Source organism: Bos grunniens, chromosome X (genome assembly GCF_055505025.1).
Source record: "Bos grunniens cultivar Pamir isolate PY7600 chromosome X, Bosgru_T2T1.0, whole genome shotgun sequence".
Classification (NCBI taxonomy): Eukaryota; Metazoa; Chordata; class Mammalia; order Artiodactyla; family Bovidae; genus Bos; species Bos grunniens.
Window position 1 is genome coordinate 127,389,651 of NC_141194.1, and position 144,179 is coordinate 127,533,829.

The window sequence follows — 144,179 nt, forward strand, 5'->3', positions numbered from 1 at the left end:
GCTTGGTGACCAGGCAAGGGAGAAGCTGGCCTGAGGTAGCCTTGGGGACTGCTCTGCAGAAGAGGCAGAGGCTCCCAGGTTCAGCCTGGTTCCCAGTGCTGAGGTAGAACACAGCCTCAAGATAATCAGGAGCTTTTGCCACTGTCAGCGGGGCAGTGGGGAGTGAGATTGTCTCTGAGTGCACAGGGTTGGGGGGGATACCCAGTGCCTTGATGGGGAGCTGTGGCCCACGGAGGCCTACTGTTTGTGGAGGTTGGGAAAGTCGGTCATAGGCCCCAGGAGGTGCTCTGGCCAGAGGGGAAGCCCCACCGTGCTGGCTTTCATGGGTAGGCACTGTCTGGGCATCTTCCTCCTGCCTGTTGGGTGTGGAGGGCAGCAGAAGGGCTGGAATGGGCCTCCCTGGAGGGGCTGGGCAAGTGGGTGCAGGGAGCTGAGAGCTGGACGGGGTGCAGGGTGCAGGCTCAGAAGCAGCCTCAGGCCCAGGACAATCATGGGTGCCAAGAAGGAGACCCAGAGGCAGCGAGAACACTGGACCAGAAGCCACAGGCTGTGCCTGGGCCCAGATGCTGAGTCAGCCCTTAGCTCAGGGTGGTGGAAGTGAAGGAGCAGAGCAGGAGGTGGCAGGAAAGACACAGCAGGAGAGGTCTGGCTGAGACCAGAGGCTGACGCTAAGGAGGGAGAGCAGACAATCATCTCTTGGGGGGGGCCGAGGGTGCCCAGATAAGGGCTGGGGAGGCTGTGTGCTCTTCCTCCCTGCCTGGGTAGGTGAATGCAGGTGTGGAGGTGGGGTCTGAGCTGGATCCTGGTCTAAGGGTGGGCAGAGTCAGGAGGCAGACAGGGAGGATGGGGAGCAGAGAATGAGTCCCTCCAGTGGGGTGACAGGACCCTCAGGGAATGTCAGGGCCAGGCCTTAAGATCTGCCAGTAGCTCAGAGCCTTGGTCCTGTCGTGGGACTCTGCTTAAGCACAGGTCTCAGCCACCCCACGACCTGACGTTTCTGTTTCTGTGCGCAGAAGAGGGCCCTACCTTCCTTCCTCTGAGGTGGGTGCTGTGCTTCTCTGCAGGCCTCCCTCCCACAGCCTCTGACCACCACCCCCGCTCCCTCTGCAGCAGTCTCGGAGTCCCCACCCTGGGCCCTGTGATGGGACAGCTTGAGTCTAAGGTGGAGGGAAGGGAAGCTGGTCTCTGGTCCCCAACGTTGGTCTTCTTCCAACCTGGGCACCAACCTGGCTGCCAGGGAAGCGATGGGTCCCTGCCACCTGCTGCTGCAGAGGGGCCTCCGGGTGACACAAAATGATCTGCAGATGGTCCATTTCACCTCACCTACCCCAGCCCATCCTTGGGGTTCAACTGAATTAAGTGCTTTCTAACACCAGGCTTTAAAATAAAGAAAACACTTAGCTGTCTGGTTATTCAAATAGTTTGTGAATGGGACAAACTGGGACACTCGCTACATCTTAGGCCAGGCCTGTGCTGCTGACTTCTCATCATGGGAGCAGCGCTCCAAGTCAAGTCCTGTCTCAGAGCATCTTCTGAACAGGCCACCATCCCTGCCATGACCCTACCCACTTATAGCCCTCAGGATGCTCCCCTGCCCCAGCTTCTGGCCACCAGAGTAGGGTGAGCTCACCCCCAGCCCCTCTCCTCCAAGGGGGCACCACACCAGAAACAAGAGGCCTCCAGTTTTCATTTTATTCAATTCAAAGAATATTTTTTATTAACTTAGACAGACACAAGATGTGACAACACTGGAAACAAGAACATTTCTCTGACCAGACTGCGCTGACTGGTGCAGAGTTCATCACACACAGAAAAGGAGCAGTGGTCTTATTCAAGTCAGTGATTGTGTGTAAGCTCCACTGCCTGAAAACCAGACTGCAAATAAAGTGCAAAGAGAGCAGCAGGGGCCCAGTCGGGAGATGAGGAAGAGGCGGGAGAGCAGAAGCAGCAAACGACTCAAGATCAAGACTCAAGACTCAAGATCAAAACGGTAAGAAGAGCAGTGGCAGGAGCACGTGCTGAGGACGTGTCCCCGCCCCTCCCATGGCCAACATCTTTGGGGGCGGACAGCCCCAGCCAGGGCCCCACAAGGAGCGGGGATTCTCTGCAGGTGACGAGGGGTCTCTGAGCCCGGGGCCCCTGAATCTCCAACATACTTTCTCCACTTTGGGAAGCAGCCTCCCAGGGCCCAGGCAGCTCCAACAGAGCCACGAGCCCAGGAAAGACAGGGAGCCGATCCTGCACTGCACACCAGCTAAACAGCTCTGCACCCTCTGAAGCGCATAGTCACTTGTGTGTACACAAGCAATCACACACTTGTGCACAGACATACACCCATTCACAAAAGCATGCTGACACATGTATTCACACACACACACAGTCACACCGGCACATTCACACACAAACATCTGTGCATTCATGCATCTGTGCTCATACCCACACACTCATCCACACACCCCCTCACACACTCACACACTCAAGCCCTCACGCATGTGCATACATACTCGCACATATATGCCCACACACATCCCACACTCACACATGCACTCAACATGCGCACTCACACACCCATTCACACACAGGCACGCACATATTAAATAAAGACACTCCCTAGTGCCCTCCCCAGGTCCTCTCAGGCTGGCCCAGGAAGAGGCTGCGGCTGGGCATCCAGTCACCCAGAGGGTGAGATCCAAACTTGAAAAGGGCACATTTACACATCAGCCCCAAGGAGGCCCCTGGTCCTCCGCTCCTCTCCTCCCCTGCAGCCCATGTCACAGTCTCTCAGAACTCCAGGGATGCAATCTAAAGGCTGGCAGTCTCCCGGAAGTGGTCCTGGAGGGACACAGTTGGGGTGGAGGAGGGGCCACCAGGACCAGGGGTTTCCAGGCAACTTGGCACAAGGGAGGAAGCCATCAGCGCCCTTCCATCTGTGGGAATCTGCGGGGGGCATGTGGTAGCCTGGGTGCAGCCTCAGGCCTCGGGGTGAGGCAGGCAGAGCTCTTCAGCCGGGCCCTGGGTGGCTGAGAAGGGCACATGGTGTGAGGCTCAGCCCCTCTGTCCCAGGGGCAACCAGGCTGCTGTGGTTCTTAGTCCCAGGAACTGAGGACCAGGACCGCAAGCAATCAGTGAGGGGGCAGATGTGGATGTGGGATGGGGGTGAGGGCCAGGGCCTCTCCCGGCTCCCCTCAGTGCCGCTCCTGGTGCACCAGTCAGCAGCACAGCCAGGACCGCTGCAGGCCCATCCAGAGCAGATGCTCCTGTGTGATCCTAGCAGGAGGGGCAGCCTGGAGACAGAGACATGGGGTCATGCGTGGGTCTCAGCTCCACCCCACCCACTTGTATCCCTTCCCTCCTATTACACTCAGCCCCAGGAGCCAGCCAACACCCCCACCCAAACTGAGAGGCCTGTGCCACTCAACACCAAGGAACCCCTGGTTAAGCCTTGGGTGGGGCTTGGGTTGGGGTGGGGAGGTCTGTGTGTAAGGACCTTGCTCCCCAGGGGGTTCTGGGACTCATCTCTCCTGTGACCATCTCAGCTTAGACTGTCCCCTGGTTCTTCCCAGTGACTTGCCATACACCCCACCTTCCCTGCCACCGGCCTTTCTCTCTAGGTCCCTTGGGAGCCTGTGCTCCCTTCCCCCATCCCACTGTGCCAGGTCTCCCAGAGACTGGGGGGCAGGTGGGGAATGCAGGCTGGGAGGCAGGTTCAGCTCCCCCACTTTTGATCTATGTGACAAGGGCAAATGTCTCCCTTCCCAGAGCCCAGCAGGTGGGGAGAACAGAGCTCTGCCAGAGTGTCTCTAGCTCTGTACTTCCTTCCCTATGCCAGAACCTGACCACTAGGTCACTCCCCCCACCTCAGGCTCTCTGCCTGGAAAGCCCTTCCTCTCCTGGAGGGGAGTGGTCAGGCCCTTCTCTTGGCTGCTCCCCAGGCAGCTCTAGGGTCAGGGGTGCCCCAGGCAGGGATTTGACTCTCTGGACAAGACCGCAGAAGGGGTGGTTCACCTTCTATAACACCAGTTCCTGCAAGAAAAACATGGGGACTTGAGAGTTGCCTCCTCACCCAGAGATGTCCCCGTCTCCCCGGTTGTCACCTACCCTACAAGCCTCTTCTCCAACTGCTCTCCCACCCCGGCCTGACAGCTGCCCTCCACTCAAGGAGACTCCCACTTTCCCAAATCCTTTGGGGCACAGGGGCTGCTGGAGGCTCTCCAGGACTGGAGCAGCGCATTCTGTGGCACCAGGAGGCCATGGTAGGAGGTGGAGGGAGCGTGGCTGAGATGGGGCAGGACTGGGAGGAACACGTCTTTCCCACTCTTCCCTGTCCCCTGATGCAAAGCTTTGGAGGGTGGAGAGGAGCAAGAGAGACAGCAGGAGCAGGCAGAGAGCAGGCCCAGAGACCCGCCAGGAGGAAGTCTTGTGAAGGGCTGAAAAAGAGACAGACCTGGGCTTGGGCCAAGAACACAACCATCCGTCCAGGCTGCCTCTCAAGGGGTGGAGGAAAAGGGGGCCAGCATCCGCTCTCTTCTAGGGCTTTCTCAGGGCCTCTCCAGGGCCATTTCCCTCCATTCCCCCGTGTTCAGGTGACACTACCGGGGCCGTGGGCAGAGGTGATGCCCAGGAAGCCGCCTCTCATCCCCAAGTTGGAAATATGACAAGGTTGTCCAGAGGGCCTGCGTGCACCCTGCCTTGCCTGCTCTCGGCTCGGCAGCTTTCCAGGCTGGCTTCCACGGGTCCCTTCCTCCCCCAAGCCGCCCAGGGGCTGGATATCTAGATGCCATGGCAACAGCCTCCCTCCAGCCCGCAAGTCCAATCTCTGGCCTCCTACCTTTTCGGTCAGGGTCAGTCATTCATGTTTCTAATGAAGAATTTCTTCCTTCTGCTCCCCCCTTCGGCCAAAGTGAGGCAACAGGTCGGCTGCATTCAGATAATTTTCCCGAGTTCGACGGAAAGGGCCCTTTTTGCTAGTTTTCTGTGCAGTTTGTCACCAGCCGCGACGTGGCTGGCCGGAGCCGGGGCTCGGTGGCTGCGTCTTCCGCGGAGGTCTAGGGCTTAGAGGCCTGGGCCGCCCCTTCCCCGGCACGTCCCGGCGGCCCCCGGCCCCGTGATCCTTCATGCCGATGCTCCTGCCGTCGCTCCCGGACGGAGGTGGTAGTGGGCGTTCACTCGATCCTCACTTGCAGGCGCACGTTGAGCATCACCGAGGCCACGATGTAGAAATAGGGGAAGTTCATGCGCAGACGCCAGGCCAGGTCGAAGAAGGTGATCAACGTGCGCGTGAGCCCCTTGCAGAAGGCGCCGTAGGAGCCGCGTATCGCGGCTGAGCGCGCCAGCCGCACTGCCACGCCCGACAGGGCCACTGCTGCCGCCGCCGCAGACAGAGCCCCCGACGCCGCCATGGGCCCGGGCCGGCGCTGGCCCCGCGTACCGACCGCAGCACGAGCTGGCGGGCAGGTGGACCCAATGCCTGGAGCTCCTGGCATACAGCAGTCTAGTCTCACCCCGCCCCTCCCCGCCGCGCCCTACCGTCGGTCTCCCCTCGGGGGGTGGTCTCCCACTGCCGCCTCTGCCACATCCAAGGCCAGGCCTGAGCTGTCCAGGGACAGCTCCGCCCCCTTGCCTGCACGCACATTGGCGACAGCCGGCACAGTTCCACCCCTAACATGGCCCCGCCCCTTGCCGGGTACCACAGAGCTGCTGCCAGCGACTCTGCCCCACCCCCCGGGATCCGCCCCTCCGACAAGCCCCGCCTCCTCCTGGACTCCCAAAAAGAGAGCCGGAGGGCCTGAATGGTTTGGAAGGCGCTGCCCTCCAGGGATCCTTTTGCAGAATGCGCTATTCTGCAAGCAAAGCCCACCCGGAGCGCTCTGCCCCTTTACACCGTCCCCTTCCCTGTCTCCGCAGAAAACAGGGGCAGTCAACCCACTGTGTATTTATGTGCGTGTGTGTGTTGGTCGCTCATTCATGTCCGAATCTTTGCGACCCCTTGGAGTATATAGACGGCCACGGTCCTCTGTCCAAGGAATTCTCCAGGCAAGAATACTGCAGTGGGTAGCCATTTCCTTCTCCAGGGGATCTTCCCGACCCTGGGATGGAACCCAGGTCTCCTGCTTTGCAGGTGGACTCTTTACATTCTGAGCTACCAGGGAAGCCCCAACTTTTCTTTAATTCGTAATTCCCCCCCCCCCGCCCCCCCGGTAACTCTGCACTATAGAGTTTCACCAAATCCACACACACATTTTTTTCCCTTTCTGGTATATTTGCTTGATGCTGTGTATTTCTCTATTCTTGAATTGCCCCATTGTCCTTATCTTTTACCTGTTGGGGAGCAAAGACTTTCCCTCTACTCTCTTAGCTATATACACTTCATAGGTCAATGACAAAAAACCGACAACATGCAGATTAACAGAAAATGTATATACACTTCTTAATCTTTAATATTATTTCAGCATGGGCATCATAAGAAAAAAACACCCAGAAAGACAGTGAGATTTGAGATCTTTTAATGCCACTTTGCCAGGGATAGCAGAGGGAGGATGTAGGCAGTCTAGGAGACAGTAAATGATTTATAGAAAAATGAATGACTCCTTAGAAGCATAGATGGGAGATTTGGTAGTTTGAGACAGAGTTGTCTGGGTTTGGTGTTGACTTCTAGTTCTCCTTAACTTCCCTGGTGGCTCAGACAGTAAAGGGTCTGCTTACAATGCAGGAGACCCGGGTTCAATCCCTGGGTCAGGAAGATCTCCTGGAGAAGGAAATGGCAACCCACTCCGGTATTCTTGCCTGGAGAATCCCATGGACGGAGAAGCCTGGAAGGCTACAGTCCGTGGGGTCACAAAGAGTCGGGCACGACTGAGGGACTTCTAGTTCTCCTGTGGTAAGACTCAATATTTCCTGGTTGTTGAAACTTCCAAGGAGGGGGTTTATGACAATTGAGTTCCTTTTAGAAGATCTGTCTTTAGGCAAATAAGGGGATTTAAGAAAAATTTGTTTTTTCAGATACTGCTATTGCTGCTAAGTTGCTTCAGTTGTGTCCGACTCTGTGCGACCCCATAGATGGCAGCCCACCAGGCTCCCCCGTCCCTGGGATTCTCCAGGCAAGAACACTGGAGTGGGTTGCCATTTCCCTCTCCAATGCATGAAAGTGAAAAGTGAAAGTGAAGTCACTCAGTTGTGTCTGACTCTTAGCGACCCCATGGACTGCAGCCTACCAGGCTCCTCCGTCCATGGGATTTTCCAGGCAAGAGTACTGGAGTGGGGTGCCATCACCTTCTCCTTTTTCAGATGACTTCAGCTAAAAATAATCAGTGTAACCGAAGTGGCATATTTTGAGGTGGCACATACTAAACTTCTTCATACCTCATAGTGATTTCTAAACACTTGTCTTAATCCTTTGTTTGCCCTGGATACTGCACAGAAATCACTCAGGTTTTCATTTGCCCTCATACATAGCATTTCTTACTGGTGTGTTTAAAAGCCCCTTTGTAGCTTCATTTCATCTTTATTCTAAACCAAGTCCAACCCAAACTTGACCATGTTTTCAAGACTATTTAGAGAAGCAGAAAAATCCTCACGTCTCCTTTTAGTCATAACTTTTTAAAACCTGTCTACAAGAGGTAGAGTCACCACGACTCCATCCCAGTTTCACAAGGAGGGCTGATCTGAGTATTAAGGCTTTCTCAAAATACCTGTTCAGCACACTTGAACATCTCTATGGCATCCATGTGACTTCTTAAGAAACCCAACAGATTTATATACACTTATTAGACAATTGTCCTACCTACATGGTCAAGGGAAAAAAGGCAAACTTGAAGCATCAAGGACACTAAAAGAAGTGGTATGGACCCCGATTAATCTGTGGTTCAGTTTACCACCCAGAAACGTATACCCAAATTCTATATTTGTGAATACATCCTTCAGAAGTGAAGGAGAGAGACTTCCCTGGCAATCCAGTGGTTAAGAATCTGCCTTTAAATGCAGGGAACGTAGGTTCGATCCTTGGTCAGGGAACTAAGATCCCACATGCCTCAGAACAATGAGCCCATGTGCCATAACTAGAGAGACTGTGTCCTGCAAAAAATCCCACATGATGCAACAAAGATCCTGCATGCTGCAACTAAGACCCAACACAGCCAAATAAATAAATAAAGTTAAAAGCAATGCTACTGTAAGTTTAGAGAGTTGTTTCTGTAAACATTAGTAAAATATTTACTGGCAAAAGACCTTTTGTAGCTTTAAAACATCATTTTACTACAGACTGCATTTCACTTACACTGAGGAGTTAATGTCACCAATATCACAGAAACTCCAAGTTATCGGGTGATTTCACTTGCAGGTTATTGCCATAGCCTGAGCCCTAAGGGCAGATCACAAAATCAGGATGAGGAAGGGTTAAGGACTGAACCACGTTATCTTCTGAGAAATACCCCTCTGTTTACAGCCAGCTGTATAACATTAACACTATCAGGAGTAGGGATGAATTCTGTTGAGTAAGGGACAGGTGGGAAAGTAAAATATTGTGATTTGGTCGGACTCACCTTGGTTATGAAACGTATCCTCCTTATAGGTCATCTGGAATTGCCCAGAACATTACCTTTCTTTCATTCAATTATTCTTTAATGCTAGGAATTGTTCTAGGTGCTAGGAATTGTTCTAGGTGCTAGAAACATAGCAGAGAACAATGCCAAAGGAATCCTTGCCCTCAAGAAATGGACATTCTTTTTTATGCTGGCAAGTGTAGTCATGGAGATGTTGATTTTTCTATAGCAGTTTCTCAGTGACCAACCATTAGCTTCCTGGGAGCTGAGAGAGAGGCAGGTATGGTGGTGGTGGCAAGCGACAGCTTCCAGATCCTGAGATGAAAGTTCCAATGAACAAATTCTGCGGATTCCCCTCCCCACCTTCCTGACTGGCAGAGCAGGCAGCTTCCAAGACGGGCAGGTTTGGAGATGTGACTCTGAGAGTTGCTCCTGAAGGACCAGTCAAGAGTCACATCTCCAGGCCTCCCAGCAGTTTTCCCTGGAAGCCTATGCAATCACAACAGAATACGATGTAAATATGCAGCACATAACCCAAGGATCTTCACGTGACAGCCCTGAGACTAACCCTATTTTCTGGAAGCTCCGCATTTTATGGAATCCTGAACATTAAAAAGTGTAAGAATAAAATTTAAAAAGAAGCTGATATTTGAGTTGAGGGAGACTGGCAGTACATTTGTAAATAAATCAGTAAATAAGATTTTGCAGCTAGTGACCAGGAATATCAAGAGAATAGAGCAGTATTTGAATATGTGATAGGATATTTCATGGTAGAAGGAGGAGAGAACAATTTTATAGAATCCTGTAAGGAAAAGAACTCTAAGATTACATTTGAGCTGAAATCCAAGGGATTGTGGGAAAGAAATAGCCATGGAAAAGCTAGAGGAAGAGCATTCCAGGCTGAGGAAACAGCAATTGCAAAGGCATTGAGGTTGATTCTCCCTAGGGACTGTTGATGAGGTCTTTGCTTAAGCTCTTTTTGGTGGTAACATATTTTTTTCTGCAAAGAATGATGCAAGTCAGTAAGACAGGGAGATACATATGATGAAATAGTATGCTGTAGTTGGAAGTATGGCACCCCACTCCAGTACTCTTGCCTGGAAAATCCCATGGACGGAGGAGCCTGGTAGGCTGCAGTCCATGGGGTCGCTAAGAGTCGGACACGACTGAGCGACTTCATTTTCACTTTTCACTTTCATGCATTGGAGGAGGAAATGGAAACCCACTCCAGTGTTCTTGCCTGGAGAATCCCAGGGACGGGGGAGCCTGATGGGCTGCCATCTATGGGGTCGCACAGAGTCAGACACGACTGAAGCGACTTAGCAGCAGCAGCAGCAGCAGTTGGAAGTACGAGACTAGATGTACACACAGCAACATAGGAAGATCTTGACCAGTGCAAATGAAAAAAAGTAAGAAACAGGATGAGACCTATAATAAAGCACCATTCTGGTAAAAATAAAAATACCTACACGGGATGTTGAAAGTCAGGTTCTTCACTGTCGGAAAAAGAAGTTGCAAGTAAGCAAGAAGGAAGGCAAGAATAAACCCTGAGGTCCTGGACCACACTTTGAGTAGAAGGCTAAGTAACATGCCATTTTATGAATCGTTCATAGTTTATGTATCTATGAAGCTCCTCTTCCTAGAGTTAATGGGTGCTGCTATGTGCCAGGCACTGTTTTAGGGGCTTATTGATGGACATACAGGTTATTTCTAGTGTTTGCTAGTACAAACGGTACTGATGTGAACATGCTTCTACTTGTCTGCTGATGCATATGTGAGTTTCTCTATGGTACACACTGAGAAGTGATATCCAGAGTCAAAATGTATGTGCATCTCAACACTTAACAGCTAATTCCAATTTGTTTTCCAAAGTGTCTACAGTATTGATATGCCTTTCATCAGTGGATGAGAGTTGTACTAGCACATTCTTTCCTATTCTTGATATAACCAAATTAAAATCTGTGCCAATCTGAGACATGTGAATTGGCTTGTCATTGTCAGTTTAATCTACATTTCTCTAGTTACTGATGAAGCTGAGTGTGTTGTCAACGTCTATTGGCAATTTGGTTTCCTCCTCTAACAACTGTTTCTTTCATATGTTCTATCCAGTTTTCTATTGGATTGTTTGGTAGAAATAAAATTGATTTTTACATTGACTTTACATCTAGCACCCTTGCTAAATTTTCTTATTAATTCCAGAAATTAATATCTGATTCTTTGTGCTTTCTAAGTAGAAAATGCTATCATCTGTAAAGTATATATATAAAAAAAAGAATGATTGTTTTGTATCTTCCTTTCCAACCCTAAAACTGATTTTTGTTGCATTATAAACCTTGTTAAAACCTTTAGTCTCAGGAATTTCCCTTGTGTTTATCTTGATCTTAAAGATTATGCTTTTAAAGTTTTACCCTGGATAGTTCTTACTCCAAATATCTACCTTCCTAACTCCCTAACTTCCTTCAAGCCCTTTCTCAATTATTATTTCCTAATGAAGCTTACCCTGACTACCCTATTCTAAAATACGACTCACCAATCCTCCCCAGCACTCCAGAACTTCATTGCTTGATATATTTTTTTCCATGGCACTTGTTACTTTCCAACATACCACATGTTTTACTTTTTTTTTTTTTTTTTGCTTTTATCATCTACCCTTCCCCCACCACAAGAAGGTTAGTTCTAAGGATCAAGGTTTATGTCTCTTTGTTCACTGATTTATTCTAAGTGCTCAGAAGAGTTGTCTGGCTCATAGCGTTCAACAAATATTAATTAAATGACTATATAAATGGAAAGTATTTGGCAGAGTGACTGGATGGCATAGTGATATAAGCACTTAATAAATAGCAGTAGTGATTAAGAAATAAGTCCATGATAAATTACCATTGGGGTCCATAAAGGGAGTCAGAATATAAAAGGCAGGTATCAGCCATTCCTAAAATGTTGCATGCCCATCCATAGGAACACACACACTTTACTCAAGCAAGTCATTACTTCTGGGTTTTGTTTGCATTTGGTCCCATTCTCATGCCCATAACCACTTGCAGGCAAGGTTCTAATCACAGTCTCTCTGAGAGACATTGCTGCCAGATGTGGAGGCCAGAAGAAAGGCATTCTTTCTCTAATATTGGTGGTGGCAGACTAGTTGCAGGCTTAAGGGTTGGAGGTTCCTGCAGCTTTCCTGAATTGCACCCTTACCTGTCAGTCTCCAGCACTGGGGTATCAGGAAAGCTCTATGGGTTTGGCACAGTTTCTTGCACTGTGCTAATTTCTTTGTGGTATCCACAGTCCCTGACCTTTGCTCCTCCAGACCTTAAACAGATTAGTCAACATCTAATTCCAGCATTAGGTTTTTTTTCTTCTTGAAATGCCTGTAATGTTTTCTTTTAAACTGGTCTTTTAAACTGGTCTCTACTGATTCAGGGAGCAAGGCAGACAGGGTCCTGCCTTCATTGAACTTCTAATAAGAGGGATATGGCCAAGGGAATAGGCAGTTACCACATAGCATGATGGGTCCACTGGTCAGTTTATCAGTCAGTCTGTAAAAATTGATGAGGGTTTACGCCAGAAAAATGGACAAATGTAAGCACTTAATAAATAGTAGTAGTGATTAAGAAATAAGTCCATGATAAATTACCACTGGGGTCCATAAAGGGAGTCCAATGGACAAAGAAAAATGGACAAATGATACTCAGTGTCTGGAGGAAAGGGAAACAGCAAACAAACAATGAAGAATGAATAAACAATTCAAGGCAGTGTATGTTCACAGGAGATTTTCAGAATGCTGGTGTCTCTGAGCACCTGTGGTATGTCTGGGCACTCTGACAGCTGACCCAGTGTAAGGGATCCAAGATGAAGTTGCCAAGCCAAGGGCGCAGTGGGGTGTTGGGCCTTATTGTGAGAGCAGCTAAAGAGTATTAAGTGAGAATCAATTTAGAAATTGCAGAGTAAGGACAAAGATCATATCAATAATCTAACCTTCTACCATAAGACACTAGAAAAAGAAGAGTGATCTAAACCCAAAGCAAGCAGAAGGAAAGAAATCAAAGATCAGAGCAGAAATAAATGAAGTTGACAATAGAGAAGAAAGGGAGAATATAAATGAAATCAAAAGTTTGTTCTTTGAAATGATCAGGAAATTAATATACCTTTAGTTAGACCCACCAATGAAAGAGACTCAAATTGCTAAAATCAGGAAAGAGAGGACATCCCTATATATAAAAAGGACTATAAGAGAACGATATGAACAACTGTATGCTAAAAAATTAGATGACCTAGAAAGACAAAAATGATCAAAACTAACCAAAGAAGAAATAGACATTTAATTGTATAAATAGGTCAGTACTATAGTATATGAGGGCTCCCCTTGTGGCTCAGCTGGTAAAGAATCTGCCCACAATGCAGGAGACCTGGGTTCGATCCCTGGGTTGGAAAGATCCCCTGGAGAAGGGAAAGGCTACCCACTCCAGTACTCTGGCCTGGAGAATTCCATGGACTGTGTAGTCCATGGGGGTCGCAAAGAGTTGCACACAACTGAGCGACTTTCAATGGTATGTGAATTACATCTCAATAAGGGGCTTCCCTAGTGGCTCAGACAGTAAAGAATCTGCCTGCAGTGCGGAAGACCCAGGTTCCATCCCTGGGTGGGGAAGATCCCCTGGAGAAGGGAATGGCAACCCACTCCAGTATTCGTACCTGGGAAATCCCATAGACAAAGAGCCTGGCAGGCTATGGGCCATGGGGTCACAAAGAGTCAGACACAACTGAGTGACTAACAACAACAGTATATCTCAATAATGCTGTTATAAAAATTAAGCATACCCCCCAAAACCCTTATAAGAAAGAAACAGAAAATCTGAATAAATCTATAACAAGTAAAGAGATTGAATTAGTAAGTAAAGCACTTCACACAGACACACACACACACATCCAGGTCTAGATTGATTCACTGTTGAAGTCTACCAATTATTTTATGAAGAATGAATAGCAATCCTTCTCAAATTCTTCCAAAAAAACAGAATAGGAGAGAATACTTCCAAACTCATTCTAAGTGATACAAAAACTAGATGGAAACAACACAAGAAAAAATACATAACTACAGACCAATGTCCTTTATGAATTCAAAGGCAAAAATCCTCAAATCAATCCAGTAACATATAAAAGAACTGTCTGCAATGACTATATTAGTTTTCTAGGACTGCTGTAACAAAGTATCACAGACTGGGTGGCTTGAACAAAATAAATTCATTTTCTCACAATTCTAGAGGCTGAGAAGTCCAAGAACAAGATGTCAGCAAGGTTGGTTTTTTCCTAAGGCCTCTTTCCTTGGCTTATAGATGGTTATTTTATTTCCTCGCCTTCCCTCTATCTGAATCTGTGTCAAATTTTCCTCTTATGAGGGTTGATAAGAGGAATTTGATATTGAACTGATATTGAATCAGTGTCATCCTAATGACCTCCTTTTAACCAATTACACCTTTACAAACCCTATCTCCAAATTCAGTCACATTCTGAGGTCTGAGGACTTTATTTTTTATCCCAGGATTTATCCCAGGAACACAAGGTTGGTTAAACTTGAAAATCAATGTTGTACACCATGCTAATAGGATAAAGGCCAAAATCACATGATTATCTCAATTAAAAAAGCATTTGACATAATCCCACAATCTTTCATGATAAAGTCACTTGAAAAACTGAGAATAGAGTGGAAATACCTCAACTTGATAAACGGGAAGGGAACTGCTGGAAAGCCACTAGATGCCATGGATATTAAGCTGCCCACTGTCCAGGGAAGGTTGCACATGGGGATATTGTGCACTGTTCCAGACTCTAGAGTCTGGGGCTATTTCTGAGGCTTGTCAGGTGCAGCCTGTAAGAGTTTTAAAGATATTGAGAAAAGCAACAGATTTTACAGGTTCTTGGCCTTCCCAAATCAATAGAAATTAACTAGAGGCCAGACAAGAAATTTAGGCAAGACTTTATTGGGGCCCCCTGCTGCAGTAGCGGGGAGCAAGAACAAACAACAAGTTCACTTGCTTGCTCACTCCTTGACGTGGGGCAAGCTTGTTCCTTATATAGGGTGAGGATAGAGTACTCTTGCCTGGAAAACCCCATGGACAGAGGAGCCTGGTAGGCTGCAGTTCATGGGGTCGCTAAGAGTCAGACACGACTGAGTGACTTCACTTTCACTTTTCACTTTCATGCATTGGAGGAGGAAATGGAAACCCACTCCAGTGTTCTTGCCTGGAGAATCCCAGGGACGGCAGGGCCTGGTGGGCTGCTGTCTATGGGATCGCACAGAGTCGGACACGACTGAAGCGACTTAGCAGCAGCAGCAGCAGCAGAGGTGTGTGCAGGAGTCTGGCTGGAGGGATGCCTTAGTTTTGCCCTCTCCTTGATGTTATTGTGTTCAGGGAGCATGCTCAGTACTCTGCTTTTGCTCCAGGCTCTTCAAAAGTGGCAGTTGGGTTTAGTTTTTTTTGTTTGTTTGTTTTGTTTCTTTGTATCTTCTGTTCAGAATTTGCCCTAAATGCTGCTGCTGCTGCTGTTGCTAAGTCACTTCAGTCGTGTCCGACTGTGCGACCCCATAGACGGCAGCCCACCAGGCTCCCCGTCCCTGGGATTCTCCAGGCAAGAACACCGGAGTGGGTTGCAATTTCCTTCTCCAATGCATGAAAGTGAAAAGTGAGAGTGAAGTCGCTAAGTCGTGTCTGACTCTTAGTGACCCCATGGACTGTAGCCCACCAGGCCCCTCCATCCATGGGATTTTCCAGGCAAGAGTACTGGAGTGGGGTGCCATTGCCTTCTCTGAGGTGGGCTACAAACCATAGGGTTGCAAAGAGTCAGGCACGACTGAGTGACTGAGCAACACTACACGATGTTTTACAGATTTTTTTTTTTTTTTTTTTTTTGGTGAGTGGTTTACTGCTGCTGCTGCTGCTAAGTTGCTTCAGTCGTGTCCGACTCTTCGAGACCCCATGGACTGCAGCCTACCAGGCTCCTCCGCCCATGAGATTTTCCAGGCAAGACTACTAGAGTGGATTGCCATTGCCTTCTCTGGTGGTTTACCGAAGACAACCCAAATCCTCATTTAATATTCTTAATGTGACCATGTCTGCATGGTCCTTTCCCCCCCCACCCCAACCTTTGCTCAGCCAAATACTAGTAGGGATGCAATCCAAACTCCCTGCATGGTGCTACATCATTTGATTCTCCTCACTTAGCCACCGTCATCTCCAGCTCACACTTTAAAAGTGTCTCTCAGGACCATGAGTGCTTCGCTATAAAGCAGCTGTTGGCTCCAGCTTCCAAGCAGCTTTGTAGCTTTGCTCAGTCGTGTCCGACTCTCTGAGACCCTATCAACTCTAGCCTGCCAGGCTCCTCTGTCCATGGGTTTTCCCAGGCAAAGAACACTGGAGTGGGTTGCCATGCCCTCCTCTGTGTTTTGAGGCCCAAGCTGATGCAAAAGTTTGACTTTTCCGCAATATCGATGATATTGGTTTAACGTTGAACAGAAAACTGTTGCTTAGAGTGGATGACGGAATCCTCTGTGGAGCGTGTGTAGGGGTGAGGAGGTGGTGCTGTTGGGATGTGGGTGGGTAGAGGAGTTCTAGAGGCAAAGGAAAAGAACTCAGGCCCTGAGGGATGGGGCTCCACACCTGGAAGCCCGCCTCCATCCTCAGGGCAAGTTTCGGTGCCATCTTCCAAAACAGGCACCAGGCCCTCCCTGCAGAAGCCCTTGGGCGAATTCGTCTACCCTAAGAGATGCAAAAAAGGATTAGACTGGAAGCGACTTCCGGCATGGCCTGCAGGTTTCCACCTTCATCTGTGATGGGAGGAGCCACGAAGTCCCGCCCACCAGCTCTCTACATCTCAGGGCCCTCCTCCCAGGCTACGCCCAGATTGGCTGGAGGATGGGAACTGTGAAGTTCTTGGTAGAGCAGCCTCAGCCAAGTCCTGTGTGAGGGCCTTACTAGAAGTTGGGCGGTGCAGAGAGGCAGGCGCGGCCTCTGGGCAGCTGCTGTGATCAGAGTGCGGCTTGGAGGCAGAGGATTAGACAGAAGCAAGCCTCGTGCCCAGTGTCACGCGGAGCCCAGGCCGCCCTGACTACAGGACTATGCTCCGGTTTATTTCCAGGGCTCTTGCCTTTTGGAGGAAGGTGGACTCGTCGGAAGCAGAGAGGGCGCAGCATCAGAGGCTCCTGGAAGGTACTCACCTCATCCCTTCCTTCCCCTTGAGTACTTAGCGGTGCGTCCCACTCCTAGTTCTAGGCCGCATGAGCCCAGAGGGGCTCTGTGTGTCCCAGGCAGCGCCTCCATGTGGGGAGGGGCGTCCGAGTCCCTGAACACAACCCGGAGCCCCCAGTCTATAGTTAATATGTTGATTGAGAAGCTCCCTGGGGAGCCGTGCCCCACCCTTGCATTTCCCCACATGCCTTTGGAATTTGAGCCTGTGTTATGCGAATGTGTTGCGACTGCCTTTCCATTCAGGGCATCACCCTGAATTGAGGGTGAATCTGCTATGGTTTCACAAAAGCGCGTATTTAGAGGCAAGTGGACAAATCATACATCTGTCCCCGGTCGGAGGGCAGGGGCCGCGTTTAACTTGCTCACCTTTGTGCCCTAAAAACTTGCCCCAGAGTCTGGCACTGAGGAGTGACTCGGGGAGCATTGAGAAGGCGTCATTTTGTTGGTGGGAATCCGGTAAAATGAAAAGATTTGCTGAGAGAGTGGCGGCCCTGCTCTGGTTGCATTAATTCTCTTGTGTACTGAGTGCTTGTCTGTGGCCAAGCACTGGGCTCAGGGGCTGAGGGGCATCCACGTGCTTTAATCTTCAAAAATCTCCCCGAGAGAAGTCGCAGGGTTGTCGATCCGTTGGACAGCGGGGTCAGAGAGACACAGGCAGGGAGGAGCGGACACCAGCCAGTGTCACCCAGACTTCAGGCCCTGCAAACGCTTCCCGACCTCTGCGCTCCCGCAGCAGGCGCTTCATGCCATGGGAGTGAATCCATGGCAGTTTGCCAGAGACGGCTCTTGAGCAGCATTATTCCTTCAGCAGGGCCCCGGCTTCCAGGTGCCCGAATCTCCCTGCAGCTTCTGCAGGAGTTTGAGCCCCATTGAGGTGGCTGAGTCTTAGCTAAGTTTGCGATGGGAGGCTGCTGCTTAGCTTTTAGCTGACACTGCATCATCCATTAATTCCCCTCCTTTTTACCCAAGGAACAACACAGGAGTCTTTGACAAGTTATCATGTGCCTGAGTGGAAGCTGTCTGTTGTATTCATCTTTTTTCAGTGCTATGATTTAAAATAATAAATGTGACTCCTCCCCTTTCTTTTTTCTTTTCTTTTCTTTTTTCAAATTTTCAGGATTTTCTTGGGTTGTGATTCTATAACCTATTATAATCAAAGTATTCCCTAGCCTTCCCCAGTCAGTTCACCCAAGTCTTTGGTCAAGCACCTAAGGCATTGTGGTTCATAGCATGGGTTCTGCAGGCTGACCTCTAGGTTCAGATCCCAAATTATGGCTTACTAGCTGTGTTTGTTCACAAAAATAAAATAAAATAAAATAAACCCGAGTGATTCAGATGCACATTTGGGCTAGATTTAAATCCCCAGATCTCTTTATGTGCTTTGTCTGGTGAGTTGCTCAAGAATTTCCAGATCTGCTCCTCATGCTGTTGTTGATTACAGTAAAATTATATAATAATAATTGATACATTAGACTGTCTAGATGTAGATACCACGATAGCAATTAACATATAAGCTCTAACCGGTGGGAGGCACTCACAGTTCTAAGCAGTTGATATGTATGTGTGAATTAATATTTATAACAACCTTTTCCCACCAGCTTTATTGAGATATAATTGGCATATAAAATTGTAAGTTTAAGGTGTAAAATGTGATGATTTGATGTATGTATATATTGTGAAATGTTTACACAATAAGGCTAGTTAATGCCTCTATCACCTGATAGAATTATCTCATTTTTTGTGGTGATGAGACAGGCTGAAACCTGGGACCCAAGTTGCTGCAGTGCTGCAATGTTTGCACCTGTACACACCTCTCCTTGAGCAACAAAATGCAAAGAAATTGGGACTAAAAATAACTGCATGCATGTGCTGTTGGGGCAAATTCCAGACCCAAAAGATACAAAGAGACCAATAACACCCAACTGCCATTTTTGAAGAGCCTGGAGCACAAGCAGGGGGTTGGGAGCAAAAGCAGGATACTGTGCTTGCCCTCTGCACTCATCACCAGAAGGGTGGGCAAACTACCTAAGCCACCTCTTAGGCCTGACCCCTGGACACATCCCCTGCCCTCACTCCACATAAGGAGCCTGCTTGCCACTAGGTTCTGGGAGGGAGGAAGTAAAGACGCCTGTTTGTTTCCTTAGCTACCCACCCCCCCACACCCACCTCCGCTGCATCAAGGGCCCCAATAAAGCCTTGCCTGAATTTTTTGTCTGGCGTCTAGTCAATTTCTATTGATTGGGGAGGCCAAGATCCCTGGCCAGTAAGGTGAGACCATTTAAGATTCACCTTTGTGAATTCACATTGTCATTGCCCTGGTTTTACAGATGAAAACAAATTCAGAGAGGGTAAGAAATGAACCCCAGATTACACAGATTCAGGTAAGCAGGAAGAGCTATGTGATTTGAAATCAGGTCAGGCTCCAGACTCAGCTTTCTTCACCTCAGAGCCCCACTGCCTTGAGCATGGAGCCAGCGTGCCAAACAGAAATAAATGGTGGAACCAGCATTTCAATTTAAGTAATCTGCCTCCCAAATCCTGCACACTTTACCACTATGTTCTACTCTCATTGTCATCTGTATCTTAAATCTAACCCAATTTATTTTTAGATTTAATTCATTTTCTGCTATATCTTCTTTTGGTATCATCTATGCATGCATGCTCAGTCATGTCTGACTTTTTGCAACCCCATGGACTGTAGCCTGCCAGTCTCCTCTGTCCATGGGATTTTTCAGCCTACTGGAGTAGGTTGTATTTTCCTTCTCCAGATGATCTCGACCCAGGGATTGAACAGGCACGTCCTGCGTCTCTTGCATTGGCAGGCAGTTTCTTTACTACTGAGCCACCTGGGAAGCCCATCTTCCTCTGGTAGGGCTTCATTATAATGTGTCTTTGCTTTGGAGAATAATGAAACCTTTACTCATTTCTTAGGTCACACCAAGTCAAAAACTGTACAAGGAGTCGTGACAAAGTTCTGTAGTAACTATGGCTTGATCGATGAGTTGATCTACTTCAGCGGTGATGTTGTGACTGGCAATGTGCTTCTGAAAGTTGGGCAAAAGGTTACTGCAGTTGTGGAGGAAAATAAAACATCTCATGGATTGAAAGCAATCAAAGTAAGATAAGTTTGGGAACTGTCTCTTTTCCTGGGGGGATTCCAACCTTGTTTCTATTTAGTCAACCTGTCTGAGCAGTGGTTAGGACTTGGCGCTTCCACAGCAAGGGGTCCAGTTTCAATCCCTGGTTGGGGAACTAAGATCCCAAAAGCCACTCAGTGTGGACAAATAAATAAACTCTAAAAAATAAATAAACTCTAAAAATAAATATTTATATTTTTGCTTTTAGGATAATTTAAACCATTGTCAACGTATTTATATATTTATATATAATGTGTTCCAACCAGTTTTGTCTCCTACTGTAACTGAGTCCAAGCTCATTCTACTCATCCCATGACAGGCCAGTAAGTCTAGAAAAAAGGTGTTGGGGCAAGGAAAATTGACTTTATTTGAAAGGCAAGCAAACCGAGAAGATGGCAGACTAATGCCCTAAGGAACGATTGTAATTCAGAGTAGAATTCAAGTTTCTTTCATGCTAGGGAAGAGGGGGAGCAGTGTGCCTAATCAGCTCGTGGACATCCTTCTGATTGGTTGGTGATGAGGAACTGGGTGGTATTTCAGAAGTCAACATTGTTAACCTTATGGTTCCAACTGGTCTGAGGTCTATGTGCTGGTGGTCAGCATGCAATTAACTTCTGCCGGCTGCTGGGGGTTTCAGTATCTGCTGAAAAGCTCAAAGGATATGGCTCAGAATATTATCTATAGTCCTTGTGGAGGAACTGAAGGGCCTTGTTTTATGGCTAAACAATTATTTTGTCTTACTTGACGGTTTTCCTTTCTGCGTTTTCTTACTTCTCTGATTAAATTTGCTCTTTGGAAGTTGGAGAAGGCTTAGGAAGCTAAAGCTTTTCTATAAACAAGAGGCAGGGTGCAGGGAGGGGGGTACAGAGGGTCTGTTCCCAGGAAAGGCCCACAGGGTCCCGCTTGGTTTCACTATAAAGTATGGATTTTTGTTATATAACTTGGTTGATGGAAAACATTGAAATTTCCTTTGTGCCTTTCTTTCTTAAATGGTTAAGATATATGTTGTTATTAGTAGTAGTAGTATCTCTATTATTTAGATAGCAGCTCTCAACTGAATGCTTAATATAAACTTTCTCTAAATTTGGAAAGTTTTATATACACATAAAATAATACAGAAATAATTCTAACTCTAGGATGAAAAAGCAAAAATCCCCTTTCATGCCCTCCTGGGCAAGTTTTATTCCTTAGTCATGGTGCTTTTATGAATTGTTGACATACTTGTGATTATTTGAGGGTGCATTAGTAATATATACATTATTAAATTTTCCTTCAAATGGTGCATAGATATTTATGCATAGTAAAAACATCTGGAACAGGGTGAGTACCAGAGTATAATATGGTCAATGCTCATCTTTAGAAAGGTATTGGGTTTACAGATTATGTATAATTGGTTTTTGCTTTTTTCTTTTCTCTGCCTTGTATTTTTTGTACAATGAACATGTATTATTAGTGTAATTAGCAAAGAAAAATATAAAGACCTTTTCATTTTCAATAATAAAACTTTTGAATGCGTCTCTGTTGTAGATAAATTAAGTCCTAATTTGACTTGTCTTTTAGAGCTATGCCCCCCGCCACCTTTATTTTCCCAACTTTTTGTCATGTTTTATAACCCTCTCCCACCAAGTGCCATGATCTGAAATCTTGATTTTCCTCCTTATTCACTACTTTGCCATGTGTTTTCTCTCCTCCTTTGCTATCTCCCTTGTCCTCAGCCCTGTTCTCATTTGCTAGTAAAATCTTTCTCTTCTTTCACAGCCTAGATCAAGTCCTACTTTCTCCAAGAAATTGTCCTGTATTCTCTGAATCGTAAATTCTTTCCTTACTGGGAATTCCCAAAAGCCAGTTTTTGCACATATTCTTACTATTTGTCATAACTTGCTTTGAATTCATTATTTTTGCATTTTACTCCTCTTTGGTTATGAATTCGTACAGCCAGGAATAGTATCTTTTATTTTTGCATCTAATACGGTCAGTGCATTTAATTTGTTGGTGCGCAAATAATGTTTTCAGACACATTTTTAGAGATATACGACAGTATAACAAAGTGTGAACCCTCATTTAAACTATGGACTTTAATTAAATATAACTAATATTGGTTCATCAATCGAACAAATGTACTGATTGAACAAATGCAAGATACTAGTAACAGGGGAAACTGCGAGTGCAGAAAAGGAATATATGGGAAGCTCACGACTGAGTGACTGAACTGAATTGAACTGATGCTTAATTTTCCTAAACTGCTCTAAAACATAAAAATTAAAAATATATGAAGCTCAGGCATTATTTTATCATCTCATGTCTATGATGTTTGCTACGTAAAATACATTCACCACTGTTTGTTACAGTTATTTAAACTATTTCTTAAACAACAATGATTTAAGCATATGTTTCTGATTTTTAAACTTTTGTTATGTGTGAAGTAAATGTTTCTTCTTCTCGTAGGTAGATGCTTTCTGTGATAATAGCCATGGTGATGAACTGCCAGACTCCTGTACTAGAATCTCACTTGGCTGTATGAACTCTCTGATGGAAGGTGTTGAGTTCATTCATCACACAGCTTACTTCTCTCTAGATGTTGTTTGTAAAGGTACAATTTATATATATATATATATATTTTTTTACTAGATTGCTGAAATGTTCCTTTAATAAGCAATGCAAAAGAGATTTTTGGAAATGCCAGATGTATACACAAGATACTTTTCACAAAGACATTTCAAACATTGTAAATCATCTCCTCTTAAATGCTCCAACTTTGTCTTTTTTATTAATTAAACTTTTTATTTTATATTGGGGTATAGCTGATTAACAATGTTGTGATAGTTTCAAGTGGACAGTAAAGGGGCTCAGCCAAAAAAGTTAAAAATTTAAAATTTAGGTTTTACCTATTTTTTAATTTTATAGATTGCATTTGAAGATGGTTATAGGCATCATTTCCAGGGTCAAATTTGTGACATGGTTAACACTAATTGGTAAGAGGATTTAATTACTTCTCCATTGTCCTTCACTCCAAGTGGAAGCTCTTTAATACTTGAGGTGTATTTTTGGAGTTGAAAATTATGTACAGCAAGGGACAGATGCGTTATATTTTTAAAAGTTCATCCTGTCATTTGTTGCATTCTCATTTATTAGATGTAATCACTAGTATTTGTGTAATTTTTCCATTCCTGTAGGCATTGAATTTCTAATCTAACTGAAAAATACTATTAATACAAGTATACAGGGATAATGTTTTTTTTATTCTTCAAAAGCTTTAAAATAAGGTTTGGAAGTAGCCTTGTACTTTTCTGTTGGCTCACAAACTGGCCCTGTACATGGAAAACAAGGAGAGACCTATAAAGAGGCAGGCCACTCTAGATGGGTAGGGAGCAAGTTTAATAAGCAAGGGAGTTTAATGTATGAGCCTTATTTTGAGTGCACAAGTAGATCTATACCCTCCCCTGCCAGAATGTCAACACTTTATACAGAGGGTTTGAGAGAGTTCAGTCACAAATACCACCCAAATGGTCTCAGTGATACCTTACTCTGTCAAGGCTGTGTCCTTGAAACGTGGGAACGGTAGGTGGAACGTACATTCCAAGGACCATGGAAGAGATGAGGAGCCTCCAAGTGCCCAGGTCCAGTTTGTGGGTCAACCGTGGTTATGTCTTCTCAGTAATCTCCTCCAACACATTCCAAGCGTGTGTGTATGTGTGTGTCCATTAATTATCAGGTATAACATTTTGTTATTTTATGCCTAAAGCGATTGTTGGTTTGTTGATGCTATTTCAATGTATTAATTCAGCTCAAGATAGAGTGCTAGATATTGGCAAGACCAAGATAACTAAGACTTTACTAAACCCCGCCTGCAAAGAGCTGATAGTTCAATTGGGAGAGACTGACATTAAAAGAATGTTTTTTTTTTTACAAAAAAAAAAAACCAAAAACACATTACTGCGTAGAGGAGAGAGAATGATTGACTGCTATGGAGAGAACTGGGAAAGGCTGCCCGGGTGAGGTGCTTTCCCAGCTGGTCTCTGTACCCCTGCAACCCTTGCCAGGCTGGATTTTGAAAGATGAATATAAGTAAAAATATTGCACCTAAGTCCAAAGAGAAGTCCCCAAAAATGATTGTCTGGTGGCAGGTAGGATCTTAAGAGCCATTTAGTCAGAAATACCTAATGCTAAGATAAGATGCCCCTTGGATTGCTAAGTTCCAAAGGCAATCTCTTGGTCCCTATAAACCATGTCAATAGGAAGTCACCACCAATGGTAGCCCTTACTAGGAGAATTCTTCTCAAGATGGGAAACACTTGAACATGTTGGTAATGCCAAAGGGATTAACTGAAAGTGAAGAAGAGAGCAGGAAGGACTGATAAAACACAGTCCCTGGTTGTAAAGAGAGGATGGGACTCAAAGCATAGGTGGAGGGATTTACTGCTGCAAAATAAATCGAGTGAATTGAAGTAATAGACTTCCTAGGGTGAAAGAGAGTAGATGAAAAAGAAGACTTGAGCACCTAACCAGTCCTATTTAGAAATGTCAGAATAGCTGTTTTTAATCTAATTATAAAACCCAATGAACATGGTAAAAACTTGTTACAATTTAAAACATAATAGGAATCTGCTGCTGCTGCTGCTAAGTCGCTTCAGTCGTGTCCGACTCTGTGCGACCCCATAGACGGCAGCCCACTAGGCTCCCCCGTCCCTGGGATTCTCCAGGCAAGAACACCAGAGTGGGTTGCCATTTCCTCCTCCAATGCATGAAAGTGAAAAGTGAAAATGAAGTTGCTCAGTCGTGTCTGACTCTTAGCGACCCCATGGACTGTAGCCCACCAGGCTCCTCCGTCCATGGGATTCTCTAGGCAAGAGTACTGGAGTGGGGCGCCATTGCCTTCTCCAATAGGAATCTAAAAGAAGGAAAAATTGTGTTGATTTTTTTTGTTTTGTTCCACATCATGCTGAGTCCATGTATGTTCTTTCCTTGTTTATGTTCATTCAACAGATACTTGAGTAACTCACTCTGTTCCAGGTACAGTTTTCATAATGCTTAAATTCTAATGAGGTAGAAAGAGGTAGAACTCAGACAATACGCAAGTAAACCTCCCCCAGCTCCCCCCCAAAAGAGATACAGATTGTTTTCTGCTCTCCAGGACTTGAGGAAGGCATTGTGATAGTAAAACTGGGAGTAGAGTGAGGTGAGCTTTACTATAGACAGCAGGTTACCGAAGGCCTCTCTGAGGAGGTGACACATGAGCCGAGACCTGAGGGAGACGAAGGAACCACCTGGGAAAAATATTTCACAGGGAAGAAATATGAGAAAATTCCTGACGTGGAAAAATGCTGGCATTTCCTCGGAAAAGAAGGATGGGCAGGATGGCTGGAGCATCGTGAGTAGGCATCATATCTGTGTCAGCAGCTTAAGTTCATCGTTTGTTTTTAGTTTTTTTTTCAGAGTGTCTTTGGGTTTTTACAAATCCAAGTGCTTAAACATTACCCTCATGCCTCTCCTCAGTCAACCCCCCACCCCCATCTCCAAGGCAAAATACAGTTTTGAGTTTTTTTTCCCCACCATATATTTAATTTGCCAGTCTAGAATTTTACAGATATAATGAAATCAGACATATGTACTTCTTTGTTTAATACTTTTTTACTCAGAAGGGTATTTTTATTTATTTTTTTAAGAAGGGTATTTTTAGATTCATCTATGTTGTTGGCATGTGTCTGTAGCACATTCTATATATCAGTTTCTCCATTTTCCTATTGAAGGTCATGTTGGATTCTGTCAGCTTTTGGCTATTATGAATAAAGCTGCTAAAAAACATTCTTATACAAGTCTTTTTTGTGAACCTGTGATTTTCTTTGTCAGGGCTAGATTCTTAGGACTAGGCTTGAAACTGCTGAATCATAGTTTCAGGATAATGATAAATCTAGGGAGCTATGGGTTGAAAAATTAGGGATGGTTTTACTGAAAAAGTAAAGTTTCAATAAAGACCTTAAAGAGAAGAGTAAGGAGGTAAGCTACACAGGGATTTATAGATCATGTTAAGGATTTTGCCTTTTTAGGGGGGATGAACTTTGAACAATGATGTGATATGAAGTGAGTTATGTTTTAAGGTGTTCGCTCTGGCTGTCCTGCTGAGAACAGGTTACATGGGACAGGGATGGAATTGGGAACACAAGTTACGAATCTATTGCAATAGTCCTGGTGAGAGATGATGGAAACTTGGCTAAGATTGGTAGAAAGGAAGGCTGTAAGGATTGTTTTGATTTTGGAAATACTTTGAAGTTAGAAATGAAAGTATTGGCTGATGGACTGGACATTTGGTGTGAAGGAAAGTGGAGTCAGGAGTTACTCCTAAGTGTTTTGCTGGAACAATGGTAAGGGTAGAGTTTCCATTTTTCAGATATGGAAAGACCAAGGAGCAAAACTGGGTGCATGAGAAGACTAGCAAGAGCTCAGCTTTAGACATAATAATTTGAGTAAACATTTGGATATATGAATCCGAAATTGGTTAGAGCTCCAGTTACTGGAATTATCAGCCTATGGATATTATAGAAAGCCACACAAAGGAAATGTGGAGAGAAAGAAGACAAGAGGTCCCTTGTGTGGTCTTTGGTCCTTCTAAAATTTAGCTGTGATGGAACCAAGGAGAAGAAAAGGCTATGATGGAACTAGAAAATGCTGGATCATAGGGTACAGAAATGTTTAACTTTAATAGATATTGCCAGCTTTCTGAAGTGGTTGTATCAAGTTTCACTTTCAGTAGCAGCATTCGATAATTCTATTGGCTTTAGATGCTCCATGGTACATTTGGGCACTGTGACTCACTTTTAACTTGTGTAAAATCTGTAAAGATTTGTTGACAGTTGAAAAATTTAAATTATATAGAGTTCATTGTTGGTCCAAAACACTTGAGAAAATTGTTTCTTCCTGTAGCAATATGTTCTTCTGCTATCAGTTCAGTTCAGTCACTCAGTTGTGTCTGACTCTTTGTGACCCCGTGGACTGCAGCACGCCAGGCTTCCCTGTCCATCACCAACTCACAACTTGAAGTCAGGAGAGAGAATCAATGCCTAAAAGATTATAAACGTCCTTTCTGACAGGAAGACAGGTTACCTGTTTTTAAATGTTTAAAATGGAACTTCATTGTCATAGAATCTACTTTAGGGTATTCCAGCATCAAAGTAACTTGTGAAATTTCACATGACAACATTGTGAGATAATTCCAACTTGATTTCTCTCCCTGGTGGTTTTAGATTTCGAGCCTTACCAGGGTGACCGAGTAGAAGTTGTATTTTCCATCCAGCCAGACACACAAAGCAGAAAGGCCCTCTCAGTGAAGCCTCTGAGACACAAGCACGTGCACAAGGTAATTCATCTGATGTTGCCCTTGTTTGTTTTGACTTAGCCTGTTTGTGGTGATAATTTGCTGCTTGGGATTCTATTGGTTGGCTTGGGAAACCTAAAAGAAAATACATTCTTTGCCAAAGAGTTTATTTTTTTTATTGAAAAGGTGGTGCTTCTGAAAGGAAATAATTAAAGAATAATATAGAAGACATATATAATTAAGATCTAAATTATACAGTTTATATGAGAGATATTAAAATGTTGAGAGCAACAGAACAGAAAACAAATCATGTTCAGGGAATTGCTGGGGAAGAATGAATGGCAAGGGTGAAGGGACTAGATCTTACAGTAAACACTGGGTGTGGTTTGGGTCATGGAGACTAATAGAAATTCAGTTTGCAGGGTTTCCCTGGTGGCTCAGCTGGTAAAGAATCCTCCTGCAATGCGGGAGACCTGGGTTCAATCCCTGGGTCGGGAAGATCCCCTGGAGAAGGGAAAGGCTACCCACTCCAGTACTCTGGCCTGGAGAATTCTATGGACTATATAGTCCATGGGTTTGCAAAGAGTCGAACATGACTAAGCGGCATTCACTTTCACTTTTCACAGATGAAGCTTGAAATGTGACAGAGGAAGTGGGGGAAATGATGTTCTATTTACCACCACATTCCTTTCTTCCTCAATCCTTTTCACTCTCACTGCTATAACTGTGGAGGTTAATGGACAGAGTATGTTATATTTAGAGCAGGGTTTCTAATACTAGACTTGAATCCACAGAGATTCTGACTGAATTGATGTGAGATGGGGTCTCAGCATGAGTAGTTTTACAAAGCCCTCCACTCTGGTGTCTCAAATGTGCCAGCCATGGTGGGAATCACTGATTTGGAGTGACCTACAGATTAAATCCCAGAGAAGGCAATGGCACCTCACTCCAGTACTCTTGCCTGGAAAATCCATGGATGGAGAAGCCTGGTAGGCTGCAGTCCATGGGGTCGCTAAGAGTCAGATACGACTGAGCGACTTCACTTTCACTTTTCACTTTCATGCATTGGAGAAGGAAATGGCAACCCACTCCAGTATTCTTGCCTGGAGAATCCCAGGGACAGGGGGAGCCTGGTGGGCTGCCGTCTATGGGGTCGCACAGAGTCGGACACGACTGAAGCGACTTAGCAGCAGTAGCAGCAACAGATTAAATCCAGGCTTCCCAGGTGACTCAGTGGTAAAGAATCCACCTGCCAATGTAGGAGACACTGGTTTGATCCCTGGGTCAGGAAGATTCCCCTGGAGAAGGAAATGGCAACCTACTCTAGTATTCTTGCCTGGAGAATCCTATGGACAGAGGAGCCTGGAGTGCTGCAGTCCATGGAGTTGCAGAGTCAGACAGGACTTAGCAACTAAACAACAGATTATATCCTGAGTGAGGAGGTGCAGACCTTGTGAAAGTACACGAGCCTTTTACATAAACATTTGCATTATTTGTAATTACAGGTCTGCATTACTAGCCTGCAGGGAAGAAATGGGGTGCTAGATGATACTATCTTTTTCACCCTGGAATCTCTGAAAGTTCCTGATGGCTACGAACCTCAAGTATCTGACATGGTCGATGCAGTTGTGGTGGAGAGTGTTCAGTCCTGCTATGTTTGGAGAGCAATTTCTATGACTCTAGTGAAAAAGGGGTAATAAGAAAGCAACATTTTTATTCCCTGTGCATCTTTTCTTCTCTTGGCAATATACGGCTTGGTTTAAATGTATTCTGGAAAAAAAAATAGCTTAGTAAACCTCAACAGTTAATTCAAAGACAACCTTTAAAATCCTCTGTGGTCTAGCTAAATGGAATGCATCTTCTGAAGGGTGTTTAGCATTTTTCATTATTGATTAAAGACATTTTCATCTTTATCCTTTGTAATAATTTATGTTCATGATTTCCTATTTTTAGTAGATGTGTTTATTTTTAAAAATTAATCTACATTCTGTGATTTTTTTTTTTCACCTTTCAGAGTTTCTAATCCAAGAAATGTTTCTTTAGAACTCATGTGCTTGTGTTATAGGTTCAGTGGGACTACCATCTAGTGGTTGATTCCCCACTTTATGGTTGGGTAGTTGGAGTCAATATTTTCTAGATTTTAGATAGTCACCCATTGGTCCACTTCAGCAATAGTGATTGACTCCTAGGTGCTAGGGTTATAACCTTGAACACAATGGCCAAAATTCTGTGCCCTGATGGAACTTGTGTCCTGTGAATGCCCACCTGGCTTCCTGACCTATGAAGTCTGCAGATAGAAAGGGGCCAGTGGGTGCTGCTGCGGCTCCAGGTCCCTAGGAAAGTGGTTATTCCAAAGCAGCACCATACTTTGTGGGAATTACAGAAAAGTCCACCACTGGACTTGAAAGATGCATGGGCCGTGGATTCTGCCAGCTCCCCACTGAATTCTCCTGTTTGGTTGGCATAGAAGACTGTTCTTGGAGAGTGACAGTGGATTGTTGTAAATCTGGTTGTTGGTGATTCTATCCTAGTTGCCAGTTCACAAATTTCCTCAATGGAGTGAGCGAATCGTGTCAGCACCTGGCGTGCAGTGGCGGGAGTAGGGGAGAGAGCAGAATACTTTTCCTTCATCCTTTTGGCAAACTCCAGAATCTGTCCGCTTTCACAGGGCTGGCCCAGCAGAGCTTTACTTTGGACATTTTGCTTCAGGGCTATATCAACTCTGAGGTCTTTGCCACCTCAAGGATACAGGGTCCTTGATCATCTGATCCTCGTCAGTGCAGCACCTGGTCTCCCTAACTGAACAACATCATGGTGCTGGGACTGGGGAGCAGAAAGTATGAGTCTGGCTTGTATTAGAAACGGGGTTTTAATAAGTTCCATGCAAACACAGGGACCTGTCACCACACACTTCTGGCACTCCAGTGTTGTGTGGTAGAGCTTCCCAGCCTGAAGTGCTGATATGCGGATTCCCTTCAGCTCATTCAGGGGATACACGCAACAGGAAAAAAAATAAGACAATCATCTTGAGCTGCCAACTACAGTCCTTGGGCCAAATCTGAACTGTGCCTTTTTTATTTTAATCAGTTTTATTGAGATGGAGGGCTTCCTTGGTAGCTCAGCTGGTAAAGAATCTGCCTGCAATGCAGGAGACCCCGGTTCGATTCCTGGGTCAGGAAGATGCCCTGGAGAAGGGAAAGGCCACCCATTCCAGTATTGTGGCCTGGAAAATTGCATGGACTGTATAGTTCATGGGGTCGCAAAGAGTCGGACACGACTGAGCGACTTTCACTGAGATGAAATTCACATAATATACAATTCACCCAATTCAAGTGTACAATTCAGTGGTTTGTAGTATATGTGCAGTGGTATTCAACCATTGCCACAATCTTAATTTTAGGACATTTTCACCCCCACTTAAAAACACCCCATATCAGAAATAAAAATCAGATTGTATATTTCACCTTTCTGATACAGTCATAGACACATTCACTCCATTCACTACATCTTAAAGTTAGCTCTGGACTTCCCTGGTAGTCCAGTGGTTAAGAATCCACCTGCCAATGCAGGGGACATAGGTTTGATCCCTGGTCCAGAAATATCCCATGTGCCACGAGACAACTAAGCCCATGTACCCCAACTATCGAGCCTGTGCTCTAGAACCCATGTGCCACAACTGTTGAGGCCTGCATGCCCTTGAGCCTGTGCTCCACAACAAGAGAAACCATTGCAATGAGAAGCCCATGTGCCACAACTACAGAGTAGCCCTCACTTGGCACAACCAGAGACAGCCTGCATGCAACAATGAAAACAATGAGCCCAGCACAGCCAAAAATAAGTAAATAAATAAATATTAAAAAAATAAAGGTAGCTCTTCAAGTGGTTCTGAAGCCCTATAAGCATTGAGACCCAAGTGCAAATGTTCAAGTGGTCACACTTATAGATGGTATCAGATGCCACTTAAAATCTGAATTTCAAATGTCTACTCTCACCCAGGTGTGCGGCCTACATTCCTTAAATGTGTAACCAGTCACCTGCTGCAGTCTATCTGGAGCTCAAACTCAACTGTCATAAACAACTTTTCACCTGCCATCTCTGGAGCAACACCTTGGACTCACTATATTCTATGCCTAGTGACTAGGACCAGCAAATTCTTCATTCACAGGTGACATGCATTACTCTTAAAACATGCTTCATGGTTTCCTTTTGCATTATTCTTGCTGATGCTGTTCACCCTTAGAATTTCATCTCTATAATCTTTACAATTCCTTTTTTTGCCTGTAAAAATTACATCTATTTCAGACTCAAGGGAACCATATGTGAAATAGACATGTAAACAGAATATCAGTTAGGACACTGTTCATTAGTTTCAAGTTCCACACATCATATTACTTTCTTATAGTATCTAAGAGCACTATTTCTACTACATTAACCAGACTGTATGACAAATGCTCTAAAATGGTGGCCATTTGGTATGAGAATGGGACTGGGGCTCTGCTGTCAGGGAGTGGGGTGAAGAGAGCAAAATGGTCATGAATTTTGACAGATACATCCTCACAGCATCGGGCTAGGAGCTTAAATCCACAATCTCATTTAATCCTCAAAAGCACAGTCAGAGATAGGGAGTACAGGGTCAGTAAACATAGGCACAGAAAAGTCAAGTGATTTTGAAAAGGACAGAGGCCTTTTAACAAATATATAGTACCGGGAATCAATCATGCTTGTCTGTCACCAACCTTGCAAACTCAGTACATTTGAAAAGTGGAAATTCTCCCTGCAGGGGTCTAATGGTTTTCACTTAATTCATTCAACCAGCCTTTTAAAAATAACAGGCTGGATACAATACACCCAGTGCAAAGCTGAGGGAAAAAAAGAGGTTGTGGCTTAGCCTTTTTTTGGTCAATGACACTGTTGATCTAATGTGAAAGGTAAATATGATCACTTAGGTAATCATGAAAGTAAAAATTATGATGGAGTGGGAAGGAAGAAATAGGCTGCTCTGAAAGTGATATAATAGTGGTAATGGGGACCATGTTAGGTTAGGTGTCAGGGAAGACCATATTGAGTAGAGGGGATGATATATGCAAAGATTTTGAAGCAGAAAAAAGCTTGATGCATTTAAAAAAATATTTGGCTACACCATGTCTTAGCTGTGGCACTTGGGATCTAGTTCCCTGACCAGGGATTGAACACGGGCCCCCTGCATCAGAAGCGCAGAGTTTTAGCCGCTGGACCACCAGGGAAGTCCTTTGGTGCATTTTAAAGACTTAAAAAGCCTTGGGATTGGCCAAATGACTTGATACAGTCAATGGGATGTGAAAGTATGTGATGTGAGTAAGTGCCTCTGATGTTCTGGTGATCCACCATGCAAAATGCATACCCAGTTCATCCTAGGCCCAGAATGACAGCACACAGCTGATCTGAATCCAGCCTGTAGCTGGAGCCAAACCCAGACAACTCATATCTGCAACATGGCTCCCTAGGCAAGAACTGACAAAACCTAGCTCATGAGCAATGTGCAGAATTGTAAATGTACAAATAAATGCTTATTATCATAGAGACCACTGAGTTTGGGACATTATTGTTGCAATAGCTAATACAGACTTTTAACAGAAATAAGTGACCCTCACTAATACACCCAGACACATGCACACACTATCTGCTCTGCACTGGTTCATCATCAGGCTTGACTAAAACAAGAACAGGAAAATGATGACTAGGAATCTATGCAGGGTGTAAAGCATGATTATTAACTATAACACTAGATGATGAGCAGTTGGATAGTAATTTTGTCTTTGAATTTAAACCAGGCTGCTACTATTGGCTGCACTGCTCCAGGCTTTTTAATAAAGCCATTAGACAACATATTTCAGTTATCCTGCAAAAGTATTTTACTTTTTTAAAAAGGTAGGATAAGAGCACAATACAGTAGCAAATAGAACTGCATTGACAAGCTACCGCCTTCATGATCCAATTTCTGGCTTAGAGAAACCTCAGGTCTTATCTAGAATATGTTTTTTCTTCACAGTCAATAACATAATGGCACTTAAACACATTATAGTTCCCTCTCCTATTTAGCCAGGGGATTTTTATTGCTGTAATGCTTCCCACTTCTTAAGAGCTTTTGGGAAACAAAACTTTTAAAGGTGAGATTTTACCATACAGACTTTTGGGTGACATTGATAAGCATCTACAAAAGAGAAAATTACATTGATATACCGCCATTTGTTAGTGATTGAACTGGTCTAGTATCTGCGATTTCATTAAAATGTATCTGATGGCACTTAAGCATTATTGAAAGATAAGAACATAAATGCATTCTAAATGAGTTGTTCATGAAATCTAGAGTCCTTTCCACTGTGCGGGGAGTCTTTCTTATAGGACAATTACATTTCTTGTTCTTATATGGGTTGGTAGAGGAAAAAAACTTTACTCTCTTATGTTCTGTAACTGGGATATAGAAATTAAACTGATAAAAGCAAAATTAACGGGAGAAAATGCGTGCAAACTTATTTTAATTATATGTGCACAAAGGTTTGACAGAAAGAAAGTGAAAAATCCAGGAAGCTGTTAGACTTGACAGTTTATATACCATGGAAACAAAAGGAGATAAATTATGAAGAAGTGGCTGGACAAAGGAAAGTTGGAGAGGGGTGTTGGGCTTCTAGGGGCAGTAAATTGGAGGAAGGTAAATATATGGGAAATCATATGGGTATTTCAGTAAGGAGTTCTTTTCTGTGTGTGCAGACTCATCTCAATGCCATGTTTCATGTCCAGTGATAAGGGTTGTTTTCCCCCTCCTAGTACTAGAGGAGAAGGGACACCTTCGAAAGGAAAAAGTATGTCCTGCTTTAGGCACATAGGAGAAAGGCAAAGAGCTCTTCCTGTATTTGCTTTTTCTCAATTGCCTGAAACTCAAAATAATTCTTGGGGTCCCCAAGTGGCTCAGTGGTAAAGAATCCACCTGCCAATGCAGGAGATGCAGGTTTTGGGAAGATCCCCTGGAGGAGGAAATGGCAACCCACTTCAGTATTCTTGCCTGGGAAATCCCATGGACAGAGGAGTCTGGTGGGCTGCAGTTCATGGAGTTGCAAAGAATTGGGCACACCTGAGCGCGCGCGCACACACACACACACACACAATAATTCTTATGCCAAAGTGGCATATTTGGAGTGGCATGTTCTCATCCCCTTCAGGTTTGTAGAATTTTAAACCTGGAAAAGGCTTTGTAAACTCTCTAATGTAGTATATCTTAAACTTTTGTGAATCATTAATGACTTTGAGAATGCAGTGAAACCTATAAACCACCTCCCTAGAAACAATTTCAAATAAAATTTAGTGTATAATTACATAGAGTTCAGACTCTCCTGAAACATGTCTATGGACACCTTATGAGTCTCAAAATGATTCTCAGAAAAGGAGAATCAGTTTTCCCTGTCCTTGTCTAGTTAATGCTCCAGTGTCCTATGGGCCTAGTGGCAGCCAAAAATAAAATGAGAGCCTGGGTGATTGCATGATTACTGTTTAATTCATTAACTTGCTTTCAATTAATTTTTAATTTTTCACTATAAAAATTCAAACATTCATAATTTTTAAAAGTTAAGTTTAACGAGCTTCCTGGATCTGTTCCCCAGATTGAATAATTGTCAACATTTGACCACCTTGTTTCATTTATCCCTCCCTTGATTTTTTTTTCCTTTCTTTTTTGAAAATCAATTTAAAAAATTTAATTAAATAAATATGACATGTATCATCATTCAAGTTTAAGATTATATACATTTATAACTTATAATGTATGTGACTATATTTTATCACATTATACAACTATAGTACAATATTATTGTCTGTATTCATTATACTGTGCATTAGATCTATATGGCTTATTTACTACCTATTATAAGTTTGTACACTTAAACACCATCACTCTTAATCCCCTTCCATTCCCTCATATCCACAGTTTTACTGTTTTCCACAAGTTTCACTTTTTTAGATTCTACATATAAGTGATACCATACCATAGCTGTCTTTCTCTCTCAGGCTTAATCTCACTTAGCATAACGTGCTCAAAGCCATCCATGCTGTCACAAATGGAAAGATAACTTCCTCTACCATGGTTAAATAATATTCCATTGTATATACATACCACATATTTTTTATCTATTCATCTGCTGATGAACATTTGGCTTCTTTTGACAAAGTATTTCAAAACAAATCCAGGATATTATGTTATTTTACTCATGACCACTGCATTATGCATCACTTTTTTGTAAGAATATGCCATATCCCAATCAATAGTGATTCCCTGGCCAATTAATGGAAATCACCTAATATCATTTAAGTCCCAAGTTTATATTCAAATTTCTCTTATTTGTTTTGTTCAAATGAAGATCCAAATAACACCCACATAGTTACTTTGCTTTTTGCCTCTCTTTCATGCATTCAGTCATTTGCTCCTGACACCCTTTTTTATTGATTTGGTTTTAGAATGAGTTTTTTTTTCTTCCAATTAAAAATGAATAAAAATTTTAAAAAAGGAATGAGATTTTTATTCTTAAAGAATCTCCCACATTCTGAGTTTGACCAGTTACTTCTTATAACATGCCATCATGTTATTTTTTCCTCTATTCCACGGTATCATAAAAGCTGGGAAGTAGAGATAATATATGTAAAATAGTGCAAAACATAAAAGAGGAGCAAGAGTCTGTGAGAATTCTGTTACCTCATTGAGAGTGAGAAACATATCTTCTTATCCAAAAAAAAAAAAAAGCTATGGCCAACCTAGACAGCATATTAAAAGCAGAGACATTACTTTGCTGACAAAGGTCCATCTAGTCAAAGCTGTGGTTTTTCCAGTAGTCATATATGAATGTGAGAGTTGGACCATAAAGAAAACTGAGTGCCAAAGAACTGATGCTCAAGTACTCTTGCCTGGAGAAATCCCATGGACAGAGGATCCTGGTGGGTTACAGTCTGTAGGGTTGCAAAAGAGTTGGGATATGACTGAAGGGACTGAGCATAGCACAGCACATTCTGTATTTGGGACAGAATAAGAATATCCCTTCCTATTCATTGGCACAAACAATTTCAACTCTTAGAGAATTTTGTGATTGTCTGGTACCCTAAAATTGATCATAAAAAAACCAACCAACAAATAACAAAGCTAATCAAAAGGCTGAAGGCCCAGCACACAATTTGGGAGGGTGAAGTCAATTCTTAGTTCACATATAATGCTTGTAGGAAAAGTGAATACTGTGTGTAATTATCGTAAGTTTGTAAACTTATCAAAACCTTAGTAACTATACAGTCAACCCTCTATCTGAGGAAGATTGATTCCAGGAGCCCTGTGGAGACCAAAATCCACCTTTATATAAAATGGTCTGGTGCAGTTAGCCCTCTGTAATTGTGAATGCAGAACCTACAGATACGGAGGGATACAGAGGGACTGTTACTTATTGTCCCTCTTCTTGAGTGTTACCTATTCATGTGCCCAACTTTGAGCCTCTTCTCTTCCTATTGCTCACACTCATTGATTCAGTCCACTGTTTTAATTTCCACTCTAGGGTCATACTGATGGTATTCATGTGCTTACAACTCAGAGCACTGTGCTTGGACCTTGGCAAGAGTTCAATACAGGCTTGTGGAATAAACTTCCAAATCTACTTTGTTAGCCCTGCTTCTCTCCCAAGCCCCAAATCTACATTTTAGGGAGCTGATATAGGGCAGTGGCCAATGCGGTGAGCTATAAAATAAGACTGCTGTGTGTGCTAAGTTGTTTCAGTTGTGTCCAACTCTTTGCAACCCTATAGACAGTAGCCTACCAGGCTCCTTTGTCCATGGGATTGTCCCAGCAAGAATACTGGAGTGGGTTGCCATGCCCTCTTCCAGGGGATCTTCCCAACCAAGGAATCAAACCCACATCTCTTACGTTTCCTGCATTGGCAGCCAGGTTCTTAGGATTGCTTAGGTATATATAAACTGACTCAGTACTAGCAAGTTGTGTGGCTCAGAGGAAGTTACTTAACTTTTCTAAGGCTCTTTTAAAAAAAATCTATCATAGAGCACTGTGCTTAGTCGCTCAGTCGTGTCTGAAGGAGTCGGACACCAGTAGTGTCCGACTCACAAGGAGTCGGACACGATTGTGACCCCATGGACCATAGCCCACCAGGCTCCTCTGTTCGTGGAGATTCTCTAGGCAAGAATACTGGAATAGGTTGCCATGCCCTCCTCCAGGGGATCTTCCCAACCCAGGGATCAAGCCCAGGTCTCCTGCATTGCAGGCAGATTCTTTACCGTCTGAGCCACCAGGGAAGCCAAAGAATACTTGAGTGGGTAGCCTATCCCTTCTCCAAGGGATCTTCCCGACCTCGAAATCGAGCCGGGGTTTCCTGAATTGCAGGTGGTTTCTTGACCCGCTGAACTACCAGGGAAGATGATGACAAAAGAAGCCTTGTAAAGCTATTGTAAGTTTTAAGCAATATAATGCATGTCAAGGGCTTAGCAAAGTGCCCAACACATAGTAAGCCCTCTATGAATAATACCTTTGTTTAACTGCTTGGTAGGTATTGCCTCACTCATGTCTCCCAAACACCTTAAATCTGTCCAAAGCTTACTCTATTACCTTAAACTCAAAAACTGTTTCTCCTTCTCTGTGCCCTACTTCAGCTAAATAAATACCCACCATGTCAGCCACCGAGGCTAGTAATTGATTTCCGAGTCATTTTCCACTTCTAAATCCTCAAATCTAATGAATTGCTAACCTTTGTCCAAAAAATTGTTTTCATTAAATCTTAAAACTGAACTGTGTCCTGCTTCTTTTCACATAGTCATCAACCTAGTTGGGGTTCTCATCATCCTTCACCTGGACCACACTGATAGACCTCTAACTGGGATATTGTATTTGTATTGCCTTGTAGCTTGCTGGCCCGTAATAGTTTCCCTTTACCTCTAATACATTCATCAAATTGTTGCCAATAATGTTCCTACTTAATATGAACAGTTTTAAATGACTCAGAAACTTTCAGTGGTTCCTTCCTGCCTAAAGAATCAAGTGCAGGTTTCTAAACACTCAGATTTTGACTCAACCCACACTTTCATTTTCCTCTCTCACTGGGCGGGCTTCTCAGGTACAGGCAGACAACTGATTCCCTGTACCTGGCACATTTTCTCACAGTTCCAGTCATCATCATATTCTTTAGTTCATATTCTTCTGTTTCGATTTCTGAATTTTGTACCAATTCTTCAACCTCCTTCACTTTCCTGCTTTTCTTAATAAACTTCTTTTGAATTAAGAGCTCCCTCTCCAGTGCTGTGTGTTTGTTAATATGATTTCCAACCCACTTGTTTTGATCTAAGAGAGAAGCTGTTTACATTAAGGAAGTGTGTCATCACTGATATCTGTGGTTGACTATAAGCACTGAATAGTTCAGCTTTAACACTGCTGGGCAGAGAAGGCAATGGCACCCCACTCCAGTGTTCTTGCCTGGAAAATCCCATGGACGGAGGAGCCTGGTGAGCTGCCGTCAATGGGGTCGCACAGAGTCGGACACGACTGAAGCGACTTAGCAGCAGCAGCAGCAGCAGCACTGCTGGGAGTTTATTGTTAACACGTGGAGGAGGGACTATGGCTGGGGACATTTAAACTTTAAATACCAAGGCCTTCCCTGATAGCTCAGTTGGTAAAGAACCTGCCTGCAATGCAGGAGACCCCGGTTTGATTCCTAGGTAGGAAAGTTCCCCCGGTGAAGGGATAGGCCACCCACTCGAGTATTCTTGGGCTGCCCTTGTGGCTCAGCTGGTAAAGAATCCACCTGCAATATGGGAGACCTGGATTCTGGATTTGATCCCTGGGTTGGGAAGATCCCCTGGAGAAGGGGAAAAGCTACCCACTCCAGTATTCTGGCCTGGAGAATTCCATGGACTGTATAGTCCAGGGGGCTGCAAAAGTCATTTCACTTTCACCAAGAGGTGTGAACAGTAACTTGAGGGTGTTCAGTCTGGGCAAGGCGACTCTTTGCTGATCTAAATAGTTCTCTGGAAACCTTGAGGAGATGGAGGAAGGGAAGGACTCTGCTTGGAATGGTGAAAACCCTGCAGCGACCCCCTAGAAAGAGATCAACTTGCCAGCTCCCATGGCAACTTCCCTCCCAGCTGCAGGGGCGGGGGCAGCTGAATGTCAGTCCTTGGTTGCCTTAGCTTACTTGTAGAAAATCCAACTTGTAGAAGAAAGGTGCGACTCAACTGAATTTGGACTTTATTCCTTTCATCTCCCTGGTGCCTGGAACCATAGTGTGATTAATCTAATATTGGTTAGGAGTATATAATTTCTTCACTGGCTTATTAAGAGACTTTTTTTTGGTCTATATTCTATTGGCTTGTGAAATTATTATAATCCCCACAGTGAACCTGTGTTAAATAAATTATTGGCAAAGATAATTCAGTCCCTGAGTATAATTTACACTCAAATATTCAGGTTTCTGTGATATTCTTTAAAACTAGCTTAAAACACCTATTTGTCTATGTTTAATAATTATTTATATATATGTCTGTCTCTTCTAATAGATTAATTGAAGACTTTACTTATCTTGATATCAATCATAGGGCTTAACACAGGCTGATGGGTTAAAAGATGAATAAATATATGAATGTATTCTAGTGTATAAATTAAATTATGGGTAATGGGAGTTTGAAATGCACTGTAAAATATGTGACAGAAAATACATTTTTTAAAATCATGCAAAACGAAACCCAAAAGTTGTTAGTTAGCATTGACCCATTTATAATCTAAATAAATTTATTGGGTCAAAAAATAAAGACCAGAGTTCAAATGAGCTTGAATTAAGTATGTGGGATAAAAGTGTGCTCATTTTGTGTGGGATAATTCACATATTCCTATTACAGTGGTAGGAATCATGTAAAATGTCCTACTGCCTACAAGAGAATTATTTCAAGTTTTGATATCTCTTGACTTTGAGCATTTGCTGTCTTCTGACCCCTCCTATTTCAGTCCTGTTCCATTTCTGGCAGTTTCTTCCTCTCTGTATAAGCCCCAAAGTCCACAGCTCAAGTGATGGCCCACTTGACACTTTGACTTGTTTTTTTCCTTTAGATATATCCCCTTGCCTCCACACAGTGCAGCCATAATGACAACCAAATTGTGTCCAACCCAAATTTCCAGAGACCAAACTCTCTCCATGAACTTGGTACCTTGTCTTCCTGAAGACTGATGGATTAGAAAAAGAACTAGAGCACTACAAATCATAATATTTCAGTCACCTTTTTAAAAATTGTGGTAAAAAACTCAATATAAATTTTGTCCTCTTAACCATTTTTAAATGTACAATTCACCAGTGTTAAGTATATTCACACTGCTGTGCAATATATCTCCAGAATTTTTACCTTGCAGAATTGAAACTCTATATTCATTGAACAACTCTATATTCATGCTCCATTTGTCCCTTCCCCCAGCCCACGGTAACCACCATTCTACTTTCTGTTTCTATGAATATGGCTACTTTAAATACTCCATATAAGTGGAATCGTCATACAGTATTTGCTTTTTTTCGACTGGTTTATTTCATTAGCATATTGTCCTCAAGTTTTATCCATGTTGCAGCATGCAACAGGATTTCCTTCCTTTTTAAAGGCTGAGTAATATTCCACTATGTGATACATCACATTTTGTTTTATCCATTCATCCACTGATGGACATTTGGGTGGCTTCCTCTCCTTGGCTATTGTGAATAATGCTGCTGTGAGCATGGGTGTGCAAATATCTTGTTGAGACCCTGCTTTCAGTTGTTTGGATTATACCCAGAAGTGGGATTGCTGAATCATTTGGTAGCTCTGATTTTCATTTTTTGAAGATTCAATTATGTTTTTAGAAAGATGATGCTTTTCAATAACTGAAAAACCATTTAGTTTTGCTTTCTGACTCCATTGTTACAAGAGAAAAATCAGTTCAGTTCAGTCGCTCAGTCGTGTCCAGCTCCTTGTGACGCCATGGACTACAGCATGCCAGGCTTCCCTGTCCATCACCAACTCCTGGAACCTACTCACACTCATGTCCATTGCATATAGCCTCAATTTAAAGGGAAGAGTGTACTTAAAAATGACTAGTATTTTGAAAAAATACTTTTTCCCATCTCATCTGCAGATATTCTTCTGTGCGGACTGAACAATCTTAAGAGAACAAAGGAAGAAAACTGTGTTTCTTGTCCCATAAATCAGCAATAGATCAGAATTGCTGTCATTAAAAAAAAAAGATTATCTCTTAACAATAACAATATACACACCCTGTACCCTCTACTTGCAGAAATTGATATATTTGTGAGTGTTTTTAGTTTTATTCTGGGAAGTGAGAGAGTGGATCTTGCAAAGTGCTGGAACTAGTTGACACTAGTTTTGGAGAGTGTACCACTTCACAGTGGCCAAGAACTGATTGTATATTTACTGACGTGATGTTGGTGGGTTGAAATTGACCAAAGTGAAAGTATTTATATGATGAAAATTGGCAAACATTACAAATCAGGGCCTTCATATATATATATATTGAGAGCCAGTTGGCAACTATTTACCAGCATACCAATGAGTAAGTACTAAGGAACTTTCAGTTCACTGTCTCAGAGATTAGTAAAAAGATTTTTTAAAGATTCTTATGCAAAAAAGATTTTTATGCAAAATAGATGTGAGTAAAAAAAAACCTTGATTAAAATTGCATTAAATGAAATGAATGACCTGAAAGAGAGTGAAGCTAGTTTCCTTATTATAAATAGAAGTTTCCATTTGGTTGCTTTTTTGAAACAAATAAAATAAAAAATATTTAATTTACAGTATAGAAATATATGACAAAACTTTAAAAGGCCATTTTTTTTCCATAAAACTTGATCAAATATTTGATCTGATAGTATAAACTTATAAAAATTGACTTACACATCCAAAAATCAACTACTTCAACAAAAGTAAGTTTATAGACACATTTTTAGAAGTAAGTTTATAGACACATTTTTAGGTTGCTCAGTCTTGTTAAAGTCCCCTTTGGAGCATACAGTCATTCTTCTGGTATGACTGGCTTATATTATGAAATAATTAGAACCTTATGGTTCTGTCACGCATGAGGGGCCTGTTGGGGCCGGTATCTTGGAATTTTTTAAGCTGGAATGCCGCATTTATAAAGATTACAGTTCCAGCATTTTACATTGACAAATGGAATTTGATTTTACAGAAGCCTTCCTTTTTTTTAGGGTGGGATCAATTTGGTGAGTCTTAGCAGTCATTCAGACAGTAGGCAAGTATGAATCCAGAAGGTACTGCAGACAAGATTTTGTGTTGTTTAGTAAAATAAATTGGTGTATTTAAAAATAGATTATACCTTGGCAGAGTCACACATAGACAAGATGCGTCCTATGCCTGAGATCATTGTTGAGTTTGAAAGATGTCCATAAATGTTCTGAACAGTTTTCAGCAAATTGGGGAGCATAAGAGATCTGATCTTACCTTGACTTGTCACTAAAGGAAAACCTGTGGCTAGAAATTAGACTTCATTGATCCCAGATAACCTGGCCTGAACAAGACCATCACAATAGACAGCACTGGACTATAGAATTGGACTATAGGAGGCCTTTGTGGTGTAATTTAAATTGAGAATGGGCCAAACATCGGCCAAATGCTGTGTATTGTGAATGGTCTTGTTTAGGCCATAGCATCCAGAGTCCATTCCGTGGAGATGGGCACGGGGTTCCCTCTAAGGAAAATGAATGTATTAGCTCCATCATCCAGAGGCAGAAAAGGAGTTGTTTTCAGGGGGAAAGAATTCCTTCTTTTTCTGTGGCAAAATGTTCTGGGTTCTGGGGTGTGGTGATGTGGCATGCCAGTGCTCCCCACCTCAAGGCTGAACTGGGCTGCTTGAACCAGGCTCGTGGTCAGTGAGCAGCCATGTCTGGGAGTGAATATAAGCTGTTTTCTTCATGGGGGTATTCCCTAAGCCACTATCAAGGTCTTTACAACACTCAGCTCCCTGTAATGTGTGCTGTGAGAAACTCAACAGAGCAGCGACTTGTCCCACAACTTGGAATTGGAGGATGAATGACCATGCACAGTGGAGGAATGACAGCTGTTTTCAGAAGATCAGGCACCTCTCTGCCTTATCAACAGCACCAGAGGCCTAGGGACAATAGAAGTCCAGGCAAGCCACGAAGCAGCATGTTCCAGAGCACAGGTGAGCAGGTCCCACTCTCAATGCTCAGAAGTATTTAATGGAAACACTCTTTAAAAATATACTTCTGTATTTATTTTTTATTTTGGCTGTGCTGGGTCTTCCTTGCCATGCTCTGGCTTCCCTAGCTGCCTGCAAACAGGCTTCTCTTGTTGAGGCTCTAGAGTGTGGGCTCAGTAGTTGGGATCTGTAGCATGTGGGATGTTCCCAGACCAGGGATTGAACCCATGTCCCCTGAATTGGCAGGCAGATTCTTAACCACTAGACCACTTTGGAAGTTCCAGTGATAACTCTTTGAGTGGGCTGAACTCCAACAAATAAGGGTGGGTAAGTAATTATGCCTTGGTGATATGGGTGTGCAAAGAAGAGTAATTTTATTAATATTTTGTAGGCATTGGCTATTGTGGAAAGTGACACAGTTACATTATTAAGTATATAACTGTCTCAAGGTCCTCAATTTTACCCTATGACTTATGGGACTTAGATTTACCAAAGTAATATATAAAATACTATTTTCTATAGAGAGTTATTGTCAGGGACTAATTTAGCTACCAAAAAAAAAAAGTCTGGCTTTCTGCTGTGACCAACAGTTAGATATTTGCTTGTAAAAGTTTCCCTTTTTATGGACAAAAGCAAGAATCTGCTTTGATGTGTTAAAAGTTCTCTTTGTCACACCTGTATTTGACTATAAGTCATTATACTGCTGTGGGACCTGACTTACTTGCATTTATGTTGAAGGTCTGCTAAGCAAAACAACTGCATACTGTTAGGGGAAGCACACTGACTGAAACCGCCCACCCTGGACAGGCACCATAGTCACCATTTGCATGAGTTGTTTTATGACAGGAGGTCCTGGTAAGGAACACGGAACTAATAAGCCCCCACCAACGGGGAGGGTTCAGGAAAGGTCAAAAGTGACACCACGTGTCCAAGCACCTCCCAGAATCCTTCTCACTGGCATCCATCTTGGCTGAACAAGGCATGCACCACCAGGAAGGACTCTGAGTCAGAATGATTGGCTAAAGACAACCCAAAACTAATCCCATCATCATAAAACCTGAGACTAAGCCATGTGGCAGAGCAGTTCTCCTGGGTTCCCTTACCCTACTGCTCTCTGCCTGGGTGCCCTTTCCCAATAAAGTCTCTTGCTTTGTCAGCACATGTGTCTCCTCGGACAATTCACTTCTGAGTGTTAGACAAGAGCCCACTTTCAGGCCCTGGAAGAGGTTCCCCTTCCTGCAACAATACCATATTCTTGATATTGAAACAATAGATGTAGAGACAGACAGGAAAGATGCTTTTTCTGCTTCTGATATAGTAATGCAGAAGAAAAAATTGGCTTTCTTTAATGTAGTCCCAAATGCTGTATAACAAAGCATTGTCAAATTATATACTGACACTAGTTGGATGACTTCTTGCTGAGTTATAAATTGCTATTTAACAATGGATAATCATAACTTTCATAAAATCTAAAGTATTTATTTATAACCTGTCAATTTTTGTTAAAACATTTACTAAATATTTACAATGTTTCTTTGATAAAACTGGCTCATGGGAAATGGCACATCCTTCTTAAAACTGCTTTTTGTTTAATTTGGTTATTTGGCTTTTACTTTATCAATATGTGAGTCACTGACTAAGGTGAACTGACAGCTATGGGGTGAGAAATAAATTATTACTGTTTTCTACACGTAACCCTCAGCTTGAATTATTAAAATAAAGCTAAAATCATCATAATAACAACATTAAAAAACAAATAATATAACTTTCACTTTTATTTTTGCCCTTGCTGTATTGTCTGGAAAGAAATGGTCTTTAAACACTTGAAAACTATAGTCTAGGCAAATAAAGATGAAAGGTCACTTCCTGGCCCCCAGGCAAAAGTGCAGGCAGTTTCAGGCATCCTACTTGTCTGCTTCTTCCTCCCAACACCATGGCTAAAATGAACCACAGATGAGCCTTAACAAATCACGAATGTAGTGGAAGAAGAGCTCCCAAAGGCAGGACACTGTATTAGCACATTTTAATGTCTGCTTTCATTCACAAAAAGTTTAAGAGAAAGCAAAGCAAGATGCATCAGAGATCCCACAAGCTAAGTGATTGCCATCTCAATAAAAAAAATAATAGATGTCAGTTCAGTTCAGTTCAGTTTGGTTGCTCAGTCGTGTCCGACTCTTTGCGACCCCATGAATCGCAGCACGCCAGGCCTCCCTGTCCATCACCAACTCCCGGAGTTCACCCAAACTCATGTCCATCGGGTTGGTGATGCCATCCAGCCATCTCATCCTCTGTCGTCCCCTTCTCCTCCTGCCCTCAATCCCTCCCAGCATCAGAGTCTTTTCCAATGAGTCAACTCTTCGCATGAGGTGGCCAAAGTATTGGAGTTTCAGCTTCAGCATCAGTCCTTCCAATGAACACCCAAGACTGATCTCCTTCAGAATGGACTGGTTGGATCTCCTTGCAGTCGAAGGGACTCTCAAGAGTCTTCTCCAACACCACAGTTCAAAAGCATCAATTCTTCGGCACTCAGCTTTCTTCACAGTCCAACTCTCACATCCATACATGACCACAGGAAAAACCATAGCCTTGACTAGACAGACCTTTGTTGGCAAAGTAATGTCTCTGCTTTTGAATTTGCTGTCTAGGTTGGTCATAACTTTCCTTCCAAGGAGTAAGCGTCTTTTAATTTCATGGCTGCAATCACCATCTGCAGTGATTTTGGAGCCCCAAAAAATAAAGTCTGACACTGTTTCCACTGTTTCCCCATCTATTTGCCATGAAGTGATGGGACCAGATGCCATGATCTTCGTTTTCTGAATGTTGAGCTTTAAGCCAACTTTTTCACTCTCCACTTTCACTTTCATCAAGAGGCTTTTGAGTTCCTCTTCACTTTCTGCCATAAGGGCGGTGTCATCTGCATAGCTGAGGTTATTGATATTTCTCCCGGCAATCTTGATTCCAGCTTGTGCTTCTTCCAGCCCAGCGTTTCTCATGATGTACTCTGCATAGAAGTTAAATAAGCAGGGTGACAATATGCAGCCTTGACGTACTCATTTTCCTATTTGGAACCAGTGTGTTGTTCCATGTCCAGTTCTAACTGTTGCTTCTTGACTGCATATAGGTTTCTCAAGAGGCAGGTCAGGTGGTCTGGTATTCCCATCTCTTTCAGAATTTTCCAGTTTATTGTGATCCACATAGTCAAAGGCTTTGGCATAGTCAATAAAGCAGAAATAGATGTCAGCCAGGTGCAAAGGTCTCCATGACAACAGTGAATTTAAGTCCCCACCAACACCGTTTGTACAGCACAAAAGATCCATCCCACTAGCCTGTGTAGCAAATCCCACCTTTCTAATCTTCATTTCTTTGCCCTGAATTTGTATCTTAATCCTCAGTTACCTGTATCTTACTATTTAAACATCCTGGAAAATGGCAAAATAATTTAAAAACTGAACTTAAGGCATTGTTTCCTTGGTATCCTCAGGGGAGAGATAGATTCAGGATTGTGTAAAGTTCATATTTAAAGACAATTTAGTTTTATTTCAAAGATGGACAGTTCTTTAACAAACATGAGTTTATTTAAATTGTTCCATTTTTTGAAATGAGGTTACAATTCAACAGAAGTAAAAAAACGTGGTAAAACCAAACCAAGAAAAGACTCACAGAAGAGAGAATGTTTGGATGTTGATTTAAAGTTAACTTTTATATACTGATGTCCACCCACACCCACATCTAGCATCTCAAGATACTCTTCTGGGTATTCTTTTTAGCCAAAATTTTCTATTTTACCCAAGACTTTCACAGTCATAAATTCAGCAAAATATTTTAAACATATTTGAATGAATTATGTACCAGGTAGATTCTGGGTTCATGTCTTATAGCCAGATGATCTGAGGTAAGATATATAAGGCCAGCTTCTTTTTTGCCTAACACTGTTATTTTTAAAATAATTTTATTTATTTATTTTTGGCTGTGCTGAGTCTTTGCTGCTAAGCAGGCTTTTCTCTAGTTGGGGTGCATAGGCCTCTTGTTGTGGTGTTGGGGAGCACAGGCTCTAGAGTGTGCAGGCTTCACTAGTTGTGGCGTATGGGCTCAGTGGTTGTGGCTCCTGGGCTCTAGAGCATAGGCTCAGTAGCTGTGGCACACGGGCTTAGCTGTTCCATGGCACGTGGGGTCTCCCTAGACCAGAGATTAAACCTGTGTCCCCTGCATTGGCAGGCAGATTCTTTGCCACTGAGCTACTAGGGAAGCCCGAGGCAAGATATTTTAAACAGAGATAATATACACGCTCCAATGAAATTAGGTTGCTGTGAGAATTAATAGAATGATGCTGTAAAAATATTTTTTTAATTCTGTAGCAGTATACAAATATAAATTGTTAGGGTGATATTTGATGTTGTTCAAAGGAAACAATGGAGAAGAAATGGCAACCCACTCCAGTATTCTTGCCTGGAGAATCCCATGGACAGAGGAACTTGCCAGGCTACAGTCCATGGGATCACAAAGAGTTGGACACAACTGAGTGACTAACCGGAGAAGGCAGTGGCACCCCACTCCAGTACTCTTGCCTGGAAAATCCCATGGACCGAGGAGCCTGGTAGGCTGCAGTCCATGGGGTCGCTAAGAGTCCAATAGGACTGAGCGACTTCACTTTCATGCATTGGAGAAGGAAATGGCAACCCACTCCAGTGTTCTTGCCTGGAGAATCCCAGGGACCGGGGAGCCTGGTGGGCTGCCGTCTGTGGGGTCACACAGAGTCAGACACGACTGAAGCAACTTAGCAGCAGCAGCAGCAGCAGAGTGACTAACAACAACAGAAGGAAACAGTAATAGTGCTGAATTATAGAGACTTGTATTTACTATCATTAGCTCAAATAAGAACTGAACAAAGTGACTTAAAAATTGGATTTTGAGTATAAAATAAAACAAAATGACTTTTTAAAATTGGATTTTGAGTATGAAATGAGCTTAATATAAAAATATTTGAACAGTATATACTTTTATAAAGTAAAGGATAGTTTTGTTTGTTTGTTTGTTTTGTTGTTGTTGTTGTTTTCAGATTCCCCTGGTCCGCACCAGTTCTAAGTTGGCTGCTAGGCGCCAGAGGAGGCGAGGCGCCATGAGGAACCGCGCCCTCAGGAGCGCACCCGGCTGGGGGACACTGACATGCCCACCACCGCAGGCCACAAGGGGCTAAAGGGTAGTTTTTATTCCACAGAATTCCAACCACTGTACCACTGTCCTTTTAATATAATTGTTCATCCAGTCCTAAATCATTTTCCTTTAGGTGGTCGTGGTTGATTTTGTTTTGCAAGCTGGGTTCATGGGTGCCTGTGTTTTCTGTGTCAGTGCATGTTTGAGATTTCCTGTTGCCTGCAAAACAGGAGAATGCCCATTGTATGTAACTCCAGGGGGCATTTGTCACCTAGGATGAGGTGTGCATGGTGCCTCCAGAAACAGCTCACCTTGCAGTCTCTGAGACTGTCCTCTGGAGTCGCACAACTCAAGACCCTGCTTAGAAAGCTTTACAATTTCTGTGTCACGTATTTCCTCTTTCCTAACTTTGAGAAAAGTCACTGATATGCCTTCTGTGATGGGTTTAATTTTGCCCCCCCGCCCCGTTCATGTGTTGAAATCCAAACCCACAGTACCTTAGACTGTGACCTTATTTGGAAATAAGGTTGTTTCAGGTGTAATTAATTAAAATGAGATCATTCTGGACTAAGGTGGCCCCCTAATCTGATATGACTTGGTGTCCTTATAAAAGGGGTAACTTTGGATACATATATGTACACATGGAGAGTACCATGTGGAGATGAAGGCAGAGATCAGAGTGATGCAACAGAAGCTAAGTGCAATGGTTAATATTATGTATCAAACTTTACTGAACTACGGGGTACCCAGCTATTTGGTCAAACGTTATTCTGGGTGTGTCTGTGAAGGTGTTTTTTTGGATGAGATTAACATTTAAATTTGGTAGACTTAGTAATGCAGATTGCCTTTCATGATCCGAGTGGTCATAATCTAAGCAGTGGTTGGCTTGAATAGAACAAAACCGTTGACCCTTCTATGAGTAAGAGGGAATTTCTCATAAAAGAAAAAAAGAGAGTCAGAGAACCCCTTCTGCCTGGATTGAGCTGAGACCTTGATCTTTTCTGACCTTCAGATTTGGACTGAATCATCAGCTGTTCTTGACTCTCCAGCCTGAGCCTACTGACTTTCAGACTGTAAAATTAAACCATCAGCTCTCCTACTTTCTCAGGCCTTTGGACTCAGGGTCTCCAGCTTGCTGACTGCAGGTCTTGGGACTGCTCAGCATCCATAATCATATGAACTAATTCTTTATAATAAATCTGTCTGTCTATGTGTCATTATCCATCCACCCATCATATTGGTTCCATTTCTCTGGAGAATCCTATTACACTAAGGAACACCAAAGATTGACAACAAGTGATTAGAAGCTAGAAGAAAGGACTGGAATAGATTCTACCTCACAGCCCTCAAAAGGAACCAAAATTGCCAACCCCTTTATCTCCAACTTATAGTCTCCAGACTATAAGACAGTAAATTTCTGTTGTTTAATCTACTGAGTTTATGGTAAATTAGTACGCCTTTTGACACTAAAAATTACAGAAAAGAATTTTAAAACCAGCCTGATATTTTCCCCTTGTAAAAAATGACATTTCCAGTTGAGAATTTTGGTAGGAGTTACAACAACCCATAGGTTAGTGCTTTGTTCTCTCCTTTTCTTATCTGTCGCCTTCTTCTAGTAGTTTTTATTTCTTTGTGGGGGTTTTTTTTTCTGTTCTATATCCTGGTATCAGACCTTTTTTCTTCTGTACCATCCATTCTGATTCCTAATGCTTCTAATGTTTCACTTCAGCAATGGCTTTATTTTTTCCTATATTCACAAGAATTTTGTCAGCTCATTGTTGTCAATTTCTCCCCTTTAATTTCATTTTTTCCATGAGTTGAAATTTCTTACTAGTATTAAAGAAGATTATGACTAACTTCTTCTTGTACTATTTGGGAATAATTCTTTTTTCTAGGATTATACATTCTCTGCTTTTGAACATCATTGCTATATTACATTACTGTCTTATGTCTGTTTCTTTTTTTTTCAATAGTGTCAACCTGTTGTTTCATATTTAAACTTTTCTGCTTACTCGTTGTTTAATCACTAAGTCATGTCTGGGAGTTCCCAAGCAAGAATATTGGAGTGGGTTGTCGTTTCCTTCTTCAGGGTATCATATTAAAAAGCAGAGACGTTACTTTGCTAACAAAGTTCCATAGAGTCAAAGTCAAAAAATATATATATATTTTTTCCAGTAGTCATGTATGGATGTGAGAGTTGAACCATAAAGAAGGCTGAGCACCAAAGAACTGATGCTTTCAAAATGTGGTTTGGAGAAGACTCTTGAGAGTACCTTGGATTGCAAGGAAATCAGTCAATCCTGAAGAAAATCAACCCTGAATATTCATTGGAAGGACTGATGCTGAAGCTGAAGCTTCAATATTCTGGCCACCTGATGCAAAGGGCCAAATCACTGGAAAAGACCCTGATGCTGGAAAGATTGAAGGCAGGAAGAGAAGGGGAGGGCAGAGGACAAGATGGTTGAGTGGCATCACCAACTCAATGGACATGAGTTTGAGCAAACTCTGGGAGATGGTGAAGGACAGGAAAGCCTGGTGTACTGCAGTCCATGGGGTCACAAAGAGTCAGACGTGACCGAGCAACTGAACAACAACAATGAACCAGGAAGAAGACCATCACCTGACCATGCTGGCATCATGGTTTTGGACTTCCAACCTCTAAAAGTGTTAAAAATAAATTCAGTTGTTTATAAGCTTTCCAATGTATGATATTTTATCATAGCAGCCTGAATGGAGTAAGATAGTCACCAAGCAGACAGAGGAACTCTGTCATTGGCCTCCTGCTCATTAACCATCACACTTATCATTTTAAGCCATTCCCAGTTCCCCAGACACCTCATGGTCTCTTTTCTGTCTTGACCTTAATCACTTTGCATGAGCTGTCCTTCGTCAGTACTAATCATTACTTAGACTCTAGGGTAATGATTAATTTAAACATGTGTACTCTAGCAGCAGTAAATACCAAGATTCAAAAACAACTACTACTAACAAGCTGTACCTTAGGGCAAGATACTATACCTATTTAAACACTTTTTCCTGCCGTAATACAGAGTAGGTAACAGGACCGAACTCATAGCTTAGTTATAAGAATCTAATGAGGTAATTCATGTAAAGACTTTCAAGAGCTTGGAAATGAAATTAATTTCCTCCAATTTAATACAAGGATCCTGATCCTATCTCTCTGTTTTCAGTAGTATATAACCTAATGCAATGGGAGCTGTTTTGTTACAGCAGTGGAGTCTTTAGTCTAGAACAACAAATAAACACATAATTGAATCGCCATTCTTCTTTCTTCCTGCACAACATTGTGAAGAATATTTAGCATTAGTCAAATAACAAGAGAAATCTATTTTGTTCTTTTAAAATAATAGTCTATATGTAAGTTGTAAAACATCATTATTCTAAATTTGGCTATTTCAGAGGAGCCTGGTGGGCTACAGCCCATGGGGTTGTGAAGAGTTGGACACCACTGAGCCACTAAGCTAAATATGATAGAGACAAAGATAAAAGTGACAGAGACAAAGACAGACTAAGATGCACTTTGCTGGGAAGATAAAATCAGTGTGAGAAATAGGCTGGAAGAGAATGAAGTCCATTGTATCAATCCACTATCACACTAATAAAAATCATGAAGCTGTTAATATTAAGCAACAGCACAGCAACCTAAATGCCTAACTAAAAAGAAAAGCCAGAATATCTGGATAGTAGATTAAAACTACATTTGTCAAACAATGTTACAAACAAATAAGAAAGCATGTTTATTGAAAATGACATGACTCTCTGATGCTACTTCATTTCTATGGTAACAACAGAGGAGAAACATAGTAAAACAACAATAAAACACATGTGACTCCACAGCCTCTTGTGCTCATTGGAGCAAACAGAAAAGAAAACAACTTTTCTACCCAAAAAGCTTGATCATTAAAAATTATGATATAAAGTATTACCATATACTGCTAAGTCACTTCAGTCGTGTCCGACTCTGTGCGACCCCATAGACGGCAGCCCACCAGGCTCCCCCATCCCTGGGATTCTCCAGACAAGAACACTGGAGTGGGTTGCCATTTCCTTCTCCAATGCATGAAAGTGAAAAGTGAAAGTGAAAGTGAAGTCGTGTCTGACTCTTCTCGACCCCATGGACTGCAGTCCACCAGGCTCCTCCATCCATGGGATTTTCCAGGCAAAAGTACCGGAGTGGGGTGCTATTGCCTTCTCCGATCACCATATACACTATGGGTGTATATGTCTAGTGGAGATTCACTGCCTGATGGCTAGAAACACTAAAATAATGCAGCTGGTGTAGTGGTCAAAATCATTACATTTTGTTAATAAAATTTTTAATTTTTTTCTTTCAGTATGTTTTCATGTCAGGATGATACAATTCTTCTGAATGGAATTACTTATTTCATATTAAACCCATTACCATATACACTATGGTTTACACTTTCACTTCATCATAAGATGTGGTATTTTTTGTGAAGTTTGAGAATTACTGTTGTGCATTCATTAGATATGATTTCAAACCCACTTGTTTTGATCTAAGAATGAAGCTGTTTTGCTCTGAGAGTGAAGTTGTTCACATTGAGGAAGCTGTGTCAGGATGTTATCATTGGTATCTGTAGCTGTCATAGAAGTAGTGTTAGTCACTCAGTCATGTCTGACTCTTTTCGACCCCATGGCTGTAATCCGCCAGGCTCTTCAGTCCATGGAATTCTCAAGCATACATTAATTCCGCTACTGACTGGCACTGCTGGGTGCTTATCTGTAAGAACACAAGGAGGAGCGACTATGACTGGAGAACATTTAAGCTTTAAGTACCAAGAGATGTGAACAGTATCTCCAGAGTGTTCGGTCTGTGCAAGGCAGCTCTTTGCGGATCTAAATAATTCTCTGAAGACGTTGTGTTGAGCGGTGGGTAGGAGTGGGGTAGGGGTGAGGATAAGCTCCCGCCTGGACGAAATGACTCTTTGCCTGCCTGCAGCAGCCTAAGGAGATCGCTTTGGCTGCCAATATAGTGTCTTCCTTTCCTAGGAACGTGCCCTGTCCTCTAGCATGGCTTCTACCTTCCTTAGCAACGTGGTCTAGCAACATTTTGCCCTGGCAGCTGGGCATCTGCTTGTGGTCGACCAAGCCCACTCTCTGGAGGGCCTGCTGTAGAAAGGTGCAGCTCAACTAAATTTGGACTTTATTTGTCTCCCTCTTGTCCGGAACCATAGTGTCATTACTCCAGTATTGATTTGAACTCTTTTATTTCTTTATTGGCTTTTTAAGAGAAATTATCCTGTATGCTATTGGATTGTGAAATTACTCTATCTCCCTCAGTGAACCTGTGTTACATAAATTGTCAAAGACATTCTCAGTCTCTGAGCATAATTTGCTGCCTAGAAACAAAACAAAACAATTATGTTTTCCCCAAGCATATATGTTCTCAACAAAAATGACAATGTTTTTCAAAGATGACTTTCATTTCAAAGGTACATATTTCAGAGACTAGTTTTACCGTTTTAATGAAAAATTAAATCTGTAACAAAAATAAATATTTTGGTTTTTATTTATATAACCATGTTTTAAAAAATGTATTCAATGGTTTTTCCATACTTTATCTTAATATTTTCATTTGATTAGTTCTATAAACTCTAAGGATCTCCTCATGGCTCAGTGGTAAAGAATCTGTCTGCATGCAGGAGCTGCAGGAGACACAGATTCCATCCCTGGGTGGGCAAGATCCCCTGGAGGAGAAAGTGGCAAGCCACTCCAGTATTCTTGCCTAGAGAATGCAATGGACAGAGGAGCCTGGAGGAAAGGGCTACAGTCCATAGGATTGCAAAGAGTCAGACACGACTGAAGTGACAGCAGCAGGCACAGCGGCAGCATAAAATCTAAAGCTAATGTACTAAATCACAAATGATCAATATAAAGGTATACGGCTGAAATTTTGTTTAAAAATTATTATTTACTCTATATAATTTGTCAAAAACACCATATACGTGTTAAGAGCACATAAGTAGTGGTCTAAAAATATATTTTAATGAATCAATGAATATATGTTGACTCAGTCAGTAAAAGATTGTGTGATCGGAAAGTATTTAATCATATGGAAACATGGTCACAATATATTTTTGAATTTTAATTCTGGTTAATTCTTGAGCATGGATGCAATTATAGAACATTCCTTTTTTTACATTTTTCACTGTTTAAAATTTCCATTGAAATAAAATGATTTTAAAATATGAGATATAATTGTCAAGCTATTAAAAACTACAAAATATAAAATTCAAACTGTAAAAATATTTGTAAAATGTATTGTGTTAAGATGAAACTAGCCAGAGACACAAAGAGAGTGGCTGCCAAGCATATCTGCTTTGCTGAAATCTCATTGCTTGAATGAGTCCTATTATTATTAGGTAGACTGGCAAACCAAATTTTGGCGAGAGGCTATAAAGGACTAGGGAAATTCTGAGGATGTAGAGTGGCCTGGGAGAGGGTTGGGGGAACCTGTGAGAGAGAAGACACTGATACTAGGGTGATAAATCTAACAGTAGTTAGGTGAAATTTGGGAAACTAGAGGTTTATTTTTAGCAAGTTTAACTGTGTGATATGTGATATAATCTCTTCTTATCTTCACAAAACTTTAGTAAATATCTCTGTGTCTCTTCCAAGTTTAATTGAAAAATTATTTATGTTGTCATACATTGTCATACATGGCCACATGTAAATTTACAAAGTACAGAAAGAATCTATCAAAGGCAATACAAAATGAGTTCTATAATTTAATATTCATGTGAATGATTGACTCTGAGGAATGACAATTAAATAAATGATTTCATTAAACACTTCTATTCATTTATTAAATAAAACTTAAATATTCAGTAGTCATGTGGATAGTCTATGACCATATATTCAGCTATAGTTTTAGCTAATGTGAATATAAATAGTAACATAGTATTTAAGAGCACTGATTTTAGGTGAAGCTCTGCTTGGGTTCGAAATCCATTTTTGTAAAATATGGGCTTCTCTCATAGCTCAGTTGGTAAAGAATCTGCCTGCAATGCAGGAGACCCCAGTTCAATCCCTGGGTCAGGAAGATCCCCTGGAGAAGGGATAGGCTGCCCACTGCAGTAATGTGTTTTATCTTAGGCAAATTGTTGAAGTTATTTGAATTATAGCTTCTTTAGCTGAAAGACTAGCTAAGAGTACCTACTCCACAGCATTATTGAAAGGAATATACAGTACTCATGAAGTGTTTGGCACAGGACCTGAGAAATCAATAAATCTTAATTATAATGTAAGCTCCCAACCCAGGAATTGAACCGGGTCTCCTGCATTGCAGGCGGATTCTTTACCAACTGAGGTATCAGGGAAGTTCTTTCAATGAGGGCAGGAATATTATATCTTTTGATCATTGTTGTGTGGCTGGCACACAGAATTGTCAAGAACTATTTGTTGAATAAATTGATGAGTATTGTTATTATCAGTAATTGTTTCAATAATTACTGATATATTTAAGTAATTATTTCAACTTAAATATATCTGGAAACAGTATTGTTATTATCAGTAATTATTTTAATAATTAAGGTACCAACTTAAATATAATATATCTGGAAATATATGTATACAGGGAATATATGATAATGAGGGAGTTTAACACCTTTTGTCCCCCTGTGCCCTCTTTCCCCAGTTCCTGCCCCTCTCCATCCGGGCTGAGAACCTCTCATTGTCATTTAAGGTCTCCATGGGGGAGTCAGGGTAGCAGGGTGAACCAGCCCTAAATACTCCTTGGTTGGTGGATCGTTAACCGTCCATTTTTGGGTCGTTGGGTTACAAAACTGACAGCTGGCCACTAAGGTTATAATTTAGCTTCCAGGCAGGACTATGGCCAAATCTATCTCACCTTTCAGTGATAAGGTGGCTATGTTGGGCAAAGTGTTCCTTCCTCTGAGCAAACCAACAGTAGATGCTGCCTGTGGAAAAAGTGGAGGATTGTTTATTCTGTTTGTCCACCCAGATAATTCTATTCCCTTCTCTCCACTGCTCTGTGCCCCAGAAGGCTGACATCCATAGACTGCTGTTACCATGGTTTTCTTTCTCTCTGGCTAGCAGATACATTGGCCAAGGAGAGGCAGCATGCAGAAATTAAGGAGACAGTATGTCTCTCTGTGGCACTGTGTGAGACACTCTCCAATTAGCCTAATCCCTGAGCCTCACCTGCATCCTGATCCTCTGTTAAAGCTGCATATAGCCTCTGCAAACATCTCATGGTAAAAACTCCTTTAGGAGGATTCCAGCCATCTGTGTGTGTGTGTGTGTGTCTCTCTCTCTCTCTAACTCTCTCTCTTTCTGCCAGCCTTTTTGAATTTCATATTTTCTACCCTTTTCTACCTTTTTTTGAACTTTGTATTTGTGATTCTGACTTCTGGAGAAACAAATCAAGCCCTCCAAGTGGACATCTTGAGAGCTCATGCTCCCAGTACGTAAGGGATATTTAGTTGCCTCTTTTAAACTCAGCACATTTATGAACCTCTGTGAGGAGGGCCTCTCTGGGCTTGAAGCCTCCTGGACTCTTATGTGAGTCCATACCCTGCCCCTCCATGGGTGAGAAGTCAGAGGTCACATGAGTGCATGTGATACCCTTGTCAGCCGTCTGTCCTCCGTGGATGATCAGACCACCCTTGGGAGATGTGCAGTATGGATACCAATCGTTCTGGGGAGTCTGCCAAGTCCAACAAGGGCAAGAGTCCCAGCCGAACATCTCACTGGTCAGCAGGCTTTCTCACACCCCCGCAGCTCCTGCCTCTCAGCTCATCCTGTCCTCCTCTCAGCTTAGCTCCCACTCTGAATGCCCAATTTCCCAACTTCCCATTTCCATTGTACCCCAGTGGGCATCATGGTTTTCCCAGCACATCTCTTGGGGAGCTATCTTCGCTGGCATCACTTCAGTCCAATGGATTGTGTTCACCCAGCTGTGGCCTGAACAGGTGTACTTCACATGGTGCAGATAAGGGACCCGAGGATTCCACTTGTTTGGGGACAATGACAAGTAGTACCATTAGAAAGCTCTGAATGTATGTTCCCATTTTTAAATGCCTTGTGTTGTTGTTTTTTTTTATAGTAAATAGAGCCAACAAAGACGATTTGATGCTGCAGAATATTTAAATGATATTCTCATGAGCATCAACATTTTAAAAAGATTGTCTTAAATGCCACCACTCCCCACCTTATGGCCTGTTCTTAAACAGTGTCTTCTCACCAGGATAAGCAAACAGGTTTTAGAGTGCAACACAATGAGTGTCTTTCCAAAAGGCCTAGGGGACGGGAGTCTTGGGTCCTTGAGTGACTTAGAACTATATAATGTCCCTTGATTTTTTTTTAATTAAAGGTGAAAGAAATCGGACATGCAGTGTGATCGCACCATCTCTGCTATGTCTGAGAGCCTCTGCATAGACTGTTAGGATGAACAGAATCCCCCTTCCAGTGTAACCCAGGAAAACTGTATCAGCATAAACACATATTGAGTCAAAAGGGATGAAAATTCAGCTTTTATTTTAACAACTGAAACAAAGGAGGAGTTTGTTATTCCACATTTTTTTTTGCTTTTTTTTCTAAAATTATGGGCATACATAAGCACTTAGATATTATGACTTTTTGGCAATAGCCAACTCTACCCTGGTTGTGGCTTATGTCAGCATCCACACCCACTTGGACAAATCCACATCACTTCTGTGCCTCCCCAGTTGCCTATCAAGTAAAAAGACCAGCACATTTTGGGAGACCCTGCGGGATTTTGGGTGTTTTTCTTCCTTCTTGATAGTTACTGTAGGTGTGTTAGGATTGACTTCAGAGCTTCCTTTATCCATGAATCGTTGATGCCACAGACAGTCTTCAGCAAGAGAGCACAACCGAGAAGGCCTGAAAAAGATGATGAAATACACTGAATCCAGTGGACCCAGGGGCTTCTTCCCTTCACAATCTCTCACACACACACACACGTTCCCAGCAGTGCTCATAAGAGATTGCTTTGGGGTCTCATCTGACTTGTCCAAGGTAACACAGAGCGGGGATTGGAACTAACCAAGCCTGTTTCTAGAGCCTGTGCTCCACATCATTCTCTATAAAGCAAATGACAGTCTCATACCGTAGGGTTGGAGTTTATCAGGTGGACTAGTATGGTGATGGTAAAAAACAATGTTACCTTACTTTGTATATATCTGGATAGCTTACCACCCAGACCACTCAGGTTTCTCTGGAAGGAGAGTCCTGAAGAGACCGCAAGAAGTTAGCAAGAGGATTCTGTCTCTCTCCCTGTCTTATCCCTTGTGAGAGCCTGGTTGGTCAGACCCAGGAGTCATGATGACTCACAATGCCTCAAAGAACTTTCTGATTTTGGCGCCATGGATACCACCAGCTAGGTTATCTCTAGTGTGAGGCTGAACACTGAGTGACTGAGAGGTGCTAGTAAAAGAGGAAAATACTACCCATATTTGGCTACCATCTTCATATCTGTTCCCTGGAAGGATACTCAGTTCTCTTGGCCTCAGAGATCTTTCCTGACTCATTCAAAATCTCTCCCATTAAATGTTTCCTGTGTTAGGAGTTAAAATGCCCATTGCATATCCATAGGTCTTCTGGTCAGTATTGAGCAGTTTTGGCCTCAAGTGCCAAACAGGAACTTGGCCTCAGGTAGAATTTTCTGCTTCTTTCTCGATCTCTAGATACAGCCTTGGCCACAACTCTGAAATGCACAATTCACGTCATAAGTGGGGTGTCTAATTGTAGAAATTTTGACTGAGTAGCCATACTTCTCATGCCATATTACCTTGCAAGTCTTTGATACAGAACAGCTACATAACTGACATTGATGAGTGATCCAAGTGGGTATTGTTTAGTGTCATGACATGGGTTCTTACAGGCTGTAAGAGGGGTAATTGTGAGGACAGGACTCTGTTGGTGGTGGTGGTGGTGGTGTTTTTTGTTTTTGTTTTGATAGTGCTTTCCTAAGAGTCTAGCATGAGTACTATGAAGAAATTTGATATATTCCTACACTGGTGACCCTACTGTGGTCAATTTCATGTGACAACTGAAGAAACTGAGGCAAGGAGGTCTGTGAGATGGACCCAGGTCACACACACCCTTCTTTGAGAGGTTCTGTCTTCCAGATTTTCCTCCCATCTCATATAGAGTCATGGAAAGAGACTAAAATAGTGTGCTCAGTGTCTAAAAGAAATTGAAGAGGGATGAGAGCTATTATTAGTGTATAGTATTTTATTAACAAAAAGGTAGCAAACTGTCCTTTTCTTAAGGTATTGCCTTCTTGGAATAGTCAAGGCAAGTAGATCAGGAAAGATTGTTGATATAAGTTAAACACATAAAAATAGATTCTGCATATGCTTCTAATAATTAGGAAATATAATAGAAATAAAATATTCTATTCAAATGGTATCAAGCAGTGTAAAACATCTACAAATACAATTAACTTTTTAAAAAACATAGGAAAAACATACATGAAACTTTTTATGAACTTCCTATGTGGACACTTTATGATATTTTTAAGTAACTTTCTTTTGGAAAGGAAGACTAATTTTTGGAAAGATATAAATTCTTCCCTAAATTAATCTTTGAATTCAGTGCAATCTCAGTCATAAATCACAAGATTTTGATTGTGTGTGTGGAACTGGAGGACTAGATTATAAAAATACCTTGAAGAGAAAATGTGAGGGATTAGTCCAGGGGGTGGGGGTGGGGGCATGTGTCATACAGTATATTAAAATAAAAATATTTTCATAGATACATGGGAATTAAATCATAAAGCAATCAGATGTTGCCTCAAGGCAGTATTTTATGACCGTGTGTGTGTGTGTGTGTGTGTGTGCACACATGGGCACGTGTGTCTGTTAGGGAAGATGGAAATGCAGAGGGGCTTCTGGAACCACTTGGTATTTTTCCTACTGGTAATTCTGGATTCCATCATCTTTCACAGGTTTTCTCAGTTGTGTTCTCTTGCTGAAGCCCATCTGTGGCGTCAACCAGTCATGGATAAAGGAGCCTCTGAAGTCAGTCCTGGAACGCCCACACCCATCATCAGGATAGCAGATGAATACCTGAAACCCACCGTGGCCTCCAGAAACATGCTGATGTTTTTACTTGGTAGGCAGCTAGGGAGGCACAGAAATGATGAGGCGCTGACAAAGTGGCTATGGGGGTTGACACAAAAAACACCAGGGTGGAGTTGGCCTTTACCTAAATATCATGTGACTTCCACCTATGGCCCCTGAGAATTATGAAAAATGGTGTGGATCAACAAATCTTTCCCCTGAAGGGACATTAAAATTGAAGTTGTGTTTTCACCTCTTCTGGTTTGATGTGTTTTTTGTTCATGGGCCGCTTGTACCTCTGAACTTTCTCCCTGCTACCCAAAGTCCACAAACATGTGAAGTCTGGTTACTCACCTTTGGAGAATGTTGACTCACTTAGAGTCTGGGGGATTTCAGTTTAGAGGGGCCCTCTTGAGAGAAGTTGGAAAATCTGTTGCATTTACATGTGAAAAATGCCCTAATTTACTAGGGGGGATTAGGGCTTCAAGAAGGCCACTTGGGGGGTCTTGATTTGTCTCCCCTGAGGTTCGAGGGAGACAGTGGGAAGAAGTCAGAACCACAAATAAATTTAAAATGGGAGAGACTGGGAGGATAGGGGGAGCTCTCCTCTGTGTGGAAGCTGTATGTCAGGGAACTACATATGTACATTATCATACATATGGAACTACATACATCAAGGCCCAGAGATGTGGTCTTTAAAGTAGCTATGAAAGACCCCGCCAAGGGAAAAAATTTAAACAGTCAGATTTGAACAGTGGCTAAACTTCACCCCATGGACAGAGGAGCCTAACAGGGTTGCAACATGGGGTTTGCAACATGGTGTTGCAAAGAATAGGACACAATTTAGTGACTAAACACCACACCACCACAAACTTGATCCAGATAGGGGGACTGGTTGTGACCTAGACCTCTTGTTCTTGTGTGCAACAGACCCTGGGGGACAAGTAGGTGAAAAGGGGTAGGGAAGCAGATGCTGGCTGAGCCCCAGTGGAAGCATCATGCTACACCCTGTTTCCCTTTCCTACTGCAGGCTGCAGCCTGGGCCAGGCCTGAGAAGGGACAGGCTTTGACACTGAAAGAAGATTCGAGTTGTGATTATTACCTTGAACAGGACATATAAACTACTGAACACTGTGTGGAATACTAAGGTCACCAAAGACATTCTATTATCTGAGAGTGCTCCAAAAAAATCATGAGGCTGACCCTGGGACTGATGATGGGGAGCAGAGAAAGAAGAACCCAAGGGCATTGGGAGGGGTTAGAGGACAAAATTATTGTGTTTTTTTTTAAATGGTAAAATGATTGTTGTCTCTTTATCACAGGGACTAAAGAAAACACATTTTAACATAAGGAACAACATGAATTTATTGTTTTTACCAACTGAATACTATAGTAAAGATGGATTTCGTCTAATTAGAGTGATACAGAATTAACACAGCCAAGTTAACGTGAAGCATGACATGAATCAATGCTTATGGCAGTGGTAACTTTGAACCATGTCATTAAATAAAAGAACAGAAGGATGAAATCCTATATAAGCCCATTTAACTTAAACAATGATTCTGGAAGTTTAGAATTAAAGATCATGAGTAATTAAAAAGACTTCACTTAAATCACTTAGATTTAAATTTAAGAAAATTTATCATTTAATTGCATTCATGTACACCAACATTCTTAGAAGTAGAACACAGTTTAATTTCTCTGCTTTGTAAGACTAAAATATATCTCGATCACTCAATAGTTAGAAAATAAAAGACTCCATTGGGCTTTGGTTTCCATATATATTTATTTTGTGTGGACAACAGTGACTTTTCACCATTTCCTTTCCAGTAATTCTATGATTCTGAAAATGATTTCATTCATTCATAGCAAAAAGCTTAGCAATCCTTTTAGTACTGTTAACATTTTCACATTTGTTTGGGGATATGTGCTGAGTCGCTCAGTCATGTCCGACTCTTTGCGACTCCATGGACTATAGCCAGCCAGGCTTCTCTGTCCATGGAATTCTCCAGGCAAGAATACTGGAGTGGGTTGCCATGCCCTCCTTCAGGGGATCTTCCCAACCCAGGGATCAAATCCAGGTCTCCTGCATTGCAGGCAGATTCTTTACTGTCTGAACCACCAGGGAAGCCCAAGAATACTGGAATGGGTAGCCTATCCCTTCTCCAGGGGAAATTTCCGACCCAGGAATTGAACTGGGGTCTCCTGCATTGCAGACAGATTCTTTATCAGCTGAGCTACCCAGGAAGCCTATAATAAGGTTTAAGAGGTGAATAATCATCTCCAATACTGTACATTTTATCACTGCTGTTAAAATACCATTGTTTGATTGGTAAATTATAAGTAATTTCTCCCCAGTGTCTCTCTGCTTCATAACCACCAAACATAGGAGGGTTTTAGTGCTAGATGAACAGTTTATTTTAAAAGAACATAATGCAGGAACAGCCAGATGGAAGATGCGTAGGCCCCGGTATGAGGAAAGGACACAGAGCTTCGGTGCCCTTGCCAGGCAGGCCACTCTCCCTGCATCTCTGTGGGTTCACCAATCTGGAAGCTCCAAAATTATTGGGTTTTGACCCCTACTTGCTCTACATAATCATTCCACAGACATGAGAATGGCGAAGCCCAAATCCAGGATAGTGTTTACATGAGGGACAAATGGAGCCACCGTGTTTGAAGTTTTATTTCCTTAGCTGGAAGATGAGTATACAGACATTTCTTATACTGTTTCCCATACATTCCATACATTTCCATATTCCTGATGTACTTCATCAATAGAGAAGGACATGACCCAAGGCCAGTTGGAAGTGCTATTTATATTCACAGGTTTGTCTCAGGGTCTACTTTCCAGAAATGTACACACAGAGACCTTGTATATCAAAAATGCAAGCAGTCACACCCAAGAGAAAAATAATGGTATAGGCTCTATCTTTCAAATATTGGTGGGAAATAATTTGAAACCTAGAATTCTACTTCCAGCCAAACATTTGAGTATGAGAATAAGTTAAATGCATTTTTCATGTATACGGTGTCTATGTCTGCATTTCCCATAAGTAGACCCTGAGACAAACCTGTGAATATAAATAGTTTACTTGAGAGGGAACCTTAGAGAGCAGTGTGTGGGGAAGTGAAACTTAGAAGGAAGGCAGCCAATTAAGAGGGATGATCTAGCAGGTGGGCACTAGGAGCAACTGGAGCTTATTCATGGAGGGAGTATGATGGGAGACTATGTAGAATGCACCTCAAATCCATCTCAAGTATGGGACAAGGAAGCTGGAGTATGCAGCCACCAAAACCCCAACCATTATTTAACAAAGATGCTTCTAGGGATAATAAATCTCTCACACTTCCAATTGGCTTTGAGTCACATCCAGCATGTGCCACGGGCGAGTAGAAAAACCCTGAAGTGGAGAGTCCTGGGTGATTGTAGAAAGCAGCCTACTGGATGTTGAGGTGAGACCTGGCTTTGAAGAAGCAGAATCAAAATACATAAGTCAAGGTCAGAATCTTTTTGACATTGTTTGCAATACTCTACCCACTGTTTGTGTAAAATTTTCAATAAACTGGAATTACACTTTCTTTCTCGAGCTGAGCACGTATTCAAGTTTCAGGAATCCCAGTCCCAGAGAATTGTCAGATGAGTTTTCTGCTGCCTATGGGCTTTCCAGGTAGCTCTGTGGTAAAGAATCCTCCTGCCAATGCAGGAGATGCTGAAGACGTGGGTTCGATCCCTGGGTTGGGAAGATCCCCTGGAGAAGGAAATGGCAACTCGCTCCAGTATTCTTGCCTGGAGAATCCCATGGACAGAGGAGACTGGCAGGCTACACAGTCCGTGGGGTTGCAAAAGAGTTGGAAACCACTTAAAGACTAAATGACAACAACAACAAAGGAATGTTTACATTATAGACCTTAAAATCTTCTTCCAGGGAAAAAGAGAGCAAGACCTCTGTGGTCTGTCCTGATTGAAAATGTCCTGAGTGAGTAGGCACGGGTCTCTCTCTGGGATTTTATGAAGATCTTAGGCTGAAGGTATCCACAACTCAGTTCTTGTCATCCAGTCTAGAGGGCCTCAAGGTAGGTATAACATGTCATGTCCTGCCCGAGTGGTTCCTCAGCATGCAGAGGTCAGAGAAGCTCCCCTAGTTTCCCATAGCACTTGGAACTTTATTTATAGCCCTGTTATTAAACTCTGTGTTAAATAAAGAGTGAGTGTGTGAGATACCCCTACTCGGTTATGGTCACTGCACCCCCAATCCGTATACTGTCTCCATGGTGTTGTTATCAAAAGTGGGGTCCTACTGCTCACTGCTCTGAAGGCAATAAAGAGGCAAGGTTGGTGGAAAGGAGTTTGTTTTATTTCCGAGGCTGGCAACAGAGAGGGGTGGGGCACTCCTGTCCACAGGCTGACTCCCCACCACTGATAATCAGTAGGCAAGAGTTTCAGGGATGTATAAGCAGACAGATGGGGCTACATGCAGAAACAGCACAGTCAGCTCTAACAGTAATCTTGAAATCCGTCATGCGGTGGTCTGATTAGCTTCAACTTTATTGTCAGTTCCAGGGTTAGTTTATTCCCATATCTTTGAGACCAGTTCTCAGAATTGTGGCAGCTTATGTCATAGCAGCAGTTTTGTCATCGTGTACTTAACTTCTTCCACCTGGTTGGGGTTTCAGTCTATCTACAAGACAGCTCAAAGGATATGGCTCAGAATATTATCTATAATCCTTGAGGAGGAAATAAAGGTCCTTGGCTTTTGACTAAATTAATATTATTTTGTCTTTTTAGACTGTTTTCCTTTGCTTTTACATTTTCTGACTTCTCTGATTAAGTTTATTCTTTGACTAAAGTTTTTCTAAAGACAAAAGGTAGGTGGAAGACATGGAGTCGGGGGAAAGGACTATAGGGTCCTGCTCCATTTCAGTGTGTATACACCTCTCTCTAGAGATTCTCAGAAATGCTGTTTTGGGTGGCGAACAGCTTTTAAGGAAATGAGTTCGATGAGCAGATGGTCAGTGACATTTGGGGTATTGTTACCAACTAGACTCCATTTCAGCCTAGGACAGCCACAGGTGGCAACAGATGGCCTTCCAGAGCATGTGATGGGAATCCAGGAATGAATCTTTGTCATCATTCAGATGTGGCTTGGATAACTGGATCCACTCCTGCTCAGCCAAGTGTGTGTTGTCTTCCCTCAGCTATTGGAGGTTCTCTGAGCTGTCACCGTCCACAGACCAGGGAGAGCTTGGGGCTGGTTCACCCTCCCACTCTAACTCCCCCAGGGGGACTCGTGGCAAAAAGAAGTGCCCACTCTGGATGGAGAGAGCCCAGGTTTGGGGAAAGAGACATAATGGGAAGGGGATGTTAAACATCTTCAATAGAAAGTTAAGATCTACAGGACAACAATCAAGAGAAAACTTTGGGAGTCTTGGAGGACTTTTCACATCTGCTTTCCATTTGGGATCAGCAAGAGTAAACAAACAAGCCAATGCACACTCATAAACAAACAGGCAAGTTGGATGTTTGCTCCTGACTGTAAACTGAGGCAATACTAGGGTGCACTTTAAGTATTTTTCACACTTAGGAATATTACTGTGGCTGCCTGATGTCCAATGTCACAAAACTAGTGTTTCATATAATTTGAATTTTTTTTACTTGTGGATAATTCTGGAATAGCCTGGTCCACAGGAGATTTTACACTTGAAGATCATGAGATCACCAAGCACTGTTGCAACTCAAGCAAGTGGAGACAAATTTGCTGTCACCTTGTTGGTATGAGGCAGCACACAAGTCTGCACCTCCTCTATCTCCTCACACAGGAAAAATTAGCATCTTTAGTGGTGCCAAATAGGATGTTGTGCCATCCTATTTCAGACCCGAGTTTGCATTTGTGTTTGCTTGAGTATTCTTTTATATCCCCCCTTTCACATTTCAAAATATTCTTTAAGTGGCTTTTAGGATATTTCAAGTATATTCCTAGGCACTATTTCTTTTAAATTGCTTTTCTGAATTGAGTAATTAACAGTATTATCTATTTTAATTGATTATTTACTGAATTATATGAAAGTGTGTATGGAATATATATTAATTTTGTACTCAGCCATACAAATGAATTCAGATATAACCTGTAATGGTTAGTTTTCCCTCTTTCAATTGGTTAATGTCTTAGCTACTTTTCCCCCTTATTCTCATGTATGGAGATGTGTACCATCCTATTTGGAAAGCATCCAACACCTCATTTGTCTTTTGGTTTATATACTGATAAACTTCTTTTGGTCTTTTAATATACCAGAGTAAGAGATTTTGTATCATTTGACCCTCTTCACATTGACTGGTCATGGTACATTACTCCTTGAATTACTTGAGTTACTTGAGTTACTCCTTGAGTTACTCTGAACTATGTTGACTAATATTTGGTGTGGTGAAAAGCAACCACACCTACAACCAGTGGTGCGATACTTCTCCAGCTGAGAAAAGCAGTAAGAAAATGTGTTCAAAGAACTGCACCCAAGTGGTGTCCCAGTCCGAAGGTGGGCAAAGGATACAGTAGGGCAGAGGGGCTCGCTAGCTAGCTAGCTAAGTTGCTTCAGTTGTGTCCGACTCTTCGCAACCCTATGAACTGTAGCATGCCAGGCTCCTCAGTCCATAGGATTCTCCAGGCAAGAATATTGGAGTGAGTGGATAAGTTGGGTCGAAAAGGAAACACTGTTCAACTCCAAGAAGAGGAACTGTGTTCATCTTCACGTGCTGTGGGCCCTACAGCACAAAGTCTAGGTTGCTGTTGTTGTCCAGTCGCCCAGTCATGTCCAACTCTTTGCGACCCCATGGACTGTAGCCTGCCAAGCTCTTCTGTCCATGGAATTCTCCAGGCAAGAATACTGGAATGGGTTGCCATTTCCTTCTCCAGGAGATCTTCCCAACCCACGGATCAAACCTGTGTCTCCCACATTGCAGGCAGATTTTTTACCTCCTGAGCCACCAAACATGGTCCACTGGATGAGGGAATAACAAACCACCCCAGTATACTTGCCAGGAGAACCCCATGAACTTTACAAAAAAAAAGTCTAGGGCTTCTCCCCTGATTCCCATTCCTAGCCAGGTGCCTGCCTTGGAAAACTCAGCCTGCCCCTTCGATTATGGCCCTGCATCTTCAAGGGCACGTTCAGTTCAGTTCAGTCGCTCAGTCATGTCTAACTTTTTGCGACCCCATGAACCGCAGCATGCCAGGCCTCCCTGTCCATCACCAACTCCTGGAGTCCACCCAAACCCATGTCCATTGAGTCAGTGATGCCATCCAACCATCTCATCCTATGTTGTCCCCTTCTCCTCCTGCCTTCAATCTTTCCCAGCATCAGGGTCTTTTCAAATCAGGTCAGCTCTTCACATCAGGTGGACAAAGTATTGGAGTTTCAGCTTCAACATCAGTCCTTCCAGTGAACACCAGGGCTGATCTCCATTAGGATGGACTGGTTGGATCTCCTTGCAGTCCAAGGGACTCTCAAGAGTCTTCTCCAAAACCTCAGTTTAAAAGCATCAATTCTTTGGCGCTCAGCTTTCTTCACAGTCCAACTCTCACATCCATACATGACCACTGGAAAAACCATAGCCTTGACTAGACGGACCTTTGTTGGCAAAGTAATGTCTCTGCTTTTGAATATGCTATCTAGGTTGGTCATAACTTTCCTTCCAAGGAGTAAGCGTCTTTTAATTTCATGGCTGCAATCACCATCTGCAGTGATTTTGGAGCCCAGAAAAATAAAGTCACCCACTGTTTCCACTGTCTCCCCATCATTTGCCATGAATTGATGGGACCGGATGCCATGATTTTAGTTACCTGAATGTTGAGCTTTAAGCCAACTTTTTCACTCTCCTCTTTCACTTTCATCAAGAGGCTCTTTTAGTTCCTCTTCATTTTCTGCCATAAGGGTGGTGACATCTGCATATCTGAGGTTATTGATATTTCTCCAGGCAATCTTGATTCCAGCTTGTGCTTCTTCCAGCCCAGCGTTTCTCATGATGTACTCTGTATATAGGTTAAATAAGCAGGGTGACAATATACAGACTTGACATACTCCTTTTCCTATTTGGAACCAGTCTGTTGTTCCGTGTCCAGTTCTAACTGTTGCTTCCTGACCTGCATAGGGTTTCTCAGAAGGCAGGTCAAGTGGTCTGGTATTCTCATCTCTTTCAGAATTTTCCACAGTTTATTCCACAGACAATCACGATGGTGTGATCACTCACACTCACCTAGAGCCAGACATCCTGGAATGTGAAGTCAAGTGGGCCTTAGGAAGCATCTCTACAAACAAAACTAGTGGAGGTGATGGAATTCCAGTTGAGCTATTTCAAATCCTGAAAGATGATGCTGTGAAACTGCTGCACTCAATATGTCAGCAAATTTGGAAAACTCAGCAGTGGCCACAGGACTGGAAAAGGTCAGTTTTCATTCCAATCCCAAAGAAAGGCAATGCCAAAGAATGCTCAAACTACCGCACAATTGCACTCATCTCACACGCTTGTAAAGTAATGCTCAAAATTCTCCAAGCCAGGCTTCAGCAATATGTGAACCGTGAACTTCCAGATGTTCAAGCTGGTTTAAGAAAAGGCAGAGGAACCAGAGATCAAATTGCCACATCCACTGGATCACAGAAAAAGCAAGAGAGTTCCAGAAAAACATCTATTTCTGCTTTATTGAGTATGCCAAAGCCTTTGACTGTATGGATCACAATAAACTGTGGAAAGGGCACGTTAGCCAAGCCCATTTCCCCTTCGCGGGGCGGAGCCCTGATCATCTCCAAACCTAGGGCGGCTCGCCCTCACCATCACTGTTGCACCTGCGCACTTCAGATCACCTGTCTCGTGGGCTGAGCCCACACTGCTTAAGACTCCTGCATTCTTCGTCAGGAACCTCGGCCCCGCCCCTCAGATTTGGACCCCGCCTCCTCGGGTGGGCGTTAGCCCAAACTCCTTCCCCTATTCCCGCCCCGCCCAACTCAGCCCGAGCGTCACTCCTGCGCACTAGCAACCACCAGGTCGTGTAGGCGGAGCCCAGCCCGCCAGCTACCGCCCATGGCCCCGCCCACCTGGGACCGGGCCCACCTCCGCATACACGCACTTCCCGCCACGCCTCTTCGCCGCCCATTGCCGAGTCCAGTGGAGCTCGGAGAAGCAAGTAGGACGCGATGGACGGCCGAGTGCAGCTGATCAAGGCCCTCCTGGCCCTGCCCATTCGGCCCCAGACGCGTCGGTGGAGGAACCCGATCCCCTTCCCCGAGACGTTTGACGGCGACACCGACCGGCTCCCGGAGTTTATCGTGCAGACGGGCGCCTACATGCTAGTGGACGAGAACCTGTTCACCAACGATGCCCTGAAGGTGACGTTCCTCATCACCCGCATGACCGGGCCAGCCCTGCAGTGGGTGATCCCCTACATCAGGAAGCAGAGCCCCCTCCTCAACGATTACCGGGGCTTCCTGGCCGAGATGAAGCGGGTGTTTGGATGGGTGGAAGACGAGGACTTCTAGGCCGGGAGCGCCTCGGGTCTGGGGGCGGGTGCTCGGGGGAGGGTCCGCCGCGCCAGTCGCCGCCTCCCAGATCGCCACAGGCGTCCTCCCGCCGTGTCCCCCCTCACCTTCGGGTGGCCGCGATCTCCCCCGTGCTCGTGTCCCCTCCCGCGTAGTGCTTGCCTTTGTTCCAGGAATAGCGCTCCAGGTTCCCGCTGCTGCCGCCGCCCTCGGGCCACTCAGGCCTCTCCCCTGCACACTTGGACTCGGTCCTGCTCTCCAACTGCAAGCCGGGCTCCTGTTACCCACTGGGCAGACCACCCACACCCAGCCGCTGCCAACCGCCCGCCCCCTGCCAGACTCCCAGGCCCGCCTCCGGGTGGCCAGAGACCTGCGCTGCGGCGGCCATCACCGTGCACCGCATTCCACCCACAGCCTGCAGCCTTCGGGGATCTGGACTCACCCGGGAGGTGTCTGAGCTGGCCACAGCCTCTGGACAAACAAGGATTCCAACAGCTCGCACCATCCTGGAGGGGCCGGCCATCCTTTCACCTGCGATGGGACCCAGGTCTTCCCTACCCTAGAGACATCTTCTGTTCCTGCTGGGTGTGACCGCCAGGTCCCAGGGCTGCCTGGCAGCCAAATCGAGTCACTCATTGTCTCCTGTGGACCTGTTGGTTTCACCCAGAATCCAGTTCTCTTCTGAATGTGCAGCTGTCTCTCTGATGTGTGCCTTTTGTTCAGCACAGTAACCCCTGCACTCTGCCCAGCTCTTCTACACTACCTGGACAAACGTTTTTTCCTTATTTTCAATAAATGTCAGATGCTGTTCAAAAATAAATCGAGTCTCAATGAATATGGCACTGCGACCTCCCCAGTCCAGTAAGTGGGGTCCATGTTTGCTCAGAAGGTATGTCCTCTGCCATTCTGTGGCTGATGTGGTGTCTTGTATTGTCCAGTGAAAAAGATAGCCCTGTGGTGGTCCTGGTGATGGAGACCCCACTGGTGATCATTCAGTCCCAGATGCTGACTCTTCCAAACCTGTCAGTTCCATGCCCCTTCCTTGGGAAATGGATCTGGATTCGATTTTGGCCAAGGACATATCAGGAAGAAATCAGCTAGGAGACTTTGGGGAAATACTTTCTCTTTTCCAAAAAGCTGCTTTTGAAAACATAATAGCTAATTTTTACAAATCATGAATCCCACACATTTGTTGGTGAACATCCGTCAAAGTTTTATTTAATCTATTAACTGAGGAAGCCAGCAGAATGAGAGCTGGTTCAGAAAAAGCATTTACATTCATGGAGCTTTGATTGTTATGTGGAGGAGAAGAGAGTGCAGAACTGCTCTTGTTAAATCTAGGTGGAAACCGGGTTGAGATCATGCAGGAAAATAAAATTATATTTTTCTCCAATGGAAAGAAAAGCAAAAAACGTTACTCTTTACTGTTTCTCTTTATGCTAACCTATTAAATCATGAGTACTGAAAAAAGCCTCTACTACTTCATCTATGGCTGGGCAACTTAAATTTCCTAACAGTCAATGATTGCAGATGGGCTTATAGGGCAACACTCATGTGATGTTAAAAGGCAATAGAATCATCTCTCCCTGATTTTTATTTTGAGTTATTTTTCCAGAATACATGAAAGAGGTAAGGAAAAGACTGAGCTTAGTTCATGCATGGGTTGGCTTAATATGTGGTAGAAAGCAAAAATGGGCCATGATTTCAGGACAAAAAAGACTAAAGAGCACAGGCCAATCCTTTGACTTCTCTTCCTTCTGCGTCTAAGTCATCTGACTTTCGACTTTGTCTTAAATTGCTGTTTAATCACCCTTCACCTTTTGTTGTCTTTCTGCAGTTCATCAATAGCCTTGTGTAACGATCATCTATTTTCACAGTCTTTATATTAATAATTACCACTTATTCTGAACCACTCAAACTCCGGAGATATTGCACCTTCCAGGAAATCTATTTCCATTAGTGTCCAATATCAGTTTACCACTAGCGAAATTTTTGACCATTGCACCATGACCACATCACAAGGGTTATCAGCACATCACTTACCACCAGTGATACAGTCCCCATTTCTAGCCAGCTCGCAGGTACTTGTGCTCCAAAAATCTATTTCATAATCTGCTTCTTAAGACTGCTTCTAGAATTAAATATTGGATAGGCCAAAAAGTTTGAGTTTCCCTAAGATTGGTTACAGAAAAACCCAAATGAACTTTTTGGCCAACTAAATATTATACTTGCAAGTTCCCCCAGAAACATCTCAAAAGCACTTGTAAGAGAATGAAGGTTTGCAGAAAGGGAGAATTTGAAGAGCTATATAGTTCCAAGGGCTTCCCCAGTGACACAGTGGTAAAGAATCGCCAGCAATGCAGGAGACACAAATGTGATCCCTGGGTCAGGAAGATCCCCTGGAGGAGGGCATGGAAATCCACTCTAGTATTCTTGCCTGGAAAATCTCATGCACAGAGGAGCCTGGCAGGCTACAGTCCATGGGGTCGCAAAGAGTGGGACACGACTGAACGTGCACAGTTGAAATAGAGGGCTCAGCTTATCCTACAGGGATATCTAAAGCTAGGATGGCCATTCAGAAAATTTATTTATGGAGAAGATGAGGCCAGGTCTTTGTGCCTCCACACCGACCAGTCATTGGATGTGGTCTTACCTGGAGGAAGTAGTGTACCCCTGGGCAAGGCAGCTCCCTTCAACCCATAGCAATTCCTAGAGGGTGATTCAGCTATGACTCTCAGCAGCCTATATTCCTAGCATCTGGGGGCATGTGAGTGCCTCAATCATAAAAGTGGGATCTGGGCAGTGCATTACATCATCCACTTCACTCATCAAGAAAGGAATGGGATCAGTATGATGGAACATAATTCAGCACTTAAAAAGAATAAGATACATTTATGCCAGCTGCTTTGGAGAGATTGTTGCAAGGTTTCTAGATAAAATGTGTAGAAAATTGCCTAATGTAACCCCCTTTTTTGTTAAATATACATTAGGCTTACATATGAATACACACATACACACATGTTATGTAGACATGAAGAACTAGGTGGTTAGTATGGATCACAAGAAATGGGAAAGGGTTGATGCCATAGATGGAGTAGGGACTTTTGTGGAGGACAAAAGGAAAGGAAAAAAGCTGCACTAAAATGGGAAATGGATCTGGATCAGATTTTGGCCAAGGCGATGTCAGGAAGGAATCATCTAGGAGGCTTTGGGAGGGGTTAATATGTATCCCTGAAAACTGGAAAATCATTAGAAACTTGTGAGAGTGATATAATCTTAATCGGGGTCCTGACAAGAAATAGATGCTACACACAAATGTAGCAGTGAGGGAAAATTAATGAAGAAACTGTGTAAAAGGGTTTCAGTGTGGTTAAAAGAAATTGTAATACATTGGATAAATTTTGTACAGATACTCACTCCTCGCTACACCCCCCCCCCACAACCTTTGGGATGGAGTATACACACCTGTTCCTCTGAATTTAGGCTTGGCCAGGCACTTGCTTTCATCAGTGAGATATGAGCAGACATGAGGTGCCCAGAGGATTTCAATATGCTTGTGTGGTTTTGCTAGTCTTCTTGCACTCCTATGATTGTCTTGAGAAGAGCTTGCCCCAGGTAACTGCTGATTCCAGTGTTTGAGCTACATAGTAATTCACATGGAGCAGATCTGAACACAGTTTGCATCCTAGAGCCAAGCCCATCCTAACTGCATTCTGAAGTAGAATAGCCCCAAATAGGCCATAGCACATGAGCAAGGAGAACAGGTGACTGTCCTAAGTTTTGGGGAGATATCTTATACAGCATTATTGTAGCAATAGCTAACTATTACTGACACCAACAAGGGATTTTTAAATACCCTGAGGCTAGCAATAGTGGGGAGCTGTTACCTCACCCAAAGCATGAAGGGGTAGTGTTAGTCACTTAGTTGTGTCCGACTTTTTGTGACCCCATGGACGGTAGCAAGCTCACCAGGCTCTTCTGTCCGTGGAATTCTTCAGGCAAGAATACTGGAGTGGGTTGCCATTTCCTTCTCCAGGGGATCTTTCTGACCCAGGGATGGAACCCGGGTCTCCTGCATTGCAGGCAGATTCTTTACTATCTGAGCCACCAGGGAAGAAGGGGTAGTAAGGGCAGGGAATGGTTACTGGAGCACAGTAACCTGGACAGAATTTGTGGCCTTTGGTAGAAGAACTCAGCCACAACCATCTTTTAGTCTGGTAGAGATGGAGCCTTCCCAGTGGCCAAACTCAACAAGAATCCAGAAGGCAAGGGAAACATTAATGTAGTCCATAACGGTCAGCTTCCTGGGCACAGAGTAGGGTGGAGGAGAGCGGTTATAAAAGGACAAATGGAAGATATTGAGAAGATATATGAACAATCCATTCCAAGTGAGGAATATGCAAAGAGATGCACAATCATATTAGTAATCAGAGAGATTTTAAACAGAACAACATGGGACCCCATTTCAAAACTATTATGTTGGTAATAGTAAAAATAATGACAATATCAAGTGTTGAAGTGACATGGGGAAATGAGAATTCTCATATACTTCTTTTTTAAAAATTTTATTTGGCTGTTCTGGATTGCTGAGTGTGGGCTTCTCGTTGTGGTGGCTTCTCTTGTTGCAGAACATGGGCCCTAGAGTGTGCTGGCTTGGTAGCTGTGGCACATGCGCATAGTTGACCTTCAGTATGTGGGATCTTCCCAGGGCAGGGGTAGAACCCATGTCCCCTGCATTGGCAGGCAGATTCTTAACCACTGGACCACCAGGAAAGTCCTCATATATTGCTTTTGACAGTACAACAAAATTGGAGATGAATGTGGCAATGCCTTATAAAATTTGACATACATGCCCTACAAACAAGCAATTCCGATAAAGATGTTGCCTGTAGCATTAAAAAAAAGTGTGTTTTGACTAGGAACTCTCTTAAGCTGTATAGCACCATTGTCTACATTAATAAAAGGTGCCCCCTTGTGGTGAAAGCAATCTTATGTGTGCACAGTGCGGCAACCAGATGGTATTTTCCTGCTTAAAAAAAGCAACTCATAGTTAAGTTCCATTGTTTGACTTGGTGAAATGGCTTGGGGCTGGAATGCAGCCTCAGTTACTAGCTTGGTAAGGGGCACTTCAGAAGTGAACAACCTTCTGGACCATAAGCAGGATCCCTGTTTGTACTCCCTGAAAATTGGAAACATTAAGTATCATTATGGAAAATGCATACATACATGTATATATAGATATTTCTTTTTGTCCTCTTTATATATAGTCACTTTAAATTTCAGAAAAGTTTCAAGAATAATTCAGGAAACTCCTATGTTCTTTATTGCATTAGCTTTTTCTCTTTCCCTATCTACCCTTAGCTATATATATATATAAAATATGTATTTTCCAAATCATATGCATCATAATATATATAATACATCATATAATCATATGAATCATTTATATATAATCATATATGTACATATACACATATATCACAATATATATGAATTTTGTAATTATTTGACAGTAAGTTCATTAAAAACAATAATGTATATCTAGAAAAAAACTACAACTAAGATAATATTTAAAGGTTAAATACCAAATGCTTTCTTCTGAGGTCACAAACTGGACAGAATTATCTAGTAGCACCATTTTTGTCCACAATGTCTTGGAGGTCTTAGCACAACTAGTCAATAAAAGGAAATAAAGGATATTGAGATAAGTGAAATAAAGCCCACTATTTGAAGGTCTGACAGTATATAGAAAATTCCAGTAAATCTACAAATAATTAGAAATAATAAATTTAATGATTTTGCTGAATCCATGAATAATGTATACAAATTTAAAAAAGACAATGACAAGTATTGGTGACAATGTGGAGAAATTAGAGTCCTCATATATTGCTAGTAAATGGTGCAGCTACTGTGAAAAACAGTCTGGCAGTTCCTCAAAAAGTTAGGCATAGAGTTAATAATACCATACGACACAACAAGCAATTTCACTCCTAGGCATGTACTCAAGAGCACTGAAAATATACATCCCCACAAAAGCTTGTACATGAGTGCTTATAGCAGCACTATTCATAATTACCCGAAAATGCAGACAACTCAAAAGTCCAGGAAGTGATGAATGAATAACCAAATATGGTATATCCATGTATTGGAATATTATTCAACCATAAAGAGGAATGAAGGACTGATACATTTGATGAACCTAGAAAACATAGCACTTAAGTGAGAGAAACCAGCACAAAAGACACATATTGTGTGATTCTATTTATATGAAATATCCAGAACAGGCAAATATATAGATGCAGGGAGTTGATTAGTGATTTTTGCAGCTTGGGGGAGGGGATAACGGGGAGGCACAGGGTTTCTTTTTGGGGTAATGGAAATGTTTTAAAATTCAGTTCAGTTCAGTTGCTCAGTCATGTCTGACTCTTTGCGACCCCATGGACTGCAGCACACCAGGCTTCCCTGTCCATCACCAACTCCTGGAGCTTGCTCAAACTCAGGTCTATCAAGTCGGTGATGCCATTCAACCATCTCATCCTATCATCCCCTTCTCCTCCTGCCTTCACTCTTTCCCAGCATCAGGGTCTTTTCCAGTGAGTCAGTTCTTCACATCAGGTGGACAAAGGATTGGAGCTTCAGCTTCAGCATCAGTCCTTCCAAAGAATATTTAGGACTGATTTCCTTTAGGATGGACTGGTCTAATTTCCTTACAGTCCAAGGGACTCTCAAGAGTCTTCTCCAACACTACAGTTCAAAAGCATCAATTCTTTGACACTCAGCTTTCTTTATAGTCCAACTCTCACATCCATACGTGACTCCTGGAAAAACCATAGCTTTAACTAGATGGACATTTGTCAGCAAAGTAATGTCTCTGCTTTTTAATATGCTGTCTAGGTTGGTCATAGCTTTTCTTTCAAGGAGCAAGCGTCTTTTAATTTCATGGCTGCAGTCACCATCTGCAGTGATTTTGGAGCCCAAGAAAAGAAAGTCTGTCACAGTTTCCCCATCTATTTGCCATGAAGTGATGGGACCAGATGCCATGATCTTAGTTTTTTGAATGTTGAATTTTCAGCAGATTTTTCACTCTCCTCTTTCACTTTCATCAAGAGGCTCTTTAGTTCCTCTTCACTTTCTGCCATAAGGGTGGTGTCATCTGTATATCTGAGTTTATTGGTATTTCTCCTGTCAATCTTGATTCCAGCTTGTGCTTCCTCCAGCTCAGCATTTCTTATGATGTACTCTGCATATAAGTTAAATAAGCAGGGTAACAATACTCCTTGACATACTCCTTTCCCAATTTTGAACCAGTCTGTTGTTCTATGTCCAGTCCTAACTGTTGCTTCTTGACCTGCATACAGATCTCTCAGGAGGCAAGTAAGGTGGTCTGGTATTCCCACCTGTTTAAGAATTTTCCACAGTTTGTTGTGATCCACACAGTCAAAGTCTTTGGTGTAGTCAATAAAGCAGAAGTAGATGTATTTCTGGAACTCTCTTGCTTTTTCTATGATCCAACGGATGTTGGCAATTTGATCTCTGGTTCTTCTTCTTTTTCTAAACCAGCTTGAACTTCTGGAAGTTCTCAGTTCACAAACTATTGAAGCCTGGCTTGGAGAATTTTGAGCATTACATTGCTAGTGTGTAAGAAGAGTGAAATTGTGTGGTAGTTTGAAAATTCTTTGGCATTGCCTTTCTTTGGGATTGAAATGAAAACTGACCTTTTTCAGGCCTGTGGCCACTGCTGAGTTTTCCAAATTTTCTGGCATATTGAGTGCAGCACAGGTAGTGGTAATGGTTGTATAGAGGAGGGCATGACAACCCACTCCAGTGTTCTTGACTGGAGAATCCCCATGCACAGAGGAGCCTGGGGGGCTACAGTCCATGGGGTCACAAAAAAAGTCAGACACAACAGAAGGGACTTAGCATGCATGCACACAATTGTTGTACAACTCTGTGAATATATTAAAAACTACTGACTTGTACAGTTCTTTTAAAGAGTGATATTGTAGTGTGTGGACTATATCTCAACAAAGCTATTGTAAAAAGCTAATTGTATTCCTATTTCCTAAAAATAAACTAGTGGGAATAGTATTTAACAAAAATAATACCATTTATTATAGTTTATAAATTACCAAATACCCAGGAATAAAATATTTGCAATATTTCAACACTGGAAAATCCAAAATATTACTGAAGTAAATTGAGTAGCAAAATAAATGGAAGGCTATAATATGTTAATGAATTCAAAGACTCAAAATTGTTACATTATATATTCTTCCTAAATTTATTTTTAGATTCAGTGTGATTCCAGTCAAAATTAAGCAGGCTTTAGAAAAAAATACAGGAGGATACCTTCCTGATATTCGGTTATTCTTAAACAAGATACAAAAGTTAACCATAAAAAATTGATAAGTGACTCTAAAATGTATATGAAAAGGCAAAGAATCTAGAATAGCCAAGTCACTATTGAAGAAATACAAAGCTGGATGACTTACACTACAGGACACCAAGGCTTATTGTAAAAAAAAAAAAAAAAAAGCACATGGTATTTGTGCACGGAGGCAATGGCACCCCACTCCAGTACTCTTGCCTGGAAAATCCCATGGACAGAGGAGCCTGGAAGGCTGCGGTCCATGGGGTCGCTGAGGGTCGGACACGACTGAGCGACTTCACTTTCACTTTTCACTTTCATGCATTGGAGAAGGAAATGGCAACCCACTCCAGTGTTCTTGCCTGGAGAATCCCAGGGACAGGGGAGCCTGGTGGGCTGCCGTCTATGGGGTCACACAGAGTCGGACACGACTGAAGTGACGCAGCAGCAGCAGCAGCAGACAAATAGACAAATGGAATACAATAAAAAATCCAGAAAAAATTTTACACTTATATAGTCACCTGATTTATGACAAATACACTGTCTCAGTTCAGTAGGGGAAAGAATGGTCTTTTCAATAAATATTTTTGGGTCAATCAGATATCCATATTGAAAAAAATTAACATTATCCCTTACCTCCCAGCAAACATAAAAATTAATTCAGTATAGATTATAGACTTAAATTTGAAAGCTAAAACAACCTTTCTGAATGTTGGAAATATTCTATACATTGATCTGGGTGGTAGTTACATTGATATATACATATGTAAAAATTCATCTACCCTATGCTTAAGATTTTTGTGCTCTACTGGATGTAATCTATTTCTCATGTTTTTAAATATAAGAAAAGAAAAAGAAAGGATTGCATATTTAGATAAATAATAGAGAAGTTGCAGAACATCAAATACAAAGAAAAGCTCTTAAAACAACCAAAGAAGAAACACAAAATTAAGCTGACAGCTAATTTATTAACAGTAAAAATAGAAGCTAAAAGACCATGGAATAATATTGTTTTCAACACTATGATTCAAATTTATCACATTTTAATATTTCTAATATAAGGGTGTTTCCTACAACTAATTTTAGTCTTATAAATTGTTGTTGACCAAGTGGCCATTGTGACATAGTATCATTGCCTGCTCCTGTGCAAAAAGAAAAAGTATTGCAGCAAATCTTTCAGAACTAATGCCCATAGATAAAGGAATGAGAGTTGAATAGTCGTAACTATTACATAACTAATGTTTGGGGCACATAGTACAATATTGTGAGGATAAACAAACACATGGGTGATTCTGTAAATGAAAGGGATTAACAAAAATAATTTTTTAAAAGAATGGGGAAAATACATTTTCAGAAATGAAAGGCATAGAATTTCCCCCTAATATATCATTGTTAAAAGAGTACATCTAAAGGATACTTTACAAGAGGAAAATGATACCAGTAAAAATGTCTGAGATGAAAGAAGAGATGATGTGGCTAAATCTAAACGAACTATAGCACAAATATTTAATTTTGAGTTTAAAAAATGAATGAAGCTTAAGTAATGACATGAAGAGTACTTACCCTGATCACAAGAAGAGGTGATTATTTGTAATTAAAAGGTCCAAGCTCTTTGCATTCTTTCATTAATTTCTTCTATTAGTTAAAAAGTTAAATTCTCTATTTCTATTCTTTTAGTGGTTGCTCTGAAAAGTTAACATCCATGTTTAATAATATAGAAAATTAACCGATACAAAGAAATTAGAACAATATAATTGACAAGAACTTAGACTCTGACAATGCCAACTACTAGTGAAGAAATGCGGAGAAGGCAATGGCACCCCACTCCAGTACTCTTGCTTGGAAAATCCCATGGACGGAGGAGCCTGGTGGGCTGCAGTCCATGGGGTCGCTAAGAGTCAGACATGACTGAGCAACTTCACTTTCACCTTTCACTTTCATGCATTGGAAGAGGAAATGGCAACCCACTCCGGTGTTCTTGCCTGGAGAATCCCGGGGATGGGGGGAGCCTGGTGGGCTGCCGTCTATGGGGTTGCACGGAGTCAGACATGACTGAAGCGACTTAGCAGCAGCAGCAGCAGCAGTGAGGAAATGGGAACACATATATTGAGGAGCATAAATTAAGAATTATTTTGGAAAACAACTTGGCAGTGCCTTTGGATTAGTTTCCCTGTAATCTGACTCTGGCCAAGGACTCATATAAAAGTAATATATGTCAAGAAGTGGTCCAAAAAATATATGGACAGGAAAAGTGGGGAAGTAAACTGTGGAGGGGGTGCAGGGAAGAGAGTCAAGCAATATTTTCTACCAACCAAAATCTCCCAGAGAATCCCTTTGGCATATCCATCAATAATTAGTTTAAATTACAAGATACTCACTCTTCAAGCTTACAAACAAAGGGGGTTCTGATAGCCTGTGGGCAGTCCTATGAGAAAGAGCCACAGATTCTGGCTATTGGGAACAAAAGCAGAGAGGAGCTGAGGTGCATGAAAATGGTAGCGCGTTCTAAAACAGCATTTAACAGCATCTGCTTTGATAGGCATTAGTTTCAATATTCAATAGCACGACACCTAGAGACTGCCCCTCCAGTCCCTCTTACAGTTGTTTGCAGTAAGTGCTCAGATATACCTGCTTAAAATATCTGGAGTATATTCTCCTGTTTGCAGATATCTGTTTATCTGTGCTGTTCTGAAGAAGTAGGCAGAAACATGGACCTTGTCTCAAGATGATGATGAAATAGAATCATGTGAATGATGCACATCTAATATTTTTGGTACCTATTAGGAGCTCAACACACATAAGTCTTCATCACTTTTAATATTAGATATTAACATGTTTTATTTTAGGCAGAGTGAACAATGCTGCCCTGATGTTATGGCTACTTACACAGCTAGTTCTTTGCTTCTCATCTTTATGGCCTTGATTATGTAAATTGTGTGGATATCAATTCATCAAATAATGGGTTCAAATGACCCCTGGTGGCCTGAGGTTCTGGGATTGCCCAGGAGCCTCCTACTCAAAGCACTCTAGTGATCTGATAAAACTGACCATTCAGGCAGAATATCCATTCAGCTCATTTGGGAGATAACCGGATGGTTGAGGAGAGAAAGACTTTGAATGCATCCAGAGTATGAGTGCCATTCAAATAATCAAAGTGCAGAAAAGAACTGAGAATGATGGTTATAGTCAAGATGTTATGCATCTTTGACTTTCAAGATAGGCTGTCTCTGCGTGATTCTATGAAGGGAGCACAAAGTAGAGTACTGGAGCCATTTGGAGGATTCTAGGCAATCCTCCATGTTGAAAGTAAATTTGAATGTTCATATCCTTTAACCATATATTCTCTAAACAACTGGTCCAGAACCACTTTAGACTAAATCCTCTGCTTAAGATTTCTTAGTGGGTATGATTGTGGGCTCCACATTTGTGGGTAGTTACATATGAAGTTTTATTTGATGTTCAGTCCTTTTGTTTTCTCTCAACATCTCATGGCAGGTATTCTTTTTATTTTATTCAATATTCTACTTGGCAAATTTGCTAGAGTTAGCAAATTAATTGAGTATACCCGTGTTTCTTCTTTTGGGAGGATGGGAACCCTTCATTGTTGTAGACCTCCGTGAACTCTGAAAAGGTCTCAATTCAACTTCACAATTGTCTTTATCTCTAGAATGTCATTTAACATCCAATACTTGAAAGTTGATTGATAAGCTTTCATATTATGAGTTAAATATTGCTCCTTATAAAGACCTAAAAATGATTTTTAAAATTCTAGCTGTATTATTTTCATACTTTCAGATGTCAACAATCTCCACCAACCTCATTGTTTGGGGATGAGAGTGGGATGTGAAAGTGGAAGCAAAAGTGTTCCAAATGTCTTGATTATGGTAAAATAGAAGAGAGCAGAGGCACAAAGCAAATATATTCTGAAAGCCTCATTTTTGTTGACAGAGGTGAAGCAGGACAAAAGAGAACACTTTATTGTGGCAAAGAGTACTTATCTCTAACATCATACACAAAAATAAACTCAAAATGGATTAAGATCTAAATGTAAGACCAGAAACTATAAAATTCTAAGAGAAAAACCTAAGCAGAACATTCTCTGACATAAATTACAACAAGATCCTCTATGACCCACATCCCAGAGTAATGGAAATAAAAACAAAAATAGACAAATGGGACCTAATTAAACTTAAAAGCTTTTTCACAACAAAGGAAACTATAAGTAAGGTGAAAAGGCAGCCTTCAGAATGGGAGAAAATAATAGCAAATGAAACAACTGAAAAAGAATTAATCTCCAAAATATACAAGCAGCTCATGTAGCTCATACCAGGAAAATGAACGACTCAATCAAAAAGTGGGCAAAAGAACTAAACAGACATTTCTCCAAAGAAAACATACAGATGGCTAATAAACACATGAAAAGATGCTCAACACCTTTCATTATTAGAGAAATGCAAATCAAAACCACAATGAGGTACCATTTCACATGGGTCAGAATGGCTGCCATTAAAAAAAATCTACAAACAATAAATGCTGGAGAGGGTGTAGAGAAAAGGGAACCCTCTTACACTGTTGGTGGGAATGCAAACTAGTACAGCCATTGTGGAGAATAGTGTGGAGATTCCCTAAAAAACTGGAAATAGAACTGCTATACTACCCAGCAATCCCACTGCTGGGCATACACACCAAAGAAACCAGAATTGAAAGAGACACGTGTACCCCAATGTTCACTGCAGCACTGTTTACAAAAGCCAGGACATGGAAGCAACCTGTCTGCTGTCTATCAGCAGACAAATGGATAAGGCAGTTGTGGTACATATACACAATGAAATATTACTCAGCTATAAAAAAGAACACATTTGAGTCAGTTCTAATGAGGTGGATGAAACTGGAGCCTATTATACAGAGTGAAGTAAGTCAGAAAGATAAACACCAATACAGTATATTAACGCATATATTTGGAATTTAGAAAGATGGTAATGTCAACCCTATATGCAAGACAGCAAAAGAGACACAGATGTAAAGAACAGACTTTTGGACTCTGTGGGAGAAGGTGAGGGTGGGATGATTTGAGAGAATAGCATTGAAACATGTATATTACCATATGTAAAATAGATGACCAGTGCAAGTTCGATGCATGAAGCAGGGCACTCAAAGCTGGTGCTCTGGGACAACCTAGAGGGATGGGATGGGGAGGGAGGTGGGAGGGGGGTTCAGGATCGGGGGACACATGTGCACCCATGGCTGACTCATGTCAATGTATGGCAAAAACCACCACAATATTGTAAAGTAATTAGCCTCTAATGAAAATAAATTACTTAATTAAAAAAAAACTTAAAAAAAGAGTACTTATCATTGGGATATTATATCTTGATTGAAAATTTAAAATTTAATAATGATAGGGGCAAACAGATATTGCCTCACACTACTAGTGAGAATGTAACTTGAAAATCTTGCTGAGGTGAGACTTTGATGGGTCAAAATAGTGTTATATGGACTTTGATCTATACGCTCATTTTAGGACTCTAGCCTAATGACCTTATAAAGAATGTGCTTGCTTCTAGTGAGTTTAAATATGCAATCCTCCACTCAGCTTGCACAACAGGTATGGCTGCTGTCTTTAGCTCAATGCCCAAATTCAGGCTAACTATATCCATAGGTCCAACAAGGTTCTGAAATTCTAAATGTCCCTCCTTTGATCATGTGACAGTATGCTTTCAGCTGCCATGAGACAGAGAAACAGCAGCAGCAGGGAGAGGGAAATAGGTTCTGGGGTCAGTAGGGCACTGGAGGCAGGGTCTTTGCTATCAGAAGGCTAGATGGCAGGCCATTGGAGTTGGGGTGGCATCCTTGAGGTTGGGGGGGTAGAAACTGAAAGAGAAAGTTGCTCAGCCATGTTTGACTCTTTGCGACCCCACGGACTACAAGGTCCATGGAATTCTCCAGGCCAGAATACTGGAGTCGGTAGCTGTTCCCTTCTCCAGAGGATCTTCCCAACCCAGGGATCAAACCCAGGTCTCCCACACTGCAGGCGGATTCTTTACTGGCTGAGCCACCAGGGAAGCCCAAGAATACTGGAGTGGGTAGCCTATCCCTTCTCCAGTGGATTTTCCTGACCCAGGAATCGAACTGGGGCCTCCTGCATTGCAGGTGGATTCTTTACCACCTGAGCTACCAAGGAGGGCAGAATGGATTTGGTGACTGTCTGTGGATAATCAATAAGAGGGAGGGCACGAAGAGCACTTGGGTTAAGTGAGGGATGATTGTGTGACCTGCAAGGGGACTAAAAGGAGCAGAATATACAGGGAAGATTAGGAGTTCTGGTCTGGGCTTGTGACTGCTGAATCCGGCCAGGCAGCCTCCTCTGGCCCATAACCTCCCTTGTCATGATGTCAGGGATTTCCTCCACATACAAACGTAAACACAAAGTCCAGATACTTTCCATCTGCGGTCTGTGATTAGCTGTTGTGGTGGGAAGGTAGAGAGAGGTCTTGATGGATCCCACTATGTATTAACTGGTATACTGCTTTTATTTCCTCCTCTTCAGGCATTCCACTTCACCATGCTACTAGTCTGACTTCATGATGGGCTTTCATTTTACTTTATTTTCATTTCATTTCATTGAGCATGTGTGTTTTGACTGATTTTGTCCTTTCCATACCCGGTGTCATTAGATGTGCTGCTTTTCATTATAGACTCATTACTGTTCAGAACTGCTTGACATAAACTGAAGTAGTCACACTACCACCGTGATGGAAGCCAAAGTATGTCAACACCTGTATAAGCAAGCAGGGCATCAGATGCCTGCAAAGGTTACTGGAGGAAAATGTAGCACCCAGGATTCCTGGTACTCTCTCATACTACTCTTTCGGTTCCCTCCAAGTTTCTGGTAGACAAATCAGGGACACTCACAAAGGGTCCATATGGAATCCCCTTCCCTACTTCATCTCTTCCCTAGGGCTGCCTTTGTGTACAGGGGTTAACTTAGGCCACTGGGGAATAATGAGGTGTTTCACCAGTACAGCCTATAAAGATTTCCCTGAGACCCAAGAGTCCCCTGTGACACTGAAGCACCCAAAGGCCACTTTATTCTCATATTAAATTTTTGTGGATTTCAGCATGACAAAATCTCTCTGTATTATTTCAAACATGGGTTTCAAGTCATTATTGGCCTCAAGCACAAACAAAAATGATTAATTATGTTTTTCTATAATCCGTCATGTGTTCATCTTCTCTTTTGACAATCTTTATATTTCTCTCTCCTTCTTAGGTAATGATTCTTGATTGTATATTGAGGATATTAATAGAATGAGGTGAGGGAAACAACCTAACCTAAGAATGACAATTGTAAAGGGGGCACTTATAAAGTTATGAGGAAAAAAGCCTCCCTTCTGCCTTAAAAATGCCATTCCTTTGTATCAGTACAGAAACTTGCTAAGACATTCAAGATTAATTCTTGCAAAATGTTGCCTCTCCCCAAAACATTTGTTATCACAAAAAAGGACCTGGTATGGTACAAGTGGTATAGACAAAAGAATAATGCCTAACAGAGCCATTCTAGCAGGAAGAAGAAAACTGCAGGGGCATTTTTGTTGAGGGAGGCAAGGGGTTACCAACACTGTTCAAAGGATACCGAGTTGTCCCAGGCCATTCTACCTACCTTGAGAGACAGATGGACACAGACTGTAGGGAATATGCTGGATCTACACCATAAACTGCTTCCAAGCACTTCTCAAACCACTTTAGCAGAATCTACATTTAAAACCAAACAGTGAATATGCTTAACACAATTATCTTTCACACCCATCCAGAATGGCTGACCTCCAGCAACTTAAATTGGAATCTCAAAATTAGCCAGCTGTCAATTATTTTAAGAACTTATGTATCATAAAACTCCAATTCAGTAAGTGATGCAAATTTTGCCTCTCACGTTAAAATTTTGGCCTGCTGCTGCTGCTGCTGCTAAGTCGCTTCAGTCGTGTCCGACTCTGTGCGACCCCATAGACGGCAGCCCACCAGGCTCCCCCGTCCCTGAGATTCTCCAGGCAAGAACACTGGAGTGGTTTGCCATTTCCTTCTCCAATGCATGAAAGTGAAAAGTGAAAGTGAAGTTGCTCAGTCGTGCCTGACTCTTAGCAACCACATGGACTGGAGCCTACCAGGCTCCTCCATCCATGGGATTTTCCAGGCAAGAGTACTGGAGTGGGGTGCCATTGCCTTCTCTGAATTTTGGCCTATTATATGCCAAAGGCAAGTTAATATTGTTTCCACTATTTCTGGTGATACTGAAAAAAAAAATCCTAATACAAAATGAGGACAATGTATTAGTACCTCCAGCTCCACCTAAGTCATATGAACCAGTGCTCAAGTTTACCTGTTCAAATTAAGAGAGAGTCAATAAAGTGAAAAACCACTGTAATGATTAATTCTTCTCTGCCCTGTTCAGGAAAAATCACCCAAAGTAGAAATGAGGCAGACTTGATTCAGTATCCTTCTGTAACTCCATCTTTTTATCAGACTCTACTGAAATTTTAACCTTCCCTAGACATAGATGAAGCAGCAGCACTGGTGATTTAACAGGTTAGCATGAAGAGAAGTAGTAAGGAGTACCATTTTTGCTTTTCTGCCCATTGCAGAAAGTTATAATTTTATTTTCCTGCAGGCTCTCAACCAGGTTTCTACCTAGATTAATAAGAGCAGTTCTGAACTTCCTCCTCTTCCATTTAACAATCAAGGCTCCATAAATGTAAATGCTTTTTCTGAACCACCTGTCATTCTGCTAGTTTCCTGAGTAATAGATTAAATAAAACTTTGACAGGTTTTCACCAACAAATGTATGTGATTCCTCATTTGTAAAAATTAGCTATTATGCTTTCAAAAGCAGCTTTTTGGAAAAGAGAAACTCTTTCCCCAAAGTCTCCTAACTGTTCTTCCTGACATTGCCTTGACCAAAAATTTGATCCAGATCCATTTCCCAAGGAAGGGGCATGGAACTGACTGGTTTGGAGGAGTCAACATCTGAAACTGAATGATCACCAGCAGGGTCTCCATTACCAGGACCACCACAGGGCTATCTTTTTTGCTGGATAATACAAGACACCATATCAGCCACAGAATGGCAGAGGACATACCTTCTGAGCAAGTCATGGACCCCACTTATTGGACCATGGAGGGAGAGGTGTCATATTCATGGAGACTCAATTTCTTTCTGAACATCATCTGATATTTATTGAAAATAAGGGAAAAAAAGTTTGTCCCGGTAGTGTAGAAGAGCTAGGCAGAATGCAGCGGCTACTGTGCTGAACAAAAGGCACACATCAGAGAGACAGCTGCACATTCAGAAGAGAACTGGATTCTGGGTGAAACCAACAGGTCCACAGGAGACAATGAGTGACTCGATTTGACTGCCAGGCAGCCCTGGGACCTGGCGGTCACACCCAGCAGGAACAGAAGATGTCTCTGGGATAGGAAAGACCTGGGTCTCATCACAGATGAAAGGCTGGCCGGCCCCTCCAGGACGGTGGTGAGCTGTTGGAATCCTTGTTTGTCCAGAGGCTGTGGCCACCTCAGACACCTCCCGGGTGAGTCCAGATAGCCAAAGACTATAGGCTGCAGGTGGGATGCGGTGCATGGTGATGGCCACAACAGCGCAGGTCTCTGGCCACCCAGAGGCGGGCCTGGGAGTCTGGCAGGGGGCGGGTGGTTGGCAGCGGCCGGGTGTGGGTGATCTGCCCAGTGGATAACAGGAGCCCGGCTTGCAGTTGGAGAGCAGGACCGAGTCCAAGTGTGCAGGGGAGAGGCCGGGCTGACCCGAGAGGGCGGCTGCACCAGCTAGAACCTGGAGCGCTATTCCTGGAACAAAAGCCAGCACTACGCGGGAGGGGACATGAGCACGGGGGAAATCGCGGCCACCCGAAGGTGAGGGGGGACACGGCGGGAGGACGCCTGTGGCGATCTGGGAGGCGGCGACTGGCGCGGCGGACCCTCCCCCGAGCACCCGCCCCCAGACCCGAGGCGCTCCCGGCCTAGAAGTCCTCGTCTTCCACCCATCCAAACACCCGCTTCATCTCGGCCAGAAAACCCAGTAATCGTTGAGGAGGGGGCTCTGCTTCCTGATATAGGGGATCACTCACTGCAGGGCTGGCCCGGTCATGCAGGTGATGAGGAACGTCACCTTCAGGGCATCGTTGGTGAACAGGTTCTCGTCCACTAGCATGTAGGCGCCCGTCTGCACGATAAACTCCGGGAGCCGGTCGGTGTCGCAGTCAAACGTCTCGGGGAAGGGATCAGGTTCCTCCACCGACGTGTCTGGGGCCGAATAGGCAGGGCCAGGAGGCCCTTGATCAGCTGCACTCAGCTGTCCATTGAGCCTCGCTCGCTTTGCTGGGCTCTGCAAGGTGCACGATGGTCCTCGAGGAGGCGTGGCAGGAAGTGCGTGTATTCTGAGGCTTCCCAGGCCTGCGGTGGGCTGGGCCATGGGCGGTCTCCAGAGCTCGGGAAGCTCCGCCCACGTGGACTGGCGGTCAATAATGCGCAGGCGCAACAGGAAGCCTATCTCCACAGGGGTGGGGCTCCGTGCAGGAGGAGGGGGCGGAGCTAATGGACTCTCGAGGCAATGGAGGGGGCGGGGTGGGAGGGGCAGTGGAGGGGGCGGGGTGGGAGGGGCAGTGGAGGGGGCGGGGTGGGAGGGGCAGTGGAGGGGGCGGGGTGGGAGGGGCAGGGCCGAGTGGGTGGGGCTGGACCAAGGATTCTCTAGGTGGGCTCCAGAGAGGGACAGGGGCATGGGTCAGAGCCAAAGACACTGAATGTTTTTTCTGTTTAATATCAAATTATTTCTATTATCATATTTTATTTTTCATTGAAGTGTAATATTATATAAGTTACTGGTTTATAATAGAGTGATTCCCAATTTTTAATCATTGTACTCCATTTATCATTAGTATAAAATACTGGCTATATTCACTGTGTTGTACAATATATTCTTGTAGCTTATTATTATTTCTGTCATGTCCTATGGCATGCAGGATCTTAGTTCCATAACCGGTCATCAAATCCAGGCCCCCTGTGTTGGAAGGGCAATCTTAACCACTGGACTGCTACAGAAGTGGCTCTTAAAGCTTATTTTATACCTGATAACTTGTGCCTCTTAATTACCTATCCCATACTGACCCTCTTCAATCTCCTTCCTATTGGTAGCTACTATATCTGTGCTACTATATCTGTGAGCCCACTTCCTTTCTGTTAGATTCACCAGTTTGTGGTAGTATCTAGATTTCCACAGCAGTAAAGAATCTGCCTGCCAATGCAGGAGACACAAATTTGATCCCTGGGTCTGGAAGATTGCCTGGAGAAGGAAATGGCAACCCACTCCAGTGTTCTTGCCTAGAGAATCCTGTGGACGGAGGAGCCTGATGAGCTGCCGTCCATAGGGTCGCACAGACTTGGACACGACTGAAGCGACTTAGCATGCATGCATGCATTGGAGAAGGAAATGGCAACCCACTCTAGTATTTTTGCCTGGATAATCCGAGGGACAGAGGAGCCCGGTGGGCTGCCATCTATGGGGTCGCACAGAGTCCGACACAACTGAAGTGACTTAGCAGCAGCAGCAGCAGCAAATCCCATGGACAGAGGAGCCTGGCAGGCTACAGTCTATGGGGTCACAATAAGAGTCAGAGAAGACTTAGTGACTAAACAACAGCAGCAGCAACATAAGCGACATCATGTAGTATCTGTCTTTCTCTGTCTGACTTATTTCACTTAGTGTAATATCCTTCAGGTCCATCCATGTTGCTGCAAATGGCAAAAACTCATTTTTTATGACTGTGAAGAAGGCTGAGTGCCAAAGAATTGATGCTTTTGAACTGTGGTGTTGGAGAAGACTCATGAGAGTCCCTTGGACTGCAAGGAGATCCAACCAGTCCATTCTGAAGGAGATCAGCCCTGGGATTTCTTTGGAAGGAATGATGCTAAAGATGAAACTCCAGTACTTTGGCCACCTCATGTGAAGAATTGACTCATTGGAAAAGACTCTGATGTTGGGAGGGATTGGGGGCAGGAGGAGAAGGGGACGACAGAGGATGAGATGGCTGGATGGCATCTCTGACTCGATGGACATGAGTCTGAGTGAACTCCGGGAGTTGGTGATGGACAGGGAGGCCTGGCGTGCTGCGGTTCATGGGGTTGCAAAGGGTCGGACACGACTGAGCGACTGATCTGATCTGATCTGATGGCTCAGTATTCCATAGTATATGTATACCACATCTTCTAAATCCATTGATCTATTGATGAACACTTAAGTTGTTTTCATATCTTGGCAGTTGTAAAAAAAACGTTGCTATGAACATTGGGATACATAAATCTTTTCGAATTAGTGGTTTTGTTTTTTGGGGGGTATGTACCCAGGAGTGGAATTGCTGGGTTATATGGCAGTTCTATTTTTAGTTTTTTTAGAAACCTCCATACTGCTTTCCACAGTGGCTGCACCAATTTATATTTCCATCAGCAGTAGAGGGTTCCCTTTTCTTCACATCCTCACTAACGTGTATTTGTGTTCTTTTGATGATATTCATTCTGACAAGTGTGAGATGATGGCTAATTGTGGTTTTGATTTCCATTTTCCTGATGATTAGTGACAAAAAGTATAGACTCATATGATTCCTTTTTTATATTAATGTCAAGGATAGTCAAAACTAAATGTTTATAGAATACAGAATATTGGTTATCTCAAGACAATCATCCACTTCAGCATTCTTGCCATGAGAACCCCATGAACAGTATGAAAAGGCAAAAAGATATGACACTGAAAGATGAACTCCCCAGGTCGGTAGGTGCCTAGTATGCTACTGGAGAAGAGCAAAGAAATAGTTCCAGAAGGAATGAAGAGGCTGAGCGAAAGTGGAAACAACACCCAGTTGTGGACATGTCTGGTGGTGACAGTAAAGTCCGCTACTGTAAAGAACAATATTGCATAGGAACCTGGAATGCTAGGTCCATGAATTAAGGTAAATTGGAAGTAGTCAAACCAGAGATGGCAAGAGTGAACATCAACATTTTAGAAATCAGTGAACTAAAATGGACCAAAATGGGTGAATTTAATTCAGATGACCATTATATCTACTATGGCAGAAAAGAAACCCTTAGAAGAAATGGAGTAGCCCTCACAGTCCAAAATGCAATACTTGGGTACAATCTCAAAAATGACAGAATGATCTCTGTTTGTTTCCAAGGTAAACCATTCAATATCACAGTAATCCAAGTCAATGCCCCAACCACTAATGCCAAAGAATCTAAAGTTGAATGGTTCTATGAAGACCCACAAGACCCTCTAGAACTAAACCCAAAAAAGATGTCTTTTTCATCATAGGGGATTGGGATGCAAATGTAGAAGTCAAGAAACATCTGGAGAAACAGGCAAGTCTGGCCTTGGAGTACAAAGTGAAGCAGGTCAAAGGCTAACAGAGTTTTGCCATGAGAACGCACTTGTCATAGCAAACACCCTCTTCCAACAACACAAGGGACAACTCCACACATGGACATCACCATATGGTCAATACCAAAATCAAATTGATTATGTTCTTTGTAGCCGAAGATGGAGAAACTCTGTACAGTCAGCAAAAGCAAGACCTGGAGATGACTGTGGCTCAGATCATGAACTCCTTATTGCAAAATTCAGACTTAAATTGAAGAAAGTAGGGAAAACCACTAAGCCATTCAGGTATGACCTAAATCAAATCCCTTACAATTATACAGTGGAAGTGACAAATGGATTCAAGGGATTAGATGGGATAGACAGAGTGCCTGAAGAACTATGGACCAAGGTTCATGACATTGTACAGAAAGCGGTGATCAAAACCATTCCCAAGAAAAAGAAATGCAAAAAGGCAAAATGGTTGCCTGAGGGTGGCTTACAAGTAGCTGAAAAAAGAAGAGAATTGAAAGGCAAAGGAGAAATGGAAAGATATACCCATCTGAATGCAGAGTTCCAAAGAACAGCAAGGAGAGATAAGAAAGCCTTCCTAAGTGATCAAAGCAAAGAAATAGAAGTAAACGATAGAATGTGAAAGACTAGAGATCTCTTCAAGAAAATTAGAGATACCAAGGGACCATTTCATGCAAAGATGGGAACAATAAAGGACAGAAACGGTATGGACCTAACAGAAGCAGAAGATATTAAGAGGTGGCAAGAATACACAGAACTATACAAAGAGAGTTTAATGACCCAGATAACCACCATGGCGTGATCACTCACCTACTGCCAGACATCCTGGAGTGCGAAGTCAAGTGGGCGTTACGAAACATCACTATGAACAAAGCTAGTGGAGGTGATGGAATTCCAGTTGAGCTATTTCAAATCCTAAAAGATAATCGTGTGAAAGTGTTGCACTAAGTATGCCAGCAAATTTTGAAAACTCAGCAGTGGCCACAGGACTAGAAAAGGTCAATTTTCATTCTAATCCTAAAGAAGGCCAATGCCAAAGAATGTTCAAACTGTTGCACAATTGCACTCACTTCACACGCTAGCAAAGTAATGCTCAAAATTCTCCAAGCCAGGCTTCAACAGTACGTGAACCATGAACTTCCAGAAGTTCAAGCTGGATTTAGAAAAGGAAGAAGAACCAGAGATCATATTGCCAACATCCATTGGATCATAGAAAAAAGCAAGAGAGTTCCAGAAAAACATTTGCTTCTTTGACAAGGCTAAAGCTTTTGACTCTGTGGATCACAACAAACTGTGGGAAATTCTCAAAGAGATGGGAATACCAGACCACCTTAACTGCCTCATGAGAGACCTGTATGCAGGTCAAGAAGCAACAGGTAGAACCAGACATGGAACAATAGAATGGTTCCAAATTGGGAAAGGAGTATGACAAGGTTCTATATTGTCACCCTGCTTATTTAACTTCTATGCAGAGTACATCATGAGAAACGCTGGACTGGAAGAAACACAAGCTGGAATCAAGATTGCCGGGAGAAATATCAATAACCTCAGATGTGCAGATGACACTACCCTTATGGCAGAAAGTGAAGTGGAACTAAAGAGCCTCTTGATGAAGGTGAATGAGTAGAGTGAAAAAGTTGGCTTAATGCTCAACATTCAGAAAACTAAGATCATGGCATCTGGTCCCATCACTTCATGGGAAATAGGTGGGGAAACAGTGGAAACAGTGTCAGACTTTATTTTTCTGGGCTCCAAAATCACTGCAGATGGTGATTGCAGCCATGAAATTAAAAGACGCTTACTCCTTGGGAGGAAAGTTATGATCAACCTAGACAGCATATTAAAAAGCAGAGACACTACTTTGCCAACAAAGGTCCGTCTAGTCAAAGCTATGTTTTTTCCAGGAGTCATGTATGGATGTGAGAGCTGGACTCACTGAAGAATTGATGCTTTTGAAGCATGGTGTTGAAGAAGACTCTTGAGAATCCCTTCGATTGCAAGGAGATCAAACAAGTCAATCCTAAAGGAAATCAATCCTGAATATTCACTGGAAGGACTGATGCTGAAGCTGAAGCTCCAGTACTTTGGCCACCTGATGCAAAGTGCTAACTCATTGGAAAAGACCCTGATGTTGGGAAAGATTGAAGGCAGGAGGAGAATGGGATGATGGAGGATGAGATGGTTGGATGACCTCACCGACTCGATGGACATGAGTTTGAGCAAGCTCTGAGAGATATGAAGGACAAAGAAGCCTGGTTTGCTGCAGTCCATGGGGTCACAAAGGGTCAGATACAACTGACTGACTGAACAACAACAAGACAAGGGGAATTATATTCTGCAAAGTTGCATAAAGGAACCTTATGAAAGAGATAAAATGTTTTCCAAAGTGGCTGTACTCCTCTGTATTCCCATCAGCATTTTATGAGAAATTAATTTATTCTTCAAACTCAGTGACAGTATTGTCAGGTTTTTTTTTTTTTTTTTTTTGGTTCTGATTTTGGTTTGTTTTTACTTTAGCCATTCTAGTAAGTGTTAAATGGTAACTCATTGTGGGTTTAGTTTGCCATTCTTTTTTAAAATTTACCTTTAATTAGAGGATAATTGCTTTACACTGTTGTGTTGATTTCTGACATACAAAAACATGAATCAGCCATAAGTATGTATATGTCTACTCCCTCTTGAACCTTCCTCCCAACTCCCACCCTATCCAACCACTCTAGGTTGTCACAGAGCATCGGGTTGAGCTCCCTGTGTTATACAGCAACTTCCCACTAACTCTTCTACATATGGTAAAGTATGTTTCAATGCTACTCTCTCAATTTTTCCCTCTCTCCTTCCCCTCACTGTGTCCACAAGTCTATTCTCTATGTCTGTGTCTCTAGCAATTCTTAATTCTTAAAGATTAACATCTTTTTTGTGTGCTTACTTACCATATGCAGAAAGTGAAGAAAAACTAAAGAGCCTCTTGATGAAAGTGAAAGAGGAGAGTGAAAAAGTTGGCTTAAAGCTCAACATTCAGAAAACTAAGATCATGGCATCTGGTCCCATCACTTCATGGGAAATAGATGGGGAAACAGTGGAAACAGTGTCAGACTTTATTTTTCTGGGCTCCAAAATCACTGCAGATGGTGAATGCAGCCATGAAATTAAAAGACGCTTACTCCTTGGAAGGAAAGTTATGATCAACCTAGACAGCCTATTAAAAAGCAGAGACATTACTTTGTCAACAAAGGGCCGTCTAGTCAAGGCTATGGTTTTTCCTGTGGTCATGTATGGATGTGAGAGTTGGACTGTGAAGAAAGCTGAGCGCCGAAGAATTGATGCTTTTGAACTGTGGTGTTGGAGAAGACTCTTGAGTGTCCCTTGGACTGCAAGGAGATCCAACAAGTCCATCCTAAAGGAGATCAGTCCTGGGTGTTCATTGGAAGGACTGATGCTAAAGCTGAAACTCCAATACTTTGTCCACCTGATGCAAAGAGCTGACTCATTGGAAAAGACCCTGATACTGGGAAAGATTGAGGGCAGGAGGAGAAGGGGACGGCAGAGGATGAGATGGCTGGATGGCATCACCAACTCGATAGACATGGGTTTGGGTGCACTTCGGGAGTTGGTGGTGGACAGAGTGGCCTGGCGTGCTACGGTTCATGGGGTTGCAAAGAGTTGGACATGACTGAGTGACTGAACTGAACTGAACTTACCATATATATACATATATATGTTTGTGTGTGTTTGTGTGTATCTTCTTTTGTGAAGTGTCTGTTCAAATATTTTGCTCATTTTTAGTTGGATTGTTTACTTTTTTTACTGGTGAGTTGTGTTGTGGTAGTCCAAGCACAAGTCCAAGACTTTCCAGACTCAGTATTTCAGAAGGGAGTGACTTTATTAAGATCAAGGAGCAGAGATAATGAAGGCACTGCAAATGGAGCAGGGAAGGGAGAGCCAGCTGGATGCTGTTAGAGCAGCGGGCTGGCTCAAGGGAGAGCCAATGCTTTTTGTGGGTTAGTAGCCAATTTGTATAGCCTCAAGATAAAGAAAGTTCCTGCTGGAAAGGTGGCATTAGGTAATTGGCTATGGCACTGTAGGATGAGTACCAGGTGGGCATTTATGCCTAACTCGGGGTCACAAAGCTTGCTGGTGAAGATCAAGGCGTCTTTTGACAACAGTTATAAAGGGCTCAGTCAGTTCTGGAGGTGACCTTTGTTATGGGTTCCACTTCTGTGACTTGGTGCAAGGCCTCGCATCTGTGGCCTCACATCTGTGGCCTTGGGGCAGGACTCCACAAGCTGTATTCAAGTCTTATAAAGGTATATGATTTACACACACTGCCCCTACTCCTGCCCCCAGCCTGTCCTTATTCTTTTCATTCTCTTAACAGTGTTTTTTGAAGAACACAAAATTTATCTTAAGAAGTCCTCTTTACCCAATTTTCCTTTTATGGATTATATTTTTCATGTCATAGGTAAGATGTCTTTGCGTAATCTAAAGTTGTTCAGGTTTTTTCCTTTCTTCTTCAAGTAGTTTTATAATTTTAGGTTGTGCTGTTAGATCTATGAACCATTTTCAGTTAATTTTTGTGTATGGTATGAGGTATTGATAGGGCCTCCCTGATAACTCAGGGGTAAAGAATCCTTCTGCAATACAGGAGGCATGGGTTCAATTCCTGAGTCGTTGAAGATCCCCTGCTGGAGAAAAGGGCAACCCACTCCAGTATTTGCTGAAAAATTCCATGGACAGAGAAGCCTGACAGGCTACAGTTCAAATGGTTGCAAAGAGTCGGACACAACTGAGTGACTGAGTACAAGTACAATGAGGTATTGACAGAAATTTATTTTTTGTATATGGGTATCTAATTGGTCCTGTATCATTGCTGAAAGTACTGTCCTTTCTCCACAGATCTGCACTGACACCTCCATATATGTGTGGGTCTATTTGTGGATTCTATATTCTGTTCCATTTACCTATTTGTCTATCTTGATGACAATATACACTGTCTTAATTACTGTAGCTTTATCATAAATCTTGACGTCAAATAGTATTGTTGCAGGAAGGGAGAGCCACTCAAGAGCCCAAGAGTGGACTCTAGTCTAACACTTGGAAATGAATTGTCTGAGGAGACACACATGCTAACAAAGCAAGAGACTTTATTGGGAAGGGGCAACCAGGAGGAGGGCAGCAGGGTAAGGGAGAAGGAGAACTGCTCTGCCATGTGGCTTGAAGTCTTGCGTTTCATTGTAATGGGGTTTGTTTCTGGGTTTTCTCTGGCTGGTCGCTCTGATTTGAGTCCTTCTTGGTGACTGTACAATGCTCAGCCAAGACGAATTCCAGAGAGAAGGATTCTTTTGACATTTTCCAAATTCTTTTGGTTGGTGGTAGCTTACTAGTTCTGCATTTCTTAACAGGACTTCTTGTTGTAAGATACCATGTTGTAAGGTAACTATAATGTAAGATAACTCTCCAAAGTCATTACTGTGGTGCCTGGCTAGGGTGGGTGGTTTCAGTCTGTGGTCCCCCTAACATTCTTAGTCTTCCAAGTTAGTTCTGTTTTATACTAGTTTTAGTCATTGTGTGTCCTTTGCATTTCCATATGAGTTTTAGCATCAGTTGGGTTAGATGGTAAAGAACCTACCTGCACTGTGGTAGAGCCGGGTTCAATCCTTGGGTTGGGAAGATCCCCTGGAGAAGGGAATGGCTACCTACCCCAGTATTCTTGCCTGGAGAATTCCGTGGACAGAGGAGCCTGGAGGGCTACAGTCCATGGGGTAGCAAAAAAGTCAGAGACTACTTAGCGACTAACACTTTCACACTTCACTTTAGAATCACTTACTTTTACATATTTACATTGAAAAATTTCCTGATACTTTGAATCTATAAATCAATTTGGAAGATAATTGATATCTTAAAAATATTGTTTTCCAACCCATGAATAGATATCTCTCCATTACTCAGATGTATTGTCATTTATCTCAGGAAGGTCATATTTAACTCTAAGTGTTTCACATTTTTATGGTGTTTAAAACTTCTTTAGTTTCTGGAACCTCCTTGGCAGTCCAATGGTTAAGACTCTATGCTCCCACTGCAAGGGGCATGGGTTCGGTCCCTTGTTGGGGAACTAAGATCTCACATGCCAAGTGGTATGGCTTAAAAGCAACAAAAACATTTTTAGTTTCAAAGTTCTCTTGTTTGTTACTAGAAACACAATTGATTTTTGTGTATTCACCTTGTGTGCTGCAAACATGCCTAGTTCACTCATTAGTTCTAGTTTTCTGTTGTTGTTGATCCTAGATCCTAGGCAGTCTGTTTTCTATATACATGATCATGTCCTCTTTGAACAAGGAGTTTGCCTTCTCTCTTTCTGTCGATCTAGATGCCTTTTGATTCTTTGTCTTCTCTCTTTCTTCCTTCATTTCTTTTTTCCTTCCTACCTTTCTTTCCTTCCATTATTTCACTGGTTGGAGTCTCCAGTACAATATTTAATTGAAATGGTGAGAGTAAGCATGCTTCTTGGAGAAGGCAATGGCAACCCACTCCAGTACCCTTGCCTGGAAAATCCCATGGACAGAGGGGCCTGGTGGGCTGCAGTCCATGGGGTCTCTAAGAGTCAGACACGACTGAGTGACTTCACTTTACTTTTCACTTTCATGCATTGGAGGAGGAAATGGCAACCCACTCCAGTATTCTTGCCTGGAGAATCCCAGGGATGGGGGAGCCTGGTGGGCTGCTGTCTATGGGTTCACACAGAGTCAGACACGACTGAAGTGACTTAGCAGCAGCAGGCATGCTTCCATTCTTGAATAACGTTGGAAGGCATTCTGGCCTTCACATTTTACAGTATATTAGCTGTAGGTTTTTGTAGATGCCCTTTATTAAATAGAAGATTTTCCTTCTATTCCTAGTTTGATGAGAGGTTTTTTTTTTTTCCTTTTAGGATCATATGACATAGGAATCTTCCTTGTAGGCATTTTCCCTAGAGAAATGAAAATACATACTCACAAAAAATCTGAATGTTTATAGCTGATTTATTTATAATTGCTAAAAGCTTTAAACATGCCAAATGCCCTTCAACTGATGAATGAATCACCAAACTGTGGAACATACACCCACACTGCGACAGACTTTAGAGTCGGTCCCAACCTCCTGATGATCCTTTTGAGTGTGGGCGGGAATTGTGATTTGCTTCTAACCCATAGAATGACAAATGTTACCCCTATGAATAGGTTACATTATACTCAACTCCATCTTCCAAGCTGACTCCTTTTCCATCTCCTGCTGGCCATAAAAAGCAAATTGCAGTGTTGTAAATTGTCTCTAGAGTGGGCAACTGACAGAGAATTTCCAGCAAGCTATGTAACAAATCAAGATATTTCTTAACATTTAAGACTCCTTTACATTCCCTGGTCATGGTGCACTATTCTTTGAATATGCTGCTCTTGATTATGTTGACTAATATTTGGGAGATTCCACTATGGTGCAAGGCAAAGAAATCTACAACCAGCGGTGCAAGACTTCTCTGAGAGTTCCATGAATAAGCAGGAAAACATGTTCACAGAATTGCATTCAAGTGGCTACAGAAGGTCGAGGCAGACGATACACTAGGGCGGAGACAGAGGGATGGAAGCAGTGAAGTGGAGGACAACTCAGCGCCCTAGACAGTGACTCTATCCTCCCTCACGACAGAGCCAGGCGTCCAAGGCTCCTCCCCTGGTCCCCGCCCCTTGCGCACTACCCGCCTCCTTTGTTCCAGCTACCTCTCTTCTAGAGGGCGTTGGCCCGCTCCCTTCTCCTGCAGAGCACCCCTTCTGGGTCCTCTTTGGCCCTTGTTAGGCTCCGTGTCGCACCTGCGCACTAGTGACAGCCAGGCCACCTGGGCGGAGCTAAACTGCAGCCGGAACCGCCATGACTCCGCCCACGCGGGGACCGGTCAGCCCGCTTAAACACGCACTTCCCGCCACACCTCCTCACCAATCCCCGCTGAACCTCATCTAGCCCAGCAAAGAGAGCCAGGCGCGATGGACGGCCGAGTGCAGCTGATCAAGGCCCTCCTGGCCCTGCCCATTCGGCCTCAGACACGTCGGTGGAGGAACCCGATCCCCTTCCCCGAGACGTTTGACGGCGACACCGACCGGCTCCCGGAGTTTATCGTGCAGACGGGCGCCTACATGCTAGTGGACGAGAACCTGTTCACCAACGATGCCCTGAAGGTGACGTTCCTCATCACCCGCATGACCGGGCCAGCCCTGCAGTGGGTGATCCCCTACATCAGGAAGCAGAGCCCCCTCCTCAACGATTACCGGGGCTTCCTGGCCGAGATGAAGCGGGTGTTTGGATGGGTGGAAGACGAGGACTTCTAGGCCGGGAGCGCCTCGGGTCTGGGGGCGGGTGCTCGGGGGAGGGTCCGCCGCGCCAGTCGCCGCCTCCCAGATCGCCACAGGCGTCCTCCCGCCGTGTCCCCCCTCACCTTCGGGTGGCCGCGATCTCCCCCGTGCTCGTGTCCCCTCCCGCGTAGTGCTTGCCTTTGTTCCAGGAATAGCGCTCCAGGTTCCCGCTGCTGCCGCCGCCCTCGGGCCACTCAGGCCTCTCCCCTGCACACTTGGACTCGGTCCTGCTCTCCAACTGCAAGCCGGGCTCCTGTTACCCACTGGGCAGACCACCCACACCCAGCCGCTGCCAACCGCCCGCCCCCTGCCAGACTCCCAGGCCCGCCTCCGGGTGGCCAGAGACCTATCCTGCGGCAGCCATCACCGTGCACCGCATTCCACCCACAGCCTGCAGCCTTCGGGGATCTGGACTCACCCGGGAGGTGTCTGAGCTGGCCACAGCCTCTGGACAAATAAGGATTCCAACAGCTCTCCACCGTCCTGGAGGGGCCGGCCATCCTTTCACCTGCGATGGGACCCAGGTCTTCCCTACCCTAGAGACATCTGTTCCTGCTGACACTAGGTCCCAGGGCTGCCTGGCAGCCAAATCGAGTCACTCATTGTCTCCTGTGGACCTGTTGGTTTCACCCAGAATCCAGTTCTCTTCTGAATGTGCAGCTGTCTCTCTGATGTGTGCCTTTTGTTCAGCACAGTAACCCCTGCACTCTGCCCAGCTCTTCTACACTACCGGGACAAACTTTTTTTTCCCCTTATTTTCAATAAATGTCAGACGATGTTCAGAAAGAAACTGAGTGTCCATGAATATGACACCTCTCCCTCCATGGTCCAATAAGTGGGGTCCATGACTTGCTCAGAAGGTATGTCCTCTGCCATTCTGTGGCTGATGTGGTGTCTTGTATTATCCAGCAAAAAAGATAGCCCTGTGGTGGTCCTGGTGATGGTACCCTACTGGTGATCACCCAGTCTCAGATGCTAACTCTTCCAAACCCATCAGTTCCATGCCCCTTCCTTGGGAAATGGATCTGGATCAGATTTTGGCCAAGGTGATGCCAGGAAGAAATCAGCTAGGAGACTTTGGGGAAATACTTTCTCTTTTCCAAAAAGCTGCTTTTGAAAGCATAATAGCTAATTTTTACAATGATGAATCCCACACATTTGTTGGTGAACACCTGTCAAAGTTTTATTCAGTCTATTACTCAGGAAATTAGAATAACAGATGGTTCAGAAAAAGCATTTACGTTTATGGAGCCTTGATAAGTGGAAGAGAAGGGAGTGCAGAACTGCTCTTGTTAATCTAGGTAGAAATCTGGTTGAGAGCCTGCAGGAAAATAAAATTATAACTTTCTGCAATGGGCAGAAAAGCAAAAATGATACTCCTTACTATTTGTCTTCATGCTAACCTGTTAAATCACCAGTGCTGCTGCTTCATCTTGTACATTCCAAAATCTCTATGTAGCATAGAGATACAAGAGAGTGCTAACAACATGGATTAATGTTTTTACAGAAACATACTGAAATTTGAAATATTATATTACATTGGTGCATTCTGCCCTCTAATCTTTTATCAGATTGTATGTCTTAGTTGGTTAACATATGATATACTTATAATGCCTAATATTAGTATAATGCTTTCACAATTCATTTGCTATCCCTTTTCAATCTTCTCTGCAAATTTTGATTAATTGATTGGTTCACTAATTGACAGGCACTTATTATTTATCAGGTACTTCCTATGCCCCAGGCATTGTACTATGAACTATGGATACACCATTACAAAATTACGGCCTAAGTCTTCAAGGAATTTAGAGTGCATATAGCTGTAGTGGAAAAAATGTCTATATGAAATCTCAGCTTTGGATTTAATTAAGAAGTTCTTGAATCCATGCTTGGTCACTCCACCTGTATGACATTAGGCAAATTTCTTAACCTTCCTAAGCCATATTTCCTCTTATGTAAGTGGGTAAAATAATACATATGTATTGGGTTCCTTTTGAGAATTCAGTTAAATAACAAATATAAAGTCTGAGAACTCAGTGTGTAGGACTTGCTGTAACTATAATAACAGTAGGAGTTTAAATAATTTTTAGGTTATGATAATGACTTGGGGCTTTATATAACACAGTGGGAACATAAGATAAAGAATACTTATATCTGCCCTAGATGAGTCAGGGACCATCTTAATAGAGGAAATAGTAAATGTGTTGAGATGTGATGCCAATTAAAGAGGGTCACCTCAATCTGAAGTTCAGAAGAGTGAGAGAATGTGGTTAGTATATAAAAGTCAGGAAGAGGTCATGGTAGGAGTTGAGATAGCAAAAGTACAAAGCTACATCGTGAAAAATCTCTTATGTAATTTTAAGGCATATATCAATTATTCTGTATTCACTGGGGAACAATGGAAATATACTGAATAGGGGACTGATATGATTAGATTTGTCTTTTAATGTTCACTCTAGGGCTTCCCTGGTGGCTCAAACGGTAAAGAATCTGCCTGCAATACAAGAGACCCTGGTTTGATCCCTGGGTCGGAAGATCCCCTGGAGAAGGAAAAGGCAACCCACTCCAGTATTCTTGCCTGGAAAATTCTGTGGCCAGAGAAACCTGGTGGGCTACAGTCCATGGGGTCCCAAAGAGTCAGACACAACTGAGCCTTTCAACCCCTTTCACCTTTTTACCTTCACCTGGGGCTGATATTGAAGATAGATTCTGGGAAGATGGAATGTAGGTCAAGTCCAGTAACGAATATTTTGCAGGTGATAATTTTTCAGGGCTTAGAGACAAAGAGGATGGGGAAATAAAAGTGCCATTCAGATCATTAGAACTTGATGATTGGTTGGGATGTGGAAGTTGGGGAGACCTAAGGATCTGGGATGGGAGCAAGTTTCTGGCTTAGGAATTGAACCATTCTTGGATGTGACATAGGCTAGCCTCTCTCTAGCTTTTCAACTCCTTTGCCTGGAACATTTTTCATTTCCTCTTTGCTGTTTCATAACTTTCACCAGACCAGTTCCTACTCACGGGATCTGTTCATGTCTCTCAGAAGTTCTTCCTGAGCTATCAAGTCTATTTTGGTAGCGTCTCTAGTAAGCAGGAGAAGGCAATGGCACCCCACTCCAGTACTGTTGCCTGGAAAATCCCATGGATGGAGCAGCCTGGTAGGCTGCAGTCCATGGGGTCGCTAAGAGTCGGACACGACTGAAGCGACACAGCAGCAGCAGCAGCAGCAGCAGCTAGTAAGCATCTCATAATTCCTCCACCTTTTGTACGGCACTATGTTGAAATAGAATGACACATTAAATTGTGGATATTCAACTCAATATTTTTTTACAGATTTAAAAATCAACTGTAGATTGAGTTACAGTTTACATGCAATAAAATCACCCATGTTAAGTGTACACTTCAATACAATTTGAAATGCATTTTGAAATAATATATAATACATACAAGATTCCCCCTTTGTCTTCAGTTTCTCTTTCTGTGATTTCAGTTACTTGCAGCCAACTGTGGTTTGAAAATAGTAAATGGAAAATTCCAGAAATAAACAATTCATAAGCTTTAAATTGAGTGCCATTCTGAATAATGTGATCAAATCTCTCATCATCACGGCCCACCTCACCCTCTTCAGACCGCCTGGGATCCCCAGGCATGACATCATCTGCTCCTGCCATCCAGCACTCCACATCATCATGGCTTGATGATCCAGGATCACTTGAAGCAGATAATCCCCCTGACATATCAGGTCAATGGTAGCCTAACATTGTGTCACAGTGCCTATGTCATTCACTTCATTTCATCTCATCTGTAAGCATTTTATCATCTCACATCATCACAAAAGAAGGGTGAGTAAAGCACAATAAGATTTTAAGAAAGAGGGAAACCACATTCACATAACATGTATTCCTGTATATTGTTATACTTGCTCTATTTTATTAATAGCTATTGTTGTTAATCTCTTACTGTGCCAAACACAAATTAAACTGTATCATAGGCATGTATGTATAGGGAAAAAACATAGTATATAGAGGGTTCAGTACCAACTGTGGCTTCAAACATTCACTGGGGGTATTGGAACATATCCCCTGGGGATGTGTGTATATGTGTATAAGTGTATGTGTGTTTTAATTGCCTCCTATGCATCCTGCTGGCGAGGGAGGGATTCCTTCTCTAGGGTTATGGGAATGGCTGAGCACATGACACTTGACACTGGGCAAACAAGATCAACAATAGTTTATTGGTCACATATACTCATAACTCAGGGGAGGAAGACACTGCACACCACATGAGGGGTTGCGTTAGGGAACTGAGGGAGCAAGCAGGGGCTTTGGGGGCAGGCTTTGTAGTATCAAGAGGATACGGTGCCCCTCTTTCCCAGGGGAGGATATGATTGGCTTGTTTGGATAATTCCTCATGCTGGTGGGAAATTGAAACCCTCTACTCAGGGATAAGCAAGAATTGTGCCTGGTCTCCGTGATCAGAGAAGTTGCTTGTTTGGAGAATCTTCTACATGGAAGCAGATTGGAGAGGGGAACTTGTGGTTAGGACATTTGAGGTCCTCCTGGTTTCCCCAGATGTTGAGGGAGCACACAATATTGGGCCTTAACTTTAGGCCTTATACCACCATATGTAAAGATGTATGTACATATGTATATGTGTGTGAATACCACTGTAATCCAGATATAGAACTTCTGTCACTCCAAAATGTTTGTGCTACTTTGCAGCCAGTCACACCCATAGTCCAAGCAATCTAGCACTATAGATTAATTTTTCCTATTCCAGGACTTCACACAAATGGAATATGCCTGGCTTCTTTCACCTTAGCACAATGCTTTAATGTTCATCCATGTTACAGCATGCATCAGTAGTTCACTGTATATTACTGCTAGATAGTAGTCCAATGTATGTATATACCATATTTGTTTTATTTATTAACGTTTTTGATGAAAATGTGGGTGCAAGTCTTTATTTGAGCATATGTTTTTATTTCTAGGGCAAACTTCTAAGATACATGATTGATGTATATTTAACTTTAAGAAACTGCCAAATTGTTTTCCAAAATGGTTTTTCCACACTCCTACCAGCAATATATGAAAGTTTCAGTTCCTCCACATCCTCACCAATACTTGATATTGTCATTATTTTAATGTATTTTTAATTTTAGACATTCTAGTGCATGTGAATCTTATGTCATTATATTTTTAATCTTCATTTCCCTGATGAATAGTAATATTATGCCTATTCCTCATGCCTTTATTACCCATTTATATATCTTCTTTGATGAAGGGTCTGTTCACATCCCTTAGCCATTTTTTGATTGTCATTTTTCTTCTTATTACTGAGTATAATGGTTCTTTACATATTCTAGGTAACAGTCCTTTGTCAGATATATGTATTCCAAATGTTTTTTTCTAGATCTGTATCTTGCTTTTCAATTTTCTGAAAGTTAAATTTTCAAATATGATGTTTTTCATAGCTTATATAAAGTCCAGTTTATAATTTTTGCCTTTTGTGATTTGAAGCCCTCCAGAAAGCAGATGCTGAGATAGAATTAGACATTCTTTATTGGGGGAAACACCTGTGGAAGATAAAGAAGAGAAGAAGGGACAGGTGGGAAGAGCCTTCAGTCCATGATGCTGTACAAGGAGAGAGAGAAGAAAGGAACAGCCTTACTCTGAAAAAAAAAAAAACAAAACAAAACATCATTCAGGCGAATATTGTCTGTTATTGGAGTCCTGTGTCAGACAGGAACAGTCCAACTCTAGTACCCGTCCTCTCCTGAGTCATTAGCTGGTATCGGCCTGAAGAGAGCATGACCTCAGTGTGAAGACTACTTTGGGTCTAAAAGTACAGCAGCTGGAAGGCAGCTACTCATTCTTACTGTCATAGAAGGTTGTCTAGAAAGGAGATCTGAGTGGTAATCTTCTATGGGTACTTCAGTGTGCGTCTTGTGCAGCACGGATCTACTTCTCTGTGCAGGTTAAGGGAGCATCTTCATGATTCCTATGGCCTCTCTTCCCGAGAGGAAACTTAGAAGATGTGTGCTTAGTTGCCCAGTCATGTCCAGCTCTTTGCCACCCCATGGACTGTAGCCCACTAGGCTTCTCTGTCCATGGGATTCTCCAGGCAAGAACACTGGAGTGGGTTGCCATGCCCTTCTCCATTAGAAGATGTAGGTTAGTGTAATGAGCTACAGCCTCTGTTGCTGTAATTGATCTCCAGGCCACAATTGTGACTCGCTCTCTTCCTCCTCCACTATCCAGCCTAAAATTCCATCATTTTCAGATTTCATCTTGAAGGTCTTGATGGCTTACCTGGTTATGAGGGCTTGAGTCCTTGGCAGCCATATCCTTATAGGTTGGGGTTGCTACAAATGTGCAGCAATTCACAGTTGAAATTGAGCAAGGGAATACCAGGAAGTACTAAGCGAATTACCTGGGTTCAAGCCAACTTGAGTTTGTTTCCTTATTAAGGCTGAAGAATATTCCATTGTATGTATGTACTACAGTTTGTTTATCCATTCACTTATCGATGGACATTTAGGTTGTTTCCTTATCTTGGCTATTGTGAATAATACTGCAATCAACATGGAGGTGTAGGTCTCTCTTCAAGATCTTGATTTCAATTCCTTTGGGTAAATACCCAGAAGTGGAATTGCTGGATCATATGGTAGTTCTGTTTTCACTTTTTTGGGGGGGGGGTACCAACATACTAGGGCTTCCCTAGTGGCTCAGACGGTAAACTGTCTGCAATGCAGGAGACCTGGGTTGGGAAGATCCCTTGGAGAAGGAAATAGCAATCCACTCCAGTGTTCTTGCCTGGAAAATCCCACGGACCGCAGAGCCTGGTAGGCTACCGTCCATGGGGTCGCAAAGAGTCGGACACAACTGAGCGACTTCACTTCACTTCACCTCCATACTGTTTTCCATAGTGGCTGCACCATTTTATATCCCCACCAACAGCATGCCAAGGTCCATCTTTTCTCTACATCTTTGCCAGCATTTAGTTGTTGTCTTTATGATAATAACCATCATAACAGGTGTAAGGTGACATTTCATTGTGGCTTTGATTTTCATTTCCCTGATTATGCAAGTTAGTTATGTTGAGCACTTTGCATAACTCTGTAAATACTAAAAGCCATTGGCTTGTACACTTCAAATGGCTGAATTTTATGGTATGCCAATTATATCTCAATATAGTTGTCCATTTTGTTATGATATAGGCTTTCATCTCTAATTCAAGGACATTTTTAAAATGGAAGAAAGTTAGTCTTGTGAAAATTTCAAAAAAAAACCCCACTTCTGTAGATTTAATGAATTAGTTTGTAGAAATTTAGTAAGATGTGATAGTTTTCTAGACATTGACCAGGTTTATACATAAATTAACAATCATGTTAGTGCATTATTTTTCTCCAAATCTATAAATGATTTTTTTTCTATGAGCTCTGTCATTCTACTGGTTTCCTGAATAATGCATTAAATAATTTTGACAGGTACTCATCAACAAGTTGTGTGAGAATTATGGTTTTAACAGTTTGAGAGTTATACTTGCAAACTATTTGTTAAACAAGTTTTCTCCACCAGGATTGCTCTGGAATCTAAGATCTCAAGACATGCACCACTCAAAGGCCACTTTGTCCCCTCTGTGTCTGTATTTCCTATATGAAATTTTTTGTATATGTGTCACAAAATTTGTGTAATATCTTAACTTTAAGAGTTCAAGTCAATATTGGCCCCAAGCCCTATCACAAAAAAAGTTTAATTGCATTTTCCCTCATGCATCTTATGTTTTATTTCCCCTTCTTTTCATCAGTCTTTATGTTTTTCTCTCCTTTGATATTCACCTCTGAGGTGGGGCTTACTGGTGGAGGACAGAGTAAATTGCTGAGAAGGAAGTTAGGGAAACAAACCATGAACGACAACTGTAATAGGTGAGATGGCAAAGTAATTGCTATGAAAAAGTTTGTATTCCTCCTCCCAAATCCATATGTTGTAGCTCTAATCCCCAAAGTGATGGTGTTTGAAGGTAGGGCATTTGGGAAGGTTATTAGGCTTAGATGAGCTCTAAGGTTGCATGAGACTGCAGTGCCCAGATGAGATTAGTATACTTATACTGAGAGGAAGAGATAGGACTTCTCTCTCTCTCCCTCTCTCTCCACCATGTATCTAAGAATACAGAGAAAAGGCAGCCACTTTCAAACCATGAAATGAGCCCTCAAAAGACACCTGATGTACCTGCACCTTGAGTTTGGATTTCCCAACCTCTAGAACTCTGAGAAAGAAATGTTTTATTGTTTAAGCCACCAAGTCTATGTGATTTTATTATAGCAGACTGAACTGAGACACTAATGAAAAATAACCTCCCTTCTCTACTTACAAATGCTGTTTCTTCTTCTGTCCCTTTATGGAATCTTTCAAATGCTTTCAAGATCATGATTAACTCTTGCAAAATATTGCCTCCCCCAAAACATTTGTATCACAAAAAAGGAACTGGGATGATACAACTGGTATAGACAAAGGAATAATGCCTAACAGAGCCATTCTGGCAGGAGGAAGACTGCAGGGGCATTTTTCTTGAGGGAGGCAAGGGGTTACCAACACTGTTCAAAGGATAGCCAGTTGTCCCAGGTCATTCTACCTACCTCGAGAGCCAGATGGACAGACTGTAGGGAACATGCTGGATCTATACCATAAACTGCTTCCAACCACTTCTCAAACCACTTTAGGATGTGAGAGTTGGACTGTGAAGAAGGCTGAGCGCCAAAGAATTGATGCTTTTGAGCTGTGGTGTTGGAGAAGACTCTTGAGAGTCCCTTGGACTGCAAGGAGATCAGCCCTGGGATTTCTTTGGAAGGAATGATGCTAAAACTGAAACTCCAGTACTTTGGCCACCTCATGCGAAGAGTTGACTCATTGGAAAAGACTCTGATGCTGGGAGGGACTGGGGGCAAGAGGAGAAGGGGACGACAGAGGATGAGATGGCTGAATGGCATCACTGACTCAATGGACGTGAGTCTCAGTGAACTCCGGGAGTTGGTGATGGACAGAGAGGCCTGGCGTGCTGCGATTCATGGGGTCACAAAGAGTCGGACACGACTGAGCGACTGATCTGATCTGGTCTGATGTTTAAAACCAAACAGTGACTATGCTTAACACAATCAATCATCTTTCATACCCATTCAGGTCAGCTGACTGCCAGCAACTTGAATTGGAACCTCAAAATTAGCCAGCTGTCAATTATTTTAAGAACCCATGAATCATAAAACTTTATTTCATTAAGTGATTCAAATTTTGCTTCTGACTTTAAGACTTTGACCTAATACATGCCAAGTTGTAAGTTAATGGTGGTTTCAGTATTTGGAGGAAAAAAAAATCAAGACACATAATGCAAGTAACATACCTCCATCTCAATGTTGTCTTGTGAACTACAACACATGAATGGCAAAAGCTTACCTGTCCAAATGAAGAAAGAGATGGATAGAGGGAAAAAAGTGAAAAAAAAACACTGGTGTGATTTATTTCTCTATCCTATGTTCTGGAAAAATCACCAAAATTTAGAAATGAGACAAAATGTTAGATTGTACAACCTTTGAACATCACACCAGAGATTTGTCTATTTTATCTCACCCCTGTATCATCTGACACAGGATATTTAACTTTGTTGACCAACCATTTGTAAGGGAGCACAGGCTTTCTACAGTACTATAAGAGTTTAAACTGTAGATAAGTAAGGAAGGAGGACTTTTTTTCTGCTCATTAGGGAAGTTTATATTTTTACTGTTCCACAGGGTTTATCAACTAGGTTTATGTGTAAACAATATCATTTTTGCACACCTTTTCCCATCCCACTACCTACATAATGAAGGTTCTATAAATGTTTTTCAAAAGCACCTGTATCATTCTGCTGGCTCCCTGAATATTGGGATAAGTAAAACGATGACATTGTTCACTATCTTTGTGGGATTAATGGTTTGTAACAATTCGGGTGCTTTCCAGTGGCTTTTTGGAAATGAGGAAAGCTTTTCTGAGAAGCCTCCAGACTGACTTCTCACATCACCATGGCCAAAGTAAAGATCCATTAAAAAGGCATGAAACAATTCTAACTGGTTTAAAGGATTCATCATCCATGATTGAACAGTTGCCAGTGGGGTCTCCATCCTCAGGAACACCTCAGGATACTGACTTTGATATTTTATATGCGAGACTCAACAGAAAGGAGAGTGTCTCTAACATCACCCATGGGAAAGCAAGAAATACATCTTCTGAACCACTTTTACATGAATAGGGAAGGAGAAATGTCATATTCATTGAGACTCAATTTCTTTTTAAATAGTGTCTGACATTTATTGAAAATAAGAAAGACTTTTCTCCAAGTAGTGCTGAGTTGGGGAGATATGAGTTATATTGTTGACCAACAAACACATAACTAAGAAAATACTGCACATTCAGAAGACAATTGTATTCTGGGTGAAACTAAGGGTCCACAGGAGACAATGAGTGATTCGGTTTGACTGCCAGGCAGCCCTGGGACCTGGCGGTCACACCCAGCAGGAACAGAAGATGTCTCTGGGAGTAGGGAAGGCCTGGGTCCCATCACAGGTGAAAGTCTGGCCGACTCCTCCAGAGCAGTGGCAAGCTGTTGGAATCCTTGTTTGTCCAGAGGCTGTGGCCAGCTCAGACACTTCCCGGGTGAATCCAGATCGCCAAAGGCTGCAGGCTGCGGGTGGAATGCGGTGCACGGTGATGGCCGCCACAGCGCGTCTCTGGCCACCCGGAGGCGGGCCTGGGAGTCTGGCAGGGGGCGGGCGGTTGGCAGCGGCCGGGTGTGGGTGGTCTGCCCAGTGGGTAACAAGAGCCCAGCTCGCAGCTGGAGAGCAGGACCGAGTCCAAGTGTGCAAGGGAGAGGCCGGGCTGACCCGAGAGGGCGGCGGCAGCAGCTGGAATCTGGAGCGCTATTCCTGGAACAAAGGCAAGCACTACGCGGGAGGGGACACGAGCACGGGGGAGATCGCGGCCACCCGAAGGTGAGGGGGGACACGGCGGGAGGACGCCTGTGGCGATCTGGGAGGCGGCGACTGGCGCGGCGGACCCTCCCCCGAGCACCCGCCCCCAGACCCGAGGCGCTCCCGGCCTAGAAGTCCTCGTCTTCCACCCATCCAAACACCCGCTTCATCTCGGCCAGGAAGCCCCGGTAATCGTTGAGGAGGGGGCTCTGCTTCCTGATGTAGGGGATCACCCACTGCAGGGCTGGCCCGGTCATGCGGGTGATGAGGAACGTCACCTTCAGGGCATCGTTGGTGAACAGGTTCTCGTCCACTAGCATGTAGGCGCCCGTCTGCACGATAAACTCCGGGAGCCGGTCGGTGTCGCCGTCAAACGTCTCGGGGAAGGGGATCGGGTTCCTCCACCGACGTGTCTGAGGCCGAATGGGCAGGGCCAGGAGGGCCTTGATCAGCTGCACTCGGCCGTCCATCGCGCCTGGCTCTCTTTGCTGGGCTTGGCGAGGTTCAGCTAGGGTCAGCGAGAAGGCGTGGCGGGAAGTGCGTATGTGTGGAGGCGGGCCCGGAGTGGGTTGGGGCCTAGGCGGTGCCTGGCGCCGCGGGGCTCCGCCCACAAGGCCTAGTTCTTGCTATGGCGCAGGCGCGACACTGGGTGTAGTTGGGTGGGTCGGGAGTAGCGGAAGGAAGCGAGGCTAATACTAGCTCGAGGAGGCGGGGTCAGATTATAAGGGGCTGGGCTAAATTTTCCTAAGGCGGTACTCAAGTGTGGGGCGGGAGCCACAGGAGTAGTCCAGGCGGAGCTCGCAGCACTTGTAGAAGCCAGGGATGGCCCCTCTGGAGTAGAGAAGTAGGCCTGGTGCCCACTCTCTCTGTGGGCTCCTTATTTGTCTTTCTGAGTTTCTTGTAAGACCCTCGGCCTCTGGAAGCCCCTTGCCTAAGATTCTGTTGTGAACACATTTTCTTGTTTATTCATACATCTCTCAGCCAGAGATTATTGGCACCCATGCTGCGGATGTGGTTGCCTGCCATATTAATGTTAAAGCCCCAAATATTAGCTAACACAAATTAAAGCAGCATATTCATAGAAAGATGTACCATGACCAGGGAATGTAAGGAAGTTTTAACGTTAAGAAATCTCCTAATTTGCTATATTAAAAGACCAAAAGAGACTAATCAGTAGAGAAAGGCAAATGTAAGAGGGATGCTTTCCAAAATCAATTTTATACATGTTCAATATAAGGATAAAGGAAATGAAAAACTAAGAGTTTTACAAAATAGGAAAGGAGGAGAGGAATTTAACCATTACCTGTTATATCTGAATTCCATGTTGTGACTGAGTATAAAATTAATATAAATTTATCACCAGCTTCCATATATAAATAAAATAGCCAGTTAAAATACATAATGGTAAAAGACTCTATTCAGTAAAGAAATTCAAAGCAAATAGTGCCTAGGAATGTATTTTTAAAGTGTAAAAACCACATGAAAAATGTTTTAAATGCTAAAGAGGGGTGCAAAGAATACTCAAAAAAAAATGGAATGATAGCCCCAGAGACAGGTTGACTCAGTGTCATGAAGTTGTTAAATTTCCCTGAGTTAAATTATACTTCCAACACATGACTAGTAATGGGATCTTGTCCTGAGGCAATACTGTGTTTAATCAAGTACAGGCACTATTTTTCCCTCCAGCATCATCCTACAAAAACACCAAGAAGATTTTGTTTTGATTAGATGAACTGATTTTAAGATTCATGTGGAAGAGTAAACAATGAAAAATGCTATGAAAAATTTTGAAACATAGGGTTAGTGAAGGATGGCTTGCTTCAACAGATAATCACAAATAAATGATTATTTATTGGTATATTTTCATTGTCTTTTTCTCCTGAATAAAATATAAGATGTTGGCAACCTCAGGTAGCCATGATGTGAAAAAATTGCCTCTGATTTTTTTAAGTAAATGCCCTGAAGATAGGGCTTTCCCATAGCTATCTCCCACTTAGATTAAATAAACACTGTCCTGAGAATGGAAATTTTTCAGGAAGCTACAATATCACACTTTGAAGAAAGTCTCAACTGTGCTGGAGGTAACAAGTTTCTATGAGAATCTTATCCTGCCTACTTTCTCCCAACCCACCTCCTCCCAAACTCAGACACCTCTCCTTACTGCACCAGCCATTCCACCCTCCTGTTTCTTAAATACACAAGCTCATTTACTGAGACACATTCTTATCTCAGACTGGAAAATAAAAAGACAAGGGCCCATGTGGCAGTTGAGGCGAGGAGGTTTGTTCAGGAGTTCTCTGGGTTGAAAGAAAGGCTAAGTATGAAGAGGACTTAAGTTGTTTGGGGGAAGGTTTTGCCAACAGCAAGAGAACCAAGAGTATCAAAGTATAGGGAAGATTCAGATAAAGAAATCCCATTTTTAAAGTTTGGTCAAATTCATTTTCAGAAGGATTGTGCAGATTTCAACCTCCTTTAAACAGTGTATGTCCTTCCCATCGTGTAACAACTCCACCAGCAGTGATTTTCTTTTAATAGCAATTGAACATGATGGATTACATGGTGGGTCTATAAGTGCATTAACTGACAATATTTCATTACCACTACAGTGGAAATATTTTTGTATCTTTATATTTCAGTTGTCTTTTATCTTCTCAGGTGAATCTGTTTATATGATGCACATTTTTTGGTCTAAGTTTTGCTTACCTGTTTGTATTAAGTATTAGTGTACATATTATGCATCTGTAATAATTGTTGTTGTTGTTTAGTTGCTCAGTCATGTCCAACTCTTTGCAACCCCATGGACTGCAGCATGCCACACTTCCCTGTTCTTCACCATCTCCCGGAGCTTGCTCAAACTCATGTCCATCGAATCAGAGATACCATCCAACCATCTCATCCTCTGTCATTCCCTTCTCCTGCCTTCAGTATTTCCCAGGATCAGAGTCTTTTCTAATGAGTCAGTTCTTCGCATCAGGTGGCCAAAGGATTGGAGCTTCAGCTTCAGCATCAGTCCTTCCAATGAATTCCTTTAGGACTGATTTCCTTTAGGATGGACTGGTTGGATGTCCTTGCTGTCTAAGAGACTCTCAAGAGTCTTCTCCAACACCACATTTCAAAAGCATCAATTCTTCTGTGCTCAGCCTTCTTTTTGGTCCAATTCTCATACTCGCACACACTGCTGGAAAAACCAAAGTTTTTACTATACAACCTTCATTGGCAAAGTAATGTCTCTGCTTTTTAAGATGCTGTCTAGGTTTGTCATAGCTTTTCTTTCAAGGAGCAAGCATCTTTTGATTTCATGGCTGTAATAATATAATCCATAATAATATAAAATATTTTTTCACTGCCTTGAATTTGTCATTTCTGGACAAATATAACTGTTGACATTTTAATTAACCAAATGGATTTCTGTGATTGTTATATTCAATTTGACACTGAACCAAGACAAAGGAAACACCCCAATTGTCTCTTATAGATTTTCTTTAAATTTTTAATCCTATAAGTTTTTGACTCATCTGGAATACCTTTTTAAGATTGTACAACTTGAAAATCTTGTTCGTTGCACACCATTTTTTAATAAAAGCAAGTTTTATAACATTAGTTAACAAATTCACATGAGGATGAAAGTGATTTTAATGGTTTTCACTGGTTTTGGAACATCAGCTTGTGAAGTGAGAATTAAAATCTACAGGCTGAGATGATACAATACTAAAAATTTGAGTTCCATCAACATTTTTGTACCATTCAGTCTTCTTTTAAGGCTGAGATCCACTTTATCAAGTGCTGCCTGTTCACTTGAGGGAGACTCCTCAACTGCCAAATAAGAAAAGACCTCATCAGGCAATCCATAAAATACATTACAAATGACCGTTAATCATTTAATAAAATATTCATCTAAATTTTATTCAAACAAACTGACAAGATAAATTAAAACATTGTTTTTCACGATAAGATTTCTGATTGAAGGCTGGAAAATCTAACATTCAGAATGCAGAAAAACAGTCACTTGCACATCATTCATGAAGGGATGAAGAACAATAAAAATATCATGAGGAAAGATTTGTAAATATAAATGAATACTAGGAATGAACTTTAATCAGATAATCGATACAACATTACATTCAGCTAAATATTTAAGGCCAAATTAAAGGCACTTGTCTATTTTAAAAGAAATATAAAATACAACATTTGTATTAGTCAGGGTCCTCCATAGCAAGAGAACTAACAGGATGTACTATGTGGTGTGTGTGTGTGTGTGTAAAGAGAGAAAGAGACTGAAAGAGAGTCAGAAAGAGATGATTATAAGGAATCGGCACACATTTACAACAGAAAACAAGTGAATGGGAAAGAGTAGAGATCTCTTCAAGAAAATTAGAGATACCAAGGGAACGCTTCATGCAAAGATGGGCACAATAAAGGGCAGAAATGCTATGGACCTAACAAAAGCAGACAATATTAAGAAGAGGTGGCAAGAATACACAGAAGAACTATACAAACAGAGCTTAATGACCCAGATAACCACGATGGTGTGATCACTCATCTAGAGCCAGACATGCTGGAATGCAAAGTCAAGTGGACCTTAGGAAGTATCACTATGAACAAAGCTAGTGGAGGTGATGGAATTCCAGCTGAGCTGTTTCAAATCCTAAAAGATGATGGTGTGAAAGTGCTGCACTCAATATGCCAGCAAATTTGGAAAACTCAGCAGTGGCTACAGGACTGGAAAAGGTCAGTTTCATTCCAATCCCAAAGAAAGGTAATGCCAAAGAATGTTCAAAGTACTGCACAATTGCACTCATCTCACACACTAGCAAAGTAATGCTCAAGATTCTCCAAGCCAGGCTTCAACAGTACGTGAACCATGAACTTCCAGAAGTTCAAGCTGGATTTAGAAAAGGCAGAGGGACTAGAGATCAAATTGCCAACATTTGCTGGATCATCAAGAAAGCAAGAGAGTTCCATTAAAACATCTACTTCTGTTTTATTGACTATGCCAATGCCTTTCACTGTGTGGATCACAACAAAATGTGGAAAATTCTGAAAGAGATGGGGATACCAGACCACCTTACCTGCCTCCTGAGACATCTGTATGCAGGTCAAGAAGCAACAGTTAGAACCAGACATGGAACGACAGACTGGTTCAAGATTGGGAAAGGAGTACGTCAAAGCTGTATATTGTCACCCTGCTTATTTAACTTATAGGCAGAGTACGTCATGCGAAACGCAGGGCCAGAGGAAGCACAAGCTGGAATCACGATTGCTGGCAGGAATATCAAAAACCTCAGGTGTTATTTATAGTGGAGGGGGAGATGGTGCAAATATTTGCTCTGTGCTCACGCTTGGACAAGCAATTTCCCTACAAGGATCATAATTTCCTCGCCTATAACATGAGAGTGTTGTCCTGGAATAGTAGTTCCCAAACTCAGCTCCACAAAAATCTGTATGCTTTTAGTCATTCATAATCTCGGGCACTCTGTCCCTAGATATTCTGGTTCAGAGGTGTGGAGTTAGCAAAGTCAAGGCCTGGACAGGTGTGAAACAAGAACAAAAACAATCCCCCAGGTCTTCCACAGGCCCCATGTAAGAAATCTGTGATGTAGATATTAAAAGGTGCTCCTCCAACAAGGTAGCCAGGTTTCCTCACTCTCAGGCTCTGAAAACCTTTAACAGTCTAATGCAAGTTGTGAACTATCAGTAGATGTTAATATCATGCAACATTGTGAAAGGTGTTTGACCATAGACCCAACACCTACTAACAGTCCAGGCACAAACAGCATTTTCCAGATTACAGTTTAGAAAACCCTAGATTAGGTGTCTTAGCTCAGATTGTCTAAACAAAGTATCATAGACTAGGTAGCTCAAACTATGGAAATCCATTTCTCACAAATTTGGTGGCTGTTAACTCCAAGACTAAGGTGCCTGCATATGATTGCCTTCTCCCTATGTCCTCACATGGCCTTTCCTCAGTGTGTGTAGGCAGAAAGAGATCTCTCTCTTTTCCTCTTCTTATAAGGCCATCAGTCCTCTTGGATTACAACTCCCGACTCATGACCTCTTCTAAATTCATCTCCAAAACTTTCTATCTTCAAACATAATCACATTAGAGTTAAGTCTTGAAAAGACTGATTGGGGTGAGGAGTGGTTACACAAGTCAGGCTATAGCACTAGAAGATATCCAAGCCCACTCTGAGCCTATATCCTAAGATTCTCAGTGAACCATTTTGTCCTGACAAATCATTGTTCACAATATGAAGGAATTACCTGTGGGAAAATAGTGTAGATAACCTCAGTTCAATTCAGTTCAGTCACTCAGTCGTGTTCGAGTCTTTGCGACCCCATGAACTGCAGTATGCCAGGCCTCTCTGTCCATTGGTAGACTGCTGGAGTCCACCCAAGCCCATGTCCATTGAGTCGGTGATGCCATCCAGGCATCTCATCCTTGTTGTCCCCTTCTCCTTCTGTCCTCAGTCTTTCCCAGCATCAGGGTCTTCTCAAATGAGTCAGCTCCTCGTATCAGGTGGCCAAAGTATTAGAGTTTCAGCTTCAACATCAGTTCTTCCAATGAACACCCAGGACTGATCTCCTTTAGGATGGACTGGTTGGAGCTCCTTGCAGTCCAAGGGACTCTCAAGAGTCTTCTCCAACACCAAAGTTCAAAAGCATCAATTCTTCGGCGCTCAGCTTTCTTTACAGTCCAACTCTCACATCCATACATGACCACTGGAGAAAACATAGCCTTGACTAGATGGACCTTTGTTGACAAAGTAATGTCTCTGCTTTTTAATATGCTGTCTGCTGCTGCTGCTAAGTCGCTTCAGTCGTGTCCGACTCTGTGACCCCATAGATGGCAGCCCACCAGGCTCCCCCGTCCCTGGGATTCTCCAGGCAAGAACACAGGAGTGGGTTGCCATTTCCTTATCCAATGAATGAAAGTAAAAAGTGAAAGGGAAATCGCTCAGTCGTGTCCAACTCTTAGCGACCCCATGGACTGCAGCCTACAAGGCTCCTCCGTCCATGGGATTTTCCAGGCAAGAGTACTGGAGTGGGGTGCCATTGCCTTCTCCGAATATGCTGTCTAGGTTGGTCATAACTTTCCTTTCAAGGAGTAAGCGTCTTTTAATTTCATGGCTGCAATCACCATCTGTAGTGATTTTGGAGCCCAGAAAAATAAAGTCACCCACTGTTTCCAATGTGTCCCCATCTGCTTGCTATGAAGTAATGGGACCGGATGCCATGATCTAAGTTTTCTGAATGTTGAGCTTTAAGCCAACTTTTTCACTCTCCTCTTTCACTTTCATCAAGAGGCTCTTTAGTTCTTCTTTACTTTCTGCCATAAGGGTGGTGTCATCTGCATATCTGAGGTTACTGATTTCTCCCAGCAATCTTGTTTCCAGCTTGTGCTTTCTCCAGCCCAGCGTTTCTCATGATGTATTCTGCATATAAGTTAAATAAGTAGGGTGACAATATACAGCCTTGATGTACTCCTTTTCCTATATGGAACCATTCTGTTGTTCCATGTCCAGTTCTAACTGTTGCTTCCTGACCTGTATACAGGTTTCTCAAGAGGCAGGTCAGGTGGTCGGGTATTCCCATCTCCTTCAGAATTTTCCACAGTTTATTGTGATCCACACAGTCAAAGGCTTTGGCATAGTCGTCAAAGGCTTTGGCATAGTCAACAAAGCAGAAATAGATGTTTTTTTGGAACTCTCTTGCTTTTTCAATGATCCAGCAGATGTTGGCAATTTGATCTCTGGTTCCTCTGCCTTTTCTAAAACCAGCTTGTACATTTGGAACTTCATGGTTCACGTATTGCTGAAACCTGGCTTGGAGAATTTTGAGCATTACTTTTGCTAGCATGTGAGATGAGTACAATTGTGCAGTAGTTTGAGCATTCTTTGGCATTGCCTTTTTTGGGATTGGAATGAAAACTGACCTTTTCCAGTCCCGTGGCCACTGCTGAATTTTCCAATTTGCTGACAGATTGAGTGCAGCACTTTCACAGCATCATCTATTAGGATTTGATATAGCTCAACTGGAATCCCATCACCTCCACAAGCTTTGTTCATAGGGATGCTTCCTGAGGCCCACTTGACTTCACATTCCAGGATGTCTGGCTCTAGGTGAGTGTGAGTGATCATACCATCATGATTATCTGCGTCGTGAAGATCTTTTTTGTACAGTTCTTCTGTATATTCTTGCCACCTTTTCTTAATATCTTCTGCTCCTCTTAGGTCCATACCATTTCTGTCCTTTATTGAGCCCATCTTTACATGAAATTGTCCCTCGGTATCTCTAATTTTATTGAAGAGATCTTTAGTCTTTCACATTCTATTGTTTTCCTCTATTTCTTTGCATTGATTGCTAAGGAAGGCTTTCTTATCTCTCCTTGCTATTCTTTGAAACTCTGCATTCAAATGGGTATATCTTTCCTTTTCTCCTTTGCTTTTCACTACTCTTATTTTCACAGCTATTTGTAAGGCCTCCCCAGAAAGCCATTTTGCTTTTTTGTATTTCTTTTTCTTGGGGATAGTCTTGATTCCTGTCTCCTGTACAATGTCACAAACCTCCGTCCACAGTTCATCAGGCACTCTGTCTATCAGATCTAGTCCCTTAAATCTATTTCTCACTTCCACTGTATAGTCATAAGGGATTTGATTTAGGTCATACCTGAATGGTCTAGTGGTTTTCCCCACTTTCTTCAATTTCAGTCTGAATTTGGCAATAAGGAGTTCATGATCTGAGCCACAGTCAGCTCCCGGTCTTGTTTCTGCTGACTGTATAGATCTTCTCCATCTTGGCTGCAAAGAATACAATCAATCTGATTTCAGGGTTGACCATCCAGTGAACTCCATGTGTATAGTCATCTCTTGTGTTCTTGGAAGAGGGTGTTTGCTATGACCAGTGCGTTTTCTTGGCAGAACTCTATTAGCCTTTGTCCTGCTTCATTCTGTACTCCAAGGCCAAATTTGCCTGTTACTCCAGGTGTTTCTTGACTTGCTACTTTGGCATTCCAGTCCCCTTTAATGAAAAGGACATCTTTGGGGGGGTGTTATTTCTAGAAGGTCTTGTACATAACCTCACAGAGGTGTATTTTCAAAGTGTTCTTAGTGCCTCCTTTGAAAGAGGTTGCCAAAGAACAAAGTATTACCATGATGACCAGTCCTTTTGGGTGGGGGCGGGGAAGTTGTCCTTTCTACGAATACTGGGACCAAAACAAAAACCAATATTCAGAACCTGCTCAGAACACTAGTCCATATCACGTTACCACTTCTAACTCAGATGGTGTCAAGCCATGCCTTATTTATCATCATGTCAACACAAATAATCAATAAACGATCTGTAACAGGAATAGAAATAGAAAAGAGTTTTCTTTGAACCAAACTAAGGACTATAGCCTAGGGAAAAACTTATCAGTAACTCTCAGAAGCTGTGCTGGAGAAGCATGGTTTTCATCACAGCTTTGTAGCTTTTCAGAACAAAGAACCATCAAACAGAAACATGCAGGGGTACATTCCTTCAAGATTTCAAAAGGGATAGATTCGCACGTACAAGAGTGAATCAGCAGGACCTTGGAATCTGGGAAGAAAAACTTATCTTTAAAGGAATACTAGCATAAGCATCATAGGAGAGGGTAGCATTTATCCCTACCTTCAAAGTGGACATTCTTTACTTCTGGATAATGAATTCTTTTCTTAATGGCTAAAGCAGATGTACACTGCATGATAAACAGGTCATAAGACAGGCTGTTCTAGTTAGCATAAAGTTCAAGCTAAATCACATATAAGCCAGAATGATTTCCCCATACCTCAACTGTGAAAATTTCTTCCTTCAGTCACAAAGTTGTACTGATCCCAAACAGTGGTCTCAAACTCTAATCCTGCATCTCAACTTTGCACAACATTCAAGTTGTGGGCTATATGCTTATTTTCTCCTCTACTCTCCTGGAGGTAGAAAGGAGATTCCATTTATTTTCTACTCCTCGTAGGATATGGAGAGAGCACACTGAGCTGAAATTCTAACCCCTTGCAATTCTGCAGATGTTTCCTTTACACCCATTTTTGATTCTGTGTCCACCCTAGGGGATTAGAAGGGATTCATACACCTTGAGTAAGCACATGCCTTCCATACTGACTTTGTTTCTATATATTGGCTCATGTCTTTTTATGAGTCCATATTCTGCTTGTGGGAGTCTGCTTCTAGGTATTGGCTCATATTTCCACATACAGACTGTGGTAAATTGACTGAAAAAAAGGCCACAGCAATTCCTCCTCTTCCTGGATGTGCAGCCCTTTGCTTATATGTTGAAGGCAGAGCTGAGGATTTGCTGATGGAGTTAGTGTGGGACATGAAAGAAACAGAGGAGTCAAGGAGGATGCCAAGGTGCTTGGCCTAAGCAATATGAAGAAAAGAACTTTTTTACAAAGGGGAAGAAGACAAGAGGAAGAACAGAGTTGGGAGGGGCAATAAAGCAGTCAGTGAGGAAAACCTTCATGAATACCAAACCTATTTTTTTTAAAAAGTAAACTTATAAAATCCGAAAAACTAAGATTCCCTTAAATGTTCCGATATATATGCAATATATTAAGTAAGAGTTCAACTAAAATCCCAACTCCAAACAGGTGAGTTAATTACATATTTTCATTTGGAACAAGAGTCACATCCCCTTCGGGTTGAGCTATTGTGGGTATCCAGGGAGGCTGACCTGTAGCACTGTCTCATAAAAACACATGATTTGTGAAAGAAATTGGAGTGCCATTGCCCTAAGTAAACAGTGAATTATGTGCATATATGTGATGATGATGTCAGAGAAAGTAACTTAATGATCTGAGTGTTAATTTGATTTTCTGGTATTGGTAATAGACTAAAAGCAAATGCCTCTGGTAACATCAGATACCCCTTCATTTTTATCTTTTCAAAGCTGATGCAGATGACCAGATGATTATTTTCTTTCAGTCTTTTAATATAGAAAATTAAGAGATTTCTTAGCATTCAACCTTGCTTACATTCCCTGGTCACGGTGCACTCTTTGAACATGCAGCTCTGGATTATGCTGGCTAGTGTTTGGGGCTTTCCCATTAATGATGCAGGCAACATCTGCAGCGTAGGTGCCAATAATCTGTCTGAGAGATGCATGAATAAGCAGGGAAATGTGTTCACAGAACCTCATGCAAGCCAAGGAACTCAGAAGGCCAAGTGAGTGGCGGGCTCAGCAGGGAGGGTGGGCACCTCGCTGACTCCTCTGCTCCAAGTGCAGAGGGCCTCGCCCCCATCCTGTAAGATGCAGAGTCCTGGGCCCTGGCCCCTGCCCTTCACCCACTGCCCGCCTGGGGAAACCTAGGCCCTGCCCCTCGTTTCTGATCCCGCCTCCTTATGGCCATTAGCCCCGCCCATCCGCAGCCCTCTTCTCCCGCCCCTTCAGTCCTAGCTCCGCCTCCACATTGCGCCTGCGCACTTGCAACCATCTGCTCTTGAGGGCAGGGCCTGCGCAGGCGCCAGTAGGGCTCTCGGCCCTGCCCACCTCGGCCCTGGGCCCGCCTCCATGGAAACCGCAGGTGAGGCTTGGTGTGTCAATTAAGATCAGAATGGTAGTGGGATTTCATGGTGTTTGGCAGTCTAAATGCAAATGCCTCAGGTAAAATCATACCCACTGACCTGAAATAGGGCCAATGGGAGATGGCTTACAGTCTTTTGTGACACTCGTTCTGTAGCAGGAGAGAATAATTAAGGGATACAAAGTTCCAGCGGCAATTAGAGAAAAAGAGAAGTGATCTGAGCTTTGCATCCTGATGAACCTCTCGGGCAGGAAATGAGACACTGAAGCTTGAGGCCCTCTAGACTGAACGGCAAGAACAGAATTGCTGCCACCTTCAGCCCAAGATCTTTATGACACCCAGCCACCCTGAAGAACTACAGGCAGAACACACTGCCAGTCTTACTCTCCTTTCCTGTGGGGATGGGGGGGGGGGGTGTAACTGACCACAGTAGGGCTATTTGCTGGGAAAATGGTTTTTTTTTTTCATATTTATTAATTTGGCTGCGCTGGGTCTTATTTGTGGCATGTGGAATCTATTTTCCGAGCCAAGGATCGAACATGGGCCCCCTGCATTGGAAGCATGGAGTCTCAGCCACTGGACCACCGGGGAAGTCCCTGCTGAAATGTTTAAACTTGGTAAGTTATACGTAAGACCTGCAATTTTAGTTAATTGCATTTCTAATTCCAGTTAGAACTGGAAAGTGTATCCATATGTTTAAAGAATAAACAATGCCAAAAAACTCTACCCAGTTAGCTAATTTAATTCTGCTATTACAAAGTCTTTATAAGACCTAATGGTGTGGCATAATAAAAGATGTCTCAGGCACAAGGGACCGAGATTCTAATGCAGGCTTCAGCAGGAATTAATTGTGTGCTTGCTGCTTCTAGTTTGGTCCTACTGACTTCTCAACTAATCTTCTCTGAAACCATGCTGGTCACCCTACCTCTCCTTGCCCTTGGGAATATCAGAAGATTTCTCCACGATCCCCAAATATGCATTCATGGCCTTCATGAAGTGGCTGAAAGTATCACTTCTCATAGGGAGGTGTTAGATCACCTGCTACCTTTAGGGGATTGGGCTTCCCAGGTGGCTTGGATGATAAAGAATCTGCCTGTAATGCAGGAGAGCAGGGTTCGATCCCTGGGTCAGGCAGATCCCCTGGGGAAGGGAATGGCAACCCACTCCAGTATTCTTGCCTGGAAAATCCCATGGACAGAGGAGCCTGGCGGGCTACAGTCCATGCGGTCGAACAGAGTCGGACATGAATGACTGACTAACATTAAGGGGAATACTTCCCTGAACAAAGGGGCGAGCTTAACAAAGAGGGGAACTTTTAGCATGGCCTGGAGACCCCATCCCTTTGCCACCCACTCCTGTTCTTAACACATCAGCCTTCAGAGCTTAATGCTCCGCCCTGGTTCAGGTGACAATGCCCATGAGAGAGCCGCAGCTTCCTTGATCATACTGGTGTTCATTGTGAGTAAGAAACACATACAAGTGAGATCTTCTGAAGCAAATGGATTTTATTGGCAGAACACAAGTATTTAACAAAATACAAGAAACTTAAGCAACAAATACATTTTAAAGACACAGAAATGAGGCTAGCTCAGGGAAACTCAGCAGTATGTCTTTCTCTCTCTTTTTTTTTTTTTTTGGCCATGCAATGCAGCATGTGGGATCTTAGTTCGCCCACCAGGGATTGAACCCCTCCCCTCTATATTCGAAGCACGGAGTCTTAACCACTGGACTGCTGGGGAAGTCCCAACAGTATGTCTTTTTACATTCTCTTCAGTAAAGGTTACTAGTGAACCTTTGCAGGCTCTCACTCATTCTTGTGGGTCTAGTCCCAAACTATAGCAAAAGTATTACTGGCTCAAATAGGATAAGATGAAAAGTATACCAAACCAAGTAGCTTCGCCAGGATACTCAGTGACACAGAAAATAGAAGGCTGTGGGAAGGTTTGAGAGAAAAAGAGGCCTGCTAGAGAGACCAATGAGCCTGAGACAGGGCCTTCCACCCTGTGGAATACAAATACAGCGCACACACATGTTGACATGCCCCCATGGGTACACAATTTTTAAAGATTTCTTGAGTAAGCACAAAAGCATATATTACAGAAAATGAAAACAACCCAAAGTCCAAGCCATTCCCAAAGGCACAATACCCAAAGTCAATTTCTGGTCAAATGACCACTCGCTGATGTCACAGGGTCACTCCTTGAGCCGAAGTCCTCCACATGAAGTTGACGACTTCTGTAGAACTGCTGTGATTCTATGAAATTCAAAACCCTACAGACTAAAGGTTAACCTTATACACCACTAATGCAAATACTATGTATCCATAGAAAAACCAAGGCAAAACCAGAATACAGAAGCTGTAAATGGCATTACCCATTTCCCCAAGGAGAAACAGTCTTCCCTCTCAGTTCTAAAGTCTAAAAACACTTGGGGGTGGGCATTCATTTGTGATCATGGAAGGGTCTTTTTTATTGTGTTTTTAAACCCCTTCATTGAGGTATGAGGAATGACTGACATACAAAAATATAGTACACATTTAAGGTATACAATCTAATGAGTCTGGAGATAGTTTACATCCATAAAGCATCTCCATAATCTATATCATAAACACACCCATCCACTCTGAAGTTTCATTCCACCTTCGTAATTTATTGTTATCTGGTAATAAAAACATGACGGAATAAGACCTACCCTCTTAGCCTTTCCAGTACACATCAGTTCTGGGGTCCGGAGGAGATGCCCAGGTGCTTGGTTCCTGGCTTTAACTATATCCTATATCCTGTAGCTCAGTACTCTGACAATCTACTAGAGGAAAATCTACAACAGGCCTTTCAGCATTCTGGAAGGTGCTCTGTCTGACTGATTGGGAGAGGCTGAGTAAACCAGTGAATCTCCTTAGGATTCACTGAAGTGAGCCCACTGCTGTTCCTTTCCAAAGCTGATGAGAAGTAGGACAGTAGGCTTGCACATGAATAAGGAGAGGCGAAGGAAGCTCAGAAAGCCAACCCAAATCTAAACTGCGAGGTGGCCTGGCTGGCGACGCTCAGTAACCCATTTTGTGTGTGTGCTGGAGTCAGCATAGTCGACTGGGAGGGCAAATTCAAGTCCAGACGGATGAAGAGACCATTCACATTGTACAGGAATGCACATATTTTGCTCATTCTGTCCACTCTTTGGACAGAGCTGCACACTACAATTCCATAACTAAAACTCTGCAGGATCTGAGTCCTTGCCTCCTACCAAATATTCGAGCAGGTCCTGTGCACCACAAGACACAGAAATCGGCCCTCTGCCAATTGGAGATCAAATCTCTGCTCCTTCAGAGCCCTTGAGAAAGGGATGGTGAGAGATGAAGTTCAGCTCCACTTGCAAGCAGACTGCTGACATCAGCAGAGCGATTTAAACCATCTCTAAACAAGGTTTGTGGTTTTAATCCTCATCCTGAGTGATCCTATTGATCACAGAGAATTCCCCCTGAGGACATATGTATGGGTAAAAAGCTCCTAGAGGATAAGCAGTCGCTCATACTTTTTACTTGTCCTTCAGGAGCTCTTTCCACAAGTTCCTCTTGAGGAAGTTCTCTGCACAGGTCTGACTATGGCCAGGACTTTGGAATCAGCACTTGGAGGGAGGGTGAAGATACCCAGGGGTATCTCACGGGGAGCACATTGTAAGGGAAACTAAAATAAGGAAAATTAAACTGCTCATGCTGAAAAGGGACAAGACATTCTTTCTTGCCTTTCCTAAAAAACGGTGCAATACAGGTCAGTTCTTTGTCTGACTCTGCTGCTACTAAATCACTTCAGTCGTGTCTGACTCTGTGCGACCCCATAGACAGCAGCCCACCAGGCTCCTCTGTCCCTGGGATTCTCCAGGCAATGGGTTGCCATCTCTGACTCTCTGCAATGTATGCAACTCTTTTCTGTAAGTTAAATAAGCCTCTTGGTAATCTGAGAAACCAAGAGTGTTCCGTCAGGGACCTGGCAGCAAAAGCAGTGACCAAGAGCCCATAAAGCTACAGGAAAAGGGCAGAAAATATCGCTGCAGAAAAACAATCAATAGTGTAAGCAACAGCAGTTCCTTCTCAGAACTCCCTTAGATTATATACTGTGCAGCAGTACAGCAGGACAGAGAGCTCCCCTTCCACAACAGCTGTTTTCCACGGGTCTAGGCCACACAGAACAAGGAAGAGACAGCCAAGCCTTCACTTGCAGACAAAATCACAATTCACTTGGGAAAATGGACAATAATCCTGTTCCCATAGTAAATGTCCTAGTTTACAAGAAACCCGTATTTTCTCTATAAGAGAAAATCCCCATCAGGGTCCATTGTTATCTTTTGTCCCTAAGCTGTGCTAACCCAAAGGAAGGGCACAAGAATGGATAAAGGAGACAGGAGAAAGAGCCCTGAACCCACAATGCCCACCACAGTCGTCACACCAGAGACCGTTGTCCTCCCCACTGTCAGTCTTTCCTTATACTCTCAGAGCCTCCTCCTCATAGCCCTGCTGGGCCCAAATTTCCCTAATCAAGAGAAAGCAAAAGCCTGAAATGGGGAAACCATGGGACCTTTTCCCTCCCCACGTTGAGCTCCCCTTTCCTCTCCCCGACTCCAGTAGCACACCACCACAAACAATGCAGAACTGTCCCTCCACTGTTGAACCAACACCACTTTCTTCCTTCAGAATGCAGAGAAGGCCCCTTGAGGCAATGTCACCCCCATCAACAGGAAGACCCAAATGGAAGAGAAGCCACCAGCAGCCAGCCTTTCTGCTAGAAAGGCTTTCTAGCAGACACACAGAGGGGAGAGAGAGCCACAGCCTGGGGGTGTAGCCCTCTCCAGCAAGAGGAATACAAGGGCTTCATGCTCCAGCTGGGGCACCTGACTCCAGAGGTTCCTGGACATCCAGGCTCATCGGCATATGCGCAGAAAGAAGCAAATGGCCCCGGATTCATGGACAGTTCATTGACAAGACCCATCGGACCTCTTTCTTCCAACCAATGTGCAGAGTGTGCTCAGTGGAAGAGTGCAGAAAGTGAACGTGGAAAGTTCCAACCACATTCCTACAGAGTTGGGACTCCTCGGGAATCCCAATGTGCCCTCGCTCTGCACAAAGGCACAGAATTCTGACATCAGGCTACCGCCAACTTCTGCCCCTGACTCAACATTTCCCATGCCCCACATGCTGCCGTTGCCAATTTGCGCCTCCTTTAGGAGTTTACCAAGGCACCTGAGGTGTGTGAGTGTTGAAGGAAGAAGTGTCTGGCTGCTGTATCACTAGAACACACCAGCAACATCAGCTCACTTTCATGTGCCTCTTTATGGCCACAGGTAGTCCCAACAGAAGAGTTGAGTGGTCTACTCAACCAAGTGTAGTCACCATCAGTGGGCGCCTCCCGGGAGACTCTCTCAGACTACTGCTCTAGGCCACAGTATAGGAGGGGGAAAGCTCACCTTTCCCCAGATGCTTTTGACAGCCTAAGGCAGTGCATAGACTGAAGCAGGAACACAAGAACATCCCTAACAGTGAACTCCAAAATTCTGAGGAATGCTGTAACATAGGGTAAAGCCTTCATCATCAAAGTCTCACCTTTGCCACAAAGTAATCCACTCTCATGTCACACTCAGCGATGTGCACTATTATCTTTAGTCCCCATGCTACAATGATCCCAGGCAGTACCAGGGACTGAGAAATAGGTAGCAGACACTTTTGACCACAGAAAGTCCAATGCACCTTTCACACTAAGGGCCTATGTCCTCCTGTCCAGCTTTCTCCTTGTGCTCTGAGAGCAGCTCTATAGAGGGTCACTCTTCCCGGCCCCTTCCCCACCTCTAGGCTTTAGGAACCCCAACGAAGGTCCGTATGTAGTCAGTCATTCCATCTTTCCTGATCAGGGGCGTGCTTTCCCCTTTGAGCCCCTAATCTCTCCAGTACTTCTCCTGAAAAGAACCGACAATCAAAAGTGGCTGAGAACCGCTCACGAAACTCATTTAGTTCAAGACTAAATTGGTACAGCTACTATGGAAAACAGTATGAAACTCCCTCAAAAAGTTAAAAACAGAACGACCGTCTAGTCCAGCAATCCCACTTGTGGTGTGTATCCAAAGGAATACCTCACACCAAGAATTTATGGAACATTAACATTCCCACGAGTGAGTAGACATTCACTGAGGTACTGTCTCATGAGCCTAAGTGACATGGCTGGCCTAGGAATGAATTCCTGGAAAGGAACCAGAAACCCAGATTCCATCTCAAATTCAGAAAAAGATTACCTTCTCTTTCCATGAAAGCCCTGATTTGTGAGACTGTCACCAATTTGAGAGTCACCTTTGTGGAATCCTCAACCTTGTGACTTATTTTTAAGTGCCCATACACAGAAGATTTACTGACTAAACCATCCATTTAGGTTTTCTTGACCCCTGCCTCCAATGAAGTCAGCTAAGATGACTTTGATGGGCAGTGGGAACAAGTGTGTATGGAAGGGGAAGAAGACCTCACGGTTATTCTTAAGTTTCACAACTGTTTTGACTAGGAAATAAGCCAGTTTTGATCATCATCATGTCACTTGGTGAAGGAACATGGGCCTAGGACAGGTTTTTCTAAGTATCTCAGGCTTCAGGTTTTCACTGAGTAGGAAACTATCACCACCCCCATCTTTCACAGCTTTAAAGTAATTTCACCAATTACAGGGATAAACAAAAAGTCTTTAAACATGCCCTCTAAAGACTACACACTTTAGTTTCCAATCACAAGGAAATGTGGATTTTCTTTCAAACCTTGGTGAATGAAATTCAGGTTCTGTGATGCCTCCTTCTGGATAAAACCCATGCTAATAGAGCAACAGAGGAGCCCGAGGTTTCTATGAAACTAGAGGTTAGAAGTGTCTCTGAATGCACCTTGGAAGAGTTCACATTTCTATTTAGCGCTTTCCCCCCACCCCAACTGTGAAAACTCTTCCACACATTTTCAACAAATTAACCACTGCCCAGGAAAGAAGTAACTTTACACAGACAATGAAAGAGAGACCTTTTCGGCACTGCCAGTTAACAAGCACCTTCTTGGTGCCTGAACTTGGTGCTGAGCCACATCAGCTTCGGCATAAGGCGTCAGAGATGGCCAGAAAAGAAAGTTGCTCAGAGCAAGGCAAAGTGTGAGTTGCTGGGCTACCTCTTGGCATCATAGCAGGATTAATGAGGCTGGTTTCCAAAGAGAAGCCCAGTAATATCTGAGGAAATTTGCTGGCCCTGTGAAAGGAAACAAACGTTTGGTTGAAATGGGGGTCTGGACATGTAGGGAGACGAGCTAAATGAAGCCACAATGTTCTGTTCCCATATTCTGGAAATGGTGTACTAATTCCCTCCGTACCTCCTGTGTGCTGAGTGCTTTACAAAAACCATACAAGAGATATTCCTGAGAGCAAGGTTTGATTCCCATTTTGCAAATGTGGAAATTGAGGCTCAAAGATGACAGTAAGAAAGAGTCAGACTCAGACAATAAAATTTATTTTTAATGAAACACGATGCATTGTCTCAGCAACACCTGCAAAGCAAAGCAAAGCAAAAAAAAAAAAAAAAAAAAAAATCCTGACAAACTGTGGAAAGGTAAATATTTAATGAAGTCCTGACCCGCATATTACTTGAACTGTTAGCCTACACCTCCAGGACCCCTGCAAAGTAAATGCCCACCCACTTATAGAGGGGATAGACCGGCAGACTATCATTCTCTGCCACTCACTTGGTGTACAGGCCTCATCTTTCTCCCCTTTCCTAAAGAGAGCTGGCTTTAAATTACATTCAAATCCATGTTCCCCTACCTGAAAAAAAACCAGCACTCCCACAGTCTCTGGATTCCTGAAGTTTGTTTTTCACAATCCCATCCAGTCCAGCCTGCTTCTGCCTGGTATTACAAGTGTCTTCCAAAAGGATAAAAAGACAGATCAGAGCTCTGATGTGAAAATGGCAAGATCAGGCTTTTTGGAAATGTGACATTCTAATAAATTCAGTACGTCTGTAATAATGGCACTCACGGTGAACTGGAAAAAGATGCCACTGACTAGTTAAAGACATTATAAACAGTGTCTGAGCAGCACTCAGGGAGTGATCCTGACATTGTTGGAAGTTCCGATCTTAGAGACTCAGGGAAGACATTTCAACACCATGTTAAATAATGTTACAGCTGATGCGATGGATGCTACCCTCCTCCCAGCATTTGTGGCCCCACATAACATAAGGTTGCACTTACTCATCTGGCAGGTCTGGACAGCTAATTCCGGGTCCACTCTCTTCTCATTACAGGCCCATCGGCTGGCCAGTACTAGATTTTTCCATCACAGGTCCTGAAGGAAACAGTGATTATACAGATCTACAAGGAGACTTGCTTACAGATGGACAGCCTAATACAGCTGCAGGAAAATTAGGTAACTTGCAAGCTCGTAACATGAGTGGCTGGGGAAAACTTCCCCTTTCCCTTATCCACAAAACACCAAGGCAGCCAAGGGCCGTCAGCTGTCCTAACACCGCACGCAGTCCCTCAGAGCCTTACTGTCTCGTTTCACGTGGAAAATAACAGAAATACCCTCAATGGTGAAGAAAGGTCACAAAAATGGCCAAGATCAACATTTGAACCAATCCCCGGCAACGATATATCCACCCCAAACACCCTACAATAGAAAGCAGAATCAGCTCCATGGTGGCCGCCAGTCACCAGACTGTCTGGCACCCCCACCCACCCAGCCAAAAGCACCCGCCCTTCCCTCTCTTTAAGCCGCAAACACTACAAAGCATTAAGACTATAACTGGGAAGGAGGCTCCGAGACCCACATTTAAACCAAGAAAATCTTCTTCAAGTTTCAGCATGCCGTTACAATAATGCCCAACACCAAACCCGGAAGTGCCTGAGAGATCTTCTCCGCCATCCACCCAGGAGCCCGCAGACACGTCTGTCAAAGTGTCCGTCAGGACACACCATCTACCCGACTCTCCACTCACACCGCAGACAGCCAAATACGAATAAAGTTAGTAAAACTTACACTTTTGCCATTTCCGGAAAGGGAGCCGCCATGTTAAATCCTAACCGAGGAAAACCGTCTACGGAAGCCCCATAGCACAATCCAGACAGTCAGGAGCTTAGGCACGTGCTAGGGCTTCTTCCGCCTTTCACGCCCCCGCCTCCCAACATCGTCATTGGTGGGCCTGCGATGATTGACGGGGACAATGGCCATTCCTCTCAGCTAGGTCTACTGGTGGGAAACTGTCCATTTCCCAAGGCCCAGCTGACGTCATGAAATCTCTGCTCGTATTCCTAAGTCTTTCTATATCCGTGTCCATCCCTCAAAGCCTAGCTCTACTTCTTAGGCCTTTGCACACACCTTGTGCTTTGTTTCTTGTCATCTTAGACTTTGGAAAGCATGAACATTCCATTTACCCGGGCCTAGATCAACTAGGTCCCCCTCCAGGAAGCCTTGGAGCAGGCGATGGCACCCCACTCCAGTACTCTTGCCTGGAAAATCCCATGGGCGGAGGAGCCCGGTAGGCTGCAGTCCATGGGGTCGTGAAGAGTTGGACACGACTGAGCGACTTCCCTCTGGCTTTTCACTTTCATGCATTGGAGAAGGAAATGGCAACCGACTCCAGTGTTCTTGCCTGGAGAACCCCAGGGACGGGGGAGCCTGGTAGGCTGCCGTCTATGGGGTCACACAGAGTCGGACAAGACTGAAGTGACTTAGGAGCCAGGAAGCCTTCCAAGTTTTACTCCTTCCAGGCAAAATATGAGTTCTTCATATTAGATACGAACATGGAGATGTATCAGAGCAGAGATGCAGAGGACTTGTTTCTGAGCCCTGGGGTCAGATAGTACTGGGCTGTGCATGTTGTGTTGGACCCAAGGCTTGCACCTGGATATTTTGCAAGTCAGTTCAGGTTGCAGACATTTGGGGAAGACCAGGGAACACTGACAACAGGCTAACTCTTAGAAGCTTGCTAGGATCGGTACGACCGTTTTCAGGAATTTCATATCCTTTCCTGCTTTTCTATCTCTGAAAATCTTGTCCTTCCTACAAGGCCCAGGCATAAATCACTTCCCTAACTTTTTCCTGAATTCATGTTTCCACCCCAACCACAAGAGTTATTTCTCCTATTGCTATAGGAAGAAAGATATGAGGATTTCATATCTCTGCTGCAAATGTCACTAAGCTTCACAGTTATCCAAAGTGAGACTGGAAGCCCCCTTCCTTCCAGGAGGCCTCTTGCTGAGAGATTTCTGCACCTGCTCACAATTTGTGAATTGTACAAACGAGAAGGCGCAGTTCCCCTAGGCTTTACTACTTTGAGTGTTTAACTCATCTACACTCTACATGGTGTGTGGACCACAGAGGCACGGTGTCCCTTAGCTGGAATGCATGGTCACAGTGCACAGTGCTCCTAGGAAAGTGATCTAATGCTAGCACTGTCCCTCCCATGGGAAAGATCATTTGAGGCTTCGTGGTGTGCAGTGTTATGCAGCAGTCCATGATGTTGCCCTACACACTGTGATGGCTAATTTTATGTGCCAACTTGACTGGTCATGGAGCATCCAAATTAAACATTATTTCTGGTTGTATCTGTGAGGGTGTTTCTGGATGAGTCTCATTTGTATTCCTCCCTGTTCTCATTCTAAAGAATGAACACCATAACCACCTGTTTTGAGTGGCTCCAGGAACTAAGAGTGTACTTCACATTTTGTGGAACCATTGTTTTGTTGCATACTAGATGTGCTTCTTCTAGGAAACGAGAACTTCTAAACCAGCAGAGATCAGACTTGCAGGGATACAAAGTACAAGTGTTGCAGATGGATCAGATTTATTTATGAGAGACACCACCTTTGTTTCTGCCCCTCTGTTCTGAAGCTTGCAAATCTTGGCAATGGGAGAAACAGCACCATAAATGGGTTCCTGGATCATAGTGGATATTACCTCCTAGCAGCCTGAGCTACAATGCTCCTTGCCACATGCTCCACACAGCAAGCATACCGATTCACCCTAAACGTTTTGGGCACCACAGGATCTGCTACATGATAAGAGCCAAGAGGCTGACCTAGTAGCATGGAGAGCCTGTTTTAGCTGTGGATCCACATTAGCCTGGGCGTGGTGGGAATAACAAGTGCTTTTTGAAGTCTTGGATGGTGGCCAAAATCTCTGCAATTCCCATAAGGATAAGCTACCCCATTTTACTTCCTCTATTGATAAGGAAGGTGATTCGCTCCTTCTCAACCTCATAGCTCTTTCTCCAGTGGCCAGGGAGCATGGGGCAGTAGACAGGAGATGAGAGTCTGTCTCTGCCTGGAAATTTCTGAAGTCAGGAGGTTTCCTGGAGCAGTCTATTCCAGCAGGGTGAGCAGAGACCATTATGTGGTGGATTACGGAAGAAAAGGATGGGGACAAACTGCCACACCCAGTCTTAACTCTGCATCCCTCAGAAGGTGCAGAAGATGATTTCAGTGTTTTCAGAGATAGAACCAGTTGGAGCACAGAGGTTAAAGGAAGCAACAGAACGTTAGGATAGCCCTGACACTTACCAGCCACATAGAAATAGATGACCATTCATCACCACGTTTATCCTCACAGCAATGCTTGTGTGGGAGATACATACAGCCTGGCCTTAAAAAAAGCCCTCAATAAATGGAAAAAAAAATATGCACACTCCTCTCAAGTCTTCCCCAGGCCTAAAATCCCTTGGTCTCCTATAAAACACAAAATGTGTCAATTGATTAATTATTTAATTGATACCTGCCAATCCTGTATTAGGAGTACAGATGAGAAGAAGACCCACTCCCCCACATCCAAATCTCAGCATGTTTCTCTCCTGCCTGCTGACTTGTACTTGCATACCTTAGTCGGGTAGCTCACATCTTAATGGATAAGTCATTCTTTAACACAAGTAGGTAATAATACTGAGATAAAGAGGTAAATTCCAGCTCTGATAAGAGAACAGAGAACTTTCTTTGACATCTGCATCCTGAGGAACCCCTCAGGCAGGAGGTGACACGTTGCAGCTTTGGGGGACCCCTAGACCAGGATGGCAAGATATGAGTTGTGGACACCCACAGCCTATAAAATCTTTATGAATAATCAGAGAGAGACCTGAGCCCACCCACCCAGCGGGCACATCTTCAATCAGGACAGACTGTGACACTCTTGCTTTCTTTTCCCCAGGAGGATGATTTCAATGAGCACAAGGTTTTAATGACTGCCCTCTGCCCTCCCTGCCTCGGCCGCCGCACAACCAACTTGCGCCGCCTCACTCCAAGGCCATGTGAGCCTTGTGCCTGCACATGCCCGCCAGGTCTCATGGCCACGTGGAACAGGGTGGGCCTGTGGATGTCAGCACAGAAGGCAAGGTCGATGGCTTCACCCAAGAAGCAGTTCAGGCAGCCATCATCCCCATGTTGGACCAGGTCAACACCTGCCTGGACCACCTGGAGGAGAGGAATGACCACCTCCCTGGCCGCCTCCAGGAGTGCTTGAATCTAGCTGGCAGACACATCTTGAGTTCCAGCAGCTGCTCAGGGAGGCCCCAAGCGATTGGCAGCCCCTAGTGGAGCCCTCCAGGGGCCCTGGGGCCAGGCCTCAACCCTGCCTGCCTGAGCCCTCACCACCTGGCTTAGGGTGGCCTGCAGATGTCTTGGGGGATCTGCCTGCCTGGGCCATCCTTCTGGTACTTCCCTTTGTGGGCCTGGCATATCCCACCTCCTGGCATCCCCACCTAGGGTCAGGTGTGGGCCTGTGACCCACCTAACTTGCCTGCCTGCTCAACTCCTGGATGCTGCTCACTCTGCCCAGGCCTTGAGTGTTCACACTGAAGTAGTCTCCAACAGTGTGTGCACACTCACCACACATACACACATAAAAGGTCTGTAATAGTCTCAAGTTTTTATAATATGGGCAAACCTCATACAAAAGAAGGGGTTAGGCTTGATTTGGTGGATTCTAAATGGAGGCCAAATGTCCCTTTTGAGAGGGTCCTTGGCTTTATCAGGGGAGTTCGGATGCCTTCTGGCTTGACCTCAACCGCAATTACAAAAAATGCACATACTAAGCAGTGTGCAGTTGTTACCTGATGCTAAGTGTTCCTGGGAACTGATAGAGTAATCCTAGATGAGAGGGTCAGGGTCTCCCTGAGCCTTCTGAGTTTCAACCTCTGAGAAGAACCCTTTTTTCCTAACCTCCAAAAGCACTCCCTCCATTCTGTGCTAGGTACTACTGTGGGGGTGTTCTGGATCCCTTAGCAGTAGTTTTGCCTTAAAGGCAGTTTCCAGTTAGCCTCTGGAAGGTGTGTGGCTATCCTGCTTCACTCTGTAAGTTGCCAGGTACTTTGTACTTGTACAGGTACTTTGGGGCGAGGCCAAGAGGAAGTTTCACAAGTGTTACAAAGGATTCACCTGACCATCCTCTATTCTAAGGACTCTGGGTGTGAATAAATCATGCCTGGGAATTGAACGTGAGCTATTCCTTTGTTAGGCTAGTGTAGTGAGTAAAATGCCAGGCACTTCTGTTGGCCAGACCTAAGAATCTTTTTGGTTATAGAAATCAAATTAGGCCTGGGTGGATTATCTGTAGATTTCATTCACGGGACCTCCAAGGTTAATTACCTGTGGCCAGAGATCTGTACATGTGTTTCAGTCCACTCAGAATGCTATAACAAAATGCCACAGACTGGGTGGCTTAAATAGCTCACATTTATTTTCTCATAAGGCTGGAGCCTGAAAGCCCAAGAATAACACTGCCAGCAGGATTGGTTTCTGGTGAGACCTGTCTTCCTGGCTTGCAGATGGTCCCCTTCTCTTTGTGCCTTCACATGGTCTCTCTTTTATGTGTTTGGAGAGAGAGAGAGAGATCTAGTGTCTCTCCCTCTTACAAGGACATTCATTCTATCAGAATAGGGCCCCACCCTGATGACTTCATTTAACCTTAATTATATCCTTAAAGGCCCCATCTCCAAATATAGTCACATTGGGAATTAGGGCTTCGACATATGAATTATGGGGAGGGGGAGCACAATTCAATCCATAACATGTCAGATGATCCCCAGATGTATGTTATATCTTCTTTGCTACTGATGTTAACTGTCACCACCTAGGCTCATCTATGCCTGGCCCCCTCCAATATGCTACAAATCAGAGAGCCCATTTCCATGGCATCACTTCTCAACGGCAAACTCAGTCTCAGCGGAAGCCTTTGCAAGCTTTTGATGCTTCCCTCACCCACTAATTTCTCAAGGTAAGGGTTACAGGAAAGATGCTTTAATTTCTTTGGAGGGCAAAGTTAGCAGTGAATGGGTAGACCCGCATAAGATTCAATACGGTACTCTCATGTGCAGAAGTTTTGAATTTCCTCCCCTACATTATGCCAGTAGCCTTCTAACCACTCAATACCAAATGTCACAGGCTAGCATCTGGTCCAGGTTTGCATTAGACAACCCAGAAAACAGAATGACAGCCTGCTGCCTGAGCTCACCACTGCAAATAAAATTCATGAATGCCTACCACTCTTTCCATTTAACCCTATTCCTTTACTGACACTGCATCTCACTTGCCATCCCTGGGTAATATACCTTAAGTCAATCTAGAAGGATGACAGCATCTTTGGACGGTAAATAATATTACCATCTCCATGAGGTGGCCCCTTTCCCTCTGCACATAAATACATAGGGCCCATGGGATAGAATAAGTGGACAGCAGTTATTGAACCATATCATGAAAATGACTGTTTAATACTTCTCATTAGGAATGACTTCATCTTTGCACCATAAGCATTTTATCTTTCCAACTTGGGGACAAAGGAGGGTTAATAAACAGTTAATTTCAGTACTCCCTTTCTGGGAAAAAAGATTAGTGCAAGCTCTTCAGGATTCTATCATTCCTGTTGTCAGCGAGTGTAAAAGAAATGGAAATATGATTCAGTCGGGACCATTGAGAGGTGAAAAGTGTACCAGGGTGCTTCTAAGAAACGTTTCCTCTCCCCCAAGAACTAAATGCACAGAGGGGTGGTCCTTTTGTTTTCCCTGTGGAAATGGTTGGATCTGGATGTGACTCCTGGGAACTGCTGTAGCCATCTTGCCAAGAGCCTGACAATGAAGCCAAATCATGGAGGATGACAGATACAAGGGAATCACAGAGAAGTGGAACTGGAGCTCTGTGTCTAGAGCCTGCTATACCTCTGGATTTCTCCCCTGATGACACTAAAAAACAGGGAAGCTCTTAATAAGTATGTAACAGGTATTGGAAACCCACGTATGAGGTTTCCTCTGTGTGTCTATCTGTGTGTGTGTATCTTGCTCAATGTAAATCATTAGAGTCACTGGGCTTCTTGCTGGTGCAGTGGATAAGAATCTGCCTACCAATGCAGGGGACACAGGTTTGATCCCTGGCCCAGGAAGATTCCACATGCTGCGGAACAACTAAGCCCGTGTGCCACAACTACCAAGCCCACGTGCAGCAACTACTGAGAGGCCTGTGCGCCTAGAACCTGTGTCCACAGCAAGAAGCCACTGCAGGGAGGAGCCCATGCGCCACAACAAAGGGTAGCCCTCACTCTCTGCAACTAGAGAAAGCCCACATGCAGCGCAACCAAAAATGAGGACCCAGCACAACCAAAACCAAAGTCATTTAAAAAATAAATTTTTAGAGTCACTGAAGTCAAGTATTAGCCATCATCCAAATAGGCACTGATTTACAGGAGTGTAATGCAAATCAATTAGATGATTAAACGGAGGCTGAAGAAGGGAAGGAGATTTGCCTAAGGTCACTCAGGAAATTAGTAGCAGATATAAGACTAGAAACCTAGCATTGGCCTGGGAGAGGCTGCAACTCTCCAAATATTCTAGGATGCTAATGAAGAGTAGAAGGGACAAGAAAAAAGGATCTCAAAATGACAGACTTTCAAGAGGCACCTCTCTAAATGACCCGTCATCAGATATATTTTTAAAATATGCATTCTTAAAGAATATATCAACAGAAGGATGGCTTGGGAAAACTAGCTGTCTCACCTGACATATATCTCTGCCCATCTCAAGATTTAGTAGATGGCACTGTGGGCAGAGTAGGCTCTACAGGAAAGGTACCCTTCACCTCTCCTTTCCAAATCTAGACTTCACTTTCCCTCAGTTCTCCTCTTCCCAGGCCGGAGACCTGGCCTGTGAGGAATACTATAAACACCCAGGCAGATGCTTTATCTGTGGCACTGATTCATGAAATACAAAACTGTTGTTTTTCAAGACTCAAATGAATTCAGTACTCATTCATCTTCTCCACCTGTGCAGGCACAGACTAAAACAAACACACAGACTGCCACCTAGGGGTTATTTTTCAGTTTAGTTCAGTTCAGTAGCTCAGACCTGTCTGACTCTGTGCGACCCCAAGGACTGCAGCACGCCAGGCCTCCCTGTCCATCACCAACTCCTGAAGCTTGCCCAAACTCATGTCCATCGAGTCAGTAACGCCATCCAACCATCTCATCCTCTGTCATCCCCTTCTGCCACCACCTTCAATCTTTCCCAGCATCAGGGTCTTTTCCAATGACTCAGTTCTTCACATTGGGTGGCCAAAGGATTGGAGTTTCAGCTTCAGTATCAGTCCTTCCAATAAATATTGAGGATTGATCTTCTTTAGGGTTGACTGGTTGGACTCCACTCACTCCAAGGGACGCTCAGGAGTCTTCTCCAACACCATAGTTCAAAAGCATCAATTCTTCAGCACTCAGCTTTCTTGATGGTCCAACTCTCACATCCATACATGACCACTGGAAAAAACCATAGCTTTGACTAGATGAACCTTTGTGGAAAGTAATGTCTCTGCTTTTTAATATGCTGTCTTGTTTGGTCATAGTTTTCCTTCTAAGGAGCAAGCGTCTTTTAATTTCATGGCTGCAGTTACCATCTGCAGTGATTTTGGAGCCCCCAAAATAAAGTCTGTCAGTGTGTCCTTTGTTTCCCCATCTATTTGCCATGAAGTGATGGCACTGGATAACATGTTCTTAGTTTTCTGAATGTTGAGATTTACCCTAGCTTTTTTTCTGTCCTCTTTTACCTTCATCAAGAGGCTCTTTAGTTCCTCTTCGCTTTCTGCCATAAGGATGGTGTCATATGCATATCTGAGGTTATTGAAATTTCTCCCAGCAATGTTGGCAAAGAGAATGCACTGGTCATAGCAAACACCCTCTTCCAGCAACACAAGACATGACTATACACATGGACATCACTAGATGGTCAATACTGGTATCAGGTTCATTATATTCTTTGCAGCTGAAGATGGAGAAGCTCTATACTGCCAGCAAAAACAAGACTGGAAGCTGATTGTGGCTCAGATCATGAACTCCTTATTGCCAAATTCAGACTGAAATTGAAGAAAGTAGGGAAAACAACTAGACCATTCAGGTATGACCTAAATCAACTCCCTTACGATTATATAGTGGAAAGGACAAATAGATTCAAGGGATTAGATCTGAAAGAAAGACTGCCTGAAGAACTAGGGTCGGAGGTTTGTGACACTGTACAGGAGGCAGTGATCAAGAACATCCCCAGGAAAAAGAAATACAAAATGCAAAAAGGTTGTCTGAGCACTCCTTACAAATAGCTGAGAAAAGAAGAGAAGCTATAGGCAAAGGAGAAAAGGAAAGATATACCCATCTGAAAGCAGAGCTCCAAAGAATAGCAAGGAGAGATAAGAGAGCCTTCCTAAGTGATCAATGCAAAGAAAGACATGAACAATAGAACGGGAAAGAGTACAGATCTCTTCAAGAAAATTAGAGATACCAAGGGAATGCTTCATGCAAAGATGGGCACAATAAAGGGCAGAAATGCTATGGACCTAACAGAAGCAGAAGATATTAAGAAGAAGTGGCAAGAATACACAGCAGAACTATACAAAGAGAGCTTAATGACCCAGATGACCACGATGGTGTGATCACTCATCTAGAGTCAGACATGCTGGAATGCAAAGTCAAGTGGACCTTGGGAAGCATCACTACGAACAAAGCTAGTGGAGGTGGAATTCCAGCTGAGCTGTTTCAAATCCTAAAAGATGATGGTGTGAAAGTGCTGCACTCAATATGCCAGCAAATTTGGAAAACTCAGCAGTGGCTACAGGACTGGAAAAGGTCAGTTTCATTCCAATCCCAAAGAAAGGTAATGCCAAAGAATGTTCAAAGTACTGCACAATTGCACTTATCTCACACACTAGCAAAGTAATGCTCAAGATTCTCCAAGCCAGGCTTCAACAGTACGTGAACCATGAACTTCCAGAAGTTCAAGCTGCATTTAGAAAAGGCAGAGGGACCAGAGATCAAATTGCCAACATTTGCTGGATCATTGAAAAAGCAAGAGAGTTCCATTAAAACATCTACTTCTGCTTTATTGACTATGCCAATGCCTTTCACTGTGTGGATCACAACAAAATGTGGAAAATTCTGTAAGAGATGGGAATACCAGACCACCTTACATGCCTTCTGAGAAATCTGTATGCAGGCCAAGAAGCAACAGTTAGAATCAGACATGGAACGACAGACTGGTTCAAGATTGGGAAAGGAGTACGTCAAGGCTGTATATTGTCACCCTGCTTATTTAACTTATAGGCAGAGTACATCATAAGAATGCTGGGCCAGATGAAGCAAAAGTTGGAATCATGATTGCTGGCAGAAATATCAAAAACCTCAGGTGTTATTTATAGTGGAGGGGGCGATGGTCCAAACATTTGCTGTGTGCTCACGCTTGGCAAGCACTTTCCCTACAAGGATCTTAATTTCCTCGCCTATAACATGAGAGTGTTTTCCTGGAACAGTAGTTCCCAAACTCAGCTCCACAAAAATCTGTATGCTTTTAGTCATTCATAATCTGGGGCACTCTGTCCCTAGATATTCTGGTTCAGAGGTGTGGAGTTAGCAAAGTCAAGGCCTGGACAGGTGTGAAACAAGAACAAAAACAGTCCCCCAGGGCTTCCACAGGCCCCATGTAAGAAATCTGTGATGTAGATGTTAAAAGGTACTCCTCCAACAAGGTAGCCAGGTATCCTCACTCTCGGGCTCTGAAAGCCTTTAACAGTCTAATGCAAGTTGTGAACTATCAATAGATGTTAATATCACGCAACATTCTCAAAGGCGTTTGACCATAGAACCAACACCTACTAACAGTCCAGGCACAACAGCATTTTCCAGATCACAGTTTAGAAAACCCTAGATTAGGTGTTTTAGCTCAGACTGTCTAAACAAAGTATCATACACTAGGTAGCTCAAACTACAGAAATCTATTTCTCACAAATTTGGTGGCTGTTAACGCCAAGATTAAGGCGCCAGCATATGATGGCCTTCTCCCTATGTCCTCACATGGCCTTTCCTCAGTGTGTGTAGGCAGAAAGAGATCACTCTGTCTCTTCCTCTTCTTATAAGGCCATTAATCCTGTTGGATTAAGACTGTCCCCTCATGACCTCTTTTAAATTCATCTCCAAAACTTTTTATCTTCAAATATAATTACATTAGCATTAAGTCTTGAAAAGACTAATTGGGGTGAGGAGTGGTTACACAAGTCAGGCTATAGCACTAGAAGATATCCAAGCCCACTCTGAGCCTATATCCTAAGATTCTCAGTGAACCATTTTGTCCTGACGAATCATTGTTCACAATATGAAGGAATTTCCTCTGGGAAAATAGTATAGATAACCTCAGTTCAGTTCAGTTCACTCAGTCGTGTCCGACTCTTTGCAACCCCATGAACCGCAGCACGCCAGGCCTCCCTGTCCATGGTAGACTGCCAAAGTCCACCCAAGCCCATGTCCATTGAGTCGGTGATGCCATCCAGCCATCTCATCCTCTGTGGTTCTCTTTTCCTCCTGCCGTCAGCCTTTCCCAGCATCAGGGTCTTCTCAAATGAGTCAGCTCTTCACATCAGGTGGCCAAAGTATTGGAGTTTCAGCTTCAACATCAGTCCTTCCAATGAATACCCAGGACTGATCTCCTTTAGGATGGACTGGATGGAGCTTCTTGCAGTCCAAGAGATGCTCGAGAGTCTTCTCCAACACCACAGTTCAAAAGAATCAATTCTTCGGCGCTCAGCTTTCTTCACAGTCCAACTCTCACATCCATACATGACCACTGGAGAAACCATAGCCTTGACTAGACAGACCTTTGTTGACAAAGTAATGTCTCTGCTTTTTAATATGCTGTCTAGGAGAAATCTGTGTACAGGTGAGGAAGCAACAGTTAGAACTGGACATGGAACAACAGACTGGTTCCAAATAGGAAAAGGAGTATGTCAAGACTGTGTACTGTCACCTGCTTATTTAACTTATATGCAGACTACATCATGAGAAACGCTGGACTGGAAGAAGAACAAACTGGAATGAAGAATGCCAAGAGAAATATCAATAACCTCAGATATGCAGATGACACCACCATTATGGCAGAAAGTGAAGAGGACCTCAAAAGCCTCTTGGTGAAAGTGAAAGTGGAGACTGAAAAGTTGGCTTAAAGCTCAACATTCAGAAAACGGAGATCATGGCATCCGGTCCCATCACTTCATGGGAAATAGATGGGAAAACAGTGGAAACAGGGTCAGACTTTATTTTTTTGGGCTCCAAAATCACTGCAGATGGTGACCGCAGCCATGAAATTAAAAGATGCTTACTCCTTGGAAGGAAAGTTATGACCAACCTAGATAGCATATTCAAAAGCAGAGACATTACTCTGCCAACAAAGGTCCATCTAGTCAAGGCTATGGTTTTTCCTGTGGTTATGTATGGATGTGAGAGTTGGACTGTGAAGAAGGCTGAGCACTGAAGAAATGATGCTTTGAACTGTGGTGTTGGAGAAGACTCTTGAGAGTCCCTTGGACTGCAAGGAGATCCAACCAGTGCATTGTGAAGGAGATCAGCCCTGGGATTTCTTTGGAAGGAACGATGATAAAGCTGAAACTCCAGTACTTTGGCCACCTCATGCGAAGAGTTGACTCATTAGAAAAGACTCAGAAACTGGGAGGGATTGGGGGCAGGAGGAGAAGAGGACGACAGAGGATGAGATGGCTGGATGGCATCACTGACTCGATGGACGTGAGTCTCAGTGAACTCTGGGAGTTGGTGATGGACAGGGAGGCCTGGCGTGCTGCGATTCATGGGGTCGCAAAGAGTCGAATACGACTGAGCGACTGAACTGAACTGAACTGAACTGAACTGAAGTTGGTCATAACTTTCCTTCCAAGGAGTAAGTGTCTTTTAATTTCATGGCTCCAATCAC

The 144,179-nt window shown here is 43.2% G+C and overlaps 3 protein-coding genes and 1 long non-coding RNA gene across 11 annotated transcripts; 1 reads left to right on the plus strand and 3 right to left on the minus strand.

Annotated features, from left to right (window-relative positions):
• Nucleotides 1–1,683: 1,683 nt before the first annotated feature.
• On the minus strand, nt 1,684–5,604 carry LOC147341362 (small integral membrane protein 10-like protein 2A). Its single transcript, XM_086389203.1, has one exon. The coding sequence runs from the start codon at nt 5,481–5,483 to the stop codon at nt 5,163–5,165; it is 321 nt and encodes a 106-aa protein (XP_086245329.1). The 5' UTR covers nt 5,484–5,604; the 3' UTR covers nt 1,684–5,162.
• A 10,784-nt stretch (nt 5,605–16,388) lies between these two features.
• On the plus strand, nt 16,389–60,615 carry CT55 (cancer/testis antigen 55). Of its 5 annotated transcripts, none has more exons than XM_086389204.1 (5): nt 16,389–16,738; nt 19,709–19,893; nt 22,360–22,504; nt 27,153–27,265; nt 28,729–29,136. In XM_086389204.1, the coding sequence occupies exons 1-5, from the start codon at nt 16,648–16,650 to the stop codon at nt 28,918–28,920; spliced, it is 726 nt and encodes a 241-aa protein (XP_086245330.1). In that variant the 5' UTR covers nt 16,389–16,647; the 3' UTR covers nt 28,921–29,136. The 5 variants fall into 5 exon arrangements, with proteins under 5 accessions (XP_086245330.1, XP_086245331.1, XP_086245332.1 ...); XM_086389205.1 differs by lacking the exon at nt 28,729–29,136 and adding an exon at nt 60,559–60,615 and having other exon boundaries at nt 16,399–16,738; XM_086389206.1 differs by lacking the exon at nt 28,729–29,136 and adding an exon at nt 41,376–41,821 and having other exon boundaries at nt 16,399–16,738.
• Nucleotides 60,616–87,764: 27,149 nt separating this feature from the next.
• On the minus strand, nt 87,765–89,075 carry LOC147341364 (uncharacterized). Its single transcript, XM_086389209.1, has 2 exons — nt 88,697–89,075; nt 87,765–88,415 (listed from the first exon to the last, which is right to left on the minus strand). The coding sequence occupies exons 1-2, from the start codon at nt 89,038–89,040 to the stop codon at nt 88,166–88,168; spliced, it is 594 nt and encodes a 197-aa protein (XP_086245335.1). The 5' UTR covers nt 89,041–89,075; the 3' UTR covers nt 87,765–88,165.
• Nucleotides 89,076–124,412: 35,337 nt separating this feature from the next.
• LOC147341365 (uncharacterized) lies at nt 124,413–132,100 on the minus strand. Of its 4 annotated transcripts, none has more exons than XR_015159604.1 (4): nt 131,957–132,078; nt 131,170–131,263; nt 130,742–130,840; nt 129,938–130,172 (listed from the first exon to the last, which is right to left on the minus strand). It is a non-coding gene; the product is annotated as an uncharacterized LOC147341365 (long non-coding RNA). The 4 variants fall into 4 exon arrangements; XR_015159606.1 differs by lacking the exon at nt 131,957–132,078 and adding an exon at nt 131,748–131,928; XR_015159605.1 differs by lacking the exon at nt 130,742–130,840 and having other exon boundaries at nt 124,413–130,172; nt 131,957–132,100.
• Nucleotides 132,101–144,179: the final 12,079 nt, after the last annotated feature.

Excerpts from the sequence above, each read along its gene's own strand:
- CT55 (XM_086389204.1), top strand. The coding sequence starts at position 16,648 with ATGCTCCGGTTTATTTCCAGGGCTCTTGCCTTTTGGAGGAAGGTGGAC. Across the intron at positions 19,894-22,359 it reads ATGGATTGAAAGCAATCAAA|GTAGATGCTTTCTGTGATAA; the intron begins GTAAGATAAGTT and ends TTCTTCTCGTAG. Across the intron at positions 22,505-27,152 it reads TCTAGATGTTGTTTGTAAAG|ATTTCGAGCCTTACCAGGGT; the intron begins GTACAATTTATA and ends TGGTGGTTTTAG.
- LOC147341362 (XM_086389203.1), bottom strand. The coding sequence starts at position 5,483 with ATGCCAGGAGCTCCAGGCATTGGGTCCACCTGCCCGCCAGCTCGTGCT.
- LOC147341364 (XM_086389209.1), bottom strand. The coding sequence starts at position 89,040 with ATGGCCCAGCCCACCGCAGGCCTGGGAAGCCTCAGAATACACGCACTT. Across the intron at positions 88,416-88,696 it reads ATGACCGGGCCAGCCCTGCA|GAATAGCGCTCCAGGTTCTA; the intron begins GTGAGTGATCCC and ends CTTTTGTTCCAG.